The sequence below is a fragment of the Grus americana genome, chromosome 3 (genome assembly GCF_028858705.1).
Source record: "Grus americana isolate bGruAme1 chromosome 3, bGruAme1.mat, whole genome shotgun sequence".
NCBI lineage: Eukaryota > Metazoa > Chordata > Aves > Gruiformes > Gruidae > Grus > Grus americana.
Genome location: NC_072854.1, coordinates 45436947 through 45578853, shown reverse-complemented (window position 1 = coordinate 45578853; position 141907 = coordinate 45436947). Strand labels below are relative to the sequence as shown.

Sequence of the window (141907 nt, the reverse complement as noted above, 5' to 3'; positions counted from 1 at the left end):
CCGCTCCGGCTCCCGCCGCCGCCGTGCCTGCCGGCTGGCCTCCCTTTGCCGGGGCTTTCAAAGTGTGTGGGCTCCCCGGGAGAGGAGTCGCGTCGCGGTGTCCGGGCCCGCGCTGCCTTGGTCTCGAGCGATCGGGTGGGGGCGGTTGCATCCCCGGGGTGCCATATGTTCATCCCCAACGGTGGGGCAGCCGAGGCTGAGCTGTGTTAAAATACCTCGTGCTGAGCGCATGCAGGTTTAAATGTGTGCTTGTGATGTACTAAATATCATAGAACCATAGAATGGTTTAGACCTTAAAGACCATCTAGTTCCAACCCCCCTGCCATGGGCAGGGACACCCTCCTCCAGACCACGTTGCCCAAAGCCCCATCCAACCTGGCCTTGAACACTTCCAGGGATGGGGCATCCACAACTTCTCTGGGCAACCTGTGCCAGTGCCTCACCACCCTCATAGTAAACCTTGCTAGTAACTGACAGTGCGTAAGAGCTCTACAGCCAGTTTAGTTTACTATAGGTAAAGGCTAATCTTGGTCCCTGGTAGTTAGTGTGTTTTCAGATGTCTAACTTTGAAAACCTTTGTGAACGTTTGCTTGAGAAGATTGTATGTGGTTTGGTTAAAGGTCTCTAGCCCCGACCCGCAATCTATAATCTGTACAGGAGTCACTTGATATGATGTTGACAAAGAGTTGCTGAAATAATTTTTCCTTCCTCTAGTTTACAATGGATTTTGGATAAACAAGATCTATTGAAGGAACGCCAGAAAGACTTGAAATTTCTGACTGAAGAAGAATATTGGAAACTACAGATATTTTTTACTAATGGTAAAACTGTTTTATTTCTGCCATAAAATCTGTATAGTATCTGCCATGTCTAAATGCAAGTTTGAATTGCTCACAGAATGTAATGTTTCCATTGTGATATTACATATACTTTCACAACGTATTTTAACAAAGAACTGGAATGTCAATAACATTGTCATTTGTTAGTTATATTAACACAATTTTAGGAGAACTTACAGGCAAAGTAGCTGCATATATAATGTTTTAACCTGTGATGGGACAAAACATAGTACATTTTCTTATTTTCAAGAGGTTCTTGCAAAAAACAAAAGGAAGAGAAGCAACTGCTAAGCTAGCATATTAAACACTCTGTGTCAAGCATTAATACTCAAACTGGGCTTTTGGTGGGCTCTTACGCAGTGGTGAGTATTTTAGCTGATCTCTGCAGTCCTGTTAAAGCAAAGCTTGGAAACTTGTTATTTGTGTTCACTTACGTTCTTTGAAACCTGCACCACAGCCTATGTGTTGCCTGATTCCACAGCACCAGGTGGCTCTCAAATTGTCTACAAGTTCCTGAGAGCCATTGGCAGGCAGCCTGTTCTCCCAAAGAGTTTGGGGCTTGTCTGTGAAGTTGTCTAAGACTTACTTGATCCTGTAAAGTGTTTAACCATATGAATGGCTGCACTGGAGCACGTCAGATTACGCAGGCACTTAAACTCTTTTCTGTGCAATTGTTCAGCATTTAAAAAAAAATCTCTCTGAGCAAAGGATATTGCTAAGTAGTAATTTGTTTGCACATGGCTCTTTAAGTATTTTTCACAGCAGTCCTTTAAAGTACAGGATGCTTGTTTTTTCAGCTATCTGGCCAGACTTGAGGCAGAAAAGTTAAGTGACGTTCCCAAGGCCACTGGAAGATCTTATGTCAGTGGTGGAATGATATTTGTGAAAGAAACTTATCCCAGCTTTTCTCTTAATTGCCTGTGCTGCAAATCTGATTGCTGTGTGTACATCTGTGTTACTGCTTATATGGCACCAGGAAATCAAGCTAGCAATGATTTAGCTATTTGATCAGTTCCTGAAATTCCTTGAGGTTAAAACAAAGCATCATAGCTTCATAACGCAAAAAGGGAAAATGGGGTACTGGTATTTCTAAACATGTATTTCTATGCTAACTTTCACTAGTATTAATTTGAATTATGAAATACACTTTTTTAAAATGTTTCACTTTGGTATTTTTCTTGAGTAAACGAAGATTTACTAAGTAGACAAGGTGGTTTTTTGGTGTATGGTTCTCAGGCTCCTTTTCCTTGGCACTCTTTGACTCCTCTGAAGGTACAGGATGTGACGTGCGGCGGCTGGAGAACAGCTGTGCCAGCATCTTCCTTGTGTGCGTAGGAATGCAGCCTACCCTGGAGGAGAGAGTGATGTTGGGCTTCCACCCCTTCTGTAGCAAAGAGAGGCACCTTCATGGGGAGGACAGTCAGGGGCTGCTCTGTGCCGGTGGAAGCTCACGCAGAGCTTGCCATGTTCAAGCCCTTGAAATGTGTTGCATCATCACCTGCCTCTGAACAGGGACCCTGCTTGGGGTCTCTTCTCTCCCACCTCCTGTATTACCCGGGTAGGGATGTGAGTCTCGGCCACAGCTTGTCACATTCAACATGTGTCTGCCCAGGAGATGGTTGTTCCCTAAAGCAACCAAAAAATTGCCTGGAGAGTGGCAGCTTCCTGCTACCTCCTCATTGGAAACCAGGTGCAATAGGTCACCAACTGATTGTATGGTCATGCGCAACTATTCAGAATGTTAATACTGTAGAGAAGGAAAACTACCATCTTCTAAAATAGTTTGAAAAAGGGAACTGATGTGGATTTCTCTCTTTGGATCACCAAGTCTTAATAGAGTTTTTGGTTGAAAAGCTCATTAACTGATTTCCCTTTCTGGTTTAGGGCAGAAGCTGTAATGTTAGTGTTACAGGCTACTCAAGATATTCAGATTTAAAACAATTTTTATTTAAAGAAACCCCCACTGAAACCATTTATTTTGTAAGCATAAGGGAATAAATAATCCAATAGTTTCTTTTAAAATATTTAAAAAAATAATTACAAGTATTGGACTCTTTCCCAGCATATACAAGCTTCCATTTCATTAAGTCTCTCTAGGCTCTTGTCCATTTTTTTCCCTAAACCACACTTGATTTTTCTCTGACAGCAGATGGCCTAACTGTTCCTGAAAATCCCATGGGAGTGAGAAACATATTTGGAGAATTCTGTTTAGCTTAATATTTGAATTTTTCTGATGCCCTAGTAGTAGGACAGCTTTGTAGCCCCATGGTCAAATCAAAGAGAAAAATCCTTTCAAACCTCCCAAGATATGCTGATAAATATTTTAATATTTGTACAGATGTTGCATAGAGGGCTTAACCTCCTTTCTGTCAGTATTGCTTGTCCTGCTGTGACTGGCAAGCTAGTCACAATTTGGCATTCTTCTCTTTAGGAAAAAGAGTGATATGACATGGACAGGGACTTAATGTTGCTTTGGGTAATCATAGTGGGTGACAAATTGGTTACCTTTTACTGTGGGGGAAAAAATGTTGCCAATCATCAGTGCTGTTCTGGTTTTCTCCTTTTCTCCTACGTTCAGGCCTTTTCTAGCCAACAATGTCTTTGATATTTGCATGCTGTAAAATGCTGTGATGCTCATTAAAAGTGAGAATAGGGTGTATCCTGATTATTTCCAAGGGATATGGCATAAGAGCAGGGGAAAAAAATCTGAACTTGTGTGCTCGAGTAGAGACTAAGAATTTAGTGATGACTGATGGCAGAATTGCTTGCTTTTCCCATCAGTGGTCACTATCTTGATCTTGCATTACATATTTTAAATATATACTTAAGTGTATTTTAAATGATTATTTTGGACATTTCTGGTGAGGGAGGGAAGAAAGAAGAGGGAGTCTTAACGCAGCCAAGCCTTGCTCAGAATAACGATCACAAAGAAGTATGGGAAAAATAACAAGTAACAACCTTATGTTTCACTGTGCCATTCTCTATATCCAACCCCTGCTCTTAATCCCAGTTTGCTGCATCTAATTTGCTTGGCACCTTTCCTTTGCCTGGGAGGCCAAACAAGAGCTACCTGCACAGATGACACCAGGGTTGTTTCTTGGCCAACTGGCAGAGGACCATTGTGATGGAGCAGCTGACTGCATCCTCTGGTCTCCCACCCCCTCTCCCTAAACTAAATATGTCATTTTTTTAACACCTGCTGCCTCTGCCAAATTTAATGACCATGTTTGTGTTGGCAGCATTAGTTGTTTGAAAAAACCCATCCATTTTGCATGGCACTGAAAAGCCATAGACTTGTATTTTAAGTGCTTGAATTTATTTTGCTGTAAAACAGAATACCCAAGCTTTACCCTTCTGAGATTTGTGTTGTCATCTTCTTAAAGGTCATACTCACTTTGTACACAATGAAGTCAAGTTACCTTTCCCTTTTTGAAGGTGTCCACAAGCATCAGGATGCAGTGCTTCCTCTTCACCTGCAGGTCTGTAGGTTTACAGCCACATGTTGTCTCACCAGAAGAACGTATCTGAACTGAGGGAGAAGACTGTGCTGCTGCTCCTTAGAATCCCCAGCACTAGTCATGTTTTGAGATCCTTTGCTATTTGGTGTCAAAGTATTGTAAAAACTCAACTCAAGCTTTTGTTCATTTTTTTTTAAGTTATCCAGGCTTTAGGTGAACATCTTAAATTAAGACAACAAGTTATTGCCACTGCTACAGTCTACTTCAAGAGATTCTATGCCAGGTAGGACTGTTTACTATGATGGTACAAGAATAAAACATTTGCTAGGCACATTTTGGTAGCCCTTTTAAAATGCAGTTCTGTATTAAAAACAGTGCCACTTTTGTTTTCTGGATGGTGTAAAGCTTTTATGCTAATAAAGTTAACTTAAGCTTTGCTTTTTTCAAAAGGAAGTGTGGTGCTCTTAATAGATTAATCGTTCTACATGTATGAAACAACATTATTATAATTTTGTTATAACATTTCAGATATTCCCTAAAAAGTATAGATCCAGTATTAATGGCTCCTACGTGTGTGTTTTTGGCATCCAAAGTAGAGGTATGAAGTATTACAATTTTTTAATGTAAAATTCTGTGATGTATGAGAAAGAGAAAACGTTTTTGACTTTTAAATTTTTTTGTCATTCTTCATGCTTTGGGGGTTGAAACCTTCTCTTTTTTGTATAGATTTCTATAGCATTTAAGAAAAGGAGACGGAGAACGCCTTCAAACATGTTATTTAGTATTTGATCTTGCACAATTTTGTCTGAATTACTAACCCTGAAGGGCCTTTGAAAATTGGAAAGAGTATCTTAAATGGTTATTTCATTGTGATACAGTGTTTACATATTTACATACACTATATCTTAAATTGTGGAGTGTCTCCTTTCTGGTGTGTTTTTCCTTATTTATGTTTACTCCAACTTTAAAACATAATTTGAATTTTTTTTCCGAATTATCCTTTCCCCTTTCATATAGCGAGGGATTCTTAGTTTACACCACACTTTCATTACTTGAATTAAAAGGTTGTTGTAGCTCATACTCTGTCTTTGAGAAATTATCATAAGGAACTGACCCATTAGGGATAGTGGTGAGAAGGCTCCATGCCTCCACCATTAGAAGCCCACTTTGAGTGTGGCCGAGACTTAGCATCAGCTGGGTGCTGCTCTCAGTCCTCTGTAACGCAATAAATTTTTCAGATGTTTGAGGAGTGTCTGCGTAATGGAAAAAAAACCCCAAACCCTCAAATTGGCCCGTTCGTGATATGTCATAGAATCATAGAATGGTTTGGGTTGGAAGGGACCTCAAAGATCATCTAGTTCCAACCCCCCTGCCGTGGGCAGGGACACCCTCCACTAGACCAGGTTGCCCAAAGCCCCATCCAACCTGGCCTTGAACACTTCCAGGGATGGGGCATCCACAGCTTCTCTGGGCAACCTCTTCCAGTACCTCACCACTCTAACAGTAAAGAATTTCTTTCTAACATCTAATCTAAGTCGACCCTCCTTCAGCTTAAATGAATTTTACAGGAGGAACTCAAATCCCTAGTGGATAGTAGAAGCAGTCCTACTAAACCAGTGTCTACACGTGATACTGTTTGTACAAATCCTGTGGTACCTTTCAGTGTTTGGAAGAGCGGAAGGAAAGGAGAAAGATGCAGAGTATTGGAGAGAGTATTTTTTTATCAGCCTGTTAATTAGACCTTTAAGAAAGTACAGACATAGAGTGTATACTCTATATGTGTGTGTATATATATATATGATGTACCTTATATTTTAGAACAAATAGTAAAAGTCTGTGCAGCCTTCCTTACGCTAAAGCAAGTTTAGAGGGCAGCTATAGCAGTAATGATTCAGCTGTGCACTTCTCTGAAAGAACACTGTATACAGAAAATTTTCAGCTTGCTGACTGTCTCAGTAGAGAAGCTAAGGCTTCATGGAAACATAATAAAATAGGGCAGTTAATGACAGGTTTCTAAAGGCAGTTTTCTCCAAGTGGGTTAAGGAAAAACAACATACCTTCTTGAAGCTCTGTTGTCTATTTTATATGTAGAGTGTTAGTCAACTAAGCTTTTGTGGCTTAAGTACTTTTCATAAATGTTTACTATTCCTCAAACAACAAAGTAACTAATCAATTAAAAAACTCTTTACCTAAGAGTTTACCCTGTTCACCTTAAGAAAAAAGAAAAAGGAAAAAAAAAGGGGGGGGGAGAAATACTGCATAAAGCAGCTCAATTTAGTAAGAAGCCGTTATTTTAATTTGATAACAGTGTGAGTATATGGTATTTCAGGTGGTTCATCTCATTTACCACTCTTTTTCTTCAGGAATTTGGTGTTGTTTCAAATACAAGGTTGATTTCTGCTGCTACTTCTGTATGTAAGTATCAGTGATTTTCATTATACTGCAGTTAGGTATTTCTGTAGGGACATCAGACATTTTCTTTATTTTTTTTTTGTTTGTTTGTTTGTTTGCTTGTTTTTAAAAGGTCGCTTTTTATCAAGTCATGGGGGGACTTGTGTGTTGACTGCTAGGAGCTAGTTAAAGCCACTTAAATAACTTTGTTTCTAACTACAGAAACAGAAGGGGCCTGTCTATGTTAGTTTTGGTTAATTTTGTTTGGAACTTATGCCAAGTATAAATAAAAACAAAGTAATAAAATTAAACTGTTGAGGTTTATAAACAGTTTCAAGTAGTGAATTGAATTCTGAACTACTCAAAGATAAAATTGAAAACTTAGGGCTTTATTTGTCTGTTTTATAAAAGGTATGGCTCCATGGAAGTACCTGTTTTCAGAATTTTTGGTCGGTTGTATACCTTCTAATTAATCCTTTCTTCCCCCATCATAAAATCAGTCTTTGCACATGGCATTTATTTATAAAAATAAATTTTATAACCTATATATTGTTCATAAATAAATGCAGTAAATTCGCACTGTAGTTAGTTAATTCTCTTTCCTGCTTGCCTTATATTTCCCAGTTCCTGTAACTTGCATCTCATCCATCAAGGTCTTAAAGTGATCACTTCCTTAACGGAATGCTATAATCTGACCCAGAAGGTCCAGCTGCTCTCTGTAGGCAGTTCCTGGCTGTGCTTTTCAAAATGTAGGTCAGCGCTTTCAAAAATCCCTCTTAGCCATGGAGGGGACAGGTGACTGGCTGCATCTGTAGCCTCCACATGCAGTAAGTATATCAGTCCGTGGGGCTGGCCGAATGACAGTTCCACCACTAGGAACTGAAATGCATCTTCAGTGCCAGCGTGACCAAGACCAGTACTGGATTTAGCAATAAGAGTTGCTATTTTTACATCAGTAGTGTCTCAAGGCACAGATCTATGTGGCAGTTTTCATGAATCCGTGAGAAAGGCAGATGAATTTGGTAAATATGCAGTAGCTGATTTTACTTGGATTTCTAGTCCTGAGCAGTGCTGTGTCTGAAAATCCCAAGTCCCACAGAAGATTTCCCCCACAGTTCTTCCTTCAGACCTAGAAGCCCTGCCTACCCTGATAAGTACTCTGCATTTCATAGAAGTGGGGACAAAAAGCAACAGGCTTTCCACTAGCATTTATGTCTTTCATTCTACCTGCTCTTCCTTTAACAGAGCTGCTTCAGTAGCACACAGGAATTTTTTTTTTTTTTGATCTTCATACAAAAGGTGAAAAAAGATGAGGCGAGACAAGTAAAATAAAGCTAACAAAAGGGTAACTAGCGTAATAGTCAGTTCAAAAGGTTTGTCTGCTTTTAGTTAGGTGGAAATGTGAAGTTAGTAACACACGCTTCCTTTGTAAGGAAGGTAATCTCGGATTGGTTTCTAGCAACCTCTTCAAAAGCTTTTCGCTATGTTTCTACAGCTCACTAAAAGGACAGCTCCGTATGCTGTGTCTGCAGCTTGCTTTGTGGGAAAAACGTTTTGTTTCCATGTCTTCCCCCTCAAAGTGGTTCATTTTTTTTACTATGTGTCTCTTCAGTTTGCATGCTTCTTGAGAAGCCTGTTTTATTAATTTTCTTCCTTGAAATAATTAACATTTCCAATCAGTAGCCTAATCTTATTGTCCTACTGCAAATTTTCTAGTAAAGTTTACCATAGGTCTAAATGTTGAAGTCTTTAGTCCAGAGGACTGACACTACCTTTTCATCAAATTGAATGGTGTACTGATTTTCTGGAAGTAGTATCAATTCAGAATATACTGTCTGTCATTAATATAGGAATATTGTCCACTTCCAGGATGTTAAATGATGTTACCTGTTTTCCTTGGAGGACAGGTACTTAAAATAGATTTTTAAATGTTTCACTTGTACAAATCTCAAATCCACATCCTCAAGTGTACTTAAGGGGTTTTTTTTGCTCAGAATTCTAATGTGAGATCACCCTGGTTTCGCAACTTAATGTAATTCTTAACAGTGCACTATTTGTACCTGTTCTCCTTGTAAAATGCATGAGGATAATTACGTATCTAAATCAGGGATCATAAGCTAGAAAACGGAGGATATATTTGAACATTCTCTTGGAGGCAAGAGCCTTGAATCATATATGCCTAAGCAGATGCTTAGATGTCTCTCCCAAGGAGAGAAACACCCTTAAAATGTCTGATAAGCTGCTGCCTAGGACATTAATCTGCAGTGTGATGAATTGGCTTCTTGCTCTGAATTTGAGCCTTTTTTTTGCATATCCAAAATCTTTACATCATGGACATACAGGATCTCTTGGCTGAGCTCCCTCACCCTGCCCTCAGTCTTGCTTTTGTAAGACTTCATTATTTTGTTTAAAATCTTGCATGTCGAAGGATCAAGCCTACGTAAAAAAATCCCACGTGAAAATTCCATTTGGATTTAATGTTGGAATTGAGATCCTGAAGTGATTAGCAGATAAGGAGTGACATCCGTAGGTAGATAGTTCTCTGAATGATAATTTGTGGAAAATTAGGTGCCCATAAGCTAGTTGGTGGTTAACCAGAAGATTTAATAGTGCCCAAAGCATCAGATGTGTCTGGCTGAGTACCTGTGCAAATCTGGGTTTCGGGTGTATTCCTCTTTCCCTTTCAGGATCTTAAATCTTATAACTTTTGTCTTTCAAATGCAAACTTTTTGTACTGCAAGCAGTTGTGCTGCCAAATGGATTCGAAGGGCTATATACAGATGACTTAACAGAAAGGGAAAGAAGTAAAAGTATTAATTACATCATTTTTAACATACTGATTTCTCTTTACTGTAGTGAAAACTAGGTTTTCGTATGCCTTTCCGAAGGAGTTTCCTTATAGGATGAACCATGTAAGTATGCTGTTCAAAATACAATTTGATCAAATAAATTAAAAGACAAATAATTGTTAGCAGGAAATCCTTTCTTTTAAATTCAAAGAAATATTTTCATACTCATATGTCAGGTTGCTCATAATTACTTTTGGATACATTATAGGGAAAGTTTCTTTTAAAAGTGATAAATTGTATATAACCTCCTTTCCTTAAATTGTTGGCAGGTATGCTATAAGGAGAAGTGATGTGACTGGGTGACTGAAATAGTAATTTTTATATAGTATGATGATAAAAGAGACTTAGCTTTTTTTGAATGTTCTTGTTTACAAATACATTGCTCCAGGGAAAGTAAATAGCCCTTGCACCTGGATGCTTCCAAGCACAGGAGCAGTTGGCTTATAGAAAGCAGTTTTATTTTTGCCTGTAAAATGTAATGGCTTTTGAAAAATCATTTTTATTTTTATTTAGAATTTACATTTACCAGTGGTTTTCAAGCATTCTCAGTCACAATGCTGAGAAATTTTGTAGTTTTTCTTGAAACCAATTTTGACCTGTGCTGTAGTATTTTGAAAGTTAAACAGAACTAATTATTTTTAGATCAACTGTGACAAATGCTAATTTTTTTGTTGGTTTGCTTTTCACCCAGTCTATAAAGCCAAATAATACATCAGAATATAAAATATCTAAGACTTTGCAATAAAACTGCACTGCTATTTTACAGATAAAGGTAAATGGAAATATATTTTGGAGTACCGCTTTCCTATAACCAAAGCAGTCCAGTCTTTTCCTTGATATCACTAGCACGTCACTAGCTCTATGGAAAATGAGAGCTGACTTAATTGCTACAATTGGACAGAATATTAAAAATATGAAATTAAATCTGAAAATACTTTAAAAGGCCATTTGGCATGTTAGTGGCCTGATGAAGAGGCTGTAATTCTGCAAAAGGAGTTCTCTGTTGCTGTTAAGTGTTTATATACTGGGAACAATTTGCTGCTGCCAGGTGTTGAAACAAATCAGAGAAGTGCTGCCAATGAAGTAGTCTTTCATAGTAAACATCATCCAAAATGTTTAAATACATTGTTAATGTGACTGGAGTTAAGTTATAATGGTTGTAAGGCAACAGTTAATAATAGTTTGATTTTTATTTGGTTTTGTAGTTTCAGATGAAATGCATGTAGGACTGTTGGAAATATGTGTTGAGAATTCCTGTTCCTGTGCATTCATGATGTTAAACTGGGTGACAGTTAATTCTTTCTGCTGGCTGAAATATGCTTCTGTTTAACTGATTTTTGCTTCTTTGCAGATACTAGAATGTGAATTCTATCTCTTAGAATTAATGGTAGGTGGTTTGCTTTTTTTTTTTTTACTGTTGCCTCAGTTTACTTTTTACTGATAAAGAATATTTTGAATTTTGTGCTATGAAATATGCATTACACATTTTTTTTTTTATTCCATTATACATTTTTTTTTATTCCCCCACTCCAATTTTAGAATGATGTCCATGCAGGTTAACATTTACGTTTCCAGCAGAATGTCGTAATTCCTGTGCTGTCATCTAGGCTGAGTGAGGGCATTCTCACCTCCTTGTGTTGAAGCGGGATTTCTGAACAGAAAGAGGGCAGATTGCAGGAGTGGTGGGGACAGGAGGAGCGTCTATGGCCCTGCATCCTGGTGGTTAGAGCATTGTTGGGAAGGGGAAAGCAGAACTGCTTCTGTTTTAAAAAGAAAGGTAACTCTGTGTAAGTCCTGATGCAGAGACTAGTGTGTCGGTGTCCTTATTTCCCCAGATGAATGGCCAGTCAAGAGCACAAAGAGTTGTATTCGTGCTATGCCCTTTTCTTGCCTGGAAGAATCTGGACCTACACGATGGTCCAGCTTCAGCCAGAGATGTGCATAGTATCCCACTCAGGGTAGTATATATAAGTAATCTTCTAGAAAGTGAGATGTGAGTTTGAGTCCTGTGAGGAAGAAACTGAATTCAGGGCCTCCCATTTTCTGAGGTCGTGCTGTAACTATTAGGCTGTTGGATGAAAGGAGCACAACATGACATTTTCTCCCAGGCACTTTCAAAGAAAGGAGCTGTACCTGCTTCTTCAAAGGGTTGCTATTCCATTGCTGTGTTTTCTAGGGCAAGGATGCAGCCCAGACTTCTTAGGGGGCTTAGGTAAAGTGGTGCGGGATTTCTGCATGTTGGTTGGACTTGGATGGGTTAGGCACCGAGCTCGCTGTGCTGGGCTAGTTCTGCGCAAGTGCAGAGAAAAGGAGAGAGAAACCAGGGAGGAGCCTAGGGAGGTAGGCAGCAACTGAGAAGGGATATGTTTTGGGAGCAGGGCACAGAGGAGGTTGGATTGAAGTTTTTGTTTGTGCCTACCGTTGTTATAACCCCTTTTTAGATATCCTGTTTAGATTTAGTCCTTGATACCCCTGCTATACATGCAGTAAGTCTTGAGTTTTGCATACAGGAGTTTTATCACAAGTAACTGCATTTGCAAGAAGTTATGTTTTGGGGATTAACTTATTTTTCCAGTACACTATGCAATATATAGTATGTATAATAACTGTGTCTCACTTCAGTGTTCAGCACATGTAACAGTGTGGCTTTTCTCTACAGTATCCATACAGTTGTCCGCTTTCGGCAAGAGAGTTACTCCTTCTTGTTTATACCAACCTGGGCCTGAAAAGAGGAGATTTGAGAGCAGTGGATTTTCTTTCTTTCTTTCTTTCTTTCTTTCTTTCTTTCTTTCTTTCTTTCTTTCTTTCTTTCTTAACCAGTGTCAATTATTTTGGCATATTTTCCATGTATGGTATTTAGTGACAGACTGTTTTCTGGCAGTGTTTTGTGTTTCCAAGTGGGAATTACGGGTTTGTAAGCAAATGAGGTTTCAGTGTGCTGCAGATGTGGCTTTCTGTGTCTCTTAGGGGAAGGACATCGACAGACTGGCAACCGTGCTATGTAATAGTATTCTAGAGAGAGCACTGCCCTCATTAGAGCAGGGTTAGGTGTCAGAATGCTGCTTAGAAAAAAATAAATCAGTAATTGACTTGTAAATCAAATGTTTTTTATATGAACTGACAACACATTCTGCATTGTAATCTAACTTTTATCCCATTGACATTTTTCCTAGGACTGCTGTTTGATAGTATATCATCCTTATAGACCTTTGCTCCAGTATGTGCAAGATATGGGCCAAGAAGACATGCTGCTACCTCTCGCATGGTAATGAAGACAATGATTAACAGTAGTGCTTCCTTTCAGCAAGAAAGCAAGTGTTTAACAGTTATGCTTCAAAGGTAGTTAAGCAAAAGCCGACTTAGCCATATTTGAATACAAAGGGTGCCCTAGTTAACCTGTGCAGGTATATGTCCCTGACTTAGCTTATTCTGTCTTTAACCCAGTAATGATTTTACTTTGCAGTGGTCTAATTTTTTATTTTTAGACTAGCTCTCATAGCACAGTTTTTCACACTACTGAATGGTGACTATGAGTAGAGGTAATCTTTTTCTGTCAACATCGGCTTTCTGTTGTATCTTGTTCGTCATAAGAGGTAGAAGCAGTATATAGGGGTCTTTAGCCGTGTTAGCAGAATTCTTATTCTTGAACTGTTTCTCAAATACAGAAAGACAGTAAAAATACTACTTTTATGCTTGCCCTTACTTTTTTGTGAAACAGGGATAATTGTTTTAGAGTACATATCAACACCTTCTGCAGAAAGACATTTATGGTACTATAATAGTGCTTCCGTATAAACTTCTGCTGTGACTACAAGGAAAAAAATGAGAGGCTTTAAGAGATTTTACAAGGGAAGAGATCTCTTCCCTTGCTGTTTTGCCCTGCAGCCTTGCTGCTTCTACCATCTGGGAAACTGACAAAATACTTCTAAACTGACAGCAGTTTTTGAAGTCATATAGTCTAAAGGTGAATAGGATGATACTTACAAGCTCTTTTTTGCACAGGAGGATAGTGAATGACACATATAGGACTGATCTTTGTCTGCTGTACCCTCCTTTCATGATAGCTCTAGGTAAGTAATACAATGTCTCTTGTCATGTTTAAATGGATATATTCTGTGTGCTGTTGCCCTCAACAAGCATTCCTTAGAGTGCCCTCATAAGGTGCTTCAGTTTGCATTTCATACAGTACTGACACTGTAGCCTTGCAACTTAAGAAGTCTTGAAGAAAAATCAGATAATGGATCCTGAGTTTTCTCTGTTGAACTGTATAGTGTTTACAAAATATAGAATGTTTCTAACTGTATCAAGAGTGGATCTTTGTTCAATACCCATGTCACCTGATCTTTGCAGCTTGCCTACATGTGGCCTGTGTTGTCCAGCAGAAGGATGCAAGGCAATGGTTTGCTGAGTTATCTGTTGATATGGAAAAGGTACTCTGTTTTTAATTCCCATCACCTGTTATGGACTGACTAGAAATGGTAGTCATGGTTATAAAACTACTGTCTTACATGTCTGCGGTACTGATTTGAACTTCATTCAGTGATCATATGTTAGGTGCTGTTGAAATTAGGTAGGTCTCTTGGGGAGGGAGACAACGTCAGGTAATTCGGTTATCACCCTGCTCTGAAACTCAAGCCAGAACCGTTGCATAACGGCAAAGTGTCGCTGGTGTTGTCATTTTTCAGATGGAAATATAAACCCAATATCCTTTGCATTTTTTGCCAGAAAAAGGATTCCCAATGTTTTTCATTGTTCAAGACTGCCAGCACGAGTTTGGCTTTTAAATTCTATTGCATGTGATTTTCTGCTTCACCTTTCAGCATCGTGCCTACGTATTGTTCTCATTTTCTCCCTATAAATGAATATAGTGTACCAGAGTGTAAATCATTCTTGACACTTTCAGGATGACCAGGACCTGACTTCAGTCAATGTTAAACAAGGGAACACCAAGATCATTCAGTTGAGCTCCTTGCTATTGCAAACTCTATGTCAAATAATCCCCTTCATAAATTTATGAGCTTCCAAGGTGCAGTTGTTCTCATAACAATAATGTTCTTCCTCTTCACTAGTTCCTTTTACTTTTTAGGTTGACTTCTTTAGCCTTTGTTTAGCTCCAGCAGGCAAGCCAAACTAGTACTCATACTCCTTATCACAGTTTCACTCTGCATGTATTTTTCAGTCTATCTTCTCTGAAACTGAGTGTCTGGGATTAAATAGCCTACTATGGATGAGACATACCATTGCCCTCTGTGTCCTCGGTATTGCCCTTTATCCCACTGATGAGATCCTGGCATTGTATTTGATTTCCAGGGTTTGTCTTCAAATTTAAGCATGGTGTGGATGCTATGCTGCATCAAGACCTCTGTGAATTATGCTGTCATGCATGTAAAAGCAGGGTGATAATAAACTGGCAGCAGAGGAGAAGCAACCTATATTTGACAGATAAGGTTACCATAAGCTTGATACTGAACATGTTTGAATGTTTACATGTCTTGGTTCTCACGCCGGCGATACAATCTAAGCTGGATTTTTTTTACGTTAACACCATGGACCTCTTAGCCAGCTATGACTTCTGTTTCAAGGATTGTATTGTTCTAGCACTTAATCATAGTCTGTGTATAAAAAAGAAGAAATTTATGAATTCAGAGAATGATGAAACAAATTATGATCCAAACGATATCTACCTTTTGTATGGAATATTGCACTAGAAATTTAATAGGAAATTAAGGTAGTTGAGGTGCAGTAGATAGAAAGAAAGTGTCCCAACTGGTAGCGAATGCTTAAGAAGTGGAATATGAAAGTTCAACAATTCTTACTACATGTATATAAGAATATAATAATAATAATTTAGACACTCCTTGGCACTTTATTTCTTGGAAAGAAAGAATTCAGACGAATGTTTTGTGGTTTGGGGCTTTTTTCCCCTACACTGTGCCTCTGATGTGTATAGAACATTGATAATCATCAGTTACTGTATTGGTAATCCATCATCTAGCTGCAATCATGCTGCCAGGTGCCTGGATTTTCCCAGTTAACATAGTTATAAGCTGTGGCAGTAGTTGCAAATAAATACATAAAAAGCTATTCAGCTTTCAGGGGAGGAGGAGTGGTATGTACAGTTGAATGGGAGGGAAAGTATTCTGTTCAGGCTTCCATTCACAATTAAATCAAAAAAACTAATTATAGAAATGGTTGATTGCCAGACCAGATTAAATGTGAGACAGCTCTGTTTATAATATGAAAATTGTGCTGCGTAATTTCAGTTTGGGGCATGTTTAATTAATTACACACTTAAACTGGCTACGACAAAGATAAAATGACTATTGTGTCTGACCTTAGGATCTCTTTTCTTTCTAATCAGATTTTAGAAATAATCAGGGTTATTCTGAAGCTGTATGAGCAGTGGAAGAACTTTGATGAGAGGAAAGAGATGGCTACTATTCTTAGTAAAATGCCTAAACCAAAACCACCTCCAAACAGGTACTGTACTTCTTTAATATACCTTTCATATGGAAAAACTGGACTGCTGTCTTAAGAAGGAGCAAACGTTTAATTTGAGGGATAGCGGATGTTTTTTACATTACAGCCAGCCAGTCTGATTGTTCAGGAGCTAATGAGAAGCAGAACATTCATTGTTTTATGGAGTGCGTTAATGTGATTAGAATGTGATCGATACAGCTTAGCAAATGTAAGGAACCGGGATGTGAGGCTCCATAGCTGGGCCAGGTTTGTTGGAACTGGGCCTGCTTGAATGTTGTATTTAATTACTATGATTAAATGTCACTGTCGGGAGTCTGCACATGCAAATTCCTGTACACATGCTTATGTAATGTGAACTTTGAAATGTTGACTTCAGAAGTGGATTCAGTAGGCAGCTGCATGGGTATATATTGAAATTATTGTGCAAATAAGTACACTGAAGTTATTCATGCATGCTGAGAATAACTTTTTGCATTTTTTATGAAGCTGAGCAGAATATCTTAACCTTTGCGTATATGTTGAAGTGTTTTCCTTCAAAAGGTTTTTACTACTTTCAGAATACTGTATTTTTAATTGAAAAAGAAGACAAAAGTGTAATACGATGCTTCTTTTTGAAGACACGTGGTTTGTTTTTTTTTTCTTCCAAACAGTGAAGGAGAACAGGGTCCGAATGGTAGCCAGAACTCTAGTTATAGCCAATCTTAAGACATTCCAAAGAATTTCTTTATGGACCACTTTGACTCAAGACATCCTGGGATCTTTCCTGTGTTCATGAAATGGACAGAAGGTTTTAGTAACATCTTTGACAAAGAACTTGAAGAATAAATAGCTTGTTTGTGTCAAGCATTGTGAAAGCTTTTTCTCTAAAACTGCATCATTTTCTCTGACGCTGGAGCAAATGTACTAAGGTTTTTCAGTGTAAGGAATCAAACGTTAAACCAAGCTGCAATAGATTAACACTATCCACTCAAAACAAATAGTTCATTATTGGTTTTTGTTTGCTTTGAGAAAATTGTAACTCACCATTGAAGTGAACTATTTTTAAAGCAACAGTAACCTGAAGCCTAAGTGTAACTATTAACAGCCTGTGTTGTCTTCATTTTGTTTGTGACTGAAGGAAGATAGTGCACTGTATGTCAAATCTATTCATTACCTTGAGTTTTGTTAATTTTTTAAAAATAAATACGGATTCTGTAACAAGTTAACACAGCAATCCTTCAGAAACAAAGCCTAGAAGAGCCTGCAAAAAATATTGTTGCAGTTTTCGTGAGAGCTGCAGGAAAGAAATTCAGTTCCTTTTTTGGATTAGAGAGATGCTGTTTTACTCGGTAGATGTACTTGGATGTTTTTGCCATGAAGCGTAGTAGCCCAGCTTACCAGAGAAGTGCAATATGTATAGTGATTCTGCAGTTTTCTTAAACATTTCAAGTGTTAGGAATTAAAAAAAACCCAACATACTATGATTTTTTTTTTAAAGTAAACGTACTGTATAGTACAATTGGAATATGTCACAATCGAGTACAAATCTGGGTGTGATTGCTATTTTTTTATGGTGGATTTTATTTGTACAAAAGATATACACTGTCAGTCTGCCTTCACTGTTAGTGTGAATTTGTGTGGTTCATTAGGGAGTTTATTTAAGAGGATCAAGTTTTTGGTGAGCTTCATACTGGCTAATTTTAATTGTGACGTTAGGAACAACTCTTTAGAATAACTGAAATGGGATTCCTTGGTTAACTATGTGCTGGAGAAAATGAGATTCCTTCAAACAGGCCATATCCTGTGTTCCTTACTCAGGCAGATATCCCACTGAAGTCAGGAATTGGCCTAAATTGAATTTCTTGGTTTTTAGGTAACTTCATTTCTAATTAAGTTATGTACAACTTCATTTTGAATGATAATGCCAACTTGCCCAAGTATAAAAATTGAATGATAAAGTCCAGTAATAGTGTTCTCCTTTTTTTTTTTTTTTTCCCCTGAAGCAACACATTTCACTGGTCTGAAATACGGGAGGGAAATTCTTGAAAACCCTTGCTCTGTGATGCGTCTTTGTTCAAAAAACTGGCCCCTTAAAAACAACTGTTTTGGCAAATACCCGTCTTTGTAATTGGCTGGTCATTCAGTGAAATACAACCGCAGTGTGTTTGTGTGTAGCCCACTAGGCTGCTAGCATTTATTTCTGTTCAGGTTATTTCCATAAAACATTAGGTAAACAAGCCCAAACTACTTTGGTGAGCTAGAAAATATATACATTTTGGTCTTTGCTACTTTTGTTGCCATGTCATCCATACCTTTTATGGACACTCGATTGATGAAGTGGAGTTTGGCTATTTGCCTTTGTTTCTTGAAGTCTAAAATGTGCTATTTGTAATGTGGACTTGGGGAGTAGAAATAAATCAATGCAACTTGACCACTGTCTGGAGTTCTTAAACAGGAACTGTTGTTTAGGTAAATGTCAGTCTTCTCACATATACCACATAATCTGCTATGAAAGGTAATGGTTTGAAATTTGGGATTTCACAGTATTAATAAAGAATTCTGGCTGGAGTGATTAAAAGTTTTCTTGCTGCTCAAGAGCCTTTACAGGCTACTTCACACCAAAATTACCTGTAACCTAAACCTCAGAGCTAAAATATCAGGCACTTCTTGACGGTAACTGAAAGTGTCTTAAGTAATTTTTCTACTGGGGAAGTGAGGGTAGTTTTACCAGCTCTGATTCCAGTGTAAACAGTAAAAGGCAATAAAGTGCAGTCAAAGGAACTGGATTCAGTGATCATAGAAATCCTAGAATGGTTTGGGTTGGAAGGGACCTCAAAGATCATCTAGTTCCAACCCCCCTGCCCAAAGTTGCCCAAAGCCCCATCCAACGTGGCCTTGAACACTTCCAGGGAGAGGACATCCACAACCTCTCTGGGCAACCTGTTGCAGTGCCTCACCACCCTCACAGTAAAGAATTTCTTCCTAATATCTAATCTAAATCTACCCTCTTTTAGGCAATGTGGTCTAGTGGAGGGTGTCCCTGCCTGTGGCAGGGGGGTTGGAACTAGATGATCTTTGAGGTCCCTTCCAACCCAAACCATTCTATGATTCTAAATGGAACATAATGTGAATTCAACAGCTTTACTACCAACCAGACAAAAAAAATCACCTTTACTGTGCTTCACTTCAAAGGAGAGAAATACCTCACTTTTATGTATCTCATTAGAAGAGAGGTAGCTGAAAATTCTTCAGATTGTCTGGTTACAGGTGACAGCGGAGTGTCAAAGCAAACACAGGCCATCTATGCGAAAAAAACTTAAGGAAAAATCTAAAAGGAAGCAAACTTACCTAGATCAGACAAGTTATTTAACTCAAAAGGCATCATTTGAAAAGCAAGTTATATCCACATAAAGAAGATAGAGGAAGACAGAAACAATTATCAACTTTGACAAGCTACAAAAGATTGAGAAACACCTTGTGAAAAACTACTACTAAAAACTACATCTACCAAGACTAATAAAAACTAATGAAAAATAAGAGGTATACAATGGCTTTCCTAGTTAAAAAAAAATAAAAAAAATCCACAACTCTTCAGCTCAGAAAAGATAGCAGAGGTCTAAAAAAAAACCATGATTGGTGTGAAGACTGATGAGGTGACAACTGTTCATCACTTCTGACAGAAGAAGTGGGAACATCCAATGAAAACAATACACAGCAAGTTGAGAAGCAACAAAAGGAAAGACTTCTCACAATGCATTGTTAAACCCAGTGCAGCCTGCTGACGCTGCTGGGAGCTGGTGTTGAAACGTTACAAATACCCAAATATACCAAGATGTGTAAGGCCTGAAGGAAGTGAACAAGAATAATCTGGGGATCGTATCACTACATACTTATCCTGTTTTATGCTCTTCCTCAGATGTTTATTACCAGTTGCTGCCAAACAGAAAATAATGAGCTAGACAGATCTTTGTGTGACCCAATATAAGTGTTTGTTGTTAATTTTTTGTGGCTATGTAGTTTTAGATGTTCCCAACAAACTTTAACGTAGCTATGAAAGGAAGCACTGGTCACTTACAACTAGATAGTGAGAATTGCAGAGTAATTGACCACAACAAGGTAACACCCATACTCATCCTGGCATTTTAATTTCATCTTCCTTCCATTAATTCATCAGGTAAACTAAACCAGTATGTTGGAAATTTGTCTAAAATCTGGTTCTTGTTTGGGCTTTTTTGGTTGTTTTTTTAAGGGATTGGAAATAAAGTATAGCAATAAGACTGCCAAAAAGTCAATGATACTTTGAAGAAAAATGCACTCATTACTCGCTGATATCACAGCTACACCACAGGGTCTCTAATTATTAGCAAAGACAAGAGAACAGAAACCCCTGTGAGATACAGCATCAGGGCAGCACAACTGGCTGTGCCAACTGCAGGAGTTCTTCAGAAACAAGTGACTGCAGAGACACCGCGGGACTTAGTAGAAATAAAATTCTAGTCAGATTAGTTAGTTTTTCTTCTCTGTTCTCTCATCTTGAGAGGGTGTATTTTTTAGGTTCTCTTCTCACCGTGCAGACTGCACTGTTAGAATGGAAGAGCCATTGGGCAGGTGCCCGTTGCCTGCGAAGACCAATGGGAGCAGAATCAGAAATTTTAATTCCTGTTTCCAGACGTCCTGCAGAGTCCCAAACTTCTGTGCTAGGACTTAAATTTTCTAGAGGCCAAAGCAATTCACCTTTGCTAGTTCCCCTGAACTGTTAACAGCATTAAAAAACAAATAAAAAAATCCTTAGGATTATGGCTATGCAAATTTATAGGTAGGCATGGGGTGGGTCGGTTTGTTTTTTAAAGTTTTAAGACACACAAATTAATGTACAAGGAAGGGAATTTAGTAACTTCCTTGGACACCTCAAATTTTCCAGCCTAAAATGATTACATCTCTGTAATAACAACTTCAAATACAGGCAAGTTCACACTTGATACTGAGGGAACAGAAGTTGTTGACTGAACGCTGTAGCATTTTGTGCAGATCTGTGTATAAAAATGGATATACTTTTAAAATAAGGAATCACACAACATTTGGAACAGCTAGTATTCTAGCATCAGGTCAGTTTCCCTTTGTATTTTCTGACCAGTAGTGAAGTTTTGGCCTTACATAGTACAAACCTAAAAATGTATACTCTACTTCTACTCTTCGATAACCCAGCAACTATTTCAAAACTGCAGCTACACATGAAGTATAATAAATCTGTGCTTACAGCAGTTACCCCAATCCATTAGAACATTTGCAGTTTAACTATTCTAAAACTACCCAACAGAAATATTTGGGAAAGGATAATTTTATTTTGTCTATCATCATTAGTTTAAACAGTCATAAACTGCATCATACAAAAATCTTAGTAAACATAATAAGCACTTGGGGTGTCTTCACATACTTTCACCAAAAATCATAGCCCAAAGTAAAGGTCAAAATAATTTAATGTTCTCTCTTCATGTCATAGTCTTCAGATATAATGTAAACTAAGCAGTTGATATGTACAGCTATTTGAAGGTCAATGTCCATTGACACTAGAAAACAGGAGTGGGCCATGTTCTGGAAGTGGAATGCATGTAGTTTGAATGCTAAAACCTACAAACCATCCTGAAGCCTTGATGCGGCAAGGGATGGGGTAGTCATCTTCATTTTTTCTCTGGAGGTTCATGTTTTACCCAATCCTCAAAGCCACCAGCATATTGCTGAACTCTGAAAATATGCAGAAGATAGATAAATGTTAATACTGACTCTTCTTGAAAAAGGTATCTAAGAGGACATGGCAAAAAAACCCCAAACCAAAACAAAAAAAAAAAAATCAAAGGAAAAAAAACCATACAGAAATTCTCTGCAAATACACTTGTACCTAGCTTCAATGAGCCAGATCGACGTTCCTCATATTCTAACACTGCCTGCTTCCATGCAGTGTGTTCTGTAACTCTCTTCTTCCAAATGACACAATGCTGGAGATCAAACATCAAGCAAGTAGTAGCAGCTGGATCAATGGAACAGCTTGCCACTTCTTTTTTTTAAAAAAAGAGAGAACAGACTGACTGCAGTGGGAGATTTACATGTTATTATGTCTAATACTTCAGATGTCATCAAATAAATGCAGCAAACTGATCTTTACTTCCTTGCAAACCTACATGCTGCTCTATAGACCTGACATAAGCCTGCACAAAACTGAACTCTGGAAAACAAAAACCCACCATGCAAAACAATATTGACTCCTTCAATTAGGCAGCATGAAAAACAGGTAATAGAGGATATTTTGCGCTTATTAAAACAATATATTTATAAAACAAGAATGTGGTTCCACACTTTTGACTAGAATTAGCAGGGATATTCCAGTTCATGAATTGCAGTTCAGCAAAAACATGAGCAAACAACCAATTTTTTTAATTTGATCTGCAGTCTTCAAGCCAGCGAGGCACCTTCTGGCACAGGTGTAACAATTCTGCCAACCAAACATTGCTTTTCCTTTTACTCTTTCAATCTCATTGTCTTTTTAGCTATTGCCTTCACTGCTTTACTCCTGACAAACAATCTAATGCTTTACTGAAAGTGAAGGTGTACTTTGTCAACAGTGAACTGTACAGAACTGCAATTTAACAAAGGGTGCGGTTTCATAAACTATTTAATCTGAGATTGTACTTCGACCAAAGCGAGCAGTTCTCCACCTTTCCAATCGATCATCCTGTGTCTCAGGACTAGTGCTTCTGAAGCTCCATAAGGAAGCAAAGTCTTGGCAAGGGAGCCCTAAGAGGCAGAAGGACTCTTCAGCAGGAGCATGGTTTTGCAGCAGATTGTGGCACATGCGCAGAGCTGCTGAGGGTTTGTTTCACAGGGTGATTGATACACCTCACTTTGCTGCAACACCCAACAGCATCTTTCAAGGTTTACTGGAGACAAGAGGAGTCATTTTGTTCATGTTGCACATTTAAATTTTTACCCTTGCCCACAAGAAGCTGAGTATGAGTTCTGCTTCATGGGGGAAGCCTCATTAATCCCATCCTTACACACACAAGTCATACCTGCTGAAACCCAAGGACATGGCAAAACCGAGTGCTTGTTTACTTCTTGTTCCTGCCAAACAGGACAAAACCACAGGGTCCGACTTGGATGGCATCTTTTGACTGTACTGCTTCTTGAACTCTGTTGGATCCATCTGTAGTGCTTCCACTAATTCACCCACTGGGAAATACAAAAAAAAAAGTCTCATTTATTCTCCATCCACAGACAGGCTTACACCATAAGGCTCCCAATTCCTCTGGAGGAAAAGTTCAGCCTCACAAGATACTAGCAGCTGTCTAGCACAGCTCCTCTTTGCTCAGTCACCACCACTTGTCCACAGACTTAACCTTCAAGCAAGGGGGAACACCCAACATCTCCACGTAGCAGTGCTAATAACTTACACGGTATGTTGATGGACGCTGGAATTTTTCCAAATCTGTCGATCTCCCACCTCTCCCGCACGTCTATGTGGAGGACGTTGGTTTTCTTCAAGTCTTTAAGCTCTTGGTAGGAAAGGTCGGGCGCCTCGCCGGCGCAGAGGCTGCGGCTGGCGGCACCCACAGCCCCGGGACCTGACGGAGAGGCGCAGCCCATGAGCCCGGAGCAGGGCCCCGCTCCCCCGGCCACTCGGGGAAGCCCATCTACCCTAAGAACGTTTAACGTATTCACACCGGGCTCCCCAACGGGCGCCGGCACCGCCGGCACCTCAGCCCGCCGCCCGCCTTCAGAGAGACCCAGCCGCCACTCCGCCCCCCGCCTCACCGGGCGCTGCCGCCCGCCACCAGCCGCCGCTCGCCGCCCGCAGGGCCCGCGCCGCCCGCCACCAGCCCCAGGCCCCAGCCCCCATCAGCCCGCCTCTGAAGATGGCGGCCGCCCAGGCAGTCCCTGCCGCTCCCCGCCAGCCGCCCGCCCCCGCCGGCCGGCGAGGAGACAGCTCCCCGGGTGGCTCCGCCTTCTCCTCAGAGGCAGGGGGCTGGAGGCCGTGATCCCGCTTTGCCTGAGCAGGGTAATTTCCACAACTGAGCCTTAAAGTACTGAAAGCTGGGAGATCGAACAGGGATGGGGAATTTTGCTGCCAAATCCTCTCAAAGTAATTCCAAAAAAATTCCCCTCAGCGTTACACCTGAGAAAAGGTGATTTTAGCGCTGGCCTGCACCGCTTTCACCCTTGCCACTGTCCCCTTACAGCCACAGGAGCTGTGGTCCGAGGGTAACAACTGTATCCCTAATTTTGATACACTTTGGTTTTGACAGCTGTCAGTCTTCCAGCCCCAAGGACTGATGGCCAAGCAGAGAAACAAGGGTCCCTCTGTTCAACATACTTCAATTCAGTACTCTGTATTTACGATATACCTTTGCAGACATATTACGTACCAGCGGTTCCAGGCTTTAAAGGCAGATGTGTTGGATCTTTTCGTAAAAGGTGCATTTCGAGGAGTATGTTGCTGAATCTTTATTAATGAGTGTTTTCCTTCCCCAAATGAGCACAAAATATTTCTCGGTACTGTAAAGTGTGACAAATTGAACCTGGCACATATAGCTGGTTCACTAGCTGCCCTTCTGCCAGCCCCTCCATATGGCCGCCTTGACAGGCATTTGCAAATTGTCTCTTGGAAGCAGTATATCTATATATGAGTTGAAGTTTTATGCATTCTCCATTTTCAACAAGGTATGGGTAGAATACAGTACTTCTAGAAATTCTCTTTTTGAAGTATAATTTACTGTACATTTTATCTGTCGTAAAATAACAACCACAGTTAGTCTCCATTTATTGCATATATTACTATAAGGACCTTAAAGCGTGTGATGTGGAGCATCAGGATACTTGTCGTACAAAATGCATATTCACATGAAGTTGCATTTTTATAAATTAATTTATGGTTTTAATTTGACCCTGGATCATACATATATATATACACAAAGAGAGAACACACTAGCTTGCTTGCAGAAACAGGAATGATCCACTGGCCATCTTGTGAAAGACTGAGAGTTTGAAGTCAGAGGAGATCAAGCTAGGCAAACTCCCCTGGTCAGTGAAAGGGTGGGAAGCAGCGCATCCAATTCTCCTTGCCTTCATGGCACTGCCATCCAGCACTCATCCAACCCCTCCTCAGCAGCTTTCTTCATTTCACCTCTCAGGACCCTCTCTCTCAATTTCACTCTCCATTTCTCCACTGCCTCCCATGCTTGTCCCCAGTGGTGTCATTTCCCAGCTGATTACCCTTGCACATTCTTTATCCTCATATTCACATTTGACCGAAGCCTTCATTGAAGAAATGGTTCACAGACCTAGGCTTTCATCAAGCCTTACCACTTTTCTGATTTTTTTGTTATCGCATCTTCTTTTTCTGACTACCATCTTTGTTTTTTCCCCCCACAAACTTTTCAGCCTTCCCACAGTATTCTTCACCATGCTTTACTATTTGCTTTTGGCTTTTCCTCTCTTTCTCTTTTCTTTCTTTCATGCCTCTGATTTCTGACGCTTTTTGTCTTTATTTCTCCTTTGCCTCTGACCCTTCATTTTCACCCATTATGAAACCTCAGACATGATTCTATCTCAACATTGTCTTTCTTTGCTTTTGTGTTGTTGAGTGATTCTGCAGGAAAGCTGGGGACCTGGCTGATTTCTGTGACATACCTGTTTTCTTCACATGCAGCTCTTAATTTATATCCCATTTTTCCCAACACAGTGGGAACTTATGCATAAAGGCTGCTCTCCTCACTCCCTGCACAGAATTCAAACCATTTCGTATGGGAAACACTTCTTCACCTCATCTTTTCCACGTCCTTTGCTTGCCTTCCCCTTCTGCCAGTGTCCTGACATTCTACCTCTTCCAGATATTTCTCTTCTCCTCTCCTCTCCTGTGTTAGATGAATGTATTCCCCTTCATATGACACTATCCCCCTTTCACATGTTCACTTTTCCTTCCTTTCTTCTCTTTAACCTTTTAGTCTAGTTATTGCTCTTGCACTGCAAGAATTCTTTAATCTCTCCTCTGCAGAGGAGGAGGAGGAACCCAGTTCTCAATCCAATTTGTTTCCGATTATTGTCCCATATTCTTTCTCCCTTTCACATACAAACTCCATGAACATGGTGTTCACAACCCATGTCTGGGGCTCCTCTGTTACCTGGCCTGCAGATCTGAAATGCCTAAAGAACTCCTCCCACCTAAATCAAATCCTGCTTAATCTGTCACCCTCTTTCAACAATACTCTTCCTGACATCTTGTCTTTGCTTGGTCCAATGACTTCTACATGCTTCTTTAACCATCCTTTCAGCCTGTTTGTTAGCAGATCCGCTACAAGGTGGCTACCTCGAAAATCTACGCAGGGTGCAGACCCTTCTGCATAACCTCTAGGTATGAATACCCACACCCCTGTACACAGGCAAACCTGCTAGCTTGCTCCTCCACATGCGCAAACCCAGTGCAGGATCTCCAGATCTTTCAGCAAGACCCTGCTAATTTCAGATGTGAAGGTAACCCCATCATGTCTCCCTTCCTTTGCACCCCCTTCCTCTCTTTGCCTTGAGCCTGTAAAGTGCCTCGCATCCAGACCTGCCACTACCTGTTGCACCTCAGCGGGCCCAGGTACGCTCCCGCCCAGCCGGCAGCCCCGCTCCTCCACCGCCCTTCCTACCGGGGAGACGCGTTTTGCCCTCGAACCGGCACCACCCCCCGGGTCCCACCCGCACTCCACGCTACCTGCCCCCGGCCGAGCTCGTACGGCGCCAGGAGCAGCCCGCCCGCCGCCCCCGGAGCCCGCGGGGAGCCGTCCGGCCTGAAGCTGGGGCTGGGGCGGGGAGCGGCACGGCGTGGCCGGGGGCGGGCCGCGCCGGGCGGAGCGGAGCGGAGCGGCGCGGCCCTGGCTGCGGCCCAGCTTCCTCCGCCGCTTCCTGCCGCCGCGCCTGCTTGCCAGCCGCCCGCCGCTCCGTGAGTGCGGGGCGCTCGGGGTGGGGAGGGGGGAAGCCCGCCGGCCCAGCTCGGGGCACGCCGTGTCCACGGCGGGCTTCTCCTGCGGAGCCGGGGGGCCGCGGAGCCTCGGCGCCGACGCGCGGCGGTCGCTGCCGGACGGCCGTGCCGTGCCGGGACCATCCGCCCCGCCATGGCGGCGGCCGGGCCCGCGGCCTGCGGAGCCGCGTCCTGTGGGCGCCGCGCAGGTGCAGCCGGGCGAGGAGCGGGGCGACGCGTGTGCCGGGCTGGGGGCGGGCGATGGGGGGACTGCTCTGCCGTGGCCGCGGGCCGGGCGGGCGGCCTCCCCGCTGCTGGAGGCGGCCGGAGCAGCCTTGCCTGGCGCTTCTCCCGCCGTGCTCTGAACTGGTGGCCAAGTACGGCTTGTGTGGGCTCGTTTTGGGTAGCCGGTGGCGAGCAGCTGCTGCCGACTGGCCGCTGTCGGTCTAAAATAGGTTAACCCTACCATGACGTGAAAACAGCAGCACCGGGCCGTCTCCGTGACCTGCAGTAAGTTTCTTGGTCTATTAGAGAGAGTTGGGTAGCATCGCCTTTGGTCGGGTTTAAACGTAAGCTCCATTCACTTTGCATTAGGCAAGTTAGCAAGCGACTGCAGTTATGAAATGGTCTTGCGGCTCTCTGTCATGAGGCTGGCGTGATTATTTCTGCCCTGCTCTGACAGCGTGGCATATGCCGGCCTGGTGATGCCACCGCCGGCCCGCTGCCACTGCTGCGTGGCTGCGTGAACGCAGGCTGCGGGCTCCCCGCGCCAGGTGTTATAGCAGGCGGCGTGTGTGGCCACAGTGCTGGCACTCCGCTGCCTGAAGTTTAGTTTTTGGTGAATGCAGGCTGGTACGTGCCTGGTGATTAGGTGACAGCCTGGTGATGGTCCTCTTAATTGGAGACATGCTATTTTAGACCCAGAACTGCACCTCTGCACATTGTATTTGTGTGAACTGTTTGATTCTCAGATTCCTGGTTTGTTTTTTTTTTTTTTAAGAACTTCATTCAGTCTTTTGCTGTTGACGTCCTTTACTTTAGGACTTCAGCTTGCTCTTTCTATAGATACATTGCTACTCGCACGGTTAAACAGGATATGCACGATGGCAAACACAGATGCGGCAGAATAAAGTCAAATGTCATGAGCGTAGAAGCAGATGGCAATAACTCAAGGTGCAGCACTGTATTCTTGTTGCGCGTCATCTTTAGCTACAAATATTTCCCAATTCCATTAAATAATCCTCTTATACCAGCATATAAAGCAGAGTTGTGTTTAAAGGATTCTATCCGCTCTCATTTTCTAGCTTTTTAAATGGTGGCATGAGCATGTGCCAGATTGATAGCAGGGTATGCCTTTGTGAAATTGCTCTGCAGTTTACTACGGTTGTAAATATTTTGTCAGATTTCTTCATGAAATATTGAAGAACTGGTGCTCTGTAGTTTTGTTTCTGCGAGACTCACAGAAATGCAGCTCGCGTCTCAGGTTCTGCTGTGAGCATCAATCGTAGATCAAGGACAAGTTGTTCCACTTCAGACGTGCCATCAAAACAAACTGGGGCAGTTTGTGTGGAGGAAGAAAACTGAATGAAATTTTTTTTCTCTTGGTGGCAAGACTTTGACTTTCAAGGAGTTCAAACTAGTTTTTTGTAGTCCTTTACTGATGTATCTGTTTTACCTCCGTTAATTAGCTAACTCCCACAACACCCTTCCAAAGCAGATGGGAAGTTACATGCAGCCGTTGTCTTCCTTCATCTGCTCCAACTCAGCCCTTTAGGCAGGAGTACAGCGTGAGTCTCTGCTTAATGTATTAACTTGTGTGGGCTTCAGCCTGCTATCTCACACACTGTGCTGCAACCACAGTTCCTTAGTTCCTTTTTTTTTTTTTTTTTTTGCACTTCACAGAATTAGCATTTCCCTGAAGTTCATCATGTTGCCCTCACGTTCTCTTATGACATTTTGGACCGCTTTTTTCCCAGTTTTTGTCCTCATGGTTATCTCACCAAGATACTGTGAGTTTACTGGTTATTTTCCAGCTGTTTCAGTTGTTATGTCCTCAGATTTTCTGTGATGATGGCACTGTTACATCAGTGTTCGTATCACATGAGTGCATAGAGTGTTAGCTCTGTCATCTGACTGCCTTTTCACATACAAAGTTTTCACTTGCAGGCCAACATCATTAGTTATAAGCCGTGGCTCTTTTTATGATACTTCTATGTTTTGCTTTTTAAAGCATGAATTTGTAGGAAAATCCATGTTAGACCATGAACGCATCTACCCAGATGTTTTTCCTTCTTGGTGTGTTTATTTTTTAAAATGCTTTTAAGGTGGGATAGAGAACATAAGCAAAAGTTGCAGTTTGCTTTATGAGGGTGAATATTGACAGGTATCCCTGAAATTTTCCATGAGACCTTTGCTATAAGATACTAGCAAAAATGTCATCAAAATACTACTCCTTTTACTCACTCAATCCTTTAATTTACTTTAGTCATAAATGACATAAAAGACCCAATTACAGGGTCTTTTCATTCCTGTTGCTGGACGCATCTGGTTTCTGTTCATCCTTAGAAGTAATTTTGCTGTGGCAAGTGGGTTTCAGTAGGAAATCTGAGGGGGATTGCGCAGGATGCAAACATGAACATTGACAGACCATATTTAGCATGGGCAGCTGGATAAAAAGGATTAATAAAAATGAGAAATGCTATGGGATTTTTCCTGTTAGTTGGAAAGTGGTATCTAGTGGTCCGAAGGCTCTGTCTCAGTCCTTGCGCAAAAAGTACATCAGTGTCTCACCCTTTTAGGACTGTAACATAATGTCAGGATTGGCGTTTGAGCTCCAGTGACGGTGTAGGATGTGTGATGTGCCTTTCGGCTAGGAAATCTTGGAGATGACACACTCAGAATTTCAGATGACATTTTCCAGGGGAAGAAGTGTTGCTGCCACTACCAGTCAGCAGTTCTGGTCCTTTTACTGCTTTAGCAGGCAGTGGGGGCTTGTTTGCCGCAAAGGTTTTGGTGGCTGTCAGAGCGCTGAGCCTCCTGGCGCGCTGATGGGTGACACTGCCCGATTGCTAACCGTGATGGATGCGGTTCTTGCTCTGATTGGGTGATATTTGATCTCGCGGCAAGCAAGCCAAAATGCCACAGGTAACGCTCGGAACAAGTCGTCCAAAATAGATCAACTTGCAGCTTACATCAAAACATGTAGCAATTCTGCAGAGGATCTGGCATTACTGACCCATACGAGGCTCTTCTTTTTGTACTCTGACAGTTACGTGGAAGCTCATAAACACCCTTCACAGATGTGCTATGGAGCATCTTGGCCTCTGGACCTAATCTGCACATCTGTGCTGTTCATCAGCCCCTTGCTTTGGTGGGAGGCTGCTGTTGACAGCTGGACAGTTCTGTTAAGTTACATGAAAGTGCTTATTTTTCACTGTATTCAGTGCATTCTATGCCTTTTCAGTGCAATGCAGGATTTTTTTGGCATTAGCAACATAAAATGGTATCATTTTAACTTTAAAGTTTGACTGCAAGTGGTGAGACAGCTGGAATTTAGGATTCCTCAGATGAATTTAGGGACTAAGCTGAATGGATTTGCCCTAGCTTCTTTGAATTCAGGTGCTCACTGATGAAATGATTAACAAGACTGGTTTCACAGCTGATGGCCAGTCCTACTGGGAGAGTCTTACCCGTATCCAAAATAGTACCTGGAGACTATATGTAGACTCATTTGGCTACATCTCGTACGGTAGGTATGCTTAGATGAGCTGGTGGTTATTACACCATTTTTATCTTGTTGTTTTCATTCTAGTAATGCAAGTGGAATCCTCCTAGTTAATCAAGGATCAGGAAGAATGTTGTGATAGGTATTACACAAATAAAAAATGTGGCACTTGCCTGAAAGAGCTGGCACCCTAATTATAAGAGGAGGGAAAAAGTGGATCTAGGCAGGTGGAAGAAGTGATATGGCAGCAGTCAGCGCAGCAGGTTATTTCTCTAACACACTGATGATCTGGTTCAGGTTTCTTCTAAGCTTCATAGTGAAGGTACAGCATGGGAAAACTCACTAAGGTGGCACATCTCAACATTTAGCAAGTGAGCCGTAGACATTGTAGGTGAGGAACTCAGCCTCTAAGTAAGGAGTGCAAGATGGTAAGACGGGAATAGGTTTTGGGGAGTCCAGACAGTGAAGGAATAGTTTGTGTCTCTACCTCTCTAGCATAAAGATGCCATGAAGAGGAACAACCTGTTTGGTTTTGGTTTGTTTTCCCAAAAGAAAAGTGAATTCTAGTTCACACTAGCCTTGTAGCTTATATTGGGTCCAGCTCTACTGAGTTCCAGTAAAATATAAAACTTTAAAAAATAACAATTATTTATTTTAGGAACTACATACAGCTCTTTTTAGTTCCTAAATATATATTTTTATGAAGAGGGTGCATTTCTAAATATAGAAATATTAATGTTGTTAAATATAGACTATTTCAGGCATACCTTACATTTAGAATAGTCTAGGCATAACTTAGATTTAACTTAACAAATTTAGCACATTGATTTTTGGCACTTTGTCAAATTTGAAGCTTTTAAAATTAGCTAGGCAGATCATTCTGCTGCTTTTGAAGTGGTTTGATCTTTCTAGAAAGGTGGAAATGAGCAGTTGTAGTGAGGAGCTTTTGATCTTAATCAGCTTTTTGTAGGCAGATTGCCATTAGGAGTCTTTTAAGAAGTAAAAGTAAATCGAGAATAGCAAATGATGATGTTTACACTTCAAACTCTTGTATGCTGAGCTCAAAGAATCTGAACATGTTTGGCAGGGACTAGTTCTTAGTTTTGTATGAAATGATTGCTTAAAAGGAAGAGATTTAGCTCTTTCTATTTTTAGGGATTTTTCCATGGAGCTGCATAATTTTTACTTAAGATTTTTACTGTGTGCCAGATAGCACCACCACAATCTCTAATATACCGTCTGAACTCAGCTTTTTCTACTGCAAAAGTCAGGGTTTTTTAATTTGTCAGATTCATTAGTCAAGTATCATTTGCACCATGACTTGATTTTGTGCATATGAAATGAAAAACTTAGCGTATTTGTTTTTCCATAACAAAAAGAAACTTCCAAGCAAGGATGCATGGAGACTTCTTTCTGCTTGTGCATTCAAAGGGAGAGTCTGTCTCCTTCAGGGCACTCCACAGTTGATGGCTGTAGCCACAAATTACTCAAGGAACATATTAAAAAAAATACGAGAATGGGTTGGAAAGAGACAAATCATGGCAATATCGCCAAGGTTTTCAGTCTTCAGTGTATCAGGTTCATTTTGTGTAAATTATTCATTTCTCCTTTGCCTGCTTATCCTGAATGGCTTGTGCCTATGGTCAACAGAAACCTAGAGAATTTCTCTCTTGCTTTTTTCTTAGCTATATTTTATCTTTTCTTAGGTCTATGTTTGTTCAGGGGTTTCCTTCCAATAAAATCTCAGTCTTTTATTTCCCATAAACAGAAATATTTCTGAGAAGTAATTTCTGAAGCACCTTCGGTTTCTTCCTCGTTTATCTCAATTAAATATAATAATCAAATTCCTGGTGTAAACATTTTGATTTTGAAATGTCAATCATGTTTTTAGTTGGTAAATGCAATCTTACTTGTACGGTTTCCTATTCCCAGATATACTAGAAAAGGGCAGAGAGTACTGCATATATACTGTGCTACTTGCATCGTAAATGTTTGCTGAGCAGCTCGTTGCTCTTACCCTTTCGTCCCACTTACATGCTTTTCAAAATCAGACACAAACCCTGGCTGGCTAGGTCCCTGATACTCTGTGGCTTTTCCAAGAGCTCACAGGTCAGTAAACATTGTCTGATGGATGCCTGTCTGTGTGTTCATGAAAACTGATTAATCTAATGGTCTGTGTTATCTTTTGTTCTGCCTGCTTTTACTGAAAGAAGGCTGAAAAGTCTCTGGGTTGCTCGGTGGGTTCCCAAACCTGCAGTGTGAACACCAGCTTCTTGTGCCAGTGTTCATTTCTAATGCCATGTTGATTATGTTGGGCTAGAAATGCCATGTTTTCAGTCATTGCAGCTGACACTCTTGTCTCTTCCACGTGTCCTGAAGGACCCTGGAGAGTGGGCTCAGTGGTAGAATGTGTGTGTCCCGATCTGGATCCTATCGCCTGGCCTGTGGGCCACAGGATGTCACAGGTGGTAAAGACTTGCATGTGTTTCAGCTGGTTGGGCCCATAATTGTTCTCTCATGAAGCTATCCAAGCTCTCAAAATGTACTTACATGAACATGACTTTCATTTGGGTGAAATCTGTGGTTTGGACAGTCTTACATAATCTGTCCAAAGAGATAAAAATTGTTATGCTGAAATGAAATCATAGATCGTTTATGTCAGTGTTGAATAACCTAAACACAACTATGTTCCTTTAGGGAGGACATTTTTGCTGTCTTTGCTATTGACTCTTTACATAATTTAGTGTAAAATCGTGGGTTTTCTAACAGCAGCTGTATCAGCCTTACTGTTTGATGAATGTCTCGATGAATCTTGTGCTCAGTTAAGTGGCAGTGCGACAAGTGGTGATGGGTAGTTTCACATGAAGATTGGATATATATGATAAGGTGCCAAGGCAGAAATACACAGTTGAAGTTCTTTGAGTCTGACGCACCTTTTCATGTCCCAGGGATGCTGTGATGCATGGCTGTTGATGTACATTAGGCGTGCTAACATTTGTTGAATATAAATAGTCAAAAGCTGCAATATGCAGATCTTTCTTACTGTATGAATATGAATTGCAAACCTACAAAATCAGCAAAGCTGAATTCAGTGGCATTGTTCACTTGCCTGTCTAAGCATTTGAAGCCTTATACCCTTAGGTACAAGAAATTTTGAAATCTATAATTTAAGAACATCATGGTATTTAATATAGTACAAATCAATTGCTTGCTTCACTTCAGTGAAGGCTGTTCAGATACCAGTGATGGTGGTGCTCTAGTATCGATACTGAAGACTGTTCTGCTGATCGGCTTAATGGATAAGAGAGGGCATATTGAGTTCAATATACAGGTGTGTTGGGTTGACCCTGGCTGGAGGCCAGGTGCCCACCAAAGCGGCTCTGTCACTGTCCATCCTCAGCTGGGCAGGGGAGAAAATACAATGAAAGGCTCGTGGGTCCAGATAAGGACGGGGAGAGATCACTCACCAATTACCATCAGGGGCAAAATGGACTCGACTTGGGGAAATTAATTTAATTTATTACCAATCAAATCAGAGTAGGGTAATGAGAAATAAAACCAAACCTTCCCCTCCTGCCTTCCTTCTTCCTGGGCTCAACTTCACTCTCAATTTCTCAGCACAGAGGGGTGGGGAATGGGGGTTGCGATCAGTTCATCACACGTTGTCTCTGCCGCTCCTTCCTCCTCAGTGGGAGGACTCCTCACACTCTTCCCCTGCTCCAGTGTGGGGTCCCTCTCACGGGAGACAGTCCTCCACCAACTTCTCCAACATGAGTCCTTCCCAGGGGCTGCAGTTCTTCACCAACTGCTCCAGTGTGAGTCTCTTCCATGGGGTACAAGTTCTTCACGAACTGCTCCAGTGTGGGTCCCCCATGGGGTCAAAAGTCCTGCCAGCAAACCTGTTCCAGCATGGGCTCCTCTCTCCATGGGGCCACAGGTCCTGCCAGTAGCCTGCTCCAGCCCTGGCTTCCCATGGGGTCACAGCCTTCTTTGGGCATCCACCTGCTCCGATGTGGGGTCCTCCACGTGCTGCAGGTGGATATCTGCTCCACCGTGAACCTCCCTGGGCTGCAGGGGGACAGCCTGCCTCACCATGGTCTTCTCCACAGGCTGCAGGGGAATCTCTGCTCTGGCACCTGGAGCACCTCCTGCCCCTCCTTCTTCACTGATCTTGGTGTCTGCAGAGTTGTTCCTCTCACATCTTCTCACTCTTCTTTCTGGCTGCAGTTGCTCTGGGTGGTTTTTTCCCCCTTCTTAACTATGTTATCCCAGAGGCACTACCACCATCACTGATGGGCTTGGCCTTGGCTGGCGGCAAGTCCGTCTTGGAGCCATCTGGCATTGGCTCTGTCAGACATGGGGGAAGCTTCTGGCAGCTTCTTGCTGAAGCCACTGCTGTAGCCCCCCCACCAAAACCTTGCCAGCAAACCCAATACAACAGGTCAGTTCCTGTGTCTCTCAGAGCTTCAGTAGTACAAAGGTCTCCATGCATATACAGAGAAGATTTCAAAACGTAGGTAGACAACCTTTAAACTTTGGCAGACATGTCTACTTGATCTGTAGCAAGAAGATATCTTTTTCTATTCCCAACTGTGGGGCATTTTAGAGGTTTGCTATACATAAATGAGGTAGTGCAGCTGAAAATGTTTGGGGGATCAGGTGACATTAACAACCTGTTTAGTACACAAGAAGATGTAATTTTTTTTCTAAACAGAATGGCTCACAGGTTTGCAATGTATGAATATTTGACTATCTTACATTCATATGCTCTGTATATGAAAACATAAGTTTGTTTTTATGAAGCACATATTAAAAGACAACCTGTAAACTAAGCCTCAGCAGCTCTTTGTGTGATGTGCAACTACACTCCTTCAGTGAATTCACATTTGGATTTTGGTTAAATGACTGGTGGGCTGAAATCTGAGGATTTTTTTTTTAAGTTTAGTGGCAAATATTTATCCTTTAATTCTATTCCTCGTAGGACTCCTTGATTAATGACCTAAATTTCCTACGAGAGACTTCATTTGTATGGATTCTCCGATGTTTAATAGAGGGGTCAGCTTGCACTCCAGTCTGGCTGCACTCATAGGAGATTACAATTCACTGAGATTTGGAAGACTTTTGTGTTTTATTAAAGTGCTTGAAATTGCTCAAATGCTTTTAGGGAATGTACAAGGGTAAATGGTGACTGAAACCTTTCCTAAGGGAGATATGTTAAGGAAGAGAAGCTTTTATTTTAATGAAGTTTTTCTGGTAAGGTATGGCTGGAGCTCTTTAGTAGTTTATTAAACTACTAGTTAAAGAAAATCTTGGTATCTCAAATATTTAACACTACTGCCTGGAAGCAGCTGCAGATACAATTCATAACGTCACGTAGTGTAGCTGATCTTCGGGATTCCTAAGACATGTTCATACTCCTTGTTACACAATAGCTGACTTTAGTCAAAGCCTAAAACTCTTTGTGGGGTTTGAACGTGTGATTTGATCTCAGGCTTTTAGAGTTCAAACTCACTACCTTTGATGAAGTGTTTAGACAATAAAGCAACCCCTGTTTCTCTTTCCTAGTAAGTAACAGATGCGGGTGAAAGATCCATCAAGAGCCAACCCCGAGAAACCAAAAAGAAGCAAGAGGCTTAACAGGCCACAGGATGAGGACTCTTCAGATGATATTTCAGGTAAATACATTAGGTGATGTTTGGCCAGCTTGTATTTTGACTGATGAAAACCACAGATCAGCAGTACCACAAAATTATTTCCTTGTTTGAATTTATAACAGAAATATCCCCAGTCAAGTGTTTGTGACGTGATCGGTTGTTACACTGTGTGACTGCAAAAAGGTCTGAAGAGTTGGTTGATCTTCAGTGACAACCTCTTCAGAGCAGGGGAACGGTCCTTTCCAATGTGCAGAAGGTCAAGCACACGTGCTGGAGGCTGCTTGGCTGAATGGGAAGCTTCCGACTGAGCTCAGGGGCAAAAAGGAAGGGCAGAGAAGGTGGAGGCAGGTTTGGGCTGTCCTTGCAGGGGCCCTGAGTATGCGGGGATGGGATTAGGTAAGCCAGCCTCAGTTAGAGTTGAATCTGATGAGGGTTGTAAAGGGTAAGATAGGCTTGTATGGGGTTTGTGCTGGTAAAATGAAAGCTAGGGCAAGTGCTGCTTGAGGGAGTGGGGGAGCTAGGGACATGGGGCATGGGAAAAGGCTGAGGAGCTCAAGCCTACCTTTGCTTCTTCTTCACATGGAAGCTCTGCACTCAGTCCTCCCTGGTCCCTGAGCCTGTTGGGATTTTCATGACAACAAATTGGGAAGAGCAGTTGATACACTAGAGTGTAGATCTGCCATTCAGTGTCACCTAGACTGGCTGGAGAAATGGGCTGGCAGAAACTTCATGGAGTTCAACAAAGGCAAGTGGAGAGTCCAGCACCTGGGCCAAAATAACTACATGCAATTACAGGGTGGGAATCAACAGCTTGAAAGCAGCTTTGCAGAAAAGGTCCTGGGGGTCTTAGTGCACATGCTGAGTAAAAGCAAGCCGCGTTGCTTGTGCCTACTGTATGCTGGACTGTATTAACTAGAGCGCAGGTCAAGATACGTGATTCTTCCCATCTTTTCAGCGCTTGTGAGACTTCATCTGGAGGACAGTGTCCAGTTGTGGGCTCCCTGTTACAAGAAGGATATGGACTTGTCAGAATCAGTACAGCAGTGGGTCACCCCCTCCACATGGTTAAGGAGATGAAGAACATGATATGTGAAGAGGGGTGAAGGGAATGGGTTTGTTTAGCCAAAGGAATGAAAGTATAGTTTCTTTGACTGCCTGATAGGTGGTTATAGAGAAGACAGAGCCAGACTCTTCTAGGAGGTCCACAATGAAAAGACTAAAGGACAACAGACAAAAGTTAGGGCAAGGAAAATTTGGCTAGGTATGAGGAAATGTATTTTATTTTCACCATGAGGATGGTCAAACAAAACACTGATTTTCTGGTGACGTGGTGAAGCCTCTGTCCTTGAAGATACTCAACACTCAGCTGAACAAAGTTGTTAGCAACCAGATCTAAATTTGTATTTGACCCTGCTTTGAATGAGGATTTGGACAAGATCGCCTTCAGAGATCACTGCAAACCTAGGTTATTCTGTGATGTTATAGTGGAATTTGTGCAAAAAATATGACAGAAAAGAACGGTGGTTGATATTCATGTTCAGAACAGGCAGTTGTAGTACAGATGCATGGGTATTTGGAAATCTTTATGGATTGGAAAGGAGGCAACTGCCTGTGTTGTTATATGCAAAAATAGATGTATGTAGTATTTTACTGTTGACAAAAAAAAAAACCCACCAAAAAAAACCCACCAGAAAACCCCAGGTAAATGAAGTTTGTACAAAAGCAATGCTTGTACTTTTGTACAAAGTAGCTTATCTGTTTTTAAGAGGTGGCATTTATTGACTTAAAAAAGGATATTCGTTATAGAAAGACTGAAATCGATCCTTCATAAAATTCAGTATATGGGGAGCAGTTGGCTGATTTTTCCTGTTTTAGTTCTTGGCTATTTTTTTCCTAATGCTGAACTTGTTGAAGATTCTGCTCTTTTAATGTACGCATGCTCCCTCTCATAACTGTTATTTTTAATGGATGAAAGGTGAGTGTGTGTCATTTCCTCCAGGCTTAACCTGCCAGCACGTGAGCCAAGCAGTGGATGTGCATCATGTGAAGAGAGCAGTAGCTCAGAGCGTCTGGTCAATATGTGGAGAATGTTTGAAGGAGAGGCGGATGAGTGATGGTGAGCCTGTGGCACCTTCGGACATATGGCTGTGTCTCAAATGTGGCTCACAGGTAAGCATATGGTGGAAATATGTTCACAGAGAAGGACTGGTGGGAGATGTGGTGGTCAGAGGCTGTCTTGGGCTTAGCGACCATGAAATGATAGAGTTTTCGATTCATGGCAAAGTAAGGAGGGGGATAAGCAAAACCACTACCATGGACTTCCAGAGGGCAGACTTTGGCCTGCTCCAGACACTGGTTGAGACAGTCCCTTGGGAGACAGTCCTGAAGGGCAAAGGGGTCCAGGAAGGCTGGGCATTCTTCAAGAAGGAAGTCTTAAATGCGCAGGAGCAAGCTGTCCCCATGTGCTGTAAGACGAACCATCAGGGAAGACGACTGGCTTGGCTGAACAGGGAGCTTTGGCTGGGACTCAGGAAAAAAAAAGAGAGGCTATACCGCTCTTGGAAAAAGGGGCAGGCAACTCAAGAATAATACAGGGATCTTGTTAGGTCATGCAGAGATAAAATTAGAAAGGGAAAAGCCCGGCTAGAACTCAATCTGGCCACTGTTGTAAGGGATGACAAGAGATGTTTTTACAAATATATTAACAACAAAAAGAAAGCTAAGGAGAATCTCCATCCTTTATTGGATGCAGAGGGGAACATGGCCACCAAGGGTGGGGAAAAGGCTGAGGTACGTAATGCCTTCTTTGCCTCAGTCTTTAATGGTCAGACTGGTTGTCCCCAGGGCATTCAGCCCCCTGAGCTGGAAGACAGGGACAGAGAGCAGAATAAACCCCCCATAATCCAGGAGGAAGCAGTTAACGACTGGCTGTGCCACCTGGACACTCACAAGTCTATGGGTCTGGATGGGATCCACCCAAGAGTGCTGAGGGAGCTGGTGGAGGAGCTTGCCAAGCCACTCTCCATCATTTATCAACAGTCCTGGTTAACACGGGAGGTCCCAGACAACTGGAGGCTTGCCAGTGGGACGCCCATCTACAAAAAGGGCCGGAAGGAGGATCTGGGGAACTACAGGCCTGTCAGCCTGACCTCGGTACTGGGGAAGATCATGGAGTGGTTCATCTTGAGTGTGCTTACCAGGCAGGTGCAGGACAACCAGGGGATCAGGCCAAGTCAGCATGGGTTCATGAAAGGCAGGTCCTGCTTGACCAACCTGATCTCCTTCTGTGGCCAGGTGACCCATCTAGTGGATGAGGGAAAGGCTGTGGATGTTATCTACTTGGACTTTAGCAAAACCTTCGATACTGTCTCCCACGGCGTTCTCCTAGAGAAGCTGGCGGCTCATGGCTCAGACAGGTGCACTCTTTGCTGGGTAAAAAACTGGCTGGAAGGCCGAGCCCAGAGAGTTGTGGTGAACGAAGTTAAATCCAGTTGGCAGCTGGTCACAAGCGGTGTTCCCCAGGGATCAGTCTTGGGGCCAATCTTGTTTAATATCTTTATCAATGATCTGGATGAGGGGATCGAGTGCACCCTCAGTAAGTTTGCAGATGACACCAAATTGGGCGGGAGTGTCGATCTGCTCAAGGGTGGGAAGGCTTTACAGAGGGATCTGGACAGGCTGGATTGATGGGCTGAGGCCAACTGTATGAGGTTTAACAAGGCCAAGTGCTGGGTCCTGCACTTCAGTCACAACAACTCCATGCAACACCACAGACTTGGGACAAAGCGGCTGGAAAGCTGCCTGGCGGAAAAGGACCTTGGGGTGCTGGTTGACAGCCAACTGAACATGAGCCAACAGTGTGTCCAGGTGGCCAACAAGGCCAACAGCATCCTGGCTTGTATCAGGAGTAGTGTGGCCAGCAGGACTAGGGAAGTATTTGGCTCTGGTGAGGCCACACCTTGAATACTGTGTTCAGTTTGGGGCACTTCAATGCAAGAAGGACATTGAGGTGCTGGAGCGTGTCCAGAGAAGGGCAGCAAAGCTGGTCAACAGACTGGAGCACAAGTCTTATGAGGCACGGCTGAGGGAAGTGGGGTTGTTTAGCTTGGAGAAGAGGAGGCTGAGGGGAGACCTTATTGCTCTCTACAACTACCTCAAAGGAGGTTGTGGTGAGATGGGTGTTGGTCTCTTCTCCCAAGTAACTAGCAAAAGGACAAGAGGCAATGGCCTCAAGTTGCATCAGGGGAGATTTAGATTAGATATTAGGAAAAAATTTCTTCACCGAAAGAGTGGTCAGGCATTGGAACAGGGTGCCCAGAGAGGTGGTGGAGTCACCATCCCTGGAGGTGTTCAAAAAAACATGTAGATGTGACACTTTGGGACATGGTTTAGTAGACATGGTAGTGTTGGGTTGACGGTTGGACTTGATGATCTTAGAGGTCTTTTCCAACCTTAAGATTCTATGATTCTATGATACTACTGAATTCACATTTTTTAGAGAATTCTTAATTTTGTGAATGGCATAATTTGCTGTCTATTGATACTTAATCAAAAGCTAGGAATTATTTCTATTAAGTTAAACCAAACTTATTAATTTTCTATACTTTTAACAGATTTTTCCAAGTAGAAAAGATGAGATTTTGGTTTTGTATTGTCATTGATTTTCCTTTATTAGTAAAAAGAAAATGTGTTAATTAAAAAAGTTAATTGACATCTTTATAATACTGGATTATAAAGAATGTTAAACCCTCTCAATCCTTCAGAATGCTAAGTGAGTATTTAGGGCACTATACCTTTCTGTCTAATTTGGAAAAGTAAAGTTTTTGCAGCTTATTTACTAATAATAGAATCATAGAATCATAAAATAGTTTAGGTTGAAGGGGACCTCAAAGATCATCTAGTTCCAACCCCCCTGCCGTGGGCAGGGACACCCTCCACTAGACCACGTTGCCCAAAGCCCCATCCAACCTGGCCTCGAAGACTTCCAGGGATGGGGCATCCACAACTTCTCTGGGCAACCTGTTCCAGTGCCTCACCACCCTCACAGTAAAGAATTTCTTCCTAATATGTAATCTAAATCTACTCTCTTTCAGCTTAAAGCCCCTTGTCCTATCACTACATGCCCTTGTAAAGAGTCCCTCTCCAGCTTTCTTGTACCTTCAGGTACTGGAAGGCTGCTATAAAGTCTCCCCGGAGCCTTCTTTTCTCCAGGCTGAACAACCCCAACTCTCTCAGCCTGTCTTCATAGGAGAGGTGCTCCAGCCCTCTGATTATCTTTGTGGCCCTCCTCTGGACTTGCTCCAACAGCTTGATGTCTGTCTTGTACTGGGGCCCCCAGAGCTGGATGCAGTACTCCAGGTGGGGTCTTACGAGAGTGGAGTAGAGGTGGAGAATCACCTCCCTCGACCTGCTATACTTGTGTACCTTCAGGTTCCTTAGATGGTCTTGAACCTGATCTTCTCCTGCAGTGGGCGGTTCTTCACTCTCCCAGTCCCTGCCTTTGCTTTCTGTGACCTGGGTGGTGTGGCTAGAGCACTTGCCAGCGAAGACTGAGGCAAAAAATCATTGAGTACCTCAGCCTTCTCCATATCCTGGTTAACCAGGTGTCCTGTTTCCTTCCGGAGAGGGCCCACATTTTCCCTAGTCTTCCTTTTATCACTGACATACCTATAGAAACTTTTCTTGTTGTCCTTGATGTCCCTGGCCTGGCCAGATTTAATTCTATCAGGGCTTTAGCTTTCTTAACCTGATCCTTCGCTGCTTGGACAGTTTCTCTGTATTCCTCCCAGGCTACCCATCCTTGCTTCCACCCTCTGTAGGCTTCTGTTTTGTGTCTGAGTTTGCTCAGGAGCTCCTTGTTCATCCATGCAGGCCTCCTGGTTGCCTGACTTCCTCTTTGTTGGGATACATTGCTCCTGAGCTTGGAGGAGGTGATCCTCGAACACTAACCAGCTTTTTTGGACCCCTCTTCCCTCCAGCGCTCTGTCCCATGGTACTCTACCAAGCAGATCCCTGAAGAGGCCAGTGTCTGCTCTCCTGAAGTCCAGGGTAGTGAGTTTGCTGTGCGCCCTCCTCGCTGCCCTAAGGATCTTGAACTCCACCACTTCATGGTCACTGCAGCCAAGGTTGCCCTTGAGCTTCACATTCCCACCAGTCCCTCCTTGTTGGTTAGAACAAGGTCCAGCATGGCACCTCTCCTCATTGGCTCCTCTGTCACTTGGAGGAGGAAATTATCATCAATGCATTCCAGAAACCTCCTGGATTGATTATGCCCTGCTGTGTTGCCCCTCAAACAGATATCGGGGTGTTTGAAGTACACCATGAGGACCAGGGCTTCTGAATGTGAGGCCGCTCCTATCTGTCTATAGAGGGCCTCATCCACTCAGTCATCCTGATCAGGTGGCCTGTAGCAGACCCCCACTATAGTGTCCCCTGCCCCTGTGCTCCCTTTAATCCTGACCCATAAGGTCTCGGTGGGCTCCTCATCCATCCCCAGGTGGAGCTCCATGCACTCCAGCTGGTCACTGGCATAGAGGGCGACATCCCCTCCTCGTCTGCCCTGCGGGTCCTCCCTAAAGAGCCTGTACCCTTCCATCCCAACACTCCAGTCATAGGAGCCATCCCGCCACTTTTCCTGCTTCCCTTTTTTCCCCTTACTGTGTTGATGTTTCCATTTTTAGGGATGTAGTAAGAATTCGGAAGGCCAACATTCTCTGAAACACTTCCAGACAGCATGCACAGAACCTCATTGCATTGTTATCAACCTCAGCACATGGATCATATGGTAAGAATGAGTATGCAGGTGTTTGTGTACACTTGTATATAAGGACTACTCATAACTTAAAGCAGTGTCTTCTCATGATAAAGAATGATTCTGACAGATAAAATGAATACTTCATATAGAGGAAAGGCAGGCTTTCTGGAGGGGAAATTAGTTTGTCCTTAGGACTCTCGGAGGGGTCACAAATCAATACTAAGATAGAAGTTTGAGTCCATTGTGCTCTGTAGAGTTGGTTGCTTATAGGAGTTTGTCCTTTCTGCTTATTTCTAAATGATTATTTGCAGGACTATAAACTGAGATTAATTAAATCTGTAAGTATCACAGCGAATTGGGGCTGATCTATAGAAGAGAGTATGTGGGATGAGAGAGTTCAATTTTATTCCTTTTTAGTATGAAAAATTGAAATCTAGAGCTGAAGTAATTTGCGTAAAGTTGTTCGAGAGGTTTGTTAGAGCTGGGAGGTGCACCCAGATACCCTGAACTTCAGTCGGTTTCTTCTTTTGTTTAGGTGTTATGAATGTGATGAAGAGCTGTCGACACATTGCAACAAAAAGGTTTTGGCTCAGATAGTTGACTTTCTTCAAAAACATGGTTCCAGGGCTGAACCAAGTAAGTTTACAGAAGTAGTTTTATCTGGAGAGGTCTGTAATGTACTGTCTCTAAAAATGAGCATTTTGGATTTTGAGTCATGTTATACATAGATTGAAAAATTATGTATGATGCGAGTATAATGCAATTTGTAATTGCACAATTACTTGGGCAAATAATGCCTGTTGAAACATAATTTCTTTTTTTTTTTTCCTACAGTATGATTACATTTTAAAAATATTTTGGGTACCGTAGGACAGTTTTTCCAAATTTCATCTTTAATGAAGAAAGTTTATTGTAGAGAAGATGTTACCTTAAATAAGATACCATATAAATTAATGCACAAAAACTATATAGAGGTGTGAATGAATTGAATTTTCCTAGTGTGGATGTGTCACATCTTAAAATTTTTCTGATTTGAATTTGTTTTCCACAGTTACTTAGATTTTTTTTAAATGGATTTTCTAATCCTCTGTTGTTGTATGTAATGCTCTCTGTTCATCTATGTTATTGGGTTTTAATTGATAGAATGTTCATTTCTACTAATAGAAAATAGTATTACGTTATTTTCTTATGTTTAGAGCCTACTATATCTTCTCAATATACGTAACAGTAGATAAAACTTTGTACGTGTGGCCCTCAACTGCCTGCTCTTGATGATGTTATTCATCGCTTCTGTAACACACTTGGCAGCATTTCTGGCTTGTGGCTTCAAGAGTACATTGGATTCCAGATTTTACTTACAAAGGCCAGCTTAAGTAAACTTTTAAAACAGTTGGTTGCAGTTTTTAGCAGAGATAATCAACTGATTAGAAGTAAGAATGGAAAGAATTGCCTTACTGAATTAGACTGGGTATTCCTCTAGCTGCATGTGCATAAATCCTACTGGTTTTAAGAGGTATTAGATATTTTTGGTGGGGAGGGGAAATGAAGGGCAACTCAGAAATACATATTTTATATTTTGATCTTGTCACAAGTTGTATGTTAAATTATACAATTGTAATAAATTGATAAATTGCTACTTTTTGCATCTTTTCACTTGGAGCAATGAAAATATAGTATGATTTCACTTTTGTTCACAGCTTCAGTTTCAAGTTTACATGTAATAAATGGGTGTTGCAGCTTGCTTGCAGATGAAAATGCTGTAGTGCTTGTTTCTGTTAGTTCATTGAAACAATTTCAGTCCATTTTTGTGCTGCTGGATAAGACTTTCAGAGTGATATGACTGTGTGCTTCATGGTTTAGATTCTTAATTTGTGAAACTTCAGAATATCTGAAGTTTTCGGAGTATGGTGCTTAGCAGTTTTCTCTGAAATGTCTTAAATTAAGCAACTGAAATTCCAAACTCAGGAAAAGTAAGCTTAAGTTAGGCCCAGGATTTCTTAAAAATCAGGTCTCTATAGCAGAGCAAGACAGAATATATTTCTGCTGTATATGTATTTGTGTTTCATTTTGATACTCTGTTTTGAAAATGCACATATTTCGTTTAAGTATTTGCCTGATCTAAGTGGAAACTCTTTTCTGTAACTGGAAACAAAATTGTATTATTTTTGTTTAGGGCATAAATATTTTTTCTTTTTTCTTTTTCTTTTTTTCTTCCTTTTTTATTTAAACCACTTTGCCCTTCAGTTTCTGAAACCAGGCGTTGAATTAAAAAACTAGCTATCATCCAGCTTCGGTCTGCAGTCGCGCATTTTGTGGTAGCAGTGCGTTGAGTTGGCCCTGCTTGCTTTGGTGCCTTGGAAAAGGAGGTTCACGGCAGTCATGTAAAAGGTAGAGTCGGGTACCAGCGGTGATGTCAAGCGAGCAGTGCATTGTGAGCAGCGCAAGGATCCTCCTGCAAGGCAGCGGGAGGTGCAGGGTGGTTTTAAATCAGTGACAGACTGAGGAGCCTGCTTTCCCAGTGTCTTGGCCTGTGTGTTACTGGTCTGCACAGATACCTTTCATCCTTCAAATTCATGCACCTGCCTAGCTTTGAGCAAATAGACATGCCAGCGTCCTTCAAAGCTAAGGAAGTCACACGCAAGCCTTGCAGGGTGGCCCCTGGGACAACCAGAGGTTTCAGCACGGAGGTTGCTCCATGCTGGGAAGGGGCTGAGGCTCACGTGCAAGCCTGTTCTCATGCACAAAGCAAGCGTGTGTGCGTACTTCCAGTAATGTTTTAAAGCTGGAGGTCGGCGACTCCCTGCGTGGCAGAGAGTGTGGCTGTGCTGAGCAGTGTGGATCATGTTCTTGAGAGCTCTGGGAACGCTGGCCCAAAGATGATTTGCTGGGTTTTCTTAAGTGGCAGGGAAAGGAGGAAAAAGCTGTTTGCTTGGCATGCTTTGTTGCCTTGGGTCAGGCTCCTCGCTGGAAGAGGCTAGGAAACAGCCGTGATAAATAAGTGCTATGTGTGAGAGGGAGTTCCCAGTTGGAGTTGGCGTTCGTGTTTCACTTGGATAAGTGTACCAGCAATACGTTTTCTGTTTTATGTCAAGTGCTTGGGCTGGCACGCTTGGTACTCCCCCTAAAGAAATGTAACTTAAGATATTGTTTTTTCCTTTACTTTAAATTAGACTGCCTATGAGGATTTTTTAAAAAATAAAATCTGAAATCGAAGTATAATTCATGCTGTTGTCCAGAACACAAAGGACACAAAGTATAACAATGAAAACTAACTCTACTATTGACAACTTATCTTTTGTTTTGTTTAAGTGTAGCATTTCATTTCATGTTAAAGTGATATTTTCAGCATAACTGTCATCCTTTAAATTATTAGTTGGCTTAGATGTTTTAAAATTTATTTTGTATATTCAGCCATTATAAAAATAAGCCAATTTTAAATAAATGAAAAATAACTTGTGAGAAACACGTAGTGTAAACCTGACAATTAATAATTCATATTTTCCACTTAAAAATCAGTCTTGTGCTTTTTTTCCCATTGCTTTTCTGTTTCTTCCTAAAAAAGCAGCCGAAGTGAAGACATTTAGTTTTCATATCAGAATGTGGCACTGTAACAACATTCATCTTATGTCTGGATTTTTTTCTGTTGTAACAACCGGTTGGCATGGTGCGGCATTAAAATTCAGATAGCATTGTGTAGAAATTTCTGCATAAATGCAGTATGAATTTGAATGTAAGTAACAGATGAGGGCTGCTAGGTTTTTGGTTTTGAGTTCTCAAAAGGGCAGGAGTCATTTAAAGATAAAATTATCAGCTTGAACATGTAAGGGAGGGTTATATAGATTTCCTAATTAATGCATCTTGGAAAATAAACAAAAGCAAAATGCTTGTCATTTGGTACTAATGTGGTGGAATAGTGTGGCAGCAGGATCCCTGCTTTTCACTCAGCCTCTCATAAAGATTCAACTTCACTTCAGCTGTAAAAATGTGCAAATTACATTACTACTACATGACTGACTTTTGTAATTACATTAAGCGATTGAGATAAATCCCAGTGCTGGGTTCCCAAAAGAATGCTTGCAGCTGTGTGATTTTCACATCTGATCCTATGGGTTGTTGTACCCAGCAATGCCTGCTTTTTTTTTTTTGCCTTTTTTTTTTTTTTTTTTTTTTTTTTTTTAGAGGAGTCTGTCTGGTTAAGGGGTCATGTTGGGCACAAGATGGAAGAATAAAGCAAGATTGCTTTCTAGGGTGTACCACCCAGAAATTTGTTTTGTGGAAAAGGTTAGTAGGCCATGATGATTTTCACAGAAAGGCAGGTGCAGTATTGTCCGTGTGGCACACTTGTGAGCTTCACATGGACATAATGCACATGTAGTACACAGAAACCATGCTGAGACATTGCGATCTGCGTGTCTGCTCATTTGCTGGAGAAAATAAATTGTTGTGCAGTCTTAAAAGTGAATATTATGCGTATTTTCTTTACAAAAGCCAAATTAGACATTGGTGGAGACATAAGATTGCATATTCAATTTTTTTATGGAGCAGTTAATTAAGTTGGTTTTTGTGGCAATAGAATGGGAAGGAAGAATATTTATTCTCAAATTTTATAGTTAAATTTATTGTTGGGAAGGTCAAGCAGAGCATTGAGATTTTGGTAGTAAGTTCAGCTGTGCAGATTTGCCAATGGATATAACTGATGTAAAACAAAGATTTAAAAATACATAATTTTACAGTACAAGTAATAGGTGTTAACTTGTAGGAAAAACAAGGTATGATGAATCACTTTTCAAATTTGCATTTGTCTGTGGATATTAGCAGTTGACAAAGAATCGTACTGAAAAAAAGATAATGTATTCTTTCCTAACTGATTTTCACTATTGCATAATTTGGAGCTTGAAGTTGTATAAGTCCATTCTATCTACTTAAAAATAAAATCAACTAGCAAAATAAAGCAGAATATGTTGATTCTCCAAATCTGAGATACACTTCAGCAAAAAGACATTTCTGTTGTTGGTCATAAATTATCTTTCAAGTTTACTTACTTGTTAGTGGCTGCTGTTAATTATACATGTTGCAAAGAAATGAGAACTGAATTATTGGCAAAAAACTTTTTAGACGTTCTCTCATTTTTATCCACAGATTCTTCCCTTTCCTGTCCATGTACTTATTTACTTGTGAGGTGTAGCATAAGTCATGGGAGCGTAGAGGATCAAAACTGGTGCTTGAATAGCTTGTTCTTTCACAGTGTGCAGATGTAGATTTTTAGTTTATAGCATTCTGGCAGAATCAGAGAAATAAAATCGTAGTTGTAATCTTTAATTTGGCAGGATTGTAGCACTGCAAGAGAAATTGGACTTTTAAAATGTAAAGCTAGTGACCATTTCGGAAGAGAACCGTGCTGTTTTTCCAAGTGTTAGATTCTCGTTGTCGTACAGTGTTGAAAAAAAAATTTAGATTTTTTAGACAAAAAAGGAGTGCCAGACAATTTAGTAGCATTTCATAATACAGCATGATGAGAACTTGGTAAAAGAAAGGCAATCTATTAACCTTGCTTTTACTGTGAAGACCTTCAGCTGAAGTACCAGAGTTGTATTCAATAGAAAAGGCTTGACCTTGGAATAAAAGTGCATATTCCTGGAACCCTCATTTATAATTAAAAAAAAAAAAAAGTTGCATTGAAAAGATGAGGAAAAATGCTTACTACCCTGGCTGAAAGAAAAATTGGATGTCGTTTATCTTTTTGCTTGCATACCATCTGCACCCCCAGGCACAGCTCAGTTTCAGCAAGGGCAGTACAGAAGTCCGTGTGCGCTGCAGACTTTTGAAATACTGGCAAAACAAATTGATAGAGAACCTGCGATAAGTTTTCTGAACGTCTTTTGCAAGTGGATGTGTCAGCACCGTGTGTGTTTGTACACCTGGTCCAGTGACTTGCTCTGATTCACGGACTGAATCGTTGCCTATGTTAACGCTGGGCTTAAGAATCTCAGTCACATAGCCATGAGGCCGGTGCTGTGCAGCTGTGGGACAAAACGATGTTCCCTGCCTCCGGAGGGCTTACGAGACAAGACTACAGGTGAGCAGAAGTAGGTAAAAATTACAAAAGCTGAAGAAAAGAGTGGCAAGACAAGAGTGCGTTGCAAGCAAGAGCTGTGGCAGAGGAGCAGTCTCTGACTGCTGTCCTCTTTCCTCTGGGTCTGGCGGGAAGGGGGGTTGCTAGCGTGGGGTGATGTCGGGAAGCTTTGCTGAGCACGAAGGCTGCACCTAAGGTCAAATGCAGCTGTCTGAGAGCCGAAGGAGTGAGTGCTGGAGGTGGACGTCGTGGTGGGACTGACCTGGTGCCAGGGAAGAGGTGGTCAGCAGGGTGAGATGAGTCAGACGGAGAGCTGGGCAGTGGGTCTTGGCTGAGTGCTCCAGTAGGGCATCTCTGCAGCCAGATACGCCTTGTTGAGGGAAAAGGAGGTTGCGGTGATCAAGGCACAACTTGGGTGAGAGTTTTCCCTGCGTGACTGGATTAGAAAGGCCACTGCTACAACAAAACTGCAGAAGGAGTCTGACAGAGGCGTGCAGTCTGAATGTGTGAGCCCCAAAACAGTCGCTGTCCGATACGCTGTCCCTGCTGTGGGCTGATGGCCACAGTGCCTGAGAAGGGCAGAGAGGTTGAGGGGCACCATGTCAACTCTCAAAAAGATGTAATAGTGAACTGCAGACAGAAATCAATCTATGAATTTAATTACTTTTGTGCTTGTCACCTGCCTTGCTCTTGTGAACATTAACGGGGTCCTTGATAACCGGTATTGCTGCATGCAGCTGGATGCCTTGCAGTACTTCTTTTCTCAAAGCACTGTTTGGCCAGGAGCTGAAGGCCCTTGTGCGCAGCAGCAGATGACAGCCATTTCGATGGAATCCTTCTGCTGGGGTCCTTGTTGTGTCTATACTGGCACAAAAGTCACTTTTCATATCCAAAAGCACGCCTGTTAAAACATTACAAGATTGCAAGATTGTGTGGGCAAGAGTCTTTGGAACAGTTCAGTGCAAATTCACTTTAAAAAATTACATATTACCCTTTTGATTAATAACATGCTTGTAGCCTTGGGTTAATCTCGCAGAAGGACCCTCCAGCCCCAATCTGTAGAAGTATTAGCTATCACAGTCATTACCAGCATCTTCTATTAAGACTGACCAACTCTTCACATGTCAACTAAACATTCAGCTTCAGGCCTGTCTGTCATTTATCACTGAGCTGGAGACACTGAGCAGAGTTAAATTAAAAACTGCTGTCCCTCCTCTGGCTCTGTATATGTCCTTAAAAATATCTGCATGGTCTAAGTGAGGCAACAGATAATGTTTATAATGGCAAAGCAACATTTTTCTGTCAAGACTTTTTCACAGATAAAAAAACCTGGTAAAATGTGACATGGATTGTGTTTGTAAAATCGATTAAAAAATCAAGAGGCAGTAATTAAAACCTTCTGAATGAAAGTAGGTTCCTAGACTTCAGTAACAACATACAGGCCTTTTCTTAATTTAATACTACTTCTCCTTATCCCTATACTAATTATCCAGCTTTGTGGCAATTGGATGTCTGGTTCTCATTTATTGTGTTTTATAATTGCGTATTCATCCAGCTCTTATCGCAAAGCTGGATGCTTCGGCTTTGTTTCCCCCTCCCCCCCCCAAATAATTTCCATGTAAGGTTCAGCAAATGGAACCTTGCTACTTGTGTGAAGCTGCCATTTAACCATGAAGTGAAATGCTTTTATCGAGTTTGCCCTGCAGATATGGTCCGCTGTGGCAGTGCTGTCCATATTTGGTGGCTGTGCAAGGAGAGCCAGGTGGTGCTGCAAAGCATAGCACAGTGAAGCGTGGACAGATCTAGGTTTGACATTTGTCATCCTGTACTGCTAAAGGGAAGAGAAAAATCTGCTTTTCCATATGCTTATGCTTTAATTTTTGCCTGCAGTTTTGTCCAGATGGCCTTGTGAACATTGTTTACTTTAAGATGCTGTCCCAGATGTTTTTGAATGCCGATGGATAAATGCAACAACTGTGGTATACTAATACACAAATTATTTACACAATTTTGGCTTTTTTTTCCCCCATCTTTTTTTTTTTTTTTTTCTTTTTAACCATCTCTTCTCCCCAGCACTTCTCTGTATGGCACACTTTTCTAAGGGGAAGAAGTCTCCACTTATTACATTTCTGAGAGTGAGCAGTGCCATCGAGTTGCAGACACTTGGAGCTCCCGGTCTCCTGCTACGATTCTTTGGGAGCTCTGCGTGGGTGGATGAGTCTCAGACACTGTAGCGTGCCCCTCGTAAGCACATCAATTAAAAGGTGTTGTTGCACGAGACACATAAACGGGTGACTCTTTCAGGGTGTGAGCAGCTCCCAAGCTATTTGTCATTCGTTGCATTCAGAAACGCTTTGTCTGCTTTTTCAAGGAGGACTTGGTGTCTTACTTTGCCCTTGTACTGTCTTAATTTTCCACATGATTGGAAAGGAGGATATTTTAAAGCTGTGTAAGCAGTATTACCAAGAACATTTAAAAATGTTTTTGAACAGCAAAGCATCTCTAACTGTGTTTTGACAAACTCAGGTACGATTTGGAAAAATAATTATGCCTTGACGACATTATAGGGTGCAGACAGACTGCATCAGAAGCTTGTTGCCAGATACAATAGATATTTTAATGACTTATTTTTTATTTAATTATAGTTTTTCATCTTCTAAGCAAGAAACTATCAAGAAGTGTACATAAAAGAACCTTTTGGCATGAGCATTTCATTAACATAAATAGGTCTGTTAGTTATTTCTCAAGAATACTTTAATGAGACTTCAATGTGAAACTCATTAGAACAAATACATGAATTCATATGTCAAGACAGAGATTGCAGCATCACAGTTCTTGGCATCTATTAAGTCCATAACTCGTTTACATTGACATGCATTGTTAATCAATATTTAAGACACTGCAGATGTCAGTAATGTTCATATTTAGTCCTGCAATCATGACAATATGAAAGTTGCTAGTAGAATTTGAGGCTAAATATTGTTATCTCAAGTCTTTCCGTTACCTCTAGGCTACAAGTTAATGACTGTCTAACTTTGCTGCCCCTCGTCTATTTAAATAATAAGGGAAACAGGGAAATACATGCACGTAATACTGGTAGCATATTCCATTGCAGTTTTATCAAATTTTTGTTGTTTAAAATTAAAACAGCAGCATCGTATGCTTTGGCTTGTGTTAGCAATTCCTCAGGCTGTCACAAAGGGAGGCACGTGGAGGAGCGAACGTTGCGTTTGGGGAAACCAACAGCAACTCCAATTTGGCTGTGGCCTGACTTGTACAAGGCAATTCAAACTGAGTGCAATAATTGGTAAAGAGTTGCAGCATCCAGGTGGTAACTTTTGGTTACCTCTCTTAAATGCACCAAAAAGCAGCCTTTGTGTGGTGTTTCTAGTGGTCTAATGAACGTACGTCTTAACTGCCTATTGTTAATAAACTAACAGAGCTTGTTTTACTTTATTTATTGCTTGGGTAATTGAAGAAGTTACAGTCTTATCAGACAGTATGATTATTGCGGAAGGTTTCGTCAGGTATATGCAGTTGTTGGGGGGATTTTTTTTTTTCCCCAGGCGTCTAACTGCTGATGTCTCTTTTTTTTTAACCCAAAGATTACGTAAAGCAGCTTAGAGTACCATCAAGGTATCTTTCCACATATGTTAAAAATTATAAACATAATTCGTGGAAGGACTGAATTGATTAAACTATGCAATTATATAGTAATTTTAATCTATAGTTTAATTATAGGTTCATCAAAAGTCATCCGACTCCGTGAAGAAAACAGTGAAACAAGTGAAATACTGAAAGGAAAAAGTTCTGGTAATGGTGCATCAGTTCCAGTTAAAGGAATAAATAACTTAGGAAATACGTGCTTTTTTAATGCTGTCATGCAGGTAAGATGAAAAGATGATACAGCTTTCTCTTAATAGATTTCAGAAATACTTAATCTGTGTAAACTGTGGGCTTCAGAAGAGACTTTGACTCTTACCAATCTTCAGTCTGCTTTCTGAAGGGCCTTTTCAAATTCTTTTTACTCCTTGCTATCCAAGCAATATTTCCTGTTACAACAAAAAAGAATTCCTGGATCAGTAGCCTTTTTCACAGTAATGAGACCAATGAAAATGTCAAGTGTTTTATACACTGCATATGTGTGTGGGTTGTATTCTAGCATATGGTTTTATTTGTAGTTCAGCATTAGGGAGCTATGAGTAATGCACGGTATTTACCATACTGGTGGGTGGGAAAAGTGGTACTTTGTGCACAGCGTAAATGTCTGCACAGTGCATTGTGATGATTTTTAAACCCCTACAATGGATGCAGTTATAAAAGTACTTTTATTGATGAAGGTGTTTTTTTTCTGATCAGAAAAAGTGGAATGAACTATAGTAATAAAATTTTATTGACTTTGAATGTATAACTAATCTAACATACTCAAAAAAGCAGCAGCCTTGTCGGGTTTTATATTGGACCATCCTATGCTTGTCAGTTGAGCAGAGACATCTGCACGTCTGCAGACAGGAGTGAACAGTTGAGAGAAAACTGCTACAAAGGTGTTCTGAACTGGCACTCTGCCTTGTGCTTATGGTCGTGATTACAAAACTCAGCAAGCAAATAGTAAATTTATAAGGAGTAGAATTACTCCAAATTGTTCTCTGTCCCTACTTAGGGCATTGTAGAAACCTAAGTGATCTGCAGTCAAAGTTAACCAAAAATAAAGAAAAAAAGTGGAGATGGGTTGAGTTGATTTCTCTCTTAAATTCAGACAGGTGATGCTTTTCAGTGTGTCAAAGCTTTTGTGCTTCTTGCGGCATGATGAAGGGGACTGCAGAGTTTAAAAGAAGCAAATGATTTCTGACACAAATGTCCTCACCTTAAAAAAATAAAAATTAACAAATCTTGTTGTTCAACAAAAATAACAAAGTTATTATTAGGAAACTATTTTGGAATTACAGAAACAGAAGAGGATACAATTTTAGGATAAATCTGAGATCAATGATCTTGGTTCTTATAAGGGTGATACTTGCTTTTTCTAGTGGTCTGTTTAAAACTCAGTTGTACGTTATGAAATATATCTGGTTTCATCTATCCCTGAAGCTAGAATTTATAACTAAAGAAAAATGTATAGTTGAAAGATCAGCCTGTGTTTCTTGGATTTGTTGTTTTTCCTTTAAGAACTTGGCACAGACTCACATACTAAATGAACTGATGTATGAGATGAAGGAGAAAGGAACAAAGTTAAAAATCTGTCATACTTCAGACTCCCAATTGGTAAGTATGCGGTGAGAAATATAAATTTGGGGAAATGTGGGAAGAAGCTGGAGGATAGGAAATGGCATCTGTGTTAAAGACACACTCTTACTCTTCCGTTTCTTTTGCCTTTATGATATCTGTGAACTCATTCCTTTTACAAAACTAATTATTCAGCCCTGGAGGAGGAGGCATAATCACTTCCTTTCACATTTGTGACATTGAAGTAGCAAATAATGCTGGACCTTGAGAAAGAGTGGCTGGCTTATTTTTGTTTCCTAATAAATTTCTTCGGTATGAATGTATGACACAGGAAATAGTATATTTGGTTCTAGAAAGTGTTCATGAAATATTTTATTCCAGTCTGTCCCAGCCCTTCATTGATAAGGCTTGTAAAATTTATGTGCTTCACAGGCCGGGGGACTGAACTGAGAGAAGCAAAATTTAAGCGAGGACCAAATTTCTTGTCCTCAAGCTCATTGCAGGCATGTGGGAAGGAGACTCCTGTGGTTATTATCAAAAGAATATGCTGCTGTCCCTTGTCATGTCTTAGAGACTTGGGTTTTCATAATATGTTGTTGGCAATAAGGATAATACCCCTTTGCCTCTGCTAGCGAAAGAAAGCAGTTAACAGAGGAATTTTATTATTTTTTTTAATTTTCTTTTTCTGCTGTTTGCTGGGAGCTTTCTGGTGGCAGGGAGGGTTGAGGTGTGGGGTTCTGTTTCAGATGCCTCTGAAATGATGATTTCTGTATGTTGCCGTCAGTGATGTTCATAACTTCTCCAGGCAAGAAGAGTGTGAAACTCTGTGTTGCTGTCTATATTACCTCCAGTGGCACTTCTGAGCGGTAACATGTTTCACCAAGTTATCCTGAGCCACAATGGAGGTCTGCAGTTTGTTTGTGCCCAGGGGCTTAGAAAGCCAGGGGTACGTTGGCTTATGCTTGATGTGAAACTTGCACAACCATAAGGTTAGAAGATTTATTTTTTGTTTAATGACAATGCTTACAATGTAAATAATCTTTGGAGCAGACTGTGTTTTCTGATCTTTGTATATCAACACAGGATTAGAGGGCTGCAGTAGTCTAACTAATAGTAATGTAGAAAGTCCCAGCTTTCTGCTTGGTGAAGGGCATTTTTCCACCTGTTGATAGTGTGTATAATGCAAGTACTTTATATTTGTGTGTATCTGTAGTGCTTATGTTTTGTATGGATCTGCTTTGTGGATGAGGCAGCCTCTGTAACTGTTTGTCCAACATTTGTAAGCTTTTTTTTGTGAGAGTCAGGCCAGCTAGTAGGAAGCACTGTGGCCATCTACGAGCCTGGGAGTGTCTTAGGGAGAGCTGGCGATGTGTACTCGAGATGCACATGGCATGTAAGCAGTGCAGGAGAGTGTCTCCTGCACTAAGACTGGCTCGGGTGGCTGCTGGCTGGCTTCTTCCAGCCCCAGGACCTGCTGGCCAGGGTGAATCTCACACCAGGAGAGGCTGTGCGGGATGCACCCTGTGCTTGTCCCCCGCCAACACGGTGGACCCATGGGGTCTGCTGTCAGCCTCTGCTGCCAGCCACTGCCGGTACCTTCCAGGCGCCTGGTTCCTGGAGGAACAGGGTATGTTTGTTTTTGTGGCTGTTGGATGTGTGGAAATTTTGGTGCGTGGCTCAGGTCAGAGAAGCTGGCCAGCCCTTCCCTAAGGTTGAGTAGACAGAGTGCCACTGAGCTCCATCTTACGCTGGCCAACGAAGGAGGTCACCTGTGTTGTCTCTCCAACTGAATTTCAGTGCACGTGGGAGTAAGAGTAAAGCAGGTAATACAGGAGGTAGTCTGGTTTTGCAAGAATCAACTGGCTTATTGATACACCTATTTCCAAAACTATTGTTAACGAGCCAATTTGCTCGACAAGAATTGTTTGGTTTGGCAACTATTACTGCTTAAATAAGCAGCTTTCTCTTCAACTATTTCAATCATGTAGTGACATCAACATTAGAAAAAAATGACAAAACAAACACTCTAAGACTGAAAGTTACATTATTCTTTGTCATAAATGTACTAATTTGAAATAAGTCTTGTGTGTCATTAACTTTGAAATCTGATGTGCAATTTACCTTTGCTTTGAAGGATCCTTTGGTGGTAAACCTCTCCAGCCCAGGACCCTTGACTTCAGCGATGTTCTTGTTCCTTCACAGCATGAGGGAGGCTGGAAAAGGTCCTCTTTCTCCCAAGGTGCTGTTCAGCCAGCTTTGTCAAAAGTACGTATTGTCAGTATCTTTTACTTGTTTATTTATTTTTAATTTCTAGTGATAAGTTTCTAAGCGTGCCATGTCTGTTGTCCTTCCTAAGGTGCCGTGAGATTTTTACTGGGAAGTCCAGAAAATGTCTTCTTCATGTTTTAAAGTTGCAGGGCTCCTTGTTGCGCTCCATGGTTGTACCTGCTTTTCATGAATCGTATGGCCCAGTCCATGACCACTAATTTTCAATGGGCTTTGAACTGAGCAGGAGGGGGCAGAAGAGGGCATGGTAAAACTGAAGAAAATAGAATTAACTTTCAAGTTTTGTTGTATTTTAGCATAAAGCTGTGCTAATACTGCAAAGTGTATGTAGGTATTTTGAAAAAAAAAAGGGTAAGCTTTTAAATGGGAAACCTCTGCTATGATGTCTGACCTTGGCATCAATTCAAAATTAAAAAGGGTTTAACAAGTAAGGACTTGAAGCAGTACTGAAATGGCATATGGCTCCAGATTGCAAAGAGCTTACAAGCCCTAAAGAAACTCCTGTTTCTTGGTGTGGAAAATGTTTACAGTGGTGCTTTGTAGGTGCCTTCAATTATGATGCAAACAATCTTGCTTTTTAAAACACCTGTAGAAGACATTTAAAAGTTGATACAAATATTTACATATTGACTTTACAAGTAGAAGAGGATGTAAGAGTAACTGGAGGATGGTATAGCTGAATCTCACATTAAAAAAGATTAATAATGCATGTTAATTTATTTGCTACAGTATTATTGTATGGAATTTTAAGTGTTCTGCAGCAAGAGAGTTAGGAGGAAGGTTGCAGCCTCCTACCATGGCATTTCAGGGCAACCTCACTGTGCAAGCATGGGTTTAAAATACGGTTTAAAGAAACAAAAGCTTTTAGACTAGAGCAAGGACAATTTAATTCTAGTAAAGAAATCAGTTACTACTTTTTCTTTATCCTCAAAATTCAACTCCAGAAACTTAATATTATATTTTTTCTATTGTACTTGACTTCCTTTTGATTCTTTTGAGCTGTAGAAGGAAATGTGTATAAAGTGTCCTTACAGTGATTTTGAGTCAAACAGCAGTGTTCTCTGTTTAGCTTTATCTACCGGGAAGAAAAATGTATAGAGAAGAAAAATATATTGTTTCCTTACTCCTCCTCCTATTTCGAGGCTGACTCAAAAATGTGATTATAAGAACAAAATTTGATCGAGAAATAGAAAGGAAATGATTAAATAGGAATAGTAGGTATTTTCTCTGTAAGTATTAAGGATAGAAGGGAAAAGATGATGTAAAACATGTTTTGAAGCCCACCTTAGCAAACTCATTGTAAAATACTCACGATGCATTGCACTTCAGATGGCATTGTATTTTTGAAGTGATAGCTGTTTCGTATCTGCTGTGTGGTAGTGTTTGTGTAGTCATCAAGTGGTTTAGTGGTTGGACTTGGTAGTGCTAGGTTAATGGTTGGACTCGATCTTAAAGGTCTTTTCCAACCTAAACAATCCTACAATTCTATGATTTTAATGTGAGCAGGAGACTTTTGCTGTTTAGACATGTATCTGTCAGCTTCTGCCATCTCTTGCTTTCATCCCTACTTCTTTCTTTTGTTAGCCTTGCAGAACACAAATTTGGTACTAGAGCTAGTAAAGGATTTATATCTATAACAAGTGTCAGCCACATCCTGTTAGCAAGAAGTTGGGTGTTCAGGGGCAGTAAGTGGCTGCACAGGTATGACAGCTTTTGGTCTTTTGATTATTTTGTTATTGATGATGTAAGCAAGAAAGAAGAAAGGGAGAATTTCAGCAAAGTCAGCAGTCTGCAGCGGTGGAAGTAGGAGAATGGGAAATCTTTATCCTTGCAAACGGAATACATTTACTACATATTAAACAGTATGAATGCAGTGTTCTGTCATGCCATTTTTACAAAGCCTTTTTTCATCTGTTAAAGTCGGCTTTCTAGTCTTCAGCAAAGCTGAAATGAAAGAGAGAGCATGGCAAGATTGCAGGAGTCCCAGCTAGGAAGAAGTCTGTGTTGCTGCAGCATTCTCCGTTAAACTGCTTTTTGAATCCTGCCACGAAGTCATGTTAATAAAGTGATCTTAACAGCATGCACTACTGGTGGTCTTCACCTGCATTAGCATGAACCCTTTTTACTTAACAAGTGAAGTTCAAACAGCATCTTTCCTAAAGAGATGACAGGATAAATGTGTAAAAGGAAGAATTACACTGAAAAAAAAAAGTTCATATTTCAGGGAGATACGTTAGAGACAAGTCAGTTAACTACTGGGCACAGAGAAGGACTTCTAAATAATAATGTTTTGGTTTGATATATTTTACATAAAAGTTTGCTGACTCCAGTTGTAACCTCAGGGGTTTTTCTTGTTTGTTTGTTTGTTTTTTAAATTTATTCTTTCCCCATCACAGATCTTGCTATCTCAATCCTAGCCTACAGTATATGACCATACCTTTCTTCACTAAAGAATTTATGAAGCAGATTGTACAGATAGTATAGGATGTACTTGTCTGTGATATCAAGAGTTGGACTCAGTGACCCAGGAATTGTCTTCCCAATCTTTACCATAACGTTATTTTGAGTAGTTGCTTGTATCTTGCACAACAGGGACAGACACCTTGAGTGGTCATACAGAATATTGACTTTTTACTTAATACTTAGTATAGTCACTTCCAAATCCTACTAGGCTTCTTACAGATATGAATGGTTGAAATGCTGAAGCTGTCAGCAGATGATGGTGTGCTGCTGTTCTTTATGTACTTAGGTCTAATTGTCAGGACTGTTATATTATGCTATCTGGCCAAAATGTAACACAGCAATTTTCTAATAACATTTTTCTCATGTGTAGCAGAAGGCTGATCCTTAAAAAATGGTTGCTTTTCCGTTATGACACAATTGAATTATATATATACAAATATATATAAATTTTGATTAAATTGGTATTGATGAGTTTGGGTGGTTTGTTGTTTTTAGTCTCCTAGCTGAATGGTGACATATTTTCGTGCTGAATCAGTTGATGCAAGGTATAGTAAAGGTAGCTGTATAAATTTAACATGTGACACTTGCCCTCATTTCCAGTTCAATGCTGGAATAAAACTTCTGAATTTGATGCCCAGAGTTGCTTTTTTTGTAGGACTTGTAGGACTTCAGGACTCTGCCTGCTTCAGGTGTTACAGAATGAGTTTGAATGCTCACATTTGAACTGGGCATCCTTACTCAAGAACTGAGAAGTGCTCAGTGAAAGAAGACCTAAGAAGGCAGGGAAGGAAAGAAGAGCTAAAACGGAGTGGGCAAAGGCACGTAGGAATGCGGTTAGGTGTGGGCAGAGAGCCTCTAAGAAAGGGATCCCAAAACCTACAAGTGAGAAATTGCAAGCGGATGCGTGTTTGCTGCTCAAAAGCAGTAAGAGAATTGGGACACAGTCCTTTCAGCTGCAGACTGCTTCTTTAAGAGTCGAGGGAGATCATGGCATGAAGTTCATCCTCTTGTGTATGAAAGGGTATTTATGGTGCTTTCTTTTTTATTAAATAACAAAAGAAAAAAATGATACCGAGTGTTAATTTTATCAAGTGGTGGGGTAGCCAGGTTGAAGAAGGGGAGAAGAAAAAAGAAATGGGTGAGTCTTTCTATAGCAACTGTTTAGCGTCTGGTACTAATTCATCCACTGTTAATTTTGTTAGTGTTGCAGCTGTCAGATGTTTTGCGAGGACAGATTGTGAGCATAGCTACGGGGCCCTTCTGTTGGTTTTCCACTATGCTGAATATCAGGACTGCAGACTTCTGACTTATCTGGAGACTTAGTGACTAATGCAACACTGATGTATTAAGAGGACGTAAAATTTATTTCCTTTATTTGTTATGATTGAATAATTTTTTTGGTGGAAGAAGGCTTAGATTTGTGTAGTATGTAAATGTTGCAGCATGTAAGTGATGAGTCCAGAAAGCAGTTACAGAATTTAGCTGCTTCAAACCTCCACCAAATAATTATTTATAGGAGTATTATATTGCTACATTAACAGCAGGAAAAATAATTGCCACCAAAGATTTTATTGGTGGTCAGAAAGATATACATAGGTCTTCACTGCCCAAGGAGTATTCATCTTTCCTTCTCGGGTGCAGAAAGTAGAACTGAAGACAGAGGTTTATGTGGGACTGACAGAACGGAGGACATGAGCAGTTGGGACTATTGATTAGTTTTGGAGGGAGACCTAAACAGTGCTTGGAGCATTCCACATGTATCACTTCTGAGAGGAAATGCTAAGGGAACTGAGGTAATGTTGTACAAGATTTAAGGGGTGAAGGGAACAGAATTTTTCTCATTAATTAGGAATCTTTTTGAGGCTTTTCTTTTGAAATAATATTGCTGTAGAGAAAAATCTTTTTAAGAAAAGATTTCCTACTTGCTTATTTTCCCCATTTGACTTTTACCATTTAAAGAGAATAGCAGCAGAACATGCTTGATGTTTCCTTGACCAGTTGTGAAGGATTATTTTGGGTCCCTCTTGTGCCTCGCTGATGGTGCTGCATCATGTTCAGGAGCTCTGACAGAGGAGATTGAATCTTCTTCTCCATGCAGCAGCAGCTGAGCGATTTGCACGTCTTTATTTCAGTTAACCTTGTCAGAGTTTCCTTAATTTTAGGAACAAGTTAACCAAGCTGGATGGATGAGGTTTATGAGTGCAAAGTAGATTAATTGTGTATATAAATAGTGTGCATTGGCAGGAATCATCTGCACTTGTTCCTGAGTTTTGTGTACACTTCTTCCACTCAGGAGGAAGACCTGCGCAGCATTTTGGACAACTCAAGTATTTGCAATGTGTGCGGTGTTGGTGAGCTACATAAGCAATGTTTGTAGATACAATGAAGGAGAAAACCAGTAATTTCATTAGGTACGTTGGAGGTGTATCCTCAGAAGCAATGCTCATGTTAACCAGAATAGAGCGTTACAAGATAAAGCCAGTTTGGAGCTTTAGGGAGAGATAACAAAAATAGGAAACCTTCATGTGAAGAGGGACTTGAATATTGGCAGTTTAGGCAGGAGAGGACACGAAAATGAGGCATGACAGCAAGAGAAGACAATAATGATTGAAGATAAATTAGCTGTGCTTATTTAACTGCCCTCGTAAAAGTTCAAGGAGCTGTCTGTGAAACTGAAAAGCAACAGATTTAGTGCCGGGGAAAAAAAAAGGTTTTTCAAACAGTTTTTAGAGCTAACTTGTGGAACTGGCTGTCACAGACTGCTCTTGAAAATCTTAGCAGGACTTAAAGGAAGAAAGAAGAATTAGACATCCATATAAAAAGAAAACTTTTTTTATAGGGATGCAATACCTCACACATAAAGGCCTTCACTTGGCTACCAGCTGGCAGGAAGACATTTCCCCAGACAGGTATTTCCATTACTCGCTAGAGAGAGACGTATTTTCCCTCTGATGGTCAAGTGGGAAATGACTCTGTTGTAGCGTGTCAGCTATTATGTCTGTTCAGAGCTACTCCTAACAAGTGCTTTTTGCTCAGGTACCAGAGATCCAGTGCATTGCAAGAAAGCGATGGTGCTTCATTTTCTCTTTTGGGGGAAGGTGGGACAGAAAAAGATGAAAGAAATCAGCCAGCATGTCCAAAGGAGAGCTCAGTGCTGTCTGTCGCTGCCATTGAGATAGGACAGGCATGCCTGGTGTTATTTGTTAGTTGGATGTGGGGGCAATCCCCATGTTTAGTTGGGTTTTTTCCTACCAAGCACCTAGTGGTAGCAGGACTGTTATGTCTGTGGGACAGGTTTGAGATAAGATTAATCATGGAGATTAATCATGCCGTAGGATTTTACTTTCTTTTCTGTCATAGTGCTGCAGATAACTTGGGATCACTAATGAGAATGATTGCTTTAGGAAGAACAAAATTTTGCATTCTAGCTATTCTGTCATGAGAGTGGATAAGTATTTGATGGTGTCACTGGGAAGGGTAAGTCCTGTGAATTGTGGTAACTTTTATAAACCGGCCCTTTGCATGCCTTTTTTTGTAACTTGCATTGGTAACAGATCAGTCTTGAGAGCTGAACATCTTTATCTGCAGATAAGCAAAATTTCTTCTTTCAGGCTAACATTAAGTAAACATTTTACTTTGCTTCTCTATAGTGTACTGCAGTATTAAAGGGGTTCCTCTGCATTTTGCACTACTGGAACGGTATGTTCTGTTTCCAGGCACTTATTGTTGTTTCTAACGTTTTCCAAGGTATTAAACTATCTTGTGCTCAAAGATAGCAATTATTGAAAGGATGATTTTGGAGAGGATTTTTGTTAGAGAAGTAAAGGTATGGCAGTTTTGTGCGGTATGATTGAATGGCTGTAATTATATCCTAGTTTTGCTTTTGAAGAACAGCTTAGTTTCGTTTAAATAAATTTAAGATAGGAATTAAAAGTATTAATGCTTGGAGGACTGGGTTTGTTTGGGGTTTTTTTTCCCTTTTTTTTTTGTTATTAAAACATTCTAGGAGGTAGATCATCATGGAAAGTATTTCTTTAACTGACAGTCAAGCAATTCTAACCGGTCTCCAGATGAGTGACCGGCTAGATAAGTAGTATGCATGTAGATGTCACAGTTGTCCTTCACCACTTATGGCCATTAGCAGGAGTTCAACCTGTTCTGTCATTATCCTGCTGACACTGTACAACAGGTTGTATCGCATTGGCACTGGCTTCCATATGTCAGCACATCTGTGAGCGGTCAACTCAACCAACCATCTTCAAGTCCCCCACTTTTGCCAAGGATCTTGCTTGAAGCATGTTTTCAAGGAGACGAGAGCGCACATCTTTTAGTTGTCAGATTTCTGTGTATCAGCACGGATTAATTCTTTTTTTTTTTTTTCCTCTTAATACTGGCTTATAAGTGTAAGAAGTTTCCAGTAAATGCATTGTGTGGTGTGAAATTCCCTCTCTTCTCTTCTGTTATTGTTGTTTTTTTGGTTTTCTTTTGTGGCTTCCCCCCAAAACCAAATGCACTAATCTGAAATGTTTTTCCACAGAACACCAGATATTTAGAGTTATAACAACATTACATAGCATGCTTTTTGCATGAATGACGGATTAACTATATGTTAAACAGTGTTAACAATGACATCGTTTGTCAGTCAAAATAAATGAATCAAACCTTACATAGTGTCTTTACAAGTCACTTTCCTTGCCACTTCACTTTTAAAGTGGTAGCTGTTATATTCCCATCATCCTTGTTTGCATTAAAATTCAAGCATGTAAATTTATGGGAGGTTGGAAGAGGGCTTAATACAAGCACAGAGAAGCCTAAATAATCTTGCACATGCAAAAAGAAAAAAAAAAGACTTTAAAAAGAATTCTTAAAAAAATCACCTGGCATCTGCTGATTCCAGATTTTATAGTAAGCCTCATAGTGGAGCAGCATCATTAAATCATTTTTAACTAGGGATATTGTCAACTTTGTGTCAAAAAGTAGGTACGAAATACAAATGTGAAAGTATCATATTTGTAAATATGAAGAGGTTGTTTTGCATATGCAGGTCCAGATTTATTCCACTTAATTTTAGGTGCTGACCTTAGATGCCTCATCAGCTTAGATCCTTCTCCAGTTACGTTCCCAAGTGCCTCCAGCAAGCAGTTTAAGACGGAGACCCGTGTATCACTGTACTGCCGGTAGCCCAGGGCTGCTGTGCCCTAACTTGGCATCTTGACGTCCTGCCCAGCTTTAAGTTTTGCTGTTGTAGGCACGTTGTACATCTGATGCATTTTCCGATCGCCTTTAATTCCTCCTGTCTGTGAGCAGAAATTTCTGAGGCAAACCTGAGCAGCTTTTAGTGTATGAATGGGAAAGAAACCTCACCTTGAGGAGCACTAGGACAGCTGAAAGAGCATGGCCAGGCAAGTAAGATTATTGTGCCTTGAGAAAATACTGATATGTATCTACAGCTTGATGCCCTTGTTAGCCAGAGCAGGCAATCTGGGGCTGAAAATGAAAACTGGCTCAACATACATTTAACAAAATTGAGTAGCTGAGTAAGTAGTTGTTTTTTCTGGCCGCTCTGACAGTTTGATAAAATTGCTGTTTGAGCTCTGCTCAGCCAGTTGTCTCTGCCAGAATTTGGAAGGGGTGCACATGGTCATGCCTGCATGTACTCTTCCCAGTGTGCAGCAAGAATCACAGCTGCAATGTGGTGGCATTACTGGAAATGCAAAAAAACCCCACCCTTTCAAATCCCATTTTAGACACATTTGTCTAAGATTGTAATTAAAGATCTAAAGGGTAACTTGCCTGGAAAGACAGGTATGGTTTGGCCAGTAAGTTATAGTTAATGTGAATAGAGATATGTTAATAGTGAATATTTATGCAGTCTCATTTGGGATTGCAAGAAGCTGGAGATCCAAACTGTTTATGAGAAGCCTCCTAGCTATGGTTGTCTTGGTAAGGATAACAGCTTAAGGATCTATCCACATATTCATCAGCGTATTTTGTAATTTCTATGTAAGCTATGCCCGCAAAATAGGATATTTAAAGTATATTTAGATGCTGCGAGTAGTAAAAAAAAGGAATCTACAGTTTTTGAATAGCAGTAATTGAGACTACTGAGTGGCCATCTCGTGAACAGATGCAATGTTACCCCTGTGCAGTTGGCTAAAATGTCACTGGTGTAAATGGGAGCTTAGCCTGAAACAGAGGTTTTTCCTCTTCTGGGTTATGAGGGTCATGTGGATGCTGCTGGTGGCCTTTTTACAAGAATTGCCTTTCCCATGGAGCCTTTGGTTGTCATTTGTCCTGCGTGGTAAAGCGTTAATGGTACAAACTCAGCCAGTGCCAGGTCCCTTCTGTGTCCTTGGGCTGACTTGCAGTCTGGCTCGTCTCTGCTGGTGCTGTGGCCAGACACCACGGAGGAGGACAGCTTGAAGGACAGCGCAGCCTGAGAGGACAAGTGCGACACCAGATGTGTATTTTCCAAGGCATGTGGACCCTTTCCTTCAAGACTTTTAGTTTCTAGAGATGAAAAGTTTGGAAGTACACAGATTTTTTTTTTTTTTTTAAAAGAAGCTGTTGCAGTCTTTGGTGACTTAGATCTCTGTTTAACCTGAGTAGCCAGTATATATTATTCTAGAAGGTGGGCTTGTAATCTGGGAATTTCAGACCGTCATTCAGTATCACACATCCAAAAGGTACTGGTAGTATTTATGCAGAAGCAGGATCTTTTTTCAGTTGCAGTTCTAATGCTTTTTAGCTCACTGGGGATCTCAAAACCAAAGCAAAACAAAAAACCCCTCCTTCATTCAACTTTATTGTAAAAAGGACAGCTGTGGCGCACGGTTATACCAGAAGTGCTTATCACTCACTTCATGAGCAAAATCACCGGACGGCTGGAGAGCTGCAGCCTCCTGGCTTTCTCCTGCAGGCCACTTCACACGCTCAGCCTGAGACACTGCTTGCCACCGTTTTGGGGATGACCAGGGAAATCCCTGCGGAGGATTTCCTGCCCCTGCAGGAACTGATTCTGGTGGGCTTGGGGCTGGTATATCTGCCACCCGTGCTTACAGATGTGGCACGAAAATCAGGCTTTAAAAATTTTACCAAGGGTTATAAAGTTTGGATGGGATGGACCACGCTATCCCCCATCTTCTAAACCTGATTAGGGTGAGAAAAGAGCATTGCATCAGAATTTTCTTTTTAATGCTGGCTATTCAGATTAGTAAAGTAAGATCCTGGTCATAGGAAATGATTGATATTAAATTAATAATTGATATTAAATCAGAGTGACAGTGTCGACACTTTATGATCTTCCTTGAGTTGGCCAGATAAGTTGTTTTGGTGCAGTCAAAAATTGCAAAAAAGCTAAAATTTGTAATGTTTTTGTATTCAGTATGCAGTGGGAGCAAAATACTTGGTATACTTGGTTGTTGGGTGAGTCAGGAAGGTTTCTTTGAATCCATGCAGAAGACTTGTGAAATTTCAACCTCTGTCATCTCAGATTTTTTTTTTTTTTGTTTGTTCTCAAAACCGGTTGGGTATACAATTCCCATAACCAGCTTTGGGGAAAAGAATCAGATTATATGTAGCCAATTTATTACCTGCTTTTGTAGACCTGATAGTTTTTGGAATCTGGATTCAGATGTATTGTGTGAATTAAAATAACTGCGAAGAGATCATCTCATGAGTATTGGGCTCTTTCCATTTCGTTTGCTTCTGGTAATACTGCATGTTTCATTAGGAATTTCAGATGTGAAGTATTGCAGTCTGTTAGACTGTAGAACAGGAGTTTGGATGTGGATATGGCGTGCGTCGGTAATTCACAATGGTAAAAAGTCCTTTTAAAACTTCTGTGAAGCAAGTATAGGAGTAACTCTTATCTAATAATGGAAGAGTGATTAACTCTGCCTACCAAAAACCCCCACCCCAAACCCTGGCTTTTCTCATTAGCAATACTCTTAGAATGGAAATCCTATGTTTAGAGCATTTATCTCCAATATCTGTAATATTAATTGAAGAAACTTAGCATAAATAAAAGACTAATTGAATACAATGTAAATTATATATATCAGGATATCATATTATTACAATTTTCTCTTATGTTTTCTTAATAGCATTTGAAATCCCTGTGCTTATGTGATGCTGCTTATTTTTAGTGTATTTACCATCTTACTCATTGACTGTTCACTCAGTTCAGTAAGCTGCGGATTACTGCATTGATTGACTGTGGAGCCATTTGGAAGAGATGGTTTTACATGCTTTTGTTTAAGAAGTCAAGAAATTCTCATTTGGATTTTGACCCACAATTTTTGGTTTTTTGTTGCACAACCTTGTAACTTCCCTTCTGTTTCAAGATCGTCTTTTTTCATTTCAGACTCCAGTGCTGTTTCTGTTTTACTTTATATGAATTGTTTTATGAATGTTGAGGGTGAGTGAGCAGGGGAGGTTAAGCACTTTGAAAATCTCCTTTCTCTCTCCTCCGTGACATTGGGACTGTTTGGCGATACAGAAGTGCTGGTCTAGTCTGTGAGCAAAGCGCTGCTAGCATGGATGAAACTCTACTGACACAGCTGTATTTTAGTCAGCCCATCCCCAATAGGGTCAAAACGCTACCTAGATGAAAGGGCAGCCTTCTTGGTGTAATTAGAACCTTGCCAGGAGCTTCCTAAAGCCCCAGGTCGAGCTGGGATTACACCTATTTGTACTCCGGCATCCACTAACAGTCTGATGTAGACACTTCTTGTTAAGAACCTCACAACTGTCTCATTAAGAACCTCCCAATGTAAATTTAAATTCCTTACCGCTTCTTTCGTAGGGCTCCTCGATTTAAGGGGTTCCAGCAGCAGGACAGCCAGGAGCTTCTGCACTATCTGTTGGATGCAATGAGGATTGAAGAAACAAAGGTAACATCTTTGTGTGTGTTTTTAAAGAACTTATTTGACTGTATGGTAAACTATGTTGCTTCAACGTTCTTCATGTTCCCCATGTTTTAAAGATGTACTTAATGGAGTAGCAGTGGCTGGTTTTGTTGTCTTGAGGAAAATAATGACTTTTTTGAAAGAGGATTTATTTATGTTCATGTTGATATGTTAAAACTGCTGATTTGAATAACAGTTTGAGTTTCAGAAAGAGTACGGTAAGTAGATCATAATAACTTCAGGAATCTGAATTGTTTGCCTTTTTTAAAAAACTAAAAGGGCAAGAAAAGGACTTCTGAGTGGTCAATAAAGTAGAACCTCTGATGTAGCTGACAAAGTGCATCTTAGGGTAAAGCTTTGGGACAAAAATTTGCAGCTCCTAGCTGTGGGCCTGCCCATCATTTTAATTGAAATCTATTTAAGTGAAGAAATGAGGACAAAAATAAAATATTGCAAAGTTTCTTATATCTCTTGAAAGTGTGAAGAACTACTTGTTTTATAAATAAGGTGCTGCTTTTCACTATTTAAAATCTACATCCAAATATGCTAAGTATATAACCTGTTACCAGTGTGGTTTTTCTCACATTTCCTGCCTCCTGCATTGTTGAATACAAGGAGGCGTGTGTTTTCTTGCTCAGACTATTTTGACCATATCAGATTTCATCTGCCTGACCTAGTCTTGGACCCTTCATTTCAGATGATATTTTGGTAAACAGTGTTTTTTAAGTCTCGTGGAAAGGAGGGCCTTAAATCTCGTACTGACCAGTGTACTTCCTCATCCCTCTCATTTAGTAATGTGATGAACTTCATGATCCTGAGCTGAATTATCTTGGAGATGAGATGTAAAGCTGTGTCTGATCCCAGTTCCTGGCACCAGAGTAGCACTGAACAAATCCCCATCCTACCAGAATATTAGTATATATTGGTCTTGTCAGCAGTACACTTGATCATAAGCAGAAGTGAACTACAGGGAGAAACAGCTAAACCTTGACATTGTCACACTTACAAATTTGGTGTTGAACAGGGCACACAGCAGAAGCAGCTGACCTTCGTTAAACAGCAGTCGTCATGTTTTTGCAGTAGAGGGAAACTTTATTATTTTGTTTGCTGATTGTCATGTAATAAAAGGTGGAAACTGTATTTGCCTCACAAATGAGGGTTCACCAAAAATAGGAGTATTACAACAACTAAGTGGCTTCTCCAGTGAGTGATTGCACTTTCCCCTCAAGTCAGTCTCCTGTTTCAGCAGTGAATGTGCTATCATTATCATAACCTGTGTTTGTATTTGTATTTGCCTTTTGAATCACTTATTATTAGAGAGCAGTAACAGCTACGGTAGCTACCACAACAGACTAATGACGGATGGTGAGAATTATAAGTGACCTTTCGGGCAGCAGAGTGTTAGTGCCGCCCCGTCACCAGGCAGGGAGAGGTTGGTCGCACCCTGCCCTGCACTTACACCCCTCCGCTGCCCTAATGGTGCATGACTGCAAACACGTCTTTATCACCTCCGGCTGCTCCGACAGCGACTGGACTCTTAAAAGCTCTCGGTCTTTTTATTATTTTTTTTATTTTCTTTTAATTTTTTTTTAATTATCCCGTGTTTTGGGTCTGTAGATGGCGTGATGAACGGCGAGCGTCAGGCCCGTGGTGAGCGCCGGCCGCCGTGCTGGCTGGCTGCAGGCAGGAGCATCTCTACGTGTGGCGGGAGCCTGGCAGCTGCCCCCGTGGCCTCCCCACCACCCGGGCTCCGGCCGGGCACAGCCTGCCTGCACCAACGCGTCCGCCACCAAGGTCCTGGAGCAGGGGTTACAGCCACCAACCTTTCTCTTTCACCCCACTTTTAAACTTTACTCTCGGAAGAGGGAACAGCCGTGCTGAAAGGGCAGCTGCCTGCTTTGCCATCCGCCTGCCAGGGAGCTGAAAGCAGCCGTTAATTCTTTTTAAACCCTAAGAGTTTTGATGGGAAATACATACGATATGTAACATGGCACTGCTTACAGGAACTACCAAAAAATGGCCTTCTACTTTTGCCTCTTCTCCCTGGTTTTGTACCTCATAATAAGGCTTTCCGACACCAGCGTTGAACTTTTTCCTATCCACGTTAGAAAAAGTTAGAAAATGTGTATGTGCACAAGTGGATTTTTGCAGATAAAAGCTTGTCGATACTACAATAAAGATGACATAGTGTCTGCCGTTTCCAGCAATGTGGGCCGGAGATGGTTTCACACCGGGGCCTGAAGTGGCTGAACCCTGCTGCTAATTGATTAATGTCTGCTGCCGTTGTCCGCAGCACCCTGCCCATTCAAAGACTATGTCTTTCTTTGACCTAAATAAATGGTTCAACGCACTAATCCCAACAAAAGGGTTGCTTATGGCCCTAAACCCATTTATGGTGCTCAACTTCATGAATTACCTATTGATTAGTCCTTTTAGTATATTGTTGGCTTTAAGATGAACAAAGCTGAGCTCAGGGCAGCGGGAGTTGATTCACAAGCCAGGTCACATGCTCATAAGGTAAGAGTGTGACTTGGTCTGATGGGTGCCTGAAATGGAAACCCAACCTCTGACACTGTCTGGTGTCGTAACACTTTTGTAATATATGGTTTGAAAGTGTTATTTGCTGCCTGCAAACAAGAGTTACTTATTATTCTTTTCCTGTTAGGACACAGGGTTTGAGTTACTTGCAGAAGGTTTGGTGTCACCATTTGTCTCTAGAATGGTACTTCGCTCTAAGTGTGACTTCAGTGACACGTCACTGTAAATGTTGTTTGCACGCTGACATGAGTGAGTTGTACGCGTTACTAGAGTCTGTGGATCAGGGAGCCAAGCAAAAGGGAAACACGGGTCATGCACGCTGCAACGTTCCCTGGCTGAGGACCTGATGCAGCCTCCGGCTTCCCTCTCGGCAATACGGCATCTCCTTAGCCCAGGGCAGCTGAGACATGGAGGGGGGGAGGGAAGCACCCCCTGTTTTGAGGGGCAGCTACAGCTCACCTGTGTGAATTTGCTTCTGATTCTTCTTTCAAAAACGTAGTCTTCAGGATTTTTTTTGAGCACATGTTGATGACCTTTATATGGATTCATGAAAAGTTTTGTATCTCTCCTAAGGTTTTCTAACGTAACTTTGAAATGTGGAGTGTTAGAAAATAAACAGAAGTAATAAAAGCACTGCCCAAATACAGGCATTGAAGTCTAGCTATTGAATGATACTTAGCCGCCTTTCAGTATTTTGTATCCTAGTCAATCAGTAATAGTCCATTTTTCTTCAGCATCTCCCCCCTCCAACAGTGGAAGAAAAGGAAAGTATTTGTTCACTAAAAATCTTACAGTTTCTTGAGAACTTCTTGAGTCCTCTACAATGGCTCCCTTTTTATGGGGAGGGAATTTTTGGATGGTTACCTACTAAAAGTTAAGCTCATGTAGCTTTGATGCTTAGTGAATAACAACAGTCGTTTTAAAATATTAAATTATGTTTATTTTATGGAAATAAGAGTAGGTAAAAATCTAAGCACATACTAATAGTTTTTAGAATGTTTACACTTAAAGTACTCTCATGATGTTTTGTTTTTTTCTTTTTAATTATAGCGCATACAAACTGGTATCTTAAAAGCATTTAATAATCCAACTACTAAGACAGCAGATGAAGAAACTAGAAGAAAAGTCAAAGGTAGGCAACTCTTTATTGAATACGTTTAAAAATGCCTAAGTTTTAAAATACCATTTTCTTCAAAACTAACTTGCAAGCACTGTAACCAGTTACAAGACTTTTATTACGTATTATTCTAGTGCCACCTAGTGTGTATCTAACATATAGAGAGCTTAGTATGTACTGACTTGCATCTTTGTATCCAGGATAAAGCCTTCCCCTGTCTTAATATGATGCCTCTTGTAATGATAGGTGGAATATAATTTTGTTTTCTAAAATAGTTTTTTGCATCTTTAGGTTTGTTATATAGCTGCAATGATTGTATCACTCAGAGAGGCCACTTACCATAAATAAAACTGTTTTCTGTCAGTTCACTGATAAATATGATTAGAAAGCCAAGATAGGAAGCTATTTCAAAGAAAGACCATGTTTTTTTCAAAACAAAAGGGTTTTAATTAAATTCTATCTTTTTGTGTCTTTATGCAAAAATTCTCATTTTGGGGGGTTTGTTTTAATTAAAGTCTTAATAATGATTAAGCTGTTTTGAAAGTCACCCTTCCCAAATCTGCAACAGTTAAGGCATAGAGATGTATTAGAACAGGCTTTCGCCTCATTTTGTAGAGTTTTATTGCTTCAAAAACCATTTAGAAAGGAAGAGAACCTGTCTGCTACCCTACTGTCAATATTAAGGCAATGCAATATTATGTATTCAAAAGAAAACTGAGATTTTATTTAAAAGGCTTCCTCTTGAGAGATACAGTACTATTATTCTGTTACTGTAGGTGGGGAAGGATAAAAGGGGACCGTATCACTAAAATGTTTTTAAATGTTGAGATAATACAGTATATGATGTGTTATTGTATTGTGTTCAAAACATTTTGAATGTGTTTAAAATTGTGCTTTCACAATAAATTGTAGAAAGAATTGTGTTGTACTTATAGTGTGGCATTGGATCTGTTATTTTTCACATTTAAAAAAGGCAATGTTTTTTCAGCATATGGAAGAGAGGGTGTGAAGATGAACTTCATAGATAGGATCTTTGTTGGTGAATTGACTAGCACTGTCATGTGTGAGGAATGTGAAAATGTAGGTATTCTGGAATTTGGTTTGATGTGGAATAGATCACATTCTGGTTTGATTACGTTGTCTTGAAAGTATAAAATTGTATTGCCAATTTTATACTTGTTTGTTTGTCTGTAAAAACAAGACTTTATTGAAAGTTTCTCATTTAAAAATGATTTATTCCTTCTTTAAAGCATTATCCTCCCAAACCTAAGAAGAGGGATCCTTTGAATTCAAAAAGGATTCAAGTACTGGGCTTGATTTTACATCTAACTTAAGGCTGGAGGTTCCAAATTCTGTAATCAACCGTGTTACACTCCAATTTTATTTGATATTTTTAAAAGACCTATCGAACTTAGAACATAAATCCTCCTGCCTGCTATTCTGGGATATACCTGAAAATTGGAAATGACTTACCTTGCATTAGTATGAGTGGGGAAATGCTAAAATTACTTTTTTTTCCTTGAAGTATTTTTTATAATTAATGTAATAACTCTAATGAGCATATTCCTTTCATAATTAATATTACTGACATTTCATCATAAATGCTTTCCATGATCCTTATAATTTTCTTTAACTTTGGAAGAGAAAAATCTTATTTGCATGACTTCTCTAATTGAATGTTACATTTGTGTTTACTCTAAAACATTATATTTCATATTATAGAGATTAAGTAAATCAATCAGTCTGAATAATTAATCACAGCTTTGCAGTGCCAGGTAAACTTCCGTGTGTGTGATGTGCAGATTACACTTCAATGTGCAACTAGTATCAATGAAGAACTTTGACTATAAAAAAAAATAGAGGTTGTATGTATTTTGCGTATATAATTTATTTTTGCTGGATCCTTATATTCTGCCTGCAGAGGACTTGGGAATTTGCTAGTTGTAGGAAGAGTTTAGCATTCACTTTCCTTCGCCTGCACTGGCAAAGATATTTTTGACTGATGTTTGCTCATGCCGACTCACTCTTTAGAGGAACCCATTTGAACGTCGCTCATCAGGCAGTCACCATAGTTACAATAGTTTTTTATCTCATTTATTGCTTTCCTGGAACCTAAACCATGCTGAGTCTCTCGCACGACAGGTAGAAGTAAGCCTACAGTCCATATCTAACGTTGCAGGTGGAAGATAGAGGCACAAATATAAGAGAAGGGCAACGCTGACAGTAATTGAGGGCATGCCTGTGTTCAGTAACTTATATGTACAACATGATTTTTATTCTTTTTTAAGGTCTTGTTTTTCACAGTCTTTCCAGAGGTAAAATAAGTCAGTTTTGGAAGGAATTTGAGAACGGCAAGGGAGAGAGCTTGAGGAACAGGCTTGGATGAGATGGTCTAGTCATAAAGACAGATGGGAATTGCTGAGAGAGAATGTCTTTAGGTATGCTTTGCCAGGTCTTTCCAGTTTCAGCTTAGATTTTTATATGGTTTACAGATGGCAAAATAAAACTTTAGTACAGAAAAGAAGGTTGGGGTTTTTTTCAATCCCCTTTTCCCCAGTAATTTGATTTATTCTAACAATTACTAGAATATGTTATGGTGTGAAAAATTCTAATAAAGCTTTTGACTGTAACCAGTAAGCCTGCCTTAATCTTTTCTGAGACCATCAGGTTAGAACCTGTCATCTAACTGTCATTAACCAGTCCTTGCTGCTTAACAGTGTACGAGGTCAAATGCCTGCATAGACAAGTGTCCAGGATCAGGAAACTCTGAAAGTTAGCTTTCTGCAGAATTGTACCATCTAGACAGCCCACATGACCTGAAAGTCTGTCTGGAGCTCAGAGGAACTGAGCACCACACTGCTTCTGGGTCCAATTCGTGCCCAGATGAATGGCCTTGCCTTTATGTCTCTGTGGTGAAATTTTGTGCAGTGTTAGCAAGAAAATCAGAGCTAACTTAAAATAAATTAAAACCCCAAAAAAGTCTGTGTGAAGTTCTTCATTGTAGTTTGATACATCTTGTAACTAATTAGCTTTTTGTATAGTTTCTGGTAACAATTTGATTAAACAAGAGGAACTATATGCTAAACTCATATAATGTTCTTTGCATTTAATATGCATTTTCTCTTTTTCTTCAAGATTTCAACAGTAAAAGAACCTTTCATTGATCTTTCACTTCCTATAATAGAGGAGAGGGTAAGAAACAGAATATGTAATAAATAACTATTGCTTCCAGCGGATTGTTTTTACATACCTTTATGAAGATGTTTATGTATACACACACAGTTTTGATTTCGAGTCTAAGAATGTATGCTTGTCCACTGTCATACTGTGTGTTCATTATATGATATTATGTATATATATACATACATATAGACATACAATGTCATAAGTATATATATTTTAAATCTGTCCAAACTTTGAACAAATGAGCATTGTAATTTACAATATATGTAGGTCGGAGATTAGTTTAATTTAATAGTATTTTTAGTATACACTTACATGAATAGAATGATGATAGACTTTTTGTGAAGGTCCAGAAAGTTAGATTTTAGCCTGTCGGTTTGCATTTAGAGAACCGAGTTGGACTGAAGCGTACCTACAGCATGAGACAGTGTAAAAATGGATAGACTTTGAACGTATTTATTCCGGTGTTTTGGGCATAAAGAGTTCACAGAATGCCTCCGTTAGCTGCAGAGGAACTGTGTTCCTTTGAAGGCATATAGTCTGGTTTTGCATGAATTTGGGGGTTTCATTTGGGAGGGGGGCGATGGGTTGGGAGTGTTTCTTCCGCCACCCCCCCAAATATATTCATGTACATTTAAGGGTGAGTATCTAATGAAATATTTAATCGTGTACAAAATATTCTTGTCTCCAAACACGAGTTTCGTTCATAATAAACTCTTCCTCTTCGTTGCTGCATAGAGTGCAGGTGTCTGTGGGAGTTAAACCTTGAAGAGCATTTTGAGTACCTGGGCCCCTGTGCTTCCCAGCTCACATGTGTGACGTGGGAACTTGATGGGCTCTCTTTGAGAGGGGGGTCTGCTGGCAATCGCTGCCCTTACTTGAGGACGTGCATTACTTTATGGTAGTCGGTGTATAGTCTAATACGCTGCTGCCGTTAATGTGATGGGGGATGTGTGGCAGCTCCTTCATGACATCATAAGGTGACAGGTGGCACCAGAGACTGACTTATGGGGACCTTTGATAAATCCACATCTCGTACAGATACGCACATGCTTATACCATACTAGAATAGATTATTTGGTATGTGTTCTGTACAGGAATTTTGTATCATTCCTATTTCTTGTGGTTCTCAGGTGATCCTTCAAAGATGTTGACAGTGAGTTTATGATAAATAAAATTAGAAAGTAGTCTTCTACCATAATTCAGTTAATTGGATTTATGTAGGTTACCATTCTCTTTTTCTAAAGTACAGGAAAAAACCCACCTACATTCATCTTTTCTGTAGGTTGTGAAGGAATACAAAATTGGTGTTATTTCCTTTTCTAATTTCCTGTCTAATTTCTTAGGTTGCAAAACCTGTGCCTTTGGGAAGAACAGGTAAAGGTAAAAGTGTACAAGAGGCAGATCTTGGTCAGTATAACTGTTCTTCTATCACTACACTGAATAATCAACCCAAAATTGTCAAGAAACATGCTTTAACAAAAGATAAGGTAAGAACTTAAATACGCTAACCAGTTGTCTTGAGTTTATTCTGAAGTTTCTGGGGCTACAGGGGTGGGAATTTTGACACCTATCGATGGGGTTTTTTTGTATACACATAGCTGAGATAGACTTGGTTTAAAATAGTTAGGTTATTATTAGAAGTGTGAGAAATGACAGTCATTGGGAACCGTCCACTTTTCAGTTACGGGTTTTCGTTTGTAAGGGGGGAAAAAATCTGCAAGTTGGTTTCAGTTCATGGTGCTTTTGGCTTTGTCGATGGCTTTTCTTTTGGTGTCCTCATAGTTTGTTTCTGGTTGCAATCACAAGAACTGTAATGCTGGCTGAGAGAGCAGGCAAGTCTGTGTTAGTGCCATGCCAGGGATTAGCTGGCGGTGGGTGCAACAAAAATAATACAGCCAGCAGAGACTCCTGGAGACTGAGAGCACGGTTTCCATCATCCACTTGGCCTTCAGCACCCCAAGGGCTGGGGAGCTCGGTTCAGCCCGTCTCCAGCGCAGCCTCATAACACAGTTCTTTCTGGTGCCAGAAAATGGTTCTGCAAATACGCCAGCCTCACAGGGTTGATTATTTACATGTATTAGTGCTTGCTGATTAAAAGAAATCTGTAACAATTACTGTGCACATATATTCTTGCTAACGAAATGGGACAAAGGCTCTCATTGTCATTATTGTCGTATAATGTCATTGTATGTCATATACTGTCAGTATTAACGTTCCTTTTTTTTCCTTTTTAATAAGCCTTATCATCCTTATAGGGTTATGTGGCCAATTAGAATCTTAATAATAGTGTTAATACTGATACATACCACACAATTACTGAAATGTTTTCAAAATTAATAAAATATAATATGGATTCAATAAAATAGATTAGACAAATATAAAGGAAGCAAATAACTCTGCTTTCGATAAGAATGGACAGAGTGACTTATGAAGTTTGCCTGTCTAATTGGTGAGGCTTTGTGATTCTCTGCTCCCCCTCCATCTTTTCAGACATGTATTTATCGTTATTTTAGACTTTTTTTTAATTCTTTTCAGTGTAATTTATCTGTTCTGCAGTAAAACTTCTAATCCCAAACAAACAGTGGTTGAATTCAATCAGTGTTTGTTGATGTTCTGTGACATCAGTTCATCAGTTTGTAAGTTTGCTTGTGAAAATGGGGGGGTGTCCCGTGGGTGGTTTCGTAGGCCACAGAGTGCCTGAACACTAGTGGGTTGGGCTTTTCTCCTGAAATGGAGAGCTTCACAATTGTAAGAATTTTTTTGACTGCTGTTGGCATAATACCCCTGAACACTAGCAGTAGTTTCAGACAAGTTCCTCTCCCTTTTCTCTATTTATAAAGCAAGTAAGCTTAACTGAGACAAAAAAAAATTATATTGGGATTTTATTCTTTTTTTGCTAAGCTGGTCACTTGTTTATAAGTTTAAGGACTTGAATTATGAAGTTGTACATTAAGTGTTGGTTTAATCCCTGTTTAAGAAAATAACCAAGAATATTTTTTGTCTTTCACGTGGACTTCGTTTGGACTTAAGTTCTTGCTTAAAGTTTAAAACTGAATATGTTCTTGAAGATTCTTCACAAATTGAGTCTATGGAATATATTTAAGGGATAGACTGAACAAAGTTCAGTGCCTGTAAGGTAGGCAGTTACCTGTAGCATCATTTTGGTACCCATGACCTGGACTGGGATCCGAAACAAAAGCAGTCCAGAAACCCTCTCTACCAAATATGAAGCTACCTAAAGGTAGTCAGTAGGAAATACTAAACACAAAGCCATGTCTAAAATGACACCTTCGCTGCAGCTTGGGCACACAATCGGGTGTGCAGAAGGCTATTTCCATCCACTTAGGTTCCCTGTTATGGAAGCAACCTGTGAAAGTTAGTTTCTGTAGTTTTTCTGTGAAAGCACTGATGTGAGCTTAACTCCCGCAGTGTGTCACTTTGTACGTTTAAAAAGTGTTTTCTTATTAATGCCAGGAAGTGGAAGGTACAAGTGCAGGGCTCCTGAGACTCAGAGGGAATTTCGAGCCTTATTTTAGGAATGTGCCTAGGCTATAGGTTATGAGGTCATGATACAATTTTAGATTCTTTTACCTCGTATCTCAGTGAGCCCTACTGACTGGGTCTGTGTCTTGTTGGGGACCTTAAATACTCTCCTGAAACAGGTCCTAACACACTAAATACATGTGAGGAAAAAATATAACTGAATAACTGTATAAAAAACTGATAGGAGAAGAGAATGAGATAGAAGTAGGAAAAGGATATATGCTGGAAACAAAGCAAAAGATGGAAAGAAGGTGCAGACACTGATTGTTACAGGAGAAAAGGCCTAAAACTCAAACTGTTGAGGTGAGCTGAAGGATTCCCACTGGCATCACTGGAATTTTGATCCAGCTTAGATAAAGGAAAAAGCACAGAGGAAGGAAAATTGTTCACTTCTTTTGGAAAGAAGCCAAACAAAAAGAAAGAAAAGAATCATGAATACTTATAAATCACTTAAAATCATGGCAGCTTTAAGGGGTTTTTTTGTTGTTGTTGTTTGTTTGTTTTTTAATTTACAGTAATAGTTTTCTGTGGCAGTAAAGTTTTTTTTTTCTTCTTGCAATCTTGATAAAATAAAAAAAATCAACTTCTCATAATATACAAATGAGCAAACATACGACTAGGGATGCTTTATTTAATTCTAAGACAAATGCCTGCAAGGTGAGTTGAATTTTCTTCTGGAGCTGCCCATCTGATGGGAGGCTAGGGTACTAGCTTAAACTTGAGAACCGTTTAGAAGCTTAAGTTAGATTAAGTGAGTACCACTTTAGATGTGCCATCTGTAGCTGTCACAAAGTGAATGTAATTAGTTGTGGGAAGTATTGATCTCACAGTAAGTATAATGCTCTTAGCTGACTGGGGTGTAGGTTTCTAATCCTAAACTGGTTTAAAAAGATCTTAAGGAGATCAAGTAGCTTAAACATGGGAGAGATGGAAAATATAAAATAATAGGTTTAATTTGCTTTGAATGTGTCATGTTTCAAAAGCTATGTTAGATCACAGATCTGTTTTCTGTTTCTCCCTTATATTACTGAAATAACAACGTCATAATTTACAGAATCAATTGAACCAGGAGAGACGACTTGCCAGAAAAGCTTCCTTGAACGAAGAAGAAAGAAGTCCTGTTATCATGCAGGAAAAAAACAAAAAGCTTGAGCTGGAAGGTAGCTCTGGCGTCCCATACTCCAAAGACACGACTGCTGACTCCGCTGTAAATGGAAGTCAGACGGACGGCAGTGAGAAGGAAGCCAGCCGCTCTGAAAGCAGCTTTGATGCAGACAGTGAAGCCTCAGAAAGTGAAAGTGCTTCTAAGCAATCAGCTTTCAGCCCATCCGGCAACACACCTGGTTTGCACGTCAACCACATAAATGTTAAAATGCCACACACCAAACCAAGTGATAGTAATGATGAGATGATTTCCAGTGCCATATCCAAACTCAGCTTCTGTGATACTATAAATGAAGATAAAAAATCAAGCCGTGGGGATCCAGCGTTAGGTTTATCGAATAATTCCATGTTCTCAGTAGACAAATCCCCACTATCCCAAAACCCTCAAAATGCTTTTCAGACGCTTTCCCAAAGCTACATAACTAGCTCAAAGGAATGTTCTGTTCAGTCCTGCCTTTACCAATTCACCTCTGTAGAGCTCCTGATGGGGAACAACAAGCTTTTATGTGAGAGCTGCACAGAAAGGAAGCAGAAGTATCAGAAGAAAACCAACTCCACAGGTAAAGTCCTTGTATCTGTCTGGACACTACAAAATTGCACCTCAAAACCAGCCGTTTCATTGCTCCAGCGTGGGCCTCCCCCTTGTGGCTAAATACAAAGTGTCTTCCCAAGCAGAACTTGGCTTCTAACAGCTTAAAACTTCATCCTGCAAAGGCAACAACATTAAATTTTATATTAGAACATAATCATAGATTAAACTTAGAATTTATTTTGCATCTTTTCTTTATTTTATCCAAGATAAGTAATTTAAAGATGACCGTAAACTGAATAGGCTCATCATTCGATATTATTCTTTGCTGCTGTTTCTGTTCTTTACAGTCCTAGAAGCTTTGAAATAAATGCTGTAATATTCAGCTCTAGCAACTTACATACTCAGGGAAGTAATGTAATTAGGTATGTAAGAGGGGCAAAAAAAGACACTTGTAATGAAGAGGGGGAAAAAAAAACTTAACAAAGCTTTGTAAGAATGGAGATGAGAGAGAACTACCTTCTTGTGACAGTGTTTTCCTTGATGTTTATGTAGCCCAAGCAGAACACTAGGGTTCACTGAGTTAAGAACAACAGTATAATGAAGAATAAACTTTTAAAAAGGACTGGAAGTTTTTTTTTTTTTAATATATAGTGATTCAGAAGGATAAAAAAATTAAGCTCTTCTGATTATTTGTCAATAAAATATAGAGGGAGGTCATACAGTAACAAAAAAGTGCCTGTTTGCTGTGCATTTATAGATATCTGGAGAGATACAAGTTAAGCATGAGTAAATTCAGAAAAATTAATCTAAAAATAGTATTTTATAATAATTCATTTATCATTATTGGACTGAGAGTAAGTGCTATATAAATAATATTTTGGTTCCATGGCCACAGTGAAAAATTGAAAAGGAAAATCAGTTCACAACTAACCGTTATTAATTTTTTTCCTTCTAAACCAAAAGATTTAAGAAGTCATCTACTTTTACATGAAATGCTCTGTTCTACCTCAAATGAAATATTTTCCTTTGGACATGTGTAAAACCAGTAAATTAATTTTTTTCAGTGAAAAAAAAATGCCAGTGGCATGTTCCCTTTCACTGTATAGGTAACCACTGAGCTAGTTTTGGTGAGAGACCCGGGTTCAATTCGCTTTGCACCACAGGGGGATCGGAGTCCACATTTCCCAGTCCTGTGTGCTCGAGCCAGCAGGTTATGAGGCATCCTGAAGTTGACACCCCTTCTCAGACCTTTCTCTGAAATAAGCACAAAAGTACGGAGTCATTCAGAAAGAAGTGAAGAATGGAAAATTAGTCTCAGTGGTTAGGACTAAGGTGAAATGGTTTTAACAGGAAAGTTGGGTGCTATAATAACAGATAATGTAGGTATCTCAGTGTGCAAGCTGACCTAGATAGTGTACACGCTTCCAACTTTTGGTCTGATTTGCACAGGACGGCCTAAATTAATGCCCAGATTTGGCAGATTATGTTTACTAACAACTAGAAACATGAGAAAAATATTTTTCTGTTACTCCACAAAATTTCCCTTGCATTTTATATAACATGTACAAAATCATCGCAACATAGATCTATTCTGTCAGATGTTTAAAAAAATACTTAAATGCTGTGTGACTGCCCTCACTTTACAAATTATTTTTATATCCATAAATACAGAAAAGAAAATGGAAGGCGTCTACACAAATGCTCGGAAACAGCTGCTGATTTCTTCAGTTCCTGCTGTTCTTATTCTCCATCTGAAAAGATTCCACCAGGTAAAAGGCCAAAACCCTCTTGTATATTCCTCTGCCCCACTGGTGGACAAGGAATTCGTTAAGTGTCACTGTGCATACCGATACTTGCTTTTTATACGGAGAACTGGTAGAACCACTATTTGAAACATGCTTGTGGTTTTTTGACTGTGTAATACTTTCAGAGTGCGTTTAGCCATTCAGATGTATCCAGGGAAACCTCTTATGTGTCCATTATGTGTAGCAGGCACTGTACTGAAAATATAACAAAGAATGTTTAAATCAGTTACAATCCTATTCTTGGTTTTGGTTTATTTTAATAGTATAGTTATACACCTTAGCTTTAAAAAGCTTCCCAGTAAAAATATTTATTTTACAGTGGTTTGGTTTTTTTCTTTTCTTTTAAAGGCTGGTTTGAGTCTACGGAAAGTAAATAGGCATGTGGATTTCCCACTGATTTTAGACTTAGCACCATTTTGTTCTGCATCTTGCAAGGTACTCATTTCAAATCTTTAGTTTTATTGTACTTCAACAGTTGTTGTCCTGAGCACAAGTTAAGCTGAATTGATGATGATGATGTTTATTATTCCTTGCTTTCCTAGAGAAATTATAGAGTGAATGTTTTCAAATAGTATCCCGAGGTCAGAATTGTAATTAATTGAAATTCCATTCCTATCAAGAATATTATGGATGTTAACTAGTATCAGTTAAGCTATGGTGCCCTGATGGTGTTAGTGCGTCTAACAGCATTAAGGACAAATATTGCTGCTTCCATGGTTACTAAATTCAATTAATAGACTATTGAGTATTTTTAATAGATGTATTTCACCACGGAAATGCTGCAGATATCTGTTTGCTTCTTTTAAAGTAATACTGCTGGTAGCTAGTTAAGATACCTGTAAAATTCATTGTGAAATAATATATCTTTCTTTTCTGTGTTTCTGGGAATGCAGAATGTTACGGATGGTGCAAGAGTGCTATACAGCCTTTACGGAATAGTGGAGCACAGTGGGTCAATGAGAGGTGGTCATTATGCAGCGTATGTGAAAGTCAGGACACCCTCCAAGAAATTACTAGAACATATTTCTACCACCAAAAATGTTCTGGGTATGTACAAACAAAGCCTCCTTTCTCTGTGAGTAAAAACCAAAAGCAACCATTGGCTACAGCTCCTTATCCTTAAGGGAATTTAGAGCAAAGAATTGTTTTAGCTCAGAATATTCTGTTATTTTTAGGGCCACATAAATAAATTTCCTTTTTTTTTTTTTTTCCTGTTATACCCAGTACATGACCTACTTCTGTATTAACCCCACACAGAGCCGAGTGAATAATGGAATTTGGGTTCAGGTATTAAACAGAATTGATGGAAAACTCTCTTCTCTTTCCTAGTCAAAATAATATATCCAGATGAATAGTTATGCCCGGTAAAATGTAATTATTTGGCATGTTTGGTATTTGAAAATGTTCTAGTACAGGAGGTGAATCCATCACAATTAAAATTAAATTTTCTGTATATTTGAGCATTTCACCTATCTAAGGATTGGAAATTTTTTAGTGCTTAAAAATCTGGAATATTCTGGTTTAATGTGAACAGCAAGAAACTTTTTCATGGAGGATACAAGGTTTGCTGTTGGGTTTCTGTTGGTATTTTGAGAACAGCACACTAGTTCTTACTCATATGTTTTGGATATGCAGAATGAAATAAGATTCTAGGATAGAATCTGTTAGTGAATGATTTTTGGAGGCAAGAATGTTGAGCTGTCAGAGTAAGGTAAATATATTCACTGTTTCCCTTCATGGAAGGGGTGAGAACCAAGCACTATCCTGTCTACCCTGTGTAGTATCACTTTGCATTTGAAGCTAATTTCCCAGAAGGACAATTTTTATATTATTTTTGAAACAAAAGTCTCCCTCAGACTTATGCTTCCCTTGTAATGATTGTTAGAACAGACTAGATCTTCTTGTGTTCTTAATTTCACACTGGTCAGCTTTTGAAATATGATTTTTTTTCCCTATGTTGGAACTGGTTGTGTGCTAGTATAACTTACTGTTAGAACTCAGTAAGTCTTAGGCTTCTTGAAAAAATATGAAAAAAGTGATAGCAGTGAACATTTGTAAGCATCGTCTTCCACCAGTTTCTCTTACTCTTTGACATGTAAATTTCAAACTACAAATACTGGACTGCATCTAAGTCATGAATTATTCTTGTGGGTTAGAAGCTTCTCCTGCTTTTTGAAATATCCACTGTATTTGTTTGATGATGAAGTGAAAGACAAGAAACAACTTTTTTTTGCTTTTGCATTTCAGGTATAAAAGAAGCCATGGGAGCATCAGGAGGACAGTGGGTGTATGTTAGTGATGCCCATGTTCAGATGGTTCCAGAATCAAGAGTACTAAACGCACAAGCATATCTACTTTTTTATGAAAGATTATTACTATAATTTTCAACAGTTTAATTTAAAAGATGGTAGCAGTTATTTAGTTTATCTTATTTAAAGCTGCAGTGGTAAGAGTACCTGTAAATATTGTGCCTTTATCTTGTAGAGAATTTATCATACGTTGACTCTGAAGTTCAGTCACGCTATTATAAATATCTGAATGGTTCTCTTAAAGTACGCACTTTGCCAAACATGTAAAATTCTGGATTCATTAAAATACACTACCGTTAGAATGTAAGATGATGTCCTATCCTACTGATGTCTATGGAAAGTTTGTTCTTGATTTCAATAAAGATAAGCTTTCACCCATAGTTCTAGAACAGTTGAGAATAAAAATCCTGATAGTGTTAAGTGCCTGGATTTGCTGGTGTACAGTAACAATATAAAACACTTCAACTTTTTGTGATCTAGTCCCGATCCTTCCCATCACTGGGTTGGATGCCAGCTGTTAAGATTTCTGCCAACAAGAACCTGTCAAATTGTGTTGCTTCCACGTGTAATAATTGGAAAGCACAGTGCTTCCAGAATGGAGTAACAGCTGTTTCAGGGTAGTGCTGCAGTGCACTGTCCTAGTAGAGGTGGGAATAGATGGGGAAAGCACGGCTTCTACAAAGTGACAGTGAACCCTCAGATACCCAGTACGCTTTCAGCTGCCTCCAACTGGCACTGGTATAGCAATGTACTCCTGTTTTAATATAAATATATACTTGGTGTGCGTATGTATATCCTCATATATATACACCATAAATCCATCAATATATGTTGTCATTTTACCTACTAGGAAAAAGAATTGCAAATAGTTCTGTATTTAGTAAATTTTCAACTTCATAATTATGACAATGTACAGCATATAAGCTTGTGTAAGAGTATGTATGGGGTTTAAGTGTAACTGGGTAATTGCTACTTTTGGTTCTAAACATGAATTTGTTTATCTGTTCCTGAATACTTTTCTCACAGGAGTAATAAACTATAAATTATTTTTGCACTGTGTGTGTGAGTTGGACAGTAAATGATGACTTTTGCCCTCTGATACATGTCTGGACTTCCCTTTGTCATCAGTGGAGGACAGCAGGTGTCCTAGTGGCAGAACTTGTTTCTGTGTCCTGTTTGACTGCCCTGTTATGAGTTGTTACTTCTTTTGGTTATTTCTCATTTCCATCCCAGAGAGTAATAGATACATTTTAAGGTCAAAATCTGATGACTGCTGTCAAGCTATGTGGTAATTCATCTATTTAATAAGCAGTTACTTAAATACAAATTACTTCTGTAACAATTCCATCCTGTCCAACTTGCTCTTTGGTAGAGAAAAGACTATGTTTATTTCTGCTTACTATTTTCATTTATAGAAATGTTTTTTGGTGAAGAAAACATGCTGTCCCTATTACTATCTCGATCACATGTTGCCATACCTGCTTGCATGACTTTCCTATACCCTAGTTCTGTTTCAGAGCTCCATCCCACCTGCATTCACTCTTTTGCATAAGAAAATAGCAAAACCTGCCATAGTTGCATTTGCTCAAACTGCTCAGGTACATTTTATAGCCACATTACTTGTACGTACTTGTGCAGGCACTAAGATCCAAGGCCATACAATGGATTGTCATAACAGAGCAAACCCCTAGTTACACAGGATGTTGTTTTCCTTTGGAAAACTCCTCTGTTTAGGTCAAAATTAGGTTATGCATTTTGGCCACTGCAATCATTTTTTCCCTCCACAGATTAAAATTCTCTCAGTCTACCCAAAAGTAGTAAAACTCAGTGAAACCAAGCCATCAACTTTAGCCATCTGTATTCCAGCTAAACACATCTTAACCTGAGCCTACACTAAGAAAGAAAGAAAAAATCATGTTTAGACTAGAGTTGGTTAAAATATGTTAATTCCCTTTTACCTCCTTATCCTCCCATACCCTTCATCCACCTACACACACCCTACCCCTCTTTGTATATATCTGATCAAAACTCAGAATTAGTTCTGGGCAAGAATCACAGCAAATACCATTGTGTCACTTCTGTGACACAATCTTGCTAGGAGACCACCGATGGAGTGTATTTTATCCACCTTAAAGCAAAAAGACTGACTAGATGAGGCCTGAAGTTCCTAGTTTTGCTGACTTCTGTAAAACTACTGAAGTACCTATATTAATCTCCTAATTTAGCCTAGAACCACCTCCCTAGAGTACAAAACTAGGAAAGAAACAGAGAAAGGTTCTTAGCCTGTATTTTCTTAATTTTAATGCTGTTTTCAGGAAACTTGAGATGGTCTTTGCTTCTCTTTAACCAGAGTTCACAAGCTCTTGAAACAGAGTTCACAGTCTTAAACTGCTGACATCTTCCCAAGTGGATGTACTGACCAGGGTGCCACAAAAGATGTGGGCAGGATTACTTCCTCATTAACACCCAGGGAACATTTCCTTACCATTACAGTATTTTATAGAACATGGAGAGAAAATGGCATGAAAAAAACCTAACACCTTTATCTGAGGTAGCCCCCACAACTGCTCCTGGGTGGGGCTTCCCGAGTTGGGGGAAAAAAAAAAAAAAAGCCTAGTGTTAGTAGCAACTCCAGTAAGTTCAGAGTCAGGAACAGGGATGAAAATATTATAGAAGGAAACATTCTAATTCTAAAAATGAGGGCAACAGGTGAAGTTGTGGCTTTAGAATGAAGAATTGATGACTAAAGAGAGAATGTCATACACAATTTCAGATGCAAGTCACACTTGGTGTGTCCTTCAAGGGGGGGGACACAGTGTTTGTGGCAAAATTTGGCTTCAAAGCAAGTGATTGCACATAAATATGCATACTGAAGACCTGTTACACTTCCTTATCAGGAACTGCAAGAGAAGGTCAGAGTGTTCCAAGAAAATAAGGATGTACATCCCATATTTGCTAAAATGTTAAACACGATTCTAGTGGCTATTTGTAAAGTCTAGGAACTCGTAGTTTACTGCAGCTGCCAGGTGCGTGCACATTATTGAAAAACTATGTGTTTTCAGAATTTAACTGTATGGCTCTAAAGTTTAAGACTCTCCTTAAAATATCTTGTTACCAGACCAAAAATCTTTTCAGGCCAACAGCATCTACTCTTTATAGAGCTACAGCAATCTTTGTGGTCCTGCCCATCCTGAGAAAGTGCAGTAGCCTGCTGCTTCCTGTGGAATAGCTTAGAAGTGGCACTCTCTTCATCCCACTCTTCTCTTCTCACAAGGGCACCACTGTTTTCTTCATCAGCCTCATCTTTATCTTTTCAGGCTCTCCATAACCCTCTGTGTCAATGTCTTTTCTTTCATTGATCCTTAACCACAACATAATGTTTCCCAGTCCCATCCCTTGTATTCTGTAAACTAGCAAAACTCTTACTGGAAGAGCTACCGTTAACTATGGTCTTGCCTCTCCCTACCACCACACTGACCACCTGCAGAAGGCAACACAGGTATCTGAGAAAAGGTGTGACTCCTGAGCAGCTCTCTGCTGACCAGTCACAAGACAGTGCCTTTAAAACAATGAGAAAGAAAGCAAAGTAAATAGTTCCTCACTCTTCAGTAAGTAAACTTGATTTATGAGAAGCACTTCATTTGCATAAGGACAACTGGAATCCCCTACAAAAGCTTCCCAAGAGTGGAAGCATCAACAAAGACAGCTGTATCAGCTAAGGACTTAGTCCAGATTATAGTTTTTCTCCTCAAAAAAACCTTTATTATCTTTGGGTTTATATACCATTTATGCTAAATATGGCAAAAAGTGATGGGGAGATTTATTATACTAACCTACCTACACCAATACATGCACAGTTGTCATGTTTGTATGTGTCTGTTCTCCTAAGACAGGACTATAAATACTTAGCAGTGAAGGAAAAACAAACAAATCTTAAACTTCTCTGCCCAAAATGTACACTGTAATCGTCTTTGTTTAGAATATTAACTCCTTGCAGTCTGCCAAACCTTCCTTGCCTATTTCCCTCTCACCCTCTGTCTGTATCAATGAAGTGCTCTTGCTTACGGATTTCAAGTGGTAGCAGGTAAGAGTGGTTTATAGATTCATTAAGAGGCTGAAATGTCTTAACTGTGCTATTTGCTTCTCTTTGGACTTCTTTTTGATATTAACACAAACTGAATCATAAAGGGACATGAAATTAATGCATCTACATTCTCAAATTAACCCATTATAAAAACCTTATTTGAACATGTTAGTAACAAACTAAGATTATTAACAATTTATTGAAGAGAAACTTTAAGATATATTAAAATGGGAACATAGCATTTAAATACAACTCTTATGTTAGCAAAAATTAGCACATCCAATTCTAATTAAAAAGTAGTAGTATACTTCACAAAACAGCTTCACAGCAGCCCTGATTAAACAAAAAACCAATATTCCTCAGTTTTCATCAGCTGAAAACTTTTTCTTGTGCCCTGTACACATTTATGCATTTAAACAAAGATTTATAGATCTACGTGAAAGAAATTGCCACTAATTTTCAGTGGAACCATTTCAGTCTAATTGTTTCTGAATGGATTATATTTGCTTCTGTATCTATTTACTGTGTCTTTGGATGTCATCTTGCCAGCTGTTTTAGCTGTTCGTACCTCTCCCGTTGGTGTATCAATAAACTGCAGAAACAGTGGGAAAGTGATTATTCAAAATCTTATTTTTTTGTAAACTGAGATTATAAAACATATTTTCAGACAGAAGTATGTTAGTGCAAGTCAAAACACTTCCTTTGCACAACATTATATAAAAAGTCCAAGTGAATTTATTTGTCATAATAAAACAATTGCAATCCACTAACTACTTTAAGACTCCTTGGTATACATTTCATTTATATAAAGTTATAAATACTTCTGTCTTCAACTGATATTAGTAGAAAAATTATTTTTTAAGTGTCAGGAATGTTTCTTACATCTATTGCAGCTTCGAATATTTTTCTAGTCGAAAATATAAAAATATATGCTTTTAAAAGATAACAGAAAAGCATTTACTTTGAGCAGGTCTACAACTTCTTAACCTCATTGCTCTGCTAGGCTAGGTTTTTGGTTTTGAGCTGTGTAATATGGGGATCATTACAATGAACTCTGTAATGAATCCACCATGTCCGTGGCAGCCATTCCCTATGTAGCCATTTCACAAAGTCGAGTTCTGATTCTACTGTCATTTATGCATGGGGATAATCCCTGATATGTTCAGATGTGCTTGTACTTATACAAAAGCAAATACAAGTAATAAAAAATGCTGTTGCCAAGTTCAAAATACTTCTGAGCAATAAATCAAGCATGTTAAAAGTTTCATCTTGTTTTCATTCATTTGCTTTTTTCATCTGCTTGAACCCATAGTCTAACTCTACTCTGCAGGTATTTAAAACCCAATATTTTTAGAATTTTACTACAGTACTGATACATTGTACACTTCAGTTGTAGATTTCTAAATCCAAATATTTCTAAGTAAAGAGGGCCTTAAACACAGACTGTATTTAAAAAAACCAAGTCTGATCAGTTTTCCAATCTATCCTTTCCTTGTGCTTTCACAAGTTTCTCAGAATAAAGCTGTCATTTGTCTTCTATTCGTTTTGTCTTTTCATCTATGTTATATGTGACAAATGTATAAATAAAACATATTTAAACAATATAGTTTTCCAAATGGTTGGATAAGCTGTACATTGTACAACTGAGTTCACACAGCTTCCTTTTTTTTCCCAAGTAAAGAGAGAATATTTTGTCCTTTCGTCTTGTGTCACAGCTTCACTGCACTTGGAAGAGCTACCCAGAGATGAGTCCAAATCCTCAAACACTTAAGCTACACGACTTGTGCCCCCCTGCCTTACCATCTGTGGCATAAGTCATAGATTAAGAGACAGTTTGTTCCCTTTACAAGAACTGAGTTCTGTAATTCTGTGATAAGACCAGGCCCAAGAGTGGGTCCCCCTCACATCCCAAATTTTCATAGTAGCTTAAAGCTTGTGCATCCATCAATACTGTTCCAGGGTTCCAGCTGCGTCAGTCGATGCTGGACACCATGGAAAGCATTCTTGGTCCAGCCGCTGCAACGCTAAAAGAGCAGACGTCACTTCAGATAACACCAATATATATGTATATATACATAAAGTAAAGCACAAATTTCTTCAAGCCTTCAATTTTCTGTAGATTTATAAAGTTAATTTATTCTGTTACTCCATGTGGGTATTAACATTACTTTATCCAACAATCAAAGAGATGACGGATGTTTTAGGCATTTACAACAGATGACGCTAAAGGAAGGGAAGGAAGTGATCACAGCGGTAAGTAATGTGCTAGCTAATGAAAATCTCTGTTCCATAAAAAGCAATGCAACCACTAAGTCCTCGCCTACAGAATCAACCCCAATGTCGATAAAAGAAGAGCTATTTACCAAGGATGATTTTGGTTTATCTTCATACATTAAAATACAATGGTAATTTCAAAGTAAATCTCATAACTGAAAAGTTAATTTGGTTATTCTGAATAAACTACTTGAAGAATTGTCCTGCTCCACGAACGCTCCAGATATGCATACGCTGACCTGGCTTAGACTGCCGACACCCCGCAGCGATGCAACACCTAAGTTCCTTACAGATTTCAATGCGGTATCATGGCCCAGAGTTACATCCACTTAACGAAGTAGCTTTATATACTTCTTCAGGTAGGCTCCGCCCTCCAGAGTGGAACCTGTGATCAGACTCTCCGACTAGCAGGTACCTGCGGAGGCCACAGCCCTGAGGAGCTTCCCGCGGGTCTCCTCACGCGAACGCAGGCGGGAAGGGGAATCCCAGTTGCTTCCCACCGCTCCCAGCTGCGCTCCAGCCCCGCGCCACCCCGTCGCCGGGAGGCCTCCGGGGCGTCCTGCGCTGATAAGGTGATGCGGGCCGAGGGAGGGCGCCGGTGCGGGGCCGTGGTGCCGGCCGGGGACTCTCTCTCCGCACAAGGGGAGGCTGACGGGAGCGCGGCCCCGCCTTCCTCCCCCACCGCGGCTGCCATGGAGAGCGGCGAGCGACAGGAACTTGTGTGGCTGCCCACAGTAAAGATGGCAGCGGCGTGGCGTTGCCCGCGGCCGGCCGCTTCCCGCCGAGGGAGGAGGGGAAGGGAGGCACCGCCAGCCTTCCAGCCATTAGCAAAGATGGTGGCGAGAGGCGTTCGCGTGTTCCAGGCAAGGGTCATCACCGTGACGCGTTTTACTTCCGGGTGAGCGCCAGTAGGCGCCATATTGTCTTGTTCGTGAAGACGAGGAGCGAAAGAGGGGAGAAAGCGGCCGCGGAGCGGTAGCAGCGGCAACGCCTGCGGCGGGAGGCAGGGAAGAGTGTAAGTAGCGGGGCAGGCTGCGCTCGCCAGCGCTCCCGGGGGTCGGCGGGTGACGAGCTGACCCGATCTTCCCCTTCGCTCCTCCTCCTCCCCCAGCCCAGCCGGGAGGCGTTGGAGGGTGCCGCGCGCCGTGGCGGCAGCTCCTCACCGGCCGTGAGAAGCCGGCGGCGCCGCGCTGCCCCGAGCGGGAACCGCCGGCCTGGACGAGAAGGGAAGACTCGAGCTCCTCGCCCTCCCCCGCCGCCCGGGTGGCCCGCTGCGCATGCGCGGCGGGGGCGCAGGGGGACGAGGGGCGGCCGGTGCCGGGGAGCCCTCGGGACCCCGTCCCGCCCAACGCGCATGCGTCGCCGCCCCGCTGGGGGGTCCCGGTAGCCGCCGGGGACGGGTCCCGTTACCCGCCAGTGCGCATGCCCCAGGGCCGCGCGGGGGGTCCGGGGCTGCCCGGCGCCGCCTTCGCTGTGGGTGAAGCCGCCATGGGTGCTGTTGGCCCTGCGATGTGACCGGGAGAGGCCCGTGCAGGACGTACGTACGCAGGCCCGCGGGGGGAGCGCGCAGCTGGCCCGGGACGCGCCGAAGGAACGCTGCTCGTTGCTAGTGGAGTAACGCCCCTCGATGCGCAGGGGAGAATATCTACTGATTTAGCCAGTAACCCAGTTAGGAAGCAACACGTGCACCAGGATTTGGTAGTTGGCTGTGTCAACAGCCTGGCTCCTGCAGATAAAATGTCTTTGTGGAATATTTGTGCTGTTTCATGGGTTTCGTGGCTATTCTCATGAGTTCGTTCCACTGGAGGGCTCCAGAGAACTAAAATTAACCATATCATCACACAGCAGCACTTGTAAGGTACCTCAACCTGGTTCAGTAGCTTGGCAGATGCAGGATGTTTCTAAATTGATCCTTAAACAGACCACAGGTTTGCAAACCTTTTTGCATTAACCACTTATCCAGACCAATTATCAGTACTTTTTCAGACAATCCCATGAAGTTCAGTGTTGAACTAAACTTTGATGAAATGTGTTAGGCTTTACAGTTAAGGATGGGGCCACAAAAATGGTCACAGGCTGGAGCACCTCTCCTTTGAAGACAGGCTGAGAGAGTTGGGCTGGTTCAGCTTGGAGAAGAGAAGTCTCTGGGGAGACTTTATTGCGGCCTTTCAATATATAAAGGGGGCCTACAGAAAAGATGGAAAGAGACTTGTTACCAGGGCCTGTAGTGACAGGACAAGGGGTAACAGTTTTCAGCTGAAAGAAGGTAGATTTAGGCTGGACATACGGAAGAAATTTTTTACGGTAAGGGTGGTGAGACATTGGGACAGGTTTCCTAAAGTTGTGGATGCTCCCTCCCTGGAAGTATTCAAGGCCAGACTGGATGGGGCTTTGGGCAACCTGGTGTAGTGCAAGATGTCCCTGCCCATGGCAGGGGAATTGGACTAGATGATCTTTGAAGGTCCCTTCCAACCCAAACCACTGGATCATTCCATGATGGGCTACCTCAGCTGAAATGTACCAAGTTTCTGAAACAAATTACAGAGTATTCAGTCACCTTGGTGGTTGTTCATGTCTTCCATTACAGTGATACCTGTAAACGTCTGTATGCAAGCAATCTTTATTGAAAGGTGTGGGATACAGGGAGCAAGGGATGCTCTGAAGGATTTGTTTTAAGGCAAAGGGTCAGCCACCTTTTAAACATGAGGAATGGTAGTCTTCAAAGCATAAGGCATGTCTACCAGCAGACAGTATTCAAGCATCATTTTACAAAGGCAGGGTTACAAATAACAGTCCAGTCCAGCTGAATAGCTATATCATGTGTAGGAGTAAGAAACCCCTTTGCAATTCTAAAGTCAGGCTGCGCTGAGAGATGGTGCCTCTCATGGAGGTGACAGATGCTGCGGCTCCCCCTGATTGTAGAACACAGGAGGAACTGGGAGCCTTGGCTTTGTCCAGGGACAAGCCGCTAGCATTACTGGCAGTTCACTGACAAATCAGAAGACAAGCTACTGATTTTTAATTTGTCTGGGGCAGCAGCAAACGTTGTGTCATCTCTGCTGTTATGCCGTTGTGAGACTTGCTGCATTATCTTTGTCACGTGTGACATGCAAACTCCTGCTCTGAAAGAGTGGTTTCTCCATTTGGGGCTCAGAGGTATTGCAGGGCTTCAGAGTCCACAAATTTTTAGTGGACAACTCGCCATATAACCTGTAATGGCAAAGAGGAGTCTTAACCATGTTTGATTTTCAGTTAGGTGCAGGATTATGCAAAGATATTACAGAGACAGGAGTGTCCAGTCTCCCTTCTTTTCATGTCTGAGGCACGTGATTATCACAAGTCACCCTTTGGCAACAAATAATACTGTGGTAGGTTTTATTAGATGTTCCTACTTTCATCACTAGCTGATCTCTCTGTCTTAGGTGATAACCCTATTTATCATTGAGGGTAATATCCACTCATGAGCAGCGAGGAATATTTGTTTATTTAGTTATTGGTACTATTCATTTTTTGTACAGAGCACGTTCATCAAGGAGGAAGTTGCAGATGGACAGTTCAGAAAAAAAAAATGCTGTATTGCATGGCTAATTGGAAATCTAGCATCAGGTCTTCTAGTGGAATGATAACTGCAAAAAAATAATCAGATCAGACTTTTTTCCCCAAACCCAATAGAGTTTTGACTCAAACTGCTTGAGTTATTATGATGTTTCTGTGATAGTGAATGTTCTAGCAGTGGTTTTGGTGCCTTATGATAATCAAAGTGTGTGTTTGTCCTTATGTCTTCAAAATACAAAAGATAAGCAAATGATACCTGAGTTGCCAATATCTGGTCCTTTTGTTCTTTTAAAAGTATTGGCTTCATCTTAGTGGATATGTGGATTTAAGTTTAAAATAGCAGACCTTGGAAGCCACACTGTTTGAATGACTCACTGAACAAGTTTTCATAGTGGTGTTTTTTTTTTTTTTTTCCCCCCTTTTAAATTTGGCTATTGTTCAGCATACTTCATCTTGGTAGCACTGTAAATATTAGTCAGACATCAGACATGCTGACATGTGAACTAGGTTCTGGAAAACTTTGTAGATGCTGAACAAGCCAAGCTGGTTTTTTCAGTTCTTTTTCTGGTTCTGTATTTTGGATCTTGGTTACACGTTTTACAAACCTCTATTCTTCAATCTGAGAAAGAAGAGTTCTGATGTTAAAAAATGCAGTGGAGTAACTGAAGTTGACTTCCAGCATTCTAATGATACACAACTGTAAATGGGGTGGAAAAAATTTAAACATTTTTTGAATGGACATCTTGCTAACAGATCCCAGCAGGCACATTGGTGTAGCTTCTGGTTCTTGGGAGGAGAAAAGATGCATAGTATCTGGGCATTAAATACCTGCAACAACTTAGGGTGATGCTCTATGTGATGTAGAGAAGTCTTTGGCCAACTAAAAATGGGATGGGTGAAACAGAGTAGCAGTCAAGACAGTTATTTTAACTGTTTTTTTCTGATTTATTACAAACATAACTCACTCCATAAATATTTAATTTTCTGATTGCAGCTGAGTGTAATATAGTAGTAAATATTTGTTTTCCGAAATAAAATGGAAGCCGGTATGTTTTTGTCTAAGTGATGGCATTTGTTCTGACTCTGAGTGAGTGTGTGTCTGCAGCCCTTCTGCAGTAACTCCCAGAGTTTGTTCCTGTGCAGGTGCATACTCCCAGATCTTTTCAGCTGCAGAGGTACTCTGTCTTACCTGTCTGGGTCTCCCACATTAAGACCAGCAGCTGATGATTCTTGTGCTACCCTTTCTGCATTAATTTTTTTCTTCTTGGTATAGGGGCTTCTCTGGGTATGCAAGGCCATTTTTCCTTTGCACCTCTTTTTTTCAGTCACACCTGTTGTCTACGCATTCTTACAGTTAAGTATTCTTTATTCCAGTGAGACGGTCTTGGAAGAAGTGCTCAGTTTGTTTCCTTCTAGTTTGGAGCACATTGAAATAGATATTCTTGGAGTTTATACAGTCTGTGTCCTTTATTGACTTTGGACTCCAGCTCAGTTGGATGTTGGTAATACCATGAATGAGCTGCTCTATGTAATTCCATGGGAGAAACATGTGAACTGTTGTTTTGGGTTTGCATGGCAAGGTTTTGCTAGCGGGGAGCACTACAGGAGTGGCTTCTGTGAGAAGCTGCCGGAAGCTTCTCCCATGTCTGACAGAGCCAATGCCAGCTGGCTCCAAGACGGACCCACCGGTGGGCCAAGGCTGAGCCCATCAGTGACGGTGGTAGTGCCTCTGCGATAACATAGTTAAGAACGAAAAAAACCCCCCAAACCTAGCAGCAGCTTTTACAGCCAGAGAGAGAGGAGTGAGAAGATGTGAGAAACTTTGCAGACACCAAGGTCAGTGAAGAAGGAGGGGCAGGAGGTGCTCCAGGTGCCAGAGCAGAGATTCCGGAGAAGACCATGGAGAAGACCATGGTGAGGCAGGCTGTCCCCCTGCAGCCCATGGAGGAAGGATGATGGTGGAGCAGAGATTCCACCTGCAGCCCATGGAGGACCCCATGCTGGAGCAGGTGGAGACACCTGAAGGAGGCTGTGACCCTGTGGGAAGCCTGTGCTGGAACAAGCTCCTGACAGGACCTGTGGCCCCATGGAGAGAGGAGCCCATGCTGGAACAGGTTTGCTGGCAGGACTTGTGACCCTGTGGGGGACCCATGCTGGAGCAGTCTGTTCCTGAAGGTCTGTACCCCGTGGAAGAGACCCATGTTGGAGCAGCTTATGAAGAACTTGCAGCCCATGGGAAGGACTCATGTTGGTGAAGTTGGTGGAGGACTGTCTGGTGTGGGAGGGACCCCATGCTGGAGCAGGGGAAGAGTGTGAGGAGTCCTCCCCCTGAGGAGGAAGGAGCGTCAGAGACAACATGTGATGAACTGACCACAACCCCCATTCCCCGTCCCCCTGTGCCGCTGGGGGGCAGGAGGGAGAGAAATGGGGAGTGAAGTTGAGCCTGGGAAGAAGGGAGGGCTTGGGGGAAGGTGTTTTAAGATTTGATTTTATTTCTCATTGCTTTACTCTGTTTTCTGGGTAATAAATTGGATTAATTTTTTTTGAAGTTGAGTCTGTTTTGCCAGTGACAGTAATTAGTGAACAATCTCTTCCTGTCCTTATCTCAACCCACGAGCCTTTCGTTATATTTTCTCTCCCCTGTCCAGTTGAGAAGGGGGAGCAACAGTGGCTTTGGTGGGCACCTGGCCTCCAGCCGGGGTCAACCCACCACAACTGTTGAGTTGTATCCCTAGGGTATTTATCCACTAGTCCTTCCAGCTTCATCAGTGATGTCTATGCTGCCATAACCCTGATGAAGCAATAGCACAGTGGGAGGAAGGGGGCAGAAGAACAGCTGTCAAGCAATGCTGTTCAGCTTGAGCTCTCGGTGGCATTGGTCTGATTCCTATCTTTCTACTGCTTTGCTCCAGGTGTTGTGAGTGTATGGTTAGATTTACACTGTTTACAACTGATTGGTTCTACAAAATCCATCGTGGACATTCACCATAAACCTTCAGTCACTGTGCTAAAACTTCACAGACTCAGTATTGACTACCTTGAATGAAAGGAAAAGTCCTTACATTACAACAAGGCGCTTGCACAAAAGATCAGGCTGTTGATTTAAAGGACCTCTGCTTCTGAGACCTTTCCATTTTCCTTTAGGTCCATCTCCAGACCCTGAGCCTATATAGGACAGGGAAGTTCTGCCCACAGAGCATGTGGTGCTTTTGAGATGGCTGCCTGCAGTACAGGAATTCCAGAAAGAGCATCAAACAGAGACTGATGTACTTTTGCTGCCTGCATTGTCTTGAACTCATGCCAAAAGATGACCTAGCTAATGAAACCGATTAATATTGTTTCAAAACCAGCACTTGCAGTTTATTATAAACCAGGACACTTCTACTTCTTTGGGTCCTTCCCTTCAGCTACTCTGTAGACCTAAAGATAGTCAAGAAGTCTTGACTGCAATGGCAGGTTATCTTAGAGGAGAGGGAACATCTGGATTTTTTACCTAGATATCTGACTGATGAATGGACTATCAAGAGTGTATTGTCTTTAAACTCTGGGGTCCAAAGACCAGCTGTGTAGAGGTTCTCAAAGGATACATGATAGCCTGCAGTTTCATCTTGTTTATTTAGATAATGGATACTTTTTTACTAAAATGCAATGCTTGTTTGGAAGGCTTGCAAGACAAGATCTTTAGTCACCAGTAGAACTTGGGCAGCTACATGTCAGAGCTCAGATTGCAAGTAAAACTTGTCAGGCCATCTCATGCCACATACGGATCTGCCGTTCAGGGATGATGAGTAACATTATCAGGAAGGTGATGCAACAGCCTCTCTTCTGCATCAGAAAGCACTTGATTATTGGCTATGGTTCCGTAGGCTCTAGATCTGTCATTAGGCTACCTGTCTACAGGGTTGAATACAACCAGTCAGATGGTTTCCTGGAGATCTAGTCAAATGAGGTTGATAATCTGATGTAGACAGATCTAACCTTGATCTCTTCAGCTCATGACACAGCCTGCTACTTTCCTTCTAGGGACAGCCTGAGTCCTAGGCTGTCTCCTGATTTCTTGGAGTTCAGGTAATCTTGCTTCTAAACAAATATCCTGTTTAATTTCATCCTCCAAAGAATACTTGTTTTTCACTGCCGAGATATTTCACTTTCATGAATTTCCTGGGACAAGTTGTTCAGAGTCTCCAGATCTCTGCTTCTGCAGAAGCTGTTGATGTGTAAGGTGTTCTGTGTAGTTCGGATGCCATGTAACGTTCATATTGTCACAATGATGGGAGGTTCTTAGAAGGAGCAAGAAAGAGCCTACTAGATGTACTCATCTGGCCAACTAGGTATGGTTAGTTGTCTTCCTGGTTGTTACGGTTTAACAGCAAGTAAGCACTCAGTGGGATGCGGGAGAGAATCAGAAAAGTGTGAATACTCATGGGTTGAGATAAAGACGGTTTAATAGGTAAAGCAAAAGCCGTGCTCTTCTGGAGCTAACTTTGTAAGTCTCTGTGCTGCTTGTCTTGGACTACCTGCATGAACTGGAGCAATTCAGATTATCCATTAGCTCCATTAAATTTTATTTAGGAGCAGGTCTTGCTTATCTTTCCAGGTAAAATTTTGTGATATTTTTCGGTTCTGCTGCAGCCAACGTCATAAGTTGTGTAAGGAAGATAGTATCTCCAGGATGACAAGTGGGCTTTGTTTTTTGACATTTGCAGGTCTGAGCCTCACTCCCTAAGATTTTTCCTCTCCATTGTTGAGAGGTCCAAGCATAGTTACCTCTGCGCAAGTGCTGTTGAACTGAGTAACAGATTTTGTGAGCTTACACTATAAAACTGCTGAGGTAGAGTTGTCCGAGGAATCTGAGCGAGTCCGTTAGAGCTCAAGTTCTGTTGGTGGCCGTGTTTAAAAAAACAGGCCTATCTTTGACATCAGTGGGCCCTAACTAACTATGGGGCCCTTCACCAAGCTCTGTGCTGTTGGGAAATTGTCAGGAAACCATGCTCTGCCATGCTCTCAGCATGGCGTTCCTGTCAGTGTGAAAGTCTGTAATTTGCTTCAGGGTAATGGTGTTTTGTGGGGAGTGCTGGGGGGAGTCTCCTAGAGTTAAAAGTGAGCATATCAATTATCATGCAAAACTCTGGTTACTGGTAAGTAGCTTCTAATTGTGTACTTTTCAGTGTGTGTGGTGTGTCTGGACACATCTTAAAACCGTATTGGAAAATGTCTTATTTTGCAGACAAATAGGCAGGTTGAAGGAGGTGCCTCTCTTGCTTAAAGAACAGGTTAACACTGAGGTGTAATCCATAGCTGAGATGCACATTGCTATCGAAAGAGGAGTGGAAAGGTGCCTTTTAAAATATCTCTTCTTTCTCTGTCTTAACCTAGTGCTTTGTTGGGTAAAATACTAAAGTATAGTAGAGAGTTTGACGCCAACTTTAAATTTTTCTGGGGGCTGTTGGCTCTCAGAGGTTGCTATTTGCTGGGGATCAAGGTAAGTCCTATCTATGCCACTATGTCAGCTTTAATTGCCAGCAGGGGAGCTTTCACCAGCAATCCTCTCAAAGGTGGTACATTTTAGTACCAGTAATTTGCTATAATGAAATTGCAGCAGATCCTGCTTTTCAGTAAAGTTCCAGTAGGTCCAGCCTTTGAATAGGAATATATATTTTTTTTTAAACATACAACAGAACATATTTCAGAACATGTCTGCTCTTAAAAACTCTAGCAAAACTTTGAGATGTCACATTAACTTTTCATAATCTGTTAAGTACGCGTAACTGAAATTAAACGTGAATTGGTGGGGTGGTTTTCCTTCATGTGATTGTGTTTCTGTATAAAACAAAAAGAATCCTGAATTGTCTTCTGTTTCTTCATTGGTAAACAGATTTTTAATAGATTCAGGTTCCTGTTCTGTGATCTGACATCAGGGAATGGCTCTTTAAGCACTAATAAATGTTCTTTTGTTTATTTGTGTTTGCTAGAGAGAGAGAAAGCAGAAAGGCTATATCCAGTTGAATTAGAGGGTAGAACAGCTAAGTAAAAACCTTAACCCGTCATCGTAAGGGAGGGTAGTCTCTGCATTTTCCTTTGCAAGTAGGTACCTGTAAAACGGATCCATTCTTTGAACCCGTTTGCTTTTCAAAACCTGTTGTATGCACTGGTGACATCGTAACCAGATTGTCTTAATGACTTCTCAGTTGATGGACCCCTCTGTTGGTCTCTTGCTAATGTTTGAATTTAGCAGATTTTAGCCAGTATTCATCTTCCCCCTCGCCCCCTTCGGTGGAAAATAAAGCTTGTTTCACTGCGATTTCACTGCAATTTGGATGCTCTGCTGTGTATTTGGCCTTGTGTCACTACTGGGAAGTAGGCTTAGAGCTGTCCGTTGTGTTGGGTGAAGCCTCTTTCTTTCAGGTGATGCTGATCTGGGAACTTTGTAAGAAATTAAAACTCATTTGTAATTTGTGTGGCAGCATCCTGAGTTAGGTTTGGCCATGCAGATTTTAATTAGGTGGGAGAGGGCTTTGATTCTCTTTTTTCCCATTATTACTACTTGATGTGTCTCAGGAAAATGATGTTTGCTTCTCGTCACATATATTAGTACAAGAGGTTTCAGCTGTTTCAAGCCTTTAAGTTACTGATTTGGTGGGGGAGAGGCACTGTTTGTTGGTTTTGGGTTTTTTGTTTTCTTTCTCCTCAGTATTGAGGGTGAATCCCTTGTGGTAAATCTAAAATTACTGAGAACAGGCTACATTTTCTTTGCTGTGTTTTGTGAGTTCTCTTAGAAGTAGTTTGTGCCCTTTCCAGTTTATGGCACTGAGGGTCAAAAGTGTTCCAAAGTTTGGTAGCTGTCATATCTGGTTTGTTCATTATGGTAAGACTTGCCTCAGTCTGTTTTTATTTTTGACATCTTTAAAATAGCATCACTAGCAAAGAGTCAGTGATGTCTGATGGGACAATATTGAGCTTCTGTTGAAAAGTTCTTATTATACTCTTCTGAGTAAAGTTTCCCAAGTAGTATACAAAATTATGTTACTTTCATGTAAAAAAAGAGCTCAAATACACATCAAATAGCTTATGTGCGTGTAATTTAATAGATGTGTGTGTATATAAGATTTATTTAGTTATCTTTTACAATATGATAACGAGCCAGTTTGCCTTTAGAACGTAAAAGCAGATAAAATCATTAAACACTGCAGTGCTTAGCAAAACAATTTATTAAGACAATGAACCATTTAAATGCTTGTAGCCTCCCTGTAGTAAGTGACAGGATGTTTCATCAAATATCTTTTTCATATTTACCATACACTGGTTAGTGAAAACTTGGAAAAAGTGCAGGAAACGAAGCAGGGAGCAAAGAGGCAAGTAAATCTGTTTCTCAGAAAATGATGGTGTTCTGTTTCAGGTCACCATATAGAAGGAGGCCTTAGAACAAACCTCTTTCGTTCACTAGCTTTGAATAGTGCATATTAAAATACATAATTTAATTTTCAATTCAAAAGAATTTTAATACATGTGGTTATCTCTTTTAGCCAATACATCTTAAGGTTGCTTTTATAAACATTTTAAGATGCTAATTATGTTCCTTTCTTTTCCTGTTTATGTCCAACAATTAGCACAACAATGAAGATGAGTTGAAATAAATAGAAAATTTGAAATAGTTTTGGCCAGTTTTAACGTGGTATTTGAAAAAAGGCTTTTGTGTGTACATACACAGATGCATGAAGAAAGTGATGTAATTGCTTACGTATTTGTCTAATACATATTTCTGATTAGTAAAGAAAGTTTTTACACTAAATTTGGTAGTAAATCTGTGTACTTGAAAGCCAGTATGTTTTATAGTTGCCAACCTATGAAAAAAGAAACATTTCTTCAGGAAGACAGTAAAAGTACAAATGCAGTACAGCATTAATAACTTTCAAATACAGTTCCCAAACTAAAACTAGCAGTTTCAAATGGCAGTGATTTTAAATCAGTCTGTTCTGGATGGCATAAATTGAATTAACCAAATGTTGAAGTTCTTCAGGGTTTAACGCAGTTGTTGCTGTCTTGTCATGCTGTTGTGCATCAAAATAGAAATCAACTGCGTGTCTTGACCTCTCGCTTTGCACTTCCCCACCTGATTTCTCTTCCCAAAATAGCAATAATAAGGTGAAATAATCTCTCTGGGGAAAGTTGAAGACTCTAGGCCATATTATATTGCAGAGTGATGGAGAAGCAGCTATGTACGCTAACAACTAAAACCCGACTGCCTTTTTTTTTTTTTTTTTTTTTTTTCTTTTTTCTTCTGGCTCTGAAGCTAGCTGGCACTGAATGGAAGTCTCTGACCTTCCAAACCAGAACGAACACGTCCCATCTGCCTGCTGGGTTCCAGGTCTGTGCTGGGACCTGAAACATTTTTGGGAGCAGCCGGGAGGAGTGCTAGGTGGCCTGGTCAGTGCTGCTCTCTAGTGGGGAAACGGTGGAGTCCTTTAGCACTGCTTTCATTAGGAGCGTGGGCTTGGCCTCAGTGGCCATGGGCATGATAACTGGCTGAGAGGGAAGCCTGGAGGGGAAGGAATGCTGCTGCTGCCTAAAGTCACTGTCTGCTGTGTCTCTTGGTCACCCTTTCAGATGTCAATCGATATAGCTGCAGAATAATTTATCTCCACCACAAAAAAGGTTGAATTAATTTCTTTGAACACCTTGTAAAATAGTAAGGCAGTTGCTATCTCCGGGGCAGGTTATGCGGAGGAGATTTGGAGGAATTTGTTACCTTAGACCTTCTTACGCTCCAAACTAGTAGTTCAGTTTGTCTGTAGTGAGAGAATAAAGAAAAAAAAAAAGCTGGAATACTACACATGCTTTTCAGTGCAGAATCCATGAGAAACAGATAAGTGTTTTAACAGGTACAAAAGTTTGTTACAAACTAATTGTGTTAGCTGGAAAATGTAAAAAAAAAGAAAAAAAAATACTGAATGTCCAAGTTTTTAGGACAGAGATATAGCCAGTCCAATAAAAATAAATTTCATCTGATCCAATCAATAAAAAACTGCATAGGAGGTTCTAATTCAGTTGAATTTATAGAGGTGCTCTTAATATTACTACACTTCCATAAGAGAAATTGACATTTCTTTAACTGTTTGAAAAATTAATTATTTTGGCATTCAATTATATGCAAACCTGCCTCTTACATTATTGGTGGAAGAATTTAATCTTTTAAATCTTTTGCTAAGTTTATTGTAGTGAAATTTCACAAACTTTTTCCAAGGTATTGCATATTTAGGTAAAAAAGTGATACCAGAATTACTGAAATACATTTTTATTATCGCTAGTGTGATTTAACAGCTGGAAACAAAGGGAGCGGCACCATGAGGCTGTGCAGTGCTGTGAAGGCTAGTGGTTATCTTGAACCACAATTGTTAAAACTTTGTTTTAAGATGTAAACAAGTTTATTTTGACAATTGAAATAATTTGGATTCTGGATGGAAAGATGAATTAAGGGGAGGAAGAAACAGGTACTTACTTTTTTCTTACTAGAGGGTGAAAATAATATGAGAAATTACTTTTTCATACTTTGCATATGAAATATGTATATGTGAGTACTTGGAGAGCTAGGAGTGGCAGGGCTAGCTTAAATGTTGGATTAAGTGCACATTGGCCACTTTTTTTACTCTCAACTGGTGTAAGAAGGTTGACTTCCTAGGTACAGATCAAAATGTCTAAACCCCCCCCCCCCCCCAAAAAAAAAAAAACCCAAACCAAACCCCAAAGCAAAATGAAAACCAAGAGAAGGACACTGTCTTCATTTACTAAAAGTTTGAATATCATGAAGATATCGTGGAAGAGGAAAAAACCCAAATACTTAGTTTGGCAAGAAAAGATTGTGAAAGTAGAAAAGTAAGCTTTTCCCAATACTCCCCACTATTCCCAGAGTTGATCTGGTCTTGTTTAAAAGCCCCCAAAAAATGCGTTTGCATCTGAATTTTTCTGAGCCATGTATGTGTAGCTTTTGTACTGGCTTTGAGTGTATGTGGTCTCAAAGCAAAGGTGATCTACAGTTTTGCAGATTAAAAATAAAATTTGACAGAAGTATGTGAAATACGAGCTTGCGTTCATCTCTGCATGACTCAACACCCCACAATGTTATGTACAGCCTTTTTTGCTGTGCATTTTTGTAATATGATGCTTTCTTCCTTACAATCATGAAATAATTTACATGAACGCATAAGCACTAAGCACGAGATCCCTTTGCAAGCAGGATCCACTCTAATTGCTCTTCTTGCACCTGCCGAAAGCTGGCTCTGTTTGTGGGGCTGCGTGCATCCTGCTGACTAAGAGGGGTCAGGGTTATGTTCCTGGCTGGCCACCCGAGTGGCACTGGCTGCTTTGAGCTAGTTTCCTCTGAAGCGGACAGGCTGTAATTCATCTATTTGGTATTGTACTTGGCTGTGAGCATTGACTAGGTCTTGCGTGCTGCTTCTGGCACCTCAGGGAATGATTTTTTTTCTGTTTCTTTGGAGTGTTTGAAACAGCTTACATCGGTGGTACTCTTACAGCATGAAATCAAGGATCGTGTGTTGAATGGCATGCGGGTATATTCATTAAGAGTGGAAGGCCTGTTGAGAAGTTAACAGACTGGGAAGGGCAGAGGGAGTCACGCTTGGTGCAGTCTTACCCATACTGGCATTGGGAACAGTTTCTGGAGTGAAGTGTTCCCAAAACTGGGCCCAGGCTTTGTCTTCAGAAAAGGTGTTTGGGGTCGCGTAGGTGGCCGATCTCTTGTCCTCCGTGTGTAGCAGGTTAGGTGTATGTGGGAGGTATAAATGACCGGAAGGAACTGATATGCCATTATAGACATACCTACCTGGTAGACTGCTGTGCCTCATCAAATTGTTGCAAAGGTGGTCACTTAAAGCAGGTTGTGGAGCTCCCATGCCCTCAGGTCCTAGGGCTGCTGCTGCCTGCTCGGTGAGGATATATGACACAGCACCAGAAAATGTTTCTCATGATTTGAAGGGACCATGTGGTAAATGTGCAGTTCCGCAGTGATTTTTTTTTTTTCTCTCGGATTTGAAGGCATATGTTATTTAGAAATTATAATGAGCCTGTACAATGCATAAAATGCACGTGGACACCGTCTTATACCTGTGCAGTTCTGCAGTGCAGTTGTTAACAATGTGTTTTACCATTTGGTGATTTTCCTTTGTCTCGCTTAACAGCCTTGCATGACACTGGTATAGAAAAATACACATCTTTTCCCTAAGAAACAGCCAAGTATATAATTTAAGTAATGTCTTTTATATTGTGACTTACTTTAAATTGCATTTATTGTCAGATGAGTTCTTGTCTTACAAACTTGTCATAGCTCTCCTTGAACCTCATTTTGTAGTTAATTTCTTTGTGAAAATACAGAGTGCATACTAGGCTTCTGAAATCTTACAGTAATGTTTTCAGATATTACTCTAAAGGATGAACCATTTCCTCCAGCTTAAAATACTAAGCCAGCATTGCTTCAGCTTGCTTTGCAAGGCTTAACTATATCTGCAGTTATGTAAGTTTCAGTTATGTGATATTTCATGGGCATCTATTTAAACATACAACTATTATTTTTAGTTGAAATATAGACTATATAAAGACTTAAAAGATGTGGGATCAAGGTGGACAACCTTGGCAGCAATGGCCTTTGAACCAACAGCAGTGGATGCAGTCATTTCAGCACCAGCAAGATCCCAGTAAGTATATAGAAAGCTTTGTGGATTAATTTTTTTTTTTAAACCTGTTGCCATTTGAATTTTTGAATCTTTGAATCTTTGTTACAGAGCATGACTGGTAATTGCTTTTTTTTATAGCTGATCTCAAGATAATACACTTATGATGCTTTTCTGAACAACTAGAAAATACAGAAGACATACATCAATTCCAAATGTTTTGACATAGTTAATATTTAATATGCAAAATACAGGTAACCAACCCGAGTTATCCTGGACAAATTATCAACATTTTACCAGTCATACAGATCATCATTTAGATCTCATGGACTTTATAGAATCTGTATGCCTGTCAGTTCTTTAGCCAAGCTGAATCATTTCTTTGACAAAGTCTGCTTTTTAGTCAGTGCCTGTGTGGCAGAAGTACTAATGCAGATGTATACACAGAAAAACTGTAACTGAAAGATTAGTGTGATATTTGTTTTAGGTTCCCCACCAAAAAATCCCAAATTTTAAACAGTAGAACATAATATACCTTAAATTGAGAGTGGGGTGACAACAATCCAAAGTATCAAGGGAAATACAGAAATGGATAAAGGGAGTGGAGGTATATATTTAATACTCGGGCAGAGTGATCAGGCACACTGGTTTTACACTGCTTTCTGTCACTTCAATTTCTGTAACTCCACTGGAGAGATTTCCTGACTTGATGAGCAGAAGACATACCAGTCTCCTCATCTGAGAGTGCAGTTTATTTAGTTACTGATAGGAATGGTAGAAGAAAAAAAGAGGGGAGAGAACTGTAACGTAAAATACCATTCCAGAAATCAGGGGTTACACAAAGAGTATACATTGCAAAATGTAGTTTTCTAGCTATGTATCTTTCTTGCACTTGAATCTTCATGAATTCAGAATTTAAGGTTATATGTATTTCTTTTCGATGTCAAAATCAGTTCACTTATGAAAAAACTGTATTACTACCACCCATTCAGTGCTAATGTGAACCTAAAATAATCTGTCTTATGGCATTTTGAACATATGCAGAGAAACTACTTCAGCAAGTATATACAGTGACATTTGCTTTCAGTTTATTTTACTGTACACTGTAAATAATTTTTAATGGTGCTCATGGTACTTGCTGAAGATAAACGTCCATTTCTCTTGAGCAATGAGACATGTAATTGAGAAACAGTGTTAAACTTCAGACATGTGAATACTAACCTTTTAAATTTCCTCTGCTTATTGTAGGCCAGATTGACTGGGCTGCATTAGCTCAAGCATGGATTGCTCAGCGAGAAGCCTCAGGGCAACAGAGTGTAGTGGAACAACAAGGAATGATGCCAAACGGACAGGATATTTCAGGAATAGAGTCTGGTCCAAACAACCATAATAATTTTCAGGGGGATCCCAACTTCAACAGAATGTGGCAGCCAGGTTTGTTTTCCTTCCCATTCTTTTCTTCTTTTCATGTAACGAAACTTTATTTTTGTCAGACATTTTTGGGTGTGAATATGCCCTGTCCCTCAGGTTTCAAGATGCAAAACTGCCAGTAGCATCAGCTAATCAACTGAGTATCACAGCTGCTGCTTTCCAGTCAGGTGTTCCACAAAATGGGTAACAGTATAGACACAAAGGTCTGATAATGCAACGCAGTAATCTCTATATAAAATACATACATTGTTTTTTTAATATACATATGCAAAATATTTGTTGCTGAATGTTGTAGAAAGATAGTGTAAATTGCAGTTATATGTTTATTTCCCTGGATCTTACTCTTACATCTTAGGTGTTTTGTTGCTTATCCCACTGCACTAGGAACAGCAGCACAGAAGACAACAGGATGCCTCAGAATTAAAAAGCATCTGTTGCCTTCTCCTTTAGTGTAATACCTGCTTCTGGCATGATCTTGACATGTAGAATGAGTTCACAATGTAACTGGCAGATGCTGGCTTTAGGTGTCTTAAAATCTTGAAAGAGGAGATGAGCAAAATTCTGTGTGTAAAATATGTTTTAATTACATGTTTCATATGCTAAGCATTTGCCTTTTTGATTTACGTATCTGATTGTCATCTGCATAATTTTTCAGTTATTGTAAAAGTTGGTTGAATGCTTCTGTTAGTATCAATTATTTTCAGTCCTTGATAACTTCCTCAAAACTTCAGTTTTGGCCAAAAGATCATTTTCTTTTTAAAACTTCAAAAAAATAACACTGGCAATAAGCATGGGGTAGAGATTGGGTATTTTCTACTAAGAATTTTTCTGAAGTTGTTTTCTGAAAGGTCTGTTATGTCACCACACTGTAATGCAATTTGAAATGCGTGAGCCAAAGTAGTAAGCCTGCATGTGTGCCTTCTGTTGTCTCAGTGAAAACTGCACTCCATGCTTGATTCTGTTAATGATTGAAAGAAAAACGCCTCAGATTTTCACTGTGACTATTCAAATTTGCCTCAGTACGATGTTTAATAAAAGTAGGCTTAAAATGTCATTGGTGGTTCTTACATGTGCCTAACAAAAGGGAGGTAGCCATCAGGTTTCACTTAAGTTTCACCTACCTGCCCTGGGCTATAAGTTACTGTAGCCACATGTAAGAATTTTAACTTTACTATGTGGCAATATATAGAGTGTATTCTAGCTGTATTTCGGCATAGTAACTAGAGGTTTTCCTGGAAATACTATGTCAGTATTGGACAGCTTTGTTTTTCATATGATCCTGTGGTGGTGAGTTCTTCCTCCTATGCTTTTTCGTCTGTGAGGTGAAAGAGAATCATGTCTTAAGTGGTATTTTTTGCAAATAGTCACAGAATGGTAAAAATGAGGAAGACATTTCACTGATCATTATAAACATTAGGAGCCCAAGCTCACCCAGAAAATGCAGAACAGGAGAACATCTTAGATCTAGGAGTGAGAATAACGTAAAACCTTTTGTAACTGGGAAACAATGTGCCAATGCATTTTATTATCATTGGGTATCTCATTCAAAGAATATGCTCTTTTCCTGTTTTTTGGGGAGACACTGGTAAAGACCATGCTGATGCAGATATGACCCAGCTTCCCTTAATTTAGGCAATGCCATTCTTAATGTGTAAAGGTAGTCAAAGCAGACAAAACTAAATCATAGCATACATGGATAGCCAAAGTTCTCTTCATGTATTTACTCTTTCTACAAAGCTTCATCTTTCCCCATATCCTTCCAAGTTTCTTTTTGGATCCAAAAATCCTTTACGCGCTACTAATGAAAAGGCACAATGGCAATCTGAAAATGAAGTATGTAACTAGGAGACAAGTCTGAAGGCATTGATATTCCACAAGTAAAAACAGCATCTGTTGTATGCTTGACTTGAAGTAAACTGGGTGTTTAAATAGTGTCAAATGTTACACATTTATGAACAATATCTCTTGTAAGCTGTACTTAAAGGATAAAGGATTTTGTCCCGTAGAATACTTTAGGAGTATCTACTTGGAAAAAGATTTGATTAATCAGCTAAACATGACCTACCAGGATGACAGTGAGAGTGAAAGGAGTGATACAATCTTTGAACAACCAAGTAGAAAAGCTATGTTAACCCTTTTTAGTTGCTACGGTAATGGATCCAATTATTATGCAGATGGGAAGGACAGTAAAAATTAGAAAACTGGTAAGAATTATTAAAAGGACTGGATGGAAGGTAGGAGTTAAGCTGAGAGGCTAGGTATTAATTCTGTTACTGGTGAAAGTTACAAGGTACTTCTGTCACAGTCTATAAATATCTGTATAGCTGACATAATTTTTAGACTGATTTCCTAAGAAGACAAAGCTTATGGCTGCATGAGCTATTAATTCATTCCTTAAACCCATTTCACTCTGTTAGCTAATTGTAGCTTATGCTGGGACCTCTGCTAGACATTGGAGAATCCAGGGAATCATCCATTATCAAGATACAAGACTTTGTAAAGCAGGCTTCAGTGGTTCTGCTGCTCACAAAACCATTTGCTTTCCATAATAGGTCTTTTAAGTGTATTATACAAAGGAATAAAATAGCTCATTACTTTGAAAGTTGAAACAACATAGAGAAGCAGGAGCAGTTCTTTAACAGTTTGCACAATTTGTAAGTGCTACAGTGGACTCAATATCACTGGAAATTTATAAAAACAAATTTACAGTGTGTCTTTGTCCATCCAGTTCTGTCCCCTCTGTGTTCTAGTTCAGCTACAGCTATTTGTATTTCCTTCATTTCGTTGAAGAAATTATTGGGATAGTATGATACAGTCTGTAGATTGATGATTCTTTGTAACTTTATCATCTGTGTTGCTTTGAGGAACCTTGTGATGAATAGAACTTTGAGTGATTGGTGACTCATATAGATCGTACTAACTTGGTATTGAACTGTATTCTAAATCCTGAACAGAATGGGGAATGCCTCACCAACCCCCTCACCCACCTCCAGATCAGCAGTGGATGGCTCCAACCCCAGGTCAAATGGAAATTGTTCCTCCATCTGAAGACAGCAACAGTCAGGACAGTGGGGAATTTGCTCCTGACAACAGGCATATATTTAACCAGAACAATCACAACTTTGGGGGACCTCCCGATAACTTTGCAATGGGGCCAGTGAACCAGTTTGACTATCAGGTGAAACATATTTGTTGCTTTAATATTGTAGACGCGCAGAGTCCCTTCCGTGGATGTGTTCCTCTAATATCATCTAGCGGCGACTTTCATTCTTCAGTTCTACAAACATCTACAGAATCTGTTATCTGCTAAGATACATTTTTACCAAATACTTTACAGAAGAGACTTTAGAGTTTTCAGTTCTGGTCTGAGGCCAAAGGGTTTTTTTTCTATACTAGTAATGAGAAATGGCTGTTGTCTGCAATATTAAAATGAATCACTGTGTTCCAGTATATAAATTAACTTTATGTAGTTTTGTGGTTAAAAAAAAGAGGAGGAGGAAAAAAAATAAAGTTCAGAAATATATACTTAAATACACTAGATAATGTATCATAGGGAACAGTCCTGTATTTGCAGGGAGATAGACTGGATGATCCATTGATCCTTTCCATATCTATCTACTGTGATGCTTTGAATAAACAATGGTATTTCTAAAAAGTCCACATCCAATTTTTTCTTCCTTCTGGCATAGAAGTTGCATAGCATAATAAATCTGTAGGTGGTTTTAGCATTAATAATAGCAGGGGGCATTGCATAAATGTTTAAACACATAGAAGTTTTGGATATTTCCCCTATTTTCAGTATTTTTCTTTCAAAACTCTTGATATAAATGACAAACTGTATCTGTTAAACACCTACCTCCTGTTCACAAACAAACCCAAGGGAAGACAGGCAGAAATGTACTTCTGTCTTCTGGCCTACTTTTCTCTGTTATTAAATTCTCTTGTTCAGCAGTATTGTTAGGAAGTGAACGAATAATTTTCAAATACACTAGTTTATTATAATTTTCTTTGTTTACTATTGTGGGACCAACTCTTAAAATTAATTTCTCTAAATACTACAGAAAACTTGTTTTGCAGGGAATAACAGAGGGATGCTTGACCTGAAATTGTAGTGGTAGAGTGCTTCTAGCACTGGTGACTTAAATAGTCCATAGAATATAATAACAAAATATTTGATGCTGTAACTTTCTTCCTAAATGCTCTCCTCTTAAATAGTTTCGTTAGGATTTCTGAGCACCAAGTATTAAACCAAAAACCCCCTAATGTATGCCTCAAGACGTGACTTTTGGATTGTATACAGCTTGCTCAGAGCCCAGGGTCTGTACTAAACTTGCATATTTATGCATTTAATATTTTAATCAGCCATACTAGTAACATCCTTGAATGATTACTGGAAAGCGCACAGGGCAAGATTCTCTTGTAATAAAAGCTTGAACTTATCATTTTTGTCCTTGTGTTGTAGTTACAAGGAAAGACTGCTTACATAGCTAGACTTTTAAACCTTAATTTTGTATACTCTTCATTTAACTGCATGCTCTGATGATAAGCTGGCAAGGAACTGCTGGAAATGGATGGTGATTATAGGGCTTAATGTTTAGCACAATATGAAAGGAGATTGGTCAAAGCCCTTTCAGCTTCTTTAGTACCCCTGCTTAAATCTAAGTTTACTCATTAAATATTTAAAGAAAACTTGTTTCTTGGGGACCACAGAAAAAGAGATTGAGAGATCTCAGTAGCCTAGAAATCGTGGATTCCTACTTGCATGGATTTCTGTTGACCGACTTGCGCACATGCTGTATTTAGTGTTACATGTGAAGAAAAATAAACTGCATTACTCTTTCAGCATGGGGCTGCTTTTGGTCCACCTCAAGGTGGATTTCATCCACCTTATTGGCAGCCAGGACCACCAGGGCCGCCAGGTCCACCAGCACCTCCTGCACCTCCTCAAAATCGAAGGGAAAGACCCTCATTCAGAGATCGACAGCGTTCACCTCTTGCGATGCCTGTGAAGCAGGAACCTCCACAGATTGGTACATGTTAACCACTCCTTAATGAAAAAAAAACATAAAAGATGTGTTTTAAAAAGAACTGCAAAATTTGGAGACTTTTTTTTTTAATAAAGTAAAAAATGGGGGAAAGATAATGCTATTATAAATGTTTTTTTTCCCCATGGTCAGATATGTGGCCTGTTTGGATTGGGGTGGAGGGTTTGCTGCTTTGTTGTGGGTTTTTTTCCTTTTTTGGGGGGAGGGTTTTTTTCATCTTACAAAACTGTAAACCTTGCTTATGTAGATGCTGTGAAGCGTAGAACTCTGCCTGCCTGGATTCGTGAGGGCCTGGAAAAGATGGAACGAGAAAAACAGAAAAAATTGGAAAAAGAGAGGATGGAGCAGCAACGTTCACAGATGTCTAAAAAAGAAAAAAAGGAAAGTGAGGAGGCTGAAGAAGGGGATGGCCCACGGTTACCACAGAAAAGTAAATTTGTAAGTAGAAGGGTTTGCTTTTTGCTCAGGTTTGTATTTCCTTAAAGGTATCAACTTTTTGGTCTCTTCAAAAGCAAGACTCTGTATTCCTCATTATCTCTTTGTTTCTGTTGCTTAAAGTAAAGTTAAGCTGCTGCTTTGTTGATATTTAGCTGGTGTTCTGAAGTTGTTAGTGTCTGAGAGGTAAAAGTATATTATTTGATCTGCAGTAGCAAAGAAACAACGATGAAATTGTGCTTTTTTTCTTTCATGTATGTTCCCAAAATACAGAGTCTTTGAAGGTTTAAATTCTGAATCAGTAGCTGAGCAAATTCAGATACCTGTATTTGCTAAATTGAGCCCGTTTAGGAAGCCTTGCGTTGCCTTCACTGTAGCAGTTATCTCATTTGTTTGCAGTTCTGAGTACCTGTCTGGCAGTGAACTAACTGACAACTATGTATTTACTTATCTTGTGTGGGTAGAGGGGTACCTGCATGTTTTTTAGGAAGGAGAAAAGCAGCATTTTATGATAACTGTAATACAGATTTCAGTATGAAGTAAATCAATTTGACTATCACAAATAGAAACTAATGAGATTTACATCTAAGTTTTTCCTGAAATGTATGATGCTGTTCTTGTAGGACAGTGATGAGGAAGATGAAGATGCTGAAAACACAGAAGCTGTAAGCATTGGGAAAATCAGCAGGAGTCCATCCCCAGCTCCTCAAGAGGAGCAAAGTGAACCAGAAATGACAGAAGAAGAAAAGGAGTATCAAATGGTATTAATAATGTAGTTCTCACTAAGTATTTGACTTGTTTGCTCATATTTTTCAGGCAAAGTAAAACACTTTTTCTCTGCCTGATACTGTCAGTAGAGATATAGTACATATTATACAGTAAAGCCGGGTTATATTTGCATGTCTCTTTGTAATGCTGTCTTTCTCATATAGGCAAGGATATATATAGGTTATATGACTCATATTTAACACAGTAGTGAATGAATGTAATGACTGTAATCTTTACATTGATCGTTACTGATTCTATGGCTTGGCTTAACTTACCAAGTTCCTGAAAACTTTTAATGATTAAATGCACCTGTCTGAAATCTGTGCTTCAGCCTCAGTTCCTGTGAAGGGGAATTGACGAAATGTATTCTTGCAAGGAAGTACTAGAAACCCATGTCCTAGTCCAGCAGCAATTTCACCGTGTCTGCAGAAACTTCGTACTTTGAAATCATAGTTGTATGCTAATTGTACAACAGAAACCTTCTTAATGAAGGCCCTGAATTCTAAAAACTTTGAATGTATTTTTGTAAAGCACATGGACAGACTGAGCAGCTTGGAGAGCTAGCTACCAACATTTCAATTTTTGTAGTAGATATATAATAATAAAATCCTACATAAGTAACCTCTGATGATTTTTGCAGGATTGGGGTCAGTGAGGCAGTAAACCAGACAGAAATGTGGTTTTTATTTTTTAAAAGAATAGATGGGATCAGTCTAAGTACATTCTGATCTACATATTCATTTGTTGTATCATCTTTGACATTAGGAATCAGTGCCCTGGATAGCTCTGTGTAATACATGTGGACACAGTTTATAGTCAAATACAAACTTGAAGGTTATGAAGCAGGTCAAATTTAAACAATTTCAGACTTAGGTTTTTCAGTCATGTCTGTCGAAAGAAATCATTAAATAAAATGTGCAAGAGAGTATTTTCATAGCCATCAAAAAAAGTGAAGCTCTATGGATATAATTGGAATGCAGCATTTATTTAACAGGTTTTGGCCTTTAATTGTATATACAATTTTCTTCAGATGATGATGACAAAAATGCTGCTGACAGAGATTCTCTTAGATGTTACAAATGAAGAAATTTATTATGTGGCCAAAGATGTTCACCGTAAAGCAACTAAAGGTATGCCGGGTTTTGTTTTGTTTTTTTAGTTTCTTCTGTGAATATTCTATATTTGCATGTCTCTAGAACATTTAACCTCCATAGCTATCCCCCGAGAACAATTCCAGTGTAGTGCATCCAACTTGGTAGAGTTCAAATCCAGTAATCATGTACTGTTGTCCTGTGCAGTGTATCGTGAGTTACTTCAGTTATTCCATTTCTTTCATACAATTCATTTTAGTTAAAATGGTACTTGTGTGTCAATGGCTCTTGAGTTGTAGCTGTTTCTTAATGCTATCATCTTTATCTCAAGTTCTTAGCTGTTCAGAAGTGAAAAGAGACAAACTTTGAGTCCTCAATTAGTACTTCATTTGCTTTCACTATTAACATGTATTGACTTACATAACAGATTTTTTTAACATAAATGAGTTAATCTAAATATGTAACTATTGAAACTTGAAAATTATGTGCAGATGCTGTAACTTGGAAACTGATTTATGAGTATATATTTGTTTTTTTCTGTTCACTATTAATATGCAGTTAAATTCTAAATCTTCATGGTCAGAAAAATCTAGAAGTGGTTTTAAATGGATGATGCGTTTTTAATGTTTCTTCTCTCCCTCCAAAGAACAGCAATAGTAGTAGATTTAACAATACCATAGACTCATGACTATGAAATCGTGGCTATTTGTGTTAACATGTTGTTCCTGTTGTTGATGTGATACAAAGCTCCTGCAAAACAGCTGGCACAGTCCAGTGCACTGGCTTCCCTCACTGGACTCGGTAAGTATGTTCCTTATTTTTGAGAGGGCTTAAAGGGGGAGTTTCACTCTTGCCTTGCATTTCTAGAAATTGCATTTTGAAACTAGATTTGAATTGCCCAGCAGTATGGGTCACTGTCTGATGACTTTATCATTATCAGCACCTTTGTTTGTTCCACAGGTGATCCTACTGATATAAGTGGGATGGTTTTTGGAGTAAAGGACTAGTCAGTGTGAGTTAGTGTATGAGAATCTTGCCCTAATTTTGAAAATACAGAAAAGCTTTAGATAAATTTACTTTTCAAAGTATGATTGTTTCAGAAGCACACTGCAGTCTTCAAAGGGAGGAATACTGGTTTATATTTTTCTCCTATTTTGATCCATCCAAACAAGAAGGGAAGGTTGATAGAAATGTGAAAGTCTAGAAATAAAAATACTATATTATTATTTTATTGAAAAGCCACATAAGCACAGAGGCTCCCATATCATGTATTACCAGAAACAACACAAGATTGAAATTCCAGCTTGAGACACAACAGCAAAAGATCTTTCCCAACGTGCTTTTTATCATCTGAAACATACTACAGCAGTGTCAGTGATCAGTTACGTGTTTGTTACATGGAATTCTGATGAATTAGATTGAATGTTATCATCACAAGTATTCACATGTTTTAAAACTAACTCAATAAATATAGATCATAAGAACCTCAGACTGAAAGAAAGTAAAATATCTCCATGACAGATGTTTAAATTAACTTTATCTTTCTTATCAGTCCAGTAGTTACTAATATCTCTAGGAGAGAAGAATGTCCATTTGCGTTCCATCTCCGTACCTGTCAAAGTGCAGTGTTTTCTAAATCAATATAGAAAAAAATTGATATGGCATTCAGAATTTCTATAGCCTTGGACTACGGAGGCGGCTGAAGTCATTTCAGAGATGTCTTCTAGGGAAGGTCCCAGGCATTTTCTGTCCAGTTGCTGATACAGAGGCAGGCATTGTCATGATCTCCGCAGGGAGCTTTTTTTGCCCTTCCATACAATGGAAAAAGTACCGTGATCACAGTGGTTGCTTGCCGAAAATAGACGAGCTGTTCCAGAAGGAGTAGAACCAGACAGTGAGCATCAATGCAGATATGGGGGCCTTGATCACACCAGTCAAACAACATTGGCACTTACCAGAATAAAGTGACTTCTTCAGAGAAGAGGAAGTGAAGGAAGGGCAATGTTACTCTCCTCTTTGCCCCACAGAAATATTAAGAACAAAGCTTAATCTTTCCTCGTGATAGACTGGACTTTATGCACGCAGGTGGACTGGGTGGTTATGGATCAGGAGACAGTGAAGATGAGAGGAGTGACAGAGGCTCTGAATCATCTGATACTGATGATGAGGAATTGCGACACAGAATCAGGCAAAAACAGGAAGCGTTTTGGAGAAAAGAGAGGGAACAGCAACTACTACTAGAAAAACAGCTAGAAGGTAAATCATATAATGTCTTCTTACTATGCTGTTGTATATGGAGTTTACTACTTCGTATATGTAAATTGGTGGGAGAGAAAACACATTTTAAGCCGAAACATATGAAGCCAAATTTAGAAATAATTTTCTTTAATTTTAACAAAAAAGATGTTTGAGCTACTTGATCAAAATGGGGTTTGCTGCTTTTCTTTCTAATAAGAAAAAAATCCATGTACTGTTTTCCATAAACTATTCTACTTCAGTGTTAAAAGAGCAGACATGGTGCATATGTATCTATATGTTATAGATATTGTACTACATAAATAATAATATTGCTTTATAAAAATGTGTATGTGTGTATAACAGTAATAATTTTTTAAAAAATGCATCTCAGCTGTGATTGGGGGATAGATTTCACCTTTCTGCACCAGACTGCAGTTTATATAAACTTGATTCCTTAAAGTTGTATACTCTTAAGGATATGAAGCACACTTCACGTCATCTGAAAAACTTGCTTTTCTGTTACATAATTTTGTGCAGCGCACCTTTCAGAATGTACAGTGGGAGGCTGAGACCTCGCTGTTCTTAGTTGCAGTTGAGGTTTGTTTCCACATGCTGCATCTTCATAACTGTATTTTTATACCTAATACCGGGCAAAGATTATTGACCCCTGTCACTTCACACTTAGCTTCTGAGAAGGTGGCAGGCTTGATTTAAAAAAAAAAAAAAAAAAAAAAAAATCTGTGATTTACTCCTGCTTCTCCATACGAGGTAAGGTTTGTCCTTTTGTAGCAATAATGTAGGTCAAAAGGGTATCATGGACACCTTGCACTGCTGAAGAGCAGTCAAGATCAACAGATGAATACAATGGTAAGAAGTTGTGATCTGAGTTCATAAGCTGGAGGAAAAAGAAAGTACTGTTATGATAGCATACTTTTTTCTTATTTCGAGATGGATGATTTCCTCCTTTTACTTCTTATTTTAAAGGCCTAGAAATAAGACATATGGATCCCTTAATAAAAGGCTGAACTAGCTAAACTTTTAGTTTCCTTAATATTGTCTCTCTCTTGAATGTCTTTTAAGATTTATGCGTAAAAGGATAGCCATATGGAGAGTGGCCGAATGGTGGCCTATGACCTCTGTCTTCCTAGTGCAAGAGGCCAGATGCCAGTTTAGGGACATCTCCATGGGGCTATTAACAGAAATAGAAATCTAGAGTAAAGAAGCTGATTCTATACATCTGAAGAATACTAAACGTAGGATCTCATTTGTAGCAGTGTTTGGGAAAGGCAGATGATTTCTAATATACCATACAGCATCTTCTAAGATAGGAGACGTGGCTTCTGCCTGTATTACCTAATAACTGGGGGACCGGATGGAATTGTTTTCTAGGTTACATTTGGCCATTGGTTGCCATTTGGAGCACTCTGGGTTTCCTGATGCAGTTTTATTCCTTAAGTGAATTCAGGAACTGATGGCCCACATCAAAAGACCAATTTTGGCTAAAAATAGTGTATGTCAGTTATTTTTTCTGGATTCAATTAAAAATGGGGAGGGGAGATAAACTTGGCCAGTGATGCAAAGAATCCTAGCTTGAATAGAAATTAGTAAAACTTCTTTAAAGTTGGAAACTTCTGGAAGATGCTCTGAGGGTCTGAATTTCTTCATTTGCTATAAGAAGATCTTGGTCTGATACTCATTATGTTACTTTCAAGAAATGTATTTTTAATTCTTCTGTTGTCTTCTTACCACATTTATAGTATTTGTTGACTACCGAGCTTACATATGATCTCAGCTGACATTAACTTTTTGCTCTGGAAGAGCTTCACCATCTATCTGTATTAAATGCTGTGGTCTTCATTTTTGAGCTGTCTTAAGCAAATAATTATCTATAAGTCTCCTTTTTACGCTATTCCTCCCTTCCTTGGAATTCATTGGCTATAACACCTGTTGAAAACAAGGACAAATGTAAATTGCTTGTCCTAGTTAGCATGTAGGACTAATCTAATTTATCCTTGGAAAATGCCATAAGGAAGTGTAGGTACTGCTGGAGGAGTGTAGCAGGAAGGAGAAGGGGAGAACCGGGTGTGTAGAAAGGTTGCAGGAGGAAAAAGTATGTGTGTGTAGATGAATTTGGGAGCTCTGGTGCTCTAGGATATTCATCTGAGAACTTTGTCTTAAACCACTGAAGCATGAAATAACATCAAGGACTTGTAAAAGTGTCTGGGTTGTGCGCTCTTCTAAACCAGGAGGACAACTTTTCTGGAGTTATAAAAAAATAATAAGTTGTTTGGTACATAGTTGCTATGATGGCAGACAGTGTATTAATTATAAGAATTATGAAAAGCATTTGGAAATGTGATTTTTGCCAGAAGTCACAATATGGAAATTTGTGACATATTACTCAAATTAATTGCATTTTTCTTTTGTATTTTTTTTTTGCCTCAGAAGAAAAGCTACAAAATGAAAAAGTTTCAAAAGAGATGAATGAATTTATCAACAAAGAACAAAACAGTAACTCGGCATCACAGGAGGCAAAAGAAATTGAAGCAGATATGGTTCATGAAAAGAAAAGATCTCCAAATGCAATTGCACCCGATATAGAACTCAAAAAAGAGGGTAAAGAAAGGACAGGAAGGAGCGGGTCAAGAAGCTCTAGCAGTGGCAGCACTAGCAGCAATAGCAGAAGCAGTAGCAGTAGCAGCACTGTATCTAGTTCATCGTATAGCACGAGCTCAGGTAGTAGTCGCAGCTCTTCACCTTCTTCCTCTCCTAAAAGGAAGAAGAGACACAGTCGCAGTAGGACGCCTTCACATAAAATTAGGCGCAGCAGAAGCAGGAGTTACTCCCACAGAAATAGGAGAGAGAGGAGTAGGAGCAGGGAGAAAATAAGGGAAAGGAGAAGATCTAGTAGAAATCGCAGTGCTGAAAGGGGAGAGAGGCGAAGAAATCGGAGTCCTTCTCGAGAGAGAAGCTGGGATCGACGTAGAAGTAGCAGCCGTTCAAGAGACAGGCGAGCTAACCGTGCGAGCCGCAGCAGAAGCAGGGATAGGCGTAAAACTGAAGACCAGCGTAGAAGCCCTACTGGAAATAGGCACAAACATAAAAGTGAGGGTAAAGATCAAGAAAGGAAGAAGGAGCAGGGCGGAGGTGTAGATAAAGACAGAAAAAAAAACAGAGAAAGGGAGAGAGATCAGGAAAAAAGAAAAGATAAGCCCAAAAAAGAGGAAAAAGAAAGCAAGGCTGGCAATCACGATGACAATAGATTAAAGAGAAAAAGAGACAGCGAAAGAACTTTCTCTCGCAGTGATTCAATATGTGTGAAAATAATAAGACAGGATTCCAGACAAGAAAGCAAAAAAATTTCTACCAAAGATAGCAGAAAACGATCAGGCTCCGAATCTAGTGCAAGGAGTAGTTCTGAATCACCAGGAAGTAGTAAAGAAAAGAAGGCTAAGAAATCGAAGCATATTCGGTCATGCTCCATGGAGAAATCTCAAAGGTCTGGTAAGAAGGCAAGCCGCAAACACAAGTCTAAGTCACGATCAAGGTAGTATACTTTTAAAGTATTTTGTCTGACTTTTTTTTTTTATTATTTTTTGCTATTCGTCTTCATGTGTACGGCATATGAACTTTTTTTTAAATAAAGTATGGTATTTATTAAATTTTTTGTCTTAGGCAAAAGTAACTTTGGAAAATCTTTTAAAACTATTAATTACTAAGCCTAAAGTGTGTGTGGGTTTGGGGGTCTTTTATTTTTTCCAATTAACTTTTTTCCCCTTTTCCTTTATTTTTCAGATCAACAACTCCTCTTCGTCGTAAACGCTGAGGAATTTATGGCACCAGTGCTATGACGTTTAAAAATTCCATGAGTTATAAAAGGCTTGTCTCATTATAGAGGCACATTGTGGCTATGTAGGTGAAACCAGAATCCTTTTTTTATCTGTAAATAGGTGTATTTTTTCCAAATGCTGCTCAGAATTAAATACCTAATAGGATTTCTTTGTATTACATTTTTTCAAGAACAGTAGTGCTTATTAAGAATATAAAACATGCCATTCTCTTTCAGCTGTAATGTTCTTAAAATTACTATTGAATGTACTGTGATGTCAATAAAGCTCTTTAGTTCATTTTTTGTTTAAAATTCTTGCACCTGAATTTTGTGTTAAATTGTAGAAAGTACTTTTTTTTTTTAAAAAAAAAAAGGCAGCTTTTTTTGGTATAACAAATTTTTAAAGTACTTGAAAAAGATTTTAACATAAAACAGTTGTCAAAGTATGTAATCCGTGGACCTGATGAGATTATCTATTGGGGGTGTGTGGAAGAACAAAGAAAAGACATCATATTTTTTCTTTAGACATGTGTAATAGATTTTTAATATCCTTTTTATTTGGACTAGCAAGTAATATATGCTGTGTGTGTAAAATATGGGTCACTGTAATACAAGCTATACTTAAACAGATTGAACCCCATCAGGAGTATGTGCGACTAACTGGTCTTGTGTGACAGTGTTGAGCTCTGGAACTATATTCCTCACCCAGTTTTCAGAGAGAACTTTCTGGACATTCAGGGATATTACAGGAACAAGACTCAGTATTTTAGATGTTTTTATGGAATATATTTATAAATGGCACTCAGTACACATTAGAAAACTGATAATAGGTTAACTTCACATTTTGGCACATGCATTAAATGTATAGTAAACATTAAAGCTGGTTATTTTTGTTAGTGTTATGAGACTTGTGATTCCTGTAAAGCTAATACATTGATTAGACAGCAACATAACTAAATTTTTGGTATTAATATCACCATAAAGTGAAAGAGGTCACTGATTACCTTCTTCTTTAGGAAACAAACTATTACTGTTAGTAATAAGAATGTGAAATAATACTAGTTAAAAAAACAACAATACACAACCCTAGGCTGGTGACTGTTACAGAAGAACATTAATTCAGGAAAAGATTGGAGTTCTGTGCCTAGAAGGTCTGCTATGATACCAGTTGTGAAAAAGATAAAAGGCTTAACATCAAAGTAAGATCTCTTTGATGGCTCTATCTTCTAAGAAAAAACATACTAGTACAGGCAACTTGCAAAGCATGTCTTCATGAACAGATTAATCCATTTAACTAAAATTAGAATTCAGCTATGTAGCGTTTTTGCCGATGTAATTTTTTTCATAAATTAGATGCAGAAGTAAACTGCTTCAGTGCAAAGATTCACATTTTAACTCTACAGTTATTAAGCAAGCTAATGGCTGGCAAATACATGCATGTTTATCAAAACACTGTTACAGAGAAATAATTAGTTAATCAGTTATAAATAACACCACCACCCCCAATTCAATCCTTTTACATAGAGTAAGCAGTCATACCTCTTAGTGAAATAAAGTATAATTTGCAACACACGAATTCTGCTTGCATTGGTATGGATATAAGTAATGATGTATTGATCCACCGTGAGTACGCTACTGGCTCTTGGTAAAAGTGAGGACGTTTTGAAGAGTAGGTACCATAACACTTCAGATGTCTTAGAAGGATGTCTTGGGAGAGAGAGAGAGAGAAAGAAAAGAAAATTAAGTTTAAGAAAAGCTATTGAGGAATACAGTTTCCATGATGCATTGAATTTGATTTTTTTCAGTTCAGATTTTATATTCTCTGTCTAATAATAAAAAAAGATTGTGTATGAAAAGCTTTATATACTCTGCCAACAACTGGAATTCTGTCACTTCCTGTAAATATGAAAATTATTTTTTTGACACAAATGCACTTATATGGGTAGTGACTGTATGCCAATAAAAAGAGCATACAATCTCTGTATTTAACTGTTTCAGAAATCTTACTAAACAGCACACTCAGCACATCAGTAATTAAAAATACATCGGTTCTATGTCAGCTTCACAGACATTAGGCTTCTTCCTGTTTTAGTAACTGCCTTATGAATGTTTTTCATGGTAAAGGCTAAAATAACATCCAGTCCTTAATTCCATACATCTGAAGCGGTCTTAAATTAAAACGTGCAAATATATACAAAAATGGGAACGTATCATTTTGGAAAACTCTCAATTTGGTTGTTCTATTCTTTTACATTTTTAAATAAACACTTGAAAGTATATCAGTACTTGTGCACTGTAGGAGAACAAGACAATTGTGGATGTCATGCAGCAACTCTGAGGCAGTTCCTTTGAAAAATTATTTTTTATAAATAAGGGATAGTGTGGAATCAAGTGAAAAGTGGTTTCCATGCAAATACTGTTTTGAAGATGATGACAACAAAACCAATGTGAGTATGTATCCCAAGGCACCCATTATGCCATCCAAGAACAGGAACCGGCTGCAGCCATGGATAGGCCAAACAAGAATAGTTGGGTAAAATATAGTAACTTTGAAGACTGAGCAACTACACACTTTTTGAAACGTGGTATGATAACTGGTTTGGGAAAAAAAAAATCTGTTATTTGTGTCTTTGAGTCCCTGTCTTGTGGGAGAGGTTAATGTCCAGTCTGCTGCTTTTAACTGCTGTTATTTTAAAGTCTGTGTTTAACAACAGAAAAATGGAATAGCTACCTCTAGTTTAAAACCAGCCTATCCTATTACATAAAACACTTGCCAGTGCACGTCTATTTAACCGCTTGTTACTAAAATTTTTAAAATTGCAAATACAAAAGCAATGGCAAGTGTAAGGATTGGCTCTTTTTCTCCAGATCTTGCCTTTGTTTTGCTAAATAAGTGAAAAGTTACCAATTAACTCGCAAAGCAATATGCAGCAGCGCAGCAGGAACCCTTAGTTTTGCGTGTGCCTTAGCGTGAAGGCCGCCTTTGAGCTCTGGTTTTCCGGTAGCTCGGGGCCCTGGGCAGCAGCGCCCGGGTGCGGCCTGCGAAGAGCAACGGGGCAGCCTCTGCGACGGGCAGCGCCGATTCAGCTGCGATGGGTCCCCAGAGGCAGCGCTCAGGAGTTGGGCTCAAGCCCGGCCACCTCGGGGGCCCAAGGGCTCAGCTGCGTGCCACAGGTGCGTGGTGCAGGCCCTCAGGCGTGAGCAGTCTGGTCACCTGGGCCTCCCCCGCGCCTCCGGTGTGTTACTTGGTCATGAAAGAGACCGAAAGCCGATGGCTGATGGCTGCGTCTTCCCCACAAGCCGCTGCGAAAGCACTGTTTTCCTGTGCCAACACAGGCAAGGATCAGGTCCGTGCACAGGGGTAACGGGGCATAAACTTAAATCACTGTGTTAATTTTCAGCAGAGCTTCCAGGTGAAGCCATGGCTTCCATTTTATAAAATAAATGTTAATAAAATTTTAATATTCCGGGTATATTTAATAAAATACTCTAAACGGCGGCGTTGCCCCGCTGCCGACTTCCCCCGCCGCACCCGGCCGTGCAGCCCCACAACGTCTGCCACAGCAGCAGCCGGAGCCTCCCTCGGGCGGCGGTGGGAGACCCGGACCAGCACCGCCGCGCTGCGAGGCCGCTGGCGGGGGCTGAGGGCCGGGCCCCAGCGCCGGTCGGAACCAACCTTCCCGGCGCCCGCCCCAAGAGGCAGCCGGCACCGTGTCGCCGCCGCACGCCCGGCGCTGGAAGCGGGGCGGGGCCAGCGCGGCGCTTCGGCGGCGGCCGCGACGATGTGGGGCGGCAGCGGGGCGGTTCGCGCTCTCACCCGCGCCTTCGGGCGCCGGCGGGCGGCGGCCGCGCTGCTGGGGGCTGCGGGCGGTGAGCAGGCGGGCGCGGAGGGCGTGGGCGGGAGGGCCCCGGCCCGGCAAGGTGCCCGCGGGCGGCGGGGCCTGGCCGGCCCGCGTCGCTCCCCGCGGCTGAGGTGGCCTAACGGGGTGTCGCTTCACCAGCCCCCTCATGGGGCCCGAGCAAACCTCCCTCCGGCTTCGACCTGGCGGTTGTTTCTGGCAGACCCTGGCGGCGTCCCCCCCGGCCCCGCCGACCGGCCTGGGCTCGGCGGCAGCGGCCTGGCCGCCGGCGGTCTGCTGGGCTACGACACTGCCGCTCAGCCCCCACAGCAGAGCGGTGCGTGCCTGCGGCAGCACCCACCTGCCGTTCTCACCGGGTGCACCGCGTTCGTGCTCGCAGTCGTGCTGCTAACGCTGCTCCATGAGCCAGCCTAACGCTGAGCCAGCCTAACACTGAGCTAGCCTAACGCCAGCCTGTCAGGCCTCGTGTGACAAGCCATGGTGGGCTCTCCGCAAGTCCAACAGCTCTCCCGAGGCAGACGTCTTTCCCCTGCATCCTCCTTTGGCCCCCGTGCAGCCCTTCAATGTGATTGCGTTCCCAAGGGTATCTGTAGATCTCTTCATTGCTCACTGTGGCCTAAAATCACCTTGAGGTGGCCATTACTGTGGGGGCAATGAGGTGTCGCTGTGGTTTGGGGTGACCAGGCAGCAGCTGGATCGCGGGCGAGTGTGCGTTACGCCTGGCAGAGCCCGGCCGTACGTGGGCAGAGCAGAGGCGTGGAGAACAGTTTTTAAGATGGTGTCCTTGGCCTGTCTCTGCACCATCCCTCAGGTTTTCTTGTGTTTTGTTACCAGTTCATATGATACAAAATGCGCGTGCAGACTTTTATTTCATATTCCGGTATGTCATGAAACAGGAATCAGAGCCCAGTATTGATAACTCTGTGTGTGTGTACACATAACTTGTGGTCAGAGTAAACATTTTGGTGAAATTCTCACTAACTGAAACATTTCAGCTGGGTGAAAAGTTCCTTTTCATTCAGGCTCTGAAAAATGTCATTGTACATAATTTGAGAAGTACCGGGGTGGTGAACTAGCATATGCTCTTTTATTTAATCCCCGTGTGCTTCCTAAGTACGATAGCGAGCAAACGTGTAAAGATTTGCATGGTTAGTATTGTTGTTCTAGAGCAGCTTTGTTAAACTAGGTTTTTTGCCTGTGAGTTCTCATAAAGCTGATGTTTTCCATTCAGTTGCCTTTCTTTTATTTATGCAGATGACCATGCTGATCTGTCTTTTCAGACAGGTGTGAGAGGCACCCTTCAGAACTACAACTGGAAAATACAGCTGAAATCAAGTAGTACTCTGCCTGTCTCTCTGACTGAAATAAAAAGCAGCATGTAAGTATTGTATCTAAAATAATCCTGTGTGATAAGAACTACCATTTTCTATAACAATTTTACTTTGTGACAGTGTCACGTGAAGTAATTTTTAAATCTCTCAAATGTTTAAGTGTTTGATGTGGCCTATTTTTGTTTTATTAATTACTAAGAAATTACAGGTATGCAGCCATCTGTTTTGGAAGATACTTTATACATACAGTGCATAAAATCTGCTGTTTGTTTTTAGTCAAGTATAACTAGAATCTCTAAAGGAGCACAAGCTTTATCTTTTTTTTTTCTGATGCAGAATTTTTTTTTCACATATTTCAGCTGACATGAAGTATCAATATTAGCTTTGTGACATTCATCTTTTGTTATTTAGGCTCACCATGAAGAGACTTTTCAGCACTTCACACTCATCAGTGGATTCAAAGGAAATGAAAAAATTCCAGCTCCTTGCACATAAGTGGTGGGATGAAGAAGGAGAATATTCAGCCCTTCATTCTATGAATGATATTAGAGTGCCATTTATTAGGTATGGTTTTTGGAGACAGATTGGGTTTTTTTTAAATATGTACTATTTCTGCATAACCTCAGAAAACATTGTAAAAGAAAAACGATTACCAGTACTTAAGATAACTGCATATTGCATTTACTAAACCACCTTGTGTGTTTGCTCTTAATCACATCCGTTTTATTGCAGAGATACTCTGTTGAACATGAGTAGTAATTATCATCTAGGAAATCCACTTTCTGGAGTAAAGATTCTTGATATTGGCTGTGGCGGTGGACTGCTAAGTGAGGTAAGAAACAGCGTGCTCTGGTTTCTCTTGTTAAAAAGCGTACAAAGTATTTGAATTGTTTTACTATTACACTGCTCCAAATAGGACCTTTTCTCTTTTATGATATATTAGTTACTGAATGTTTTGGAATGCTGTGTGTTCTGCAAACCCTATAGAATAATTGGTTAGCACAGTGGTGGTGCTTTACAGAACAGGAGGGAATTGGTAATGAGAAATTCTAAAATTCTGAGGTTCATCAGAAAAACAAGATTTCAAATGCTGTAAAGAAATACAGAGGGGATGAATGATGTAAAAGTCTTTGAGTATTCCTCTGGGCAGTCACGGTATGAAAACAATTTTTTTCTTAACTTACAAGCCTAGACAAGAATATTTTAATTATGACAATCCTCGTTATCAAATAAGTATCTTCTATTATAAACTTGTTCTTACACGTTCATTTCTTTGAATTGCTTATCTTCATTTTTTTCTATTGGGGGATGGGGATTCTCGCCTTCACTTTGATCTCATGGGAAAAGCATGGAATAACATCAGACACCTGAGACATACCTCCCTTCTGTCAGGAGAGGTGCTGCTGGTACAAGGGCTGACGTTCCAGCACCTTCCTGAGGAGTCTGCACAAGCTCGGGACCAAGATGTAACTGTCTGTGGTGGAACCCTTTGGCCGCAGAGGCTCTGAACAGTGTTGTGTCCTATCAATGGACTAGGCATGGTTTGCAAATTTAGGATTACAGATCTGGCTGACTAACTCTGGGAACTTCATCAGCATCTGTTACAAAGGGACCTGAATCTCTCCCTGTGGGTTTTTTTTTTCTTCTTTGTTTTTGTGGTTTTTTTCTTTTATTCTGAGTAAAACCCTGTAGTCTTGTGAGAGCCCGCTCTCCAACAAGGCTGGCAGAACTGGTGTGCTGCATCACCTTCTCAGGCTGAACTTTCAGGTTGGAATAACATACATGTGGTCATGTTCTGTACCGTTTCAGTTTCAAAAGAGGTGATGGCTGAGGTGTTAACCCATGAGTAAGAAGACACTGGAGAAACTTGAGTGACAGCCAAGCCTGATGCTATCCTAGTAAACATGAGTGTTTAGTTCTCAGCAGTGAGAAAGTCCCAGAGATAATCATATATTAAGTAACCATTAAAAAGATATGAGGATTTACCATTACAGGTGGATGTTGAAGAAAGTAATGACAGTAATTAAATATGGCATTGTCTTCCTCCCTTTGTTTTTCCTCTGTCGCAGGGTAGTAGTGGAAGAAGTCTTTATTTGGTGTAACAAAACGGATTCAGAACAATTTATTCTAAAAGACAATTTAAATGTGTACACTCTAGTATAGCATTTTCTGAGAAAATTAACGCTATCTCCCTGAAATCTAAGGATTTTATTACTTTAATAACATTTAAAATAAAACTGCTGGATCAGAGCTCATCATTTACTGTCGTTTGTCTTATTCTCTGGTAGATGTTTTCTGCATCATGTATGTACATTGCAAAGTTGCAGAAACCTTTAAGTAAATTGTTTTCATGCAGACAATAAATTATCCTCTGTATTATTAGCCTCTAGGTAGACTGGGAGCTTCAGTTACTGGAATTGATCCTCTGGAGGACAACATTAGAACAGCAGATCAGCACAAGTCATTTGATCCAGTCCTGGCCAAGAGAATACAGTACAAGTCCAGTTCACTGGAGGAGATTGTGGAAGAGTCTATGGAAACCTTTGATGTAATTGTAGCTTCTGAAGTAGTGGAGCATGTGGCTGACCTTGAAATGTTTATTAAGTGTTGCTCTCAGGTGTTAAAGGTAAGAGAGTTTTTGCTTTCATTATTAGGAATATTTATTCTTTTTTATTATTAAGGCTTTCATTTGAAGGCATGTGAAAACATCTAAATCTGCATTGAGTCCTCCACCTTGAAGTGCTTGAGATCTGCATCATACTCCAGAGGTGCCTTCCATTCTCCTCCATGATGAAAGTACATCTTCCCAACTTCAGTAACTAAAGAGGAAATTTATTTCCCTAACCCTGCCTTAGAAAAGCATTAATGGCATCACCTAGCATTGCAGTGTTGCTTTGCATCAGCTCTTGAGAAGCCTGGTTGCGTCTGATTTCACCTAGTGAGAGAGAACGTGCAGTTGATGGGTGGCTGGGGCTCACGCTGCATTGAAACTGACTGTAACGATGTTTCTGGCGCATAAGGTTTTATTCCAGCTCTAGCATCATGCCAGATGTACTCCTGGATTGCTTTTAAAGCAGTCATAGTTATGCTTGGAGATAATCAGGTGTTGATTTATTCCTCTTGATATTACTTCATTTGCGAAGAAGGACGGTAGGCCCAGTACATAAACAGCAGCTCTCCTTTAATCTCTTGATTTATTATTCTGGTCACAAGAAGGAATATAGGTTATTTGATTGGAAATTTTGACTGATTTTGAGCCTGTTGGAGACATAGAAATTATCATTTATTTCTACCAAACGGTCTCTTAAGTACTTAAAGTTAATGTCTGGCTTTCTTTTTTGACCCTGTAATAATTAAAAAAAGTATGGCATTCAACAGTCTGAAAAATTAAGCAGTATTGCACATTTTCCTCTAGTTTTAATGTTAAAAAGTGTTTCTTTTTACAATAGGTGTTTTATGTACCTTACTGCCTTTTATTTATCCATTTCCTGGGCAATGTTACATTATAAGTTACTTTGTTAGATGCTTTTTGGGCATGGAAATGGTTTTCAGACCATCCAAGACTTTGATTATGTTGACTCTTTGAGGACTACTGAGTCATACTGCTAGAACATTATATTCTTTATTGTGTTTAAATGGTATACTTGTAAATACCTATCCTGGGATGAAATTAGTTCTTACTCTTGCTGCAGTAGACATGAAGGTAGACAAATTATGTGTTTTAATGTGATTATATTTTTTACAAAAACCCATAAATATTCTTCTAATTGAACATTTTAATCTTTTAATTAGCCTGAAGGTTCTTTATTCATTACTACAATCAATAAAACACAGTTGTCCTATATCCTGGGAATTGTGGTTGCAGAAAAAATAATAGGCATTGTACCAGAAGGAACACATGAGTGGGAGAAGTTTGTTCCCCCTGAAGAGCTGGAGCGCCTGCTGGAATCACGTAAGTTCCAGGCCAGATGATGGGAATGCAGAGATATCTCCAAATGGGCCCTGTAGAAATGGGAAGGGGATAAGCTTGGGGGGGTGACTGTTGGCAGCAATACACAGCTTTTCCTGTGTGAGTTACCAGTCATATACTCTGAGTATCAGTCCTGGTCTGAAGACACTACTGCTTACTGGATTTTGCATACAATAAATAAATGGAGTCCTAAGAATGCAGAGATTACTCAGAGAATATCACTGTTACAGCTGCCCCGTGTTTGATAGTCTAAATAAAAATGCCAAAGTTTTCCATCCTGTTCTGGTGATAGAACATACACTCTGAAGTCATTCATGTGCTCTAGGTCAGGTTTGAGAAAATAACTGTGTTGGCACTCCAGAGCTGCACTGCTGCCACTGCATTCTTTGCTGTCTTTCCCTTGGGAGAAGGTGTTTCTATCTTCGGTTGCTGTTCCATGTTCTTTATTGATATTATGTTACTAAAAGATTTCTTCAAAAAGGTGAAGATGAATCCTGCCACAAATTCATTAGTCAATTCTCAAGAAACTGTGTGATACTGATTTGAAGAAATAATTAAATTGCCCTGGTTTGATTGCTTTTAAAAGAGACAAAGCACTGAGCTGGGAAGAGTTCTGCCCATTGACCTCCTTCCCTGCAGTTGTTTTAAAACTCTCTCACCAAATATTTCACTTTAGTTCACTGTAAAGTAGCTGAAGTATGAGTTGAGCTATTATCTTGGCAAGGGCTTTTCCTGGCACTTTGCAGTGATGCCATAAGGAACATGAGTAATACAGCTTCACATGCTGGTGGTTCTTTCCATTCTGCCTTTGAAAGGAGAAGCAGGTGCAGTGGAGTGATTTGGTTTGATAGGGTGTTTGTTTTTTGCCTTCCCTCATGTGTTGTGCTGGGACACAGCAGAGCCATGCAGCAAACAGAGAGCTGCTCAGCAGGGAGTACTAAATCACTGTTTACTTGCACCAAGTCCTAAATGGCATCTTTCTTATATTTTCCATTCCTACGGGGAATCTGCAGAATCCTTCCAAAGATATGCTCAGATTTTTGATGTTGAAGTGTGTGATGTCAATTTGAAGAATATCTCCACCTACAGAAAACGTTACCAGTCACGCAAATATGGTGGTGTGACGTTGGGGTTTCTAACGTACTGCTTTGCAGTGGCTCACCATATAGCATGCTAATGGTGCGTGGCTAGCACAGAGCTATTGCTGCTGCTGCTGCAGCAGGACCGGCTGTCACCAGGGATGCCTGTTGCCACCGCTTGTGGTGGCGCCTGACAAAGGCCAGCTTGTGAAGCGCCGCTCCCCAGCTCGGAAGAAGGAGCATGTTTCAGACTTGCTGTTCTAAAGGGTTTGATGTTGCAGTGACTTACAATATTTAAGAACATTTGTTGCTTTATGGCTTCTTTCTTTTCTAGATGGCTTTTCAGTCAAGACCGTGAATGGGATGTTGTACAATCCCTTCTCAGGGTCGTGGAGCTGGATGGAAAGCACGAGCATTAACTATGCAATGCACGCTGTGAAATCTGGGGCTCAGGGACAGACAAGCCCAACAGATGCCCTGTCAGAGATGGAAAGTGAACAGCCCTCAGCCACAGCTGGCACTACCCTGTGACTGTCCTAGATGTGTGGTGATGGACTGCCACCAGGAACAGAAAAGGTTTTACCCAGATGGACATAATAAAACCTTTTTTAACAACAAGCTTGCGGTTTGCATTAATAATGCTTATGCTATTTTTGGCCAAATATTTTAGGGCAGTCTCAGAAAAAAAACAAGTGCCCATTATCTCAGGTATCATATGAGACTGAAATGAGCAAGGCTTTTAAAGAGTAAATATTTTTATAAGAAAGTAGTTTCAAATTGTTGGACAGGGAAATGCAAATTATTGTGTCAGTACCTTGGAGGAAGCTCTTATATGTGATGGCATTTTCAGTCCCACTAGGAAAACTCAGATCTCCATAGAATAATAGCTTAAATGTACAATGACTTTAAAAACACAATAGTGTATGATAAATAAAATGCCTCAGATATTTAAGTTACTGGCCTGAGTCAGTTAAAATAGACAAAACACTTAAAAACCACAAACACTTGTTTCTATATTATGCCTTCTCCATGAGAGGACAAAGAAAAAAGAGCAGCAAACCTGTTCTGTTGGGTCATGCTATTTCTACAGTTGACGTGAGCTAACTGTGCAGTGGAACAAGATGACTAGACCAGAGTGCCTCAGCTGTCTGAAACTTCTTCACTATAAATGTACTTGTATCTATGCCTATTATTTCAGTGTTCTACCCAAGTAAAGGGAAGTAAAAGTTTCAGGTAAAATTTTATGAAGCGACCAGAGCTTTCTGCTAGAAAAATGATACACTGGTGGTCTGTCCTAGAATTGACGTGCCATACCTACTCAGTCTTAGAGTCCTAGTGCCACGTTAAGGAAAAGTGTTGATCTGCAATGCAATAGGACTTTCTAAATAAAATGTCTTGAGTGTATCTGTGGTTTTATCTCTTTCCTTCTCTCGCTGCCTCTTTTTCTCTCTGCTTGTATAAAGGTAGAGAGGTGGGCTGGCTGTGGTTTTCTAACTTAGTTTGCAGGGATAAAAATTAAACTTTTTTTTTTTTTTGTGGTTCTGGGGGGGTGGGGTTTTTTGCCACTACTGCATTTTTCCTGCTGTAGAGGTTTGGTGGGCTAAATTATTGTATTACACATGATGTCATCAATATTTAAAACTATCTAAAGGGATGTTAAGAGGATGGGTGCCCAGTGACAGGACAAGGGGCAATGGCCACAAACTGGAACACGGGAAGTTCCGTCTGAATATGAGGAAAAACTTCTTCGAGGGTGCTAGAGCACTGGAACAGGCTGCCCAGAGAGGTTGTGGAGTCTCCTTCTCTGGAGATATTCAAAACCCACCTGGCTGCAATTCTGAACACTTCTGCCTGGCGTTCTTTTGCACAGGAGTCTGCTCCATTGGTCATGCCTGCAAAGCTGCGTGTAGCGTTCAGGAGTGACAGTGGGAACGACGTGGAGCCAGAGCAGATAACCAGTGCTCTTTGTTCCTAACGGTGTGTTTAGGCATGTGAGTGAGTTCCCCTAGCTGAGTAATCAACTTCAATCTAAGTTATTTACAACTATGTGATTGATGGATTCAAATTTTTCCAACTGTGAATTGAAAGAAACTTGGACTAGCCCACTAGAAACATCCCCCAGGGGAGAACAGTCCCCCATTCACCTGTTTCCTAAACCCAGATGTTTGTGTAACCAGCTGTTCTCCTGGCTTTCTCATCCTTTCCTTTCTTCCTGCTTGCTTGTTGCTTGTATTTTTTCATTAAACTGTGAGCCGCCTGGGGAAGGAACTGGTTTTGTTTCACTGCTATTTCTATTGCACCTAGCACAAAAAGCCTTTGATGCTGCTTGGGTTCTCTGCCCAGGCTCACAAGAGAGCTCACATACTGAATTAACAATGGCTGGCATTTAAACAACAAGCACATGGACCTGGTTGTCCATGGATACTCCTGTTTTTGACAAAAACCTTATCGCAAGTGCCTGACCTTCCACTCTGATGTGTGTATGAGCCCTGCCAACCTGGGAGAGTTTAATGAGTGGTGGGGGCAAGGGAGTGGGGACTGCTTGAACAGGTCCTTGTATCTATGGCTTGGCTCCAGATTCCCCCATGTGCTCCATCCTCAGTCTCTAGCCCTCGGTTTTCCTCTCCAGGTGGAGTATCCTAACTTTTCTGGCTGTATTTCATCACTCTGGTTAAAACATCCTCTTTTTAAGCTAGAAACTAAATTATTGCAGTAGAGATCATGTTAGTGAAGTATCAAACGTTGCAAGAATATAATACGCCTTGCTCGTTAGCTGATTTTTTTTTAATCCTTGCATTATTCCTAAATGCGCATCTGACACAGTGTAATCAAATTCAGTACTGTGCACTGAATATGAACTACGTATTCATACTGCAGAAACTTTTTTCTTAAAATCTGTGTATAGGAAACCAATAGAGATTTCACACTTCTCTTAGTGCAGTTGCTGTGGAAATTTAATAGCTGTTATTGGAATGGAGAGAATTTAAGTCAAATAAATTTGCAAATCTTTTGGCTTTGCCGTTGGAAGTTGTTCATGACTATGGAGCTATAGCTTCAATGCTTACAGGAGTAGTGGTAGTAGGAGGTAAAAAAAGTAATGTTCTAGCACCAGCCACACACCTGGGGATAGGGGTGAGGCAAGAGGTGATTTTTGCCCTGAGATTGGGAAAAGGTAATATGTGGGGCTTACTCTTTATTTCTGGATGTGGACCCTTGACTGTCCTATTCCCAGCCAGTTTTTCCTGTAACACAACAAACCAGAGCAAGGAGCTGATCTGGCCAAAAAAAATCCAACAGAGCAAACTATGTTTTTCTGCGTGATCTCAGGTACTCAGCTCTGATGTGGTTCGTCATGTTGCCTCACCAAGCAAAGGTGTACGGGGCAGTGGCGTTTGAGTGTGCCTTCGAGAGGAACTACTGATGGTTGGGAGAGTGCCTCAGCATCAGACCAAAGCCCAACAGTTCAGTTTTCACAGCTTCACCGCTTGTTTTTGCATGTTAACCTCCAGTGGCTCGTTCCAAATGCCTACACCCTTGCCGAGCTCCTGGAAAGGAAAGGTGGGCTCCTCTCACTTCAAACTCAATATTGGTCACTTAGTAATCAGGTGTAGCTGCCAGCTCCCTCATTCGTGGTGCTCCCCTTGTTGGTGTAGAGGATCTCTTACCCTGCCGCACGCAGGTGTATTCCCGCTGTACTTCACATTTAATTTCCTTTCATCAGGAGCATAAAGCTATAGCAAAACTTCGCTATCTACCCCAAGATGCACACAGGTACAAATAACTTGTATGCTAAAACTGCAACGCTGTTGACTTCAATCGATGTTTATTTAATAAAATTACTGATGTTAAAGGAGAAAAATGCATACCCAGGAACGCATAATTTCTCTTCCCCATCACCTCCCTTTTGAAGTCCTCAAAGCACCGCTTCTCCTGTCCTGCCTCTGCTGGGCTTTGCTGAGCTGGCGAGGGAGCAGTAACGCTTGGTATACAATCATCCTTCCGTTCCTCTAAAGCAGACTTTGTGGTTTATTTGGTTCTGTGCTGTCTCAGAATAACTTCCTATTTTTCCAGCTCGGGGTAAATTTTGTTGCATTGTCTCCTGCTTCGTGATGAGTGACCAAAAAATAGTTCTTTTTATGTAGTGCACTGTGTTGCAATCATAATCACGTATTTTCCCCAGCCCCTTCTCCAATGGAAAGTAGATTGCTGCTTTTACAACCTTTTCAAAATAATGTGATTCTGCTTAGGCTGAACAGTACTATAAATTTGAATAAAAATAATATTATTTTCAGGTGATGTTTTCATGATAAAAGTTAGCCTGCATTTCCCCTGGTTCCTCCAGGTTACAGGACAAAATTCTAATCGTTTAAAGTTTGTGCTAACAGTAGAGTTTATTTGTATTGACAAACGTCCCATTTTCTTTAAGCAATGTAAAATGATGTCATGTATTATTCTAGCCAAAAGGGCTTGGATTTCACCTACGATATAAAATCACCTGACCTGTCTTGACTTACACATGCATTAATTGCACAGCCACCTCTCAGTGCATTAGGAATTCAGGATATATACTTTGATCTGCATTTTATTGTGCTTTTATTCCCACATGGAGTCACTCCAGCAATATAATCAATATTCACTTTTTCTAAAATATAATTTTTTTTTCTGCTTAAAAGGATTGTGAAGACCATTAGTGTTCCATTAATAAATCTGAAACCTCTGTTACATCCTCATGAGTTAAAAAAAAAAAAAGCAAACCTGAAACATCTTCAAGATTAAAATGCTAATGTTGCCTTGTACAGTAGTTGCATGCTAAAAACTTGCAATAATAGAAAGTATAGAAAAAGATCTGGTGTTTATTTTCCTGAATTAAAGTAAGCACATACAACCTGAAGACAGGTAAAAATTAAACAAAAAATACAATAAAAAGGAGACCTCAGAAGAACGTATCCAGCTCACACAAATAACTGCAAAAGTTAGCAGGTTTACCCAGAACGCCCTCTGACGAAGCACAGTCCCAGCACTGAAACTTGGGGTTTAATTCCCAGCTTTGCCTTCCTGCTGTGGGAGAATCGGCAGCTCAGCGCCTCACCTCCCTTGATCCACCTTGAAGTTAACACTTTACAAAGTGAATGGGACCGGGCTGCCCCAGAGCCGCGGGGGATCTGCTCGTAGGGGTGCTCCCCCTAAGCTACCCGGGCTGCAGGGCTTTGTGGCGGGTAATGGAAGAAACTTCCATTCCTATCCCATGCAGGTTGTGCAGCATCTCTGCCTTACGGAATCCTACCTGTAGATAAGAAAAAGCTGCTGTCTACAGGACTACTTGATAAGCACCTTTTTCCAGAACCAAATTCACAATAAACCAAAATCCTGCTATCTGCTATGGTGCTCACTGGTTCGCCTTCCCAGAGGCTGCGGACAGCAGGCCATGGGCTCTGCCGCTTGCTCTCCCATCCCTCTGCATTTTCAGACCTCTCAGGGGATGAAAGCGCAGCCTTAGCCTCAGGGACACATCCTCTGGAAGGGGCTCTTCTCCCTGTTGCCATTCCTTCTTGTTCTCCCACTACCTTTGGTTGGCAGTTGATTAGCAGACAGATGTGTTGCACTGGCGTTATCTCCTCTTCACGTGTTGTGGTCCTGTCGCCCCGGGTTGACAGGGTTTGTGCTCGCTAATGGTACGTTGCCCCATTTTGCAGGGTCTGCAGCAACTAGCGCTTTCATCTCTGTCATCACATCTCATGTCACCTTAGGCCAGTTGCTAGCTAATCTAAGGCAGCTGCATTAAACAACTTGTTTTCCCACAAAAAAACACCTCTTACTTAACAGGGTTTTATCTGAAGACTGCATGCATCTTTTGAAAAGAGTAAATATGGTAAGGAAAGGAAATCTGTTTAAGGAAATCTGCAAAAAGTTCATATATCTCAATTATTAATCAAACATGAAGTGAGACGCCAACGAGGTCACAGCAGCATGTACTGCAAATCTTAGTTCTTCTGATCAGAGGATGCTGTCAGTGGGAGAGGGAGAGCAAAGACGAGGAGCCACTGCACGGGGCTGTGGCAAGCAATCCGTAGCTGGTTCCCAACGCTGTTCTGCTTTTGGAGAAGAGTGGCTGGAAAGCTGCCAGGCACAAAAGGACCTGGGGGTGTTGGTCGACAGCCGGCTGAATATGAGCCAGCAGTGTGCCCAGGTGGCCAAGAAGGCCAACAGCATCCTGGCTTGTATCAGGAATAGTGTGGCCAGCAGGAGTAGGGAAGTGATCGTCCCCCTGTACTCGGCACTGGTGAGGCTGCACCTTGAGTACCGTGTTTGGTTTTGGGCCCCTCACTACAAGACAGACATTGAGGTGCTGGAGCGTGTCCAGAGAAGGGCAACGAAGCTGGTGAAGGGTCTGGAGCACAAGTCTGATGAGGAGCAGCTGAGGGAACTGGGGTTGCTTAGCCTGGAGAAGAGGAGGCTGAGGGGAGACCTTATTGGTCTCTACAGCTACCTGAAAGGAGGCTGTAGCCAGGTGGGTGTTGGTCTCTTCTCCCAAGTAACAAGGGATAGGACAAGAGGAAATGGCCTCAAGTTGTGCCAGGGGAGGTTTAGATTGGGTATTAGGAAATAATTTCTTCACCAAAGGGTTATCAAGCATTGGAACAGGCTGCCCAGGGAAGCGGTTGAGTCACCATCCCTGGAGGTATTTAAAAGACCCATAGATGTGGTGCTTAGGGACATGGGTTAGTGGTGGACTTGGCAGTGCTAGGTTAATGGTTGGACTTGATGATCCTAAAAGGTCTTTTCCAACCTAAACGATTCTATGATTCTGCTGAGAAAGTTTCACATGAAAGATCTGACTATAAAAGTAGGTAACTGTTCATATGACATTATGAGGATTGTCAGTCATCCAAAAAGCTTGTAATAAAATAAAAACAACTAAAGGATTGTGAGACTGTAGGTCTGTCAGCTGAGTTTTTTTTCTGTTTATCTGGCTCTGTATTAATAACTCATGGATATGACCAACTTAGCAGTGACCTGCCAGCCTGAGTATTTCCACCTGCAGAAAGCAGGAAGTTTCAGGCAAAGTCTTTTTTTTTTTTTTTTTTTTTTTTTTTGGAAAAAGCAAGGAATGCTGAGTTATTTATATCATTTGGGGTAGTCTCAGGGCATGTGTCACCTCAGAAAGTGGCTTTTGTTTACCAGAAAGTGCAAGGTAAACTCTGGGGAACTGCTTGAATTGCACTTAATGTGGACTTAGATATAGCTACTTCGGTATAGCACAGTAGTTTGGACTCTGGATGTTTTGCATTTCCTATGTATTTGTACCTTTGTATGTCATTAAAGTTATCATTAACCCCTTTTCTAGATCCAAATCGAAATGCAGCATGACTATTTTGCAGCTTTACATTGGCAATTTTTACCTGAATAATTAAAAAGATGTGTATATGAAACTCAAGCTGCCCAGAGAGATCATTAATATTACAACAAAACGAATCCTGGCAGCAGTCAGCAATTATTTCAGAAGGATCTTGGAAAGCCTGCTCATGATGAAAAAGCCTTTTTTCACCCTCTCATAAACTCAGCCCTCACCACAAAACCCTATTAAATTATGTCTTCTGCAGAGAAGGGCTCAGTGAGTTTGGGCTATTCCAAAGAGAAGGAAAGCATTTCTGTATGCCTGGAGGATGCCCCGCCTGTACACGAAGTGAGAACCCTACCTGAGCAGGGGTGTCACTTTGGCTGGGGACAGCTGGTCCCCGTGCACGGGCATGGCGAGGCCGCTTTCGCTTCAGGCAGAGCAACCCATGAAAACAACCCGTACCCATTAATGGAGCTGTTAAAAGCTTCGTGCTGCCCAAACTCTGGCTGCTTGGAAGAGAGAGGGCAGCGAGCAGGAGCCATGGGTGATACCAGTATGGGAGATGAGGAAAAAATGTGTGGGTCTATTTCTTGAAGTCCCGGGGGGAGATTTGGTGAGTAAAGCTCTGCTGTTCAAACCCAGTTAGCAGCAGTACGGAAAAGCAAAACTCGGGGTGAGGTGTTTGGCGTAAGCCCTGATTTTTAAAACATTTATTTAGTTCTCAGCCAAAATACAGATGGGATGGCTTCTGCGGTGGGACTCTGCAAACGCTGAGCTCAGACCACAGTTTTGACAGCCCACTGTGCTAACTGCAGGCTTTTTTAAAGAGGTGCAAAGTCATTACAGAAAAAAAATAGATGAATGTGATGAGGAACAAGAGGTTTTATACCAACATACAGAATCTAGTAACACTAATGAGTTTATTAGTGCCTCCCTGCCCCCAAATCAAACTGCAGACTTCAAAAGAAAAATCTGACTTGCTATATAACAAAATAGGCTTAGATTTATGTTAACTGGAAAATTCCACTTATTTTATTTTGTTATACGCTCTTCCTTTAGGCAGCTGCACTAGAACAGATTACAGATAAAAGTGTACTTTAACATATTAGATCTTGTTTTGCTCTGCACGACGTATCTGAGGGATCATGGTTCCAGACTGTGCCGCACTCAGTGTGTATTTGCAGCCAGACAGGCACGTGGGTGTATCACTGTTAGCTCTTATTTTCACCATTCCAAAACAACAACAAAAAAAAGTGGTAATTTAGCAAAGATGCAGAGCTGGATTCCCACCCTCCCTGAGCAAGAGCGCGAGGTGGCTGTCAGTCTGGTGGGCATCACCTGTGAGCTTCGAAGGGAGACTGCAGCACCTGCGATGCACAGCAGCAGGAAACAATATTTACTATCGGACAAAGTGCTGCGGCTCGGGCTCCTGGGCACTACCGCTGCCTAACAAGCCTCTCTGATACAGGTTCACTGGTCACAGGCAACAGCGCTGCCTGGCAAGGCTGCGCACCTTCCCTGGAGGAATGGACACTGCCACCTTCCACACCCACGGAAAAGGCAGGCTGAGGACACGCTCCTTGCTGTTTTGCCCGCAGATAAGCTTGGCTACCAGACTGCCAAGCCAAACCGATCCAGTACCTGCTGGCAGGACACTTTGAAAGCCTGAGGAGGAAGAGAGGCTGGCAGAGCACTGCTAGCGAGTCAAGTGTGTGGGACAGGTACGAGGGTACAGAACTTGTGTTTTATCCGTGTTCTTTATTTGCTGGTGTTAAACTCTGGCTACCAAGATGTGACATTCTGACTTGCACCTTTTAAATGCTCAAGTCCAGCCAGTGCCATGCAGGTCATAACCAACCTCTTAAAATCTCATTTATGAGCAGGATGGCAAGGCTGCCAGGGTGTCTGTGGGGATCTGTATCTGACATACCACGAGGCACATGGGCTCTGCTCCCAAGGCTTCCCACGCTGCATCCTGGGAGGCATAGCTGTGTGCTGGACTCTTGCAGCCTCTGGGCAACACCGCACCCGGAACAGGAGTAACACAGTGTAAGGTCCTTCTCCAGAAGGAGGGTGGCAATCTCCTTGTCAAACAAATGTTAAACATCTGACTAGAGTACTGCTCTAGTAATCCTGGGGCAACCGGTTTCCCTTCCCTTCGTACAGCATCATAATGCCAGCAAAGGCACAAGCTGGACTACCAAAACACAGCATTGACTTTCACAGCATAAATTGCAGTAATGCTTTCTTCAAAACACCAGGTTTGCCCACCTTGTCTGGGGCAGCACTGGGAGGTGAATGATTTACTTCCTCCTTCCCTCTTTCCTCTCCTTCACAGGTCTTCCCTGCTTGTGCTGGCCACTGATTCACAATGCAGGTTTTAGGATAGCTCATTTGCCTCTGAAAGTCAGGCAGTGGCAGCAGCTGGGACATGGATGCCCAGGACCTTTCTCTGCCCTCGCAGAAGCTTAGATCCCATCTGTAACTGGAACCCTCTTATCTGTAACACAGCAAGCAATTCCCTTGCAGTAGCAAAAGCTCAGACCAGCTACCAGGCTGTGACTGTCCAGATTTATTAGGCTGTTTGCCACTTGAAACAAATCTTCAGCCTGAGATTTGCAGGTACTGTAGCAGAGAAAAAGCATTTTCGTCTCTTCACTGCCCTCATGTTTTAACAAAACCTCATGCTGCAAATCATCAGCTGTGGCATGAAGCAGCTGCTGCTCTCACTTTCCACTCTTACTTCATTACCTGCGCATCATCTGTAGCGTGGAGTGGCCCAAAAGCTGTGAAGAAGGTGCTCAGCCAGCACCTCACTAAGGATGAGGGCAAAGGAGCACAGCAGGTTTTGGAGGGAACAACCTGTTTGTGGAACAAGATCTACTGGGTCCCTGGGACCTCTTTGATCCCATTAATTCCCGAGAATGGGGCATCAGCAGAGTGTTGAACACAGGCTATGTATCAAACACCGGGCTCTTGTGATGTAGCCTGTGGCTGCTGAATACCTGTAAACAACAAGAGAAAAGTGAGGAATAAAACAAAATGTTGCAAGGAGCTACCGCAGGAAAGTGCCAGAACATAGCAGCCTTCCCGGTGAGTGCAGGCAGGAGGCAGGGACTCTCATTGGCCACCGCTGGCACTTGGAGTTGGCGCTGAACTCCACAGCTTTGCTCACAGCTCATCTCTTCCTCCTTTGTCTCAAATGTGCCATACCCTGAGGTAAAGCATCTACAAAGCCATGGTCATAGACTCTGTCTATGCCCACTGGGCACTGAAAGTTGCTCCACTTGTGTGAAGAATCGGGTCATTTCTATTGCCCCTTATGGTGTAATAAAGTATCTAACTTGTGGCAGCTTTTTGGACCAGCTGTGTACACACGACAGCATTTAATGAAGGACTAAGTATTTGGGCAGTGGTATTAATCAGAAGACAAAGGGTATTGGTAGCATTTTAGGGTCAGTGTGATGTGCAGAGCTGTGGATATTTGGCAGAATATAACACCAAGTCCTGCTCACACCATCACGGGGCACCCAGGGCTCCCGCTGCAGCAGGGAGGCTGCAGGGCAAGGGAGCACTGGGACCCTCAGCGCCAGATAAATCTCAAGGGATTTCTTCAGGGTCACTTTGC

At 40.6% G+C, this 141907-nt stretch overlaps 6 protein-coding genes across 16 annotated transcripts in view; 4 read left to right on the top strand and 2 right to left on the bottom strand.

Moving 5' to 3' along the window:
• Positions 1 to 18427, top strand: part of CCNC (cyclin C) — an 18826-nt gene extending 399 nt beyond the window's left edge. Inside the window, exons 2-12 of one of the 2 annotated variants that reach the window (XM_054821371.1) lie at positions 715 to 821; positions 4496 to 4580; positions 4826 to 4895; positions 6661 to 6712; positions 9545 to 9600; positions 10889 to 10924; positions 12711 to 12802; positions 13540 to 13607; positions 13888 to 13967; positions 15899 to 16017; positions 16668 to 18427. In XM_054821371.1, coding sequence (XP_054677346.1) covers positions 715 to 821; positions 4496 to 4580; positions 4826 to 4895; positions 6661 to 6712; positions 9545 to 9600; positions 10889 to 10924; positions 12711 to 12802; positions 13540 to 13607; positions 13888 to 13967; positions 15899 to 16017; positions 16668 to 16722 — 820 coding nt within the window. In that variant the 3' untranslated portion in view covers positions 16723 to 18427. The remainder of the gene's footprint in view (positions 1 to 714; positions 822 to 4495; positions 4581 to 4825; positions 4896 to 6660; positions 6713 to 9544; positions 9601 to 10888; positions 10925 to 12710; positions 12803 to 13539; positions 13608 to 13887; positions 13968 to 15898; positions 16018 to 16667) is intronic. The other variant, XM_054821372.1, reaches the window with a different exon arrangement.
• A 3032-nt stretch (positions 18428 to 21459) lies between these two features.
• On the bottom strand, positions 21460 to 23926 carry TSTD3 (thiosulfate sulfurtransferase like domain containing 3). The gene is made up of 4 exons (XM_054821373.1): positions 23803 to 23926; positions 23442 to 23612; positions 23061 to 23220; positions 21460 to 21738 (listed from the first exon to the last, which is right to left on the bottom strand). Exons 1-4 carry the CDS (start codon positions 23885 to 23887, stop codon positions 21675 to 21677), a joined length of 480 nt encoding a protein of 159 aa, XP_054677348.1. The 5' UTR covers positions 23888 to 23926; the 3' UTR covers positions 21460 to 21674.
• Positions 23927 to 26750: 2824 nt separating this feature from the next.
• On the top strand, positions 26751 to 85328 carry USP45 (ubiquitin specific peptidase 45). 5 transcript variants are annotated; one of them, XM_054821687.1, is made up of 18 exons: positions 26756 to 26971; positions 36279 to 36388; positions 38367 to 38536; positions 43048 to 43151; positions 43657 to 43757; positions 52936 to 53081; positions 54361 to 54456; positions 56552 to 56682; positions 67973 to 68060; positions 71664 to 71745; positions 72719 to 72810; positions 74866 to 74922; positions 76260 to 76403; positions 79514 to 80183; positions 81827 to 81924; positions 82309 to 82395; positions 82854 to 83007; positions 84208 to 85328. In XM_054821687.1, the coding sequence occupies exons 2-18, from the start codon at positions 36289 to 36291 to the stop codon at positions 84339 to 84341; spliced, it is 2454 nt and encodes an 817-aa protein (XP_054677662.1). In that variant the 5' UTR covers positions 26756 to 26971; positions 36279 to 36288; the 3' UTR covers positions 84342 to 85328. The 5 variants fall into 5 exon arrangements, with proteins under 5 accessions (XP_054677667.1, XP_054677662.1, XP_054677664.1 ...); XM_054821689.1 differs by having other exon boundaries at positions 26960 to 27198; XM_054821692.1 differs by lacking the exons at positions 72719 to 72810; positions 79514 to 80183; positions 81827 to 81924; ... (1 more) ...; positions 82854 to 83007; positions 84208 to 85328 and having other exon boundaries at positions 26751 to 26971; positions 76260 to 76398.
• LOC129204904 (uncharacterized) lies at positions 80177 to 91546 on the bottom strand. 3 transcript variants are annotated; one of them, XR_008576529.1, is made up of 3 exons: positions 91043 to 91546; positions 82003 to 82155; positions 80177 to 80329 (listed from the first exon to the last, which is right to left on the bottom strand). XR_008576529.1 is itself a non-coding variant. In XM_054821694.1 (2 exons), exons 1-2 carry the CDS (start codon positions 91544 to 91546, stop codon positions 80309 to 80311), a joined length of 525 nt encoding a protein of 174 aa, XP_054677669.1. In that variant the 3' UTR covers positions 80177 to 80308. The 3 variants fall into 3 exon arrangements, 2 of the variants coding, with proteins under 2 accessions (XP_054677669.1, XP_054677668.1); XM_054821694.1 differs by lacking the exon at positions 82003 to 82155; XM_054821693.1 differs by lacking the exons at positions 80177 to 80329; positions 82003 to 82155 and adding an exon at positions 88534 to 90377.
• On the top strand, positions 91522 to 122682 carry PNISR (PNN interacting serine and arginine rich protein). Of its 2 annotated transcripts, none has more exons than XM_054821686.1 (12): positions 91522 to 91642; positions 105769 to 105887; positions 107112 to 107297; positions 110249 to 110472; positions 112138 to 112324; positions 112587 to 112777; positions 113398 to 113535; positions 114573 to 114672; positions 115381 to 115434; positions 116719 to 116889; positions 119320 to 120418; positions 120667 to 122682. In XM_054821686.1, exons 2-12 carry the CDS (start codon positions 105800 to 105802, stop codon positions 120695 to 120697), a joined length of 2469 nt encoding a protein of 822 aa, XP_054677661.1. In that variant the 5' UTR covers positions 91522 to 91642; positions 105769 to 105799; the 3' UTR covers positions 120698 to 122682. The 2 variants fall into 2 exon arrangements, with proteins under 2 accessions (XP_054677661.1, XP_054677660.1); XM_054821685.1 differs by having other exon boundaries at positions 119317 to 120418.
• A 1753-nt stretch (positions 122683 to 124435) lies between these two features.
• COQ3 (coenzyme Q3, methyltransferase) lies at positions 124436 to 132344 on the top strand. 3 transcript variants are annotated; one of them, XM_054822277.1, is made up of 7 exons: positions 124436 to 124570; positions 125815 to 125938; positions 126303 to 126455; positions 126624 to 126723; positions 128275 to 128517; positions 129684 to 129843; positions 131275 to 132344. In XM_054822277.1, the coding sequence occupies exons 1-7, from the start codon at positions 124483 to 124485 to the stop codon at positions 131469 to 131471; spliced, it is 1065 nt and encodes a 354-aa protein (XP_054678252.1). In that variant the 5' UTR covers positions 124436 to 124482; the 3' UTR covers positions 131472 to 132344. The 3 variants fall into 3 exon arrangements, with proteins under 3 accessions (XP_054678252.1, XP_054678254.1, XP_054678253.1); XM_054822279.1 differs by having other exon boundaries at positions 124442 to 124570; positions 125841 to 125938; XM_054822278.1 differs by having other exon boundaries at positions 124452 to 124570; positions 125845 to 125938.
• The last annotated feature ends 9563 nt before the right edge of the window (positions 132345 to 141907 follow it).

Coding starts and splice junctions, on each gene's coding strand:
- TSTD3 (XM_054821373.1), bottom strand. CDS start 23,887: ATGGGGGCTGGGGCCTGGGGCTGGTGGCGGGCGGCGCGGGCCCTGCGG. Junction 23,613..23,802: donor GTGGCGGGCGGCAGCGCCCG/GTGAGGCGGGGG, acceptor CCTCTCCGTCAG/GTCCCGGGGCTGTGGGTGCC. Junction 21,739..23,060: donor ATGTCCTTGGGTTTCAGCAG/GTATGACTTGTG, acceptor GCATATTTTCAG/AGTTCAGCAATATGCTGGTG.
- USP45 (XM_054821687.1), top strand. CDS start 36,289: ATGCGGGTGAAAGATCCATCAAGAGCCAACCCCGAGAAACCAAAAAGA. Junction 68,061..71,663: donor TGAGGATTGAAGAAACAAAG/GTAACATCTTTG, acceptor TTTTAATTATAG/CGCATACAAACTGGTATCTT. Junction 81,925..82,308: donor ATCTGAAAAGATTCCACCAG/GTAAAAGGCCAA, acceptor TTTCTTTTAAAG/GCTGGTTTGAGTCTACGGAA.
- LOC129204904 (XM_054821693.1), bottom strand. CDS start 91,546: ATGGCGCCTACTGGCGCTCACCCGGAAGTAAAACGCGTCACGGTGATG. Junction 90,378..91,042: donor CAGGGCTGTGGCCTCCGCAG/GTACCTGCTAGT, acceptor CTGCTCTTTTAG/CGTTGCAGCGGCTGGACCAA.
- PNISR (XM_054821685.1), top strand. CDS start 105,800: ATGTGGGATCAAGGTGGACAACCTTGGCAGCAATGGCCTTTGAACCAA. Junction 115,435..116,718: donor GGCTTCCCTCACTGGACTCG/GTAAGTATGTTC, acceptor TTATGCACGCAG/GTGGACTGGGTGGTTATGGA. Junction 116,890..119,316: donor ACTAGAAAAACAGCTAGAAG/GTAAATCATATA, acceptor TTTTTGCCTCAG/AAGAAAAGCTACAAAATGAA.
- COQ3 (XM_054822277.1), top strand. CDS start 124,483: ATGTGGGGCGGCAGCGGGGCGGTTCGCGCTCTCACCCGCGCCTTCGGG. Junction 125,939..126,302: donor ACTGAAATAAAAAGCAGCAT/GTAAGTATTGTA, acceptor TTTGTTATTTAG/GCTCACCATGAAGAGACTTT. Junction 126,724..128,274: donor GCGGTGGACTGCTAAGTGAG/GTAAGAAACAGC, acceptor CTGTATTATTAG/CCTCTAGGTAGACTGGGAGC.